Source organism: Pecten maximus, chromosome 10, assembly GCF_902652985.1.
Source record: "Pecten maximus chromosome 10, xPecMax1.1, whole genome shotgun sequence".
Classification (NCBI taxonomy): domain Eukaryota; kingdom Metazoa; phylum Mollusca; class Bivalvia; order Pectinida; family Pectinidae; genus Pecten; species Pecten maximus.
Window position 1 is genome coordinate 38,731,849 of NC_047024.1, and position 114,138 is coordinate 38,845,986.

The window sequence follows — 114,138 nt, forward strand, 5'->3', positions numbered from 1 at the left end:
TACATTATACCAGTATTCATCATATTGTTTTATAAAGGATTATTTTTCATTTTCATTAATTTTGAGAAACTTTTTTCTAACCAATGTATTAAAGCATTCGATCACATTCTATAACGAATTAAACGATTAATCTTATGTTTTTAATTGATATATAATTTCACTTCGAATTAATCATAGGAAATTATTTGCTTTCTGCAGTTCCATGTACATTTTTACGGGTACTTTTTATCTTATGAAAATGTATTGAAATCAGAGGAAAATTTTCTAAAATTGAACTATTGAAATAATGCATGTTTTTCTTTAAATTGTTTCAACTTCAATGGAACCAAGGAAAGCGGAGAAAACTTAAGTAAGTAAGATGAGGAAATAATATATGATTTAACGAGAAAAAGTCTGTCTGTCTGTCTATCTGTGTCTGTCTGTCGTACCGTGTGAGACGGGACGGTTAATCACGGAGTTATCATTAATATTTATCACATGAACAACACAATTTATTGAAAACATGTATGAATGAAGTACCACATCATTGTGGAGTTGTCCCCCTAACAAATTTACGGCCGCGCAATTGCCACTGTGTGGCGCCACCGTTCAGTTGCATAATAAACATATTTTCGTGAGAAAACAGCTACATTTATGTATTTATCAGTTGAAATATTCACTTAGTACAATTTTATGAAGATTTATGAAGAAAACTCTATAGAGGGCGGCATTGTTAATCATGGAGCAATGTTAAGTTTTCAACAAAAAGAGACAGGGGCTCACAGTCACGTTTAGGGCCTTATACATTGTGTCAAGGGACGATTGATTTGTAAATTTCGTGTGATTTTCATTTTGATTATGACATGTTTGTTGTTCAATCTCATTTCAATCTTACCAATAAACCATTTCCCACGCCAAATACAAAAAAAGCATTGAAAAAAAGCAAGGGAAGGTTCTTATATGTCTGAACAATGGTCGTGGGTAAGTTACATGCATATTGAAATGAAAAGAATTTTTACTAATTTGATTTTAAAAACACCAATAATCAAATTTATGAATAATCAAATCAATCAAGTAGCTGTCGTAATTAGCATATTTATGTACACGACATGCGCAGAACTTCAAATGTTGCGTTGTGAATTTTGCAAGAGGCCTTCCTTTAGGAACGTCTATCGGTCCGGCTATTTATGTTGTTTATTCACAGAAACCTAAAAGTGAACAAAACTATATGACAGCACCAACAATGTTATGTATAGTAGACTCGCTGCCATCTGGCAGTTATCAACATAACGAACCTGGTAATGGAAGAGTAATGTGGTCATTACAAAGCAGACATGGGCATCCCAATACAGATATAAAACACTTCTCGGTTATAAACAATAGTATGATTTTTATTTCCACAGAATTCTATACACAATGAAAAACCATATTTGATGTTAGTATTGATGGATTAAGTTCTGAATTTGAAATGTATTTCTACGTCTGAAGGAGGCTACAGTAAGTTGTGTGTACCGATCAGCCCTACTGTCCCGATAGTCAATGCTGTAATATTGCGTACTAGCCAATAACATATAACTGGTAGTCTCACAAATACATTTCATCTCCCTCGTCCCTTTACTTAAGAGAAGTGGGTTTCAAATTGAACAGAAATTGGTTCGACGTATTAGCATAAGAATTATTCTAAACAATATAAACGAAACCTTTTACCCTGATATATTTCTGGAACATTCACTAAAATAGAAATGATTTGAAAGAACAAAATTTATTCTAGAAATACATGTACATTTAGTATTTTTCCAATTAAGGTTAACAACTTTTCATCTTCAAAAGTCATAGACGATTTCCTGATTTCGATTTGAAGCCAATGGTTTGATTAACAAGTGCAAATGAGTTTTATGTTTAAACAGTAACAACTTCTGCAGTAATTGTCAAAAGTAATAATAAATATGTGGCTAGTATACAATCATCCAAAAGTAGCATGGTGAATGTGAGCATTAGAATCTTTATAAAAATAGTTATTACATTATAAACATTTTGAACTTGATGTTAGACTTTTATAGACGAAACGACACCGAACTATGGATACATCAATGACAATCAAAGTTCCTATGAACAGTGGTTAAACAATGAAAATACCGTTTGTTAGCTCCATATTAACACTCCTGTAGGTACCGAGACGTTTGGGTCTAACTGATTTTTATTCATCGCAGTTGGACGTTCGTAAAATAGCCATGGCACTCAAGGAACGGATGCCTTTGAAGAGAACACAACACATAAACAAGAGGTCCAAAGGCCTTAGCGATCATCCGTCTCTAGATTCACTTGTAATATATTGCACTATGCATATTCAGTAGCAAATACAGTGATACTGTTGGGCGTTGCTGCCATGGTGGCATTCTTGGACTTCAGATCGACTCGAAAAATAAGAACACTTAGTCAGGACTATCTTAGGATCCTGTAAGGTAAACTAGAAATGAATCCCACGGGTGGAACTCGAGTAGAAGTTTGAAATATGTGTCGTTCAGGAAAAACATGATTTCGCTATCATGTTGCAAAATAGCCACCGTGGCTGCCATGTAAAAGTTTTTACGAGGCCAAAAAATAACAGCACTTTGTTGGCTCCCCTTCCTTTACATTCCTACTAATTGCCAGGGCTATATGGCACCATTGGAACTTGAGAAGAAGTTTGAAATGTGAAAAGTTTACGCACGACGACGGACGAAAACCAGGGATAGGAAATTCAGAAAAGATAAAGATCTACGAATGGAGAGTATATGAACCCATATAGTGCCGTAGGGCCGATTTGGGCCGATCTTATTACTTCCAGAGTGCGGTAGGGCCAATATGGGCCGATGTCCTTAATTCCGGAGTGCCGTAAGGCCGATTTGGACAAATCTTCTGGCTTCTAGAGCGCCATAGGTCCGATTTGGGCCGATCTTCTGACATCCAGAGTAATAAAGTGAAAATATAAGATAATTATATGAAATATGTTTTAAAGATATTACGCCTGATACCATTTTCCAACTTTGATTTTTTCACTTATAGTCGACTCAATTGTTTTCCGAGGTTGAGAGTTCTGTGAATTTCCCCCTTATTTTCAAAGGACCGGTACATTGTTGAATGACAGAAATATGTCGTGATAGGTATACTTCCGGATCAGGTCCTCTGCTTTTTGCACAGGTATGCTATGTGTGCCCTTGTTATCAATTTACTGGGTTAAAAGCTGCGATGACGTCAGTATGTGGGAAACACATGAATTGACGTGGAAAGTCGTAGATCGGCCCGGATCGTCACTGTGACAACCAACCTAAAAAACCCTGTGGCAATCTAAAAGCCACGTGACTGATGTACAAGGCACTAAAATACTACCTCGCATACAACGGAAACACTGCTCAAACAATGCATAAAATTACACCTATTGTGTAGAAATATATCTGATTAACAACCACGAATGCAAAACTAGAAATTATCATGGACAATTTGACGGGCTTTTCACACCTTTGACAATCTTAAGGCAGAAATGACGTTTATGACCTTGGTTATTGAGAAGATGATGTTTTAAGGTTTTGACCTAATTGAACCCTTTGGCCTTGAATGTGGGTCAACGTCGTTCTTTTAAACAAATTTTGTAGCCATTCATCCAACATGCTACAGACCAGATATCAAGTCTATGTGCCTGTTAGTTATTGAGGAGTCATTTAAAGATTTCAACCTATGTGACCCCTGTGACCTTGTATGTAGGTTAAGATCATTCATTTGAACAAACTTTGCAGCCATTCAACCAAGCTTTCTATAGGCCCACTATCTCGTCCCTTCGTCTTTTCGTTATTGAGAAAAAAATTTTTTAAAGATATTAGCCTAATTGGCCCCTGTGACCTTGAATGAAGGTCAAGGTCATTCATTTGAACAAACTTGGTAGCCCTTTAGCAAGCATGCTATAGGCCTAATATAAAGTCCTTGGGAATCTTGTTTAAGAAATGATTGCGCAATCATGGAAATTTTAAAAATGGCTTACTACCTGAACCGGAAGTGCCAAAGGCATCAAAATCATCGGAATGACGTATTGCATCCATATTTTGAAACAAAATTTCAAAAATAAAAAATAAAAAAGTTGAAAATTTGTTGACCTTTGACCCCACAGCGAACTTTTTTGCTTGACCGTAAAAACATTAATATACTTTAGAGTTATGGCCATATTAAACTTTTAAGCTATCAAAGAAAATAACAAAACTTGGTCAGGACCATCTCTTAGTCATTTTATAAAAGGTTGATCTTAATCCCTCAGGTGAAACTTGAGAAGAAGTTTAAAAATGTGAATAGTCGGCATACCTACAAGATCGAAGGAAATATTCAAAATGGCGTTACGCGTTAACGGCAAATATTATCCAAAAACCAAAGGCATCAAAATCAATGGAATGCATTACTGCACCGATCTCTGGAAGACTTTGTCAAACATGTTGAAAAATAAGGATTTTCTAAAAATAGACAAACTTTGACCCTAAGGCATATTTTGTATTATCATGGCTGGAAAAAAATAGCATCAAATAAACCCAGTAAATAGAACGGTTTTCGAGTTATGGACATTTTAATCTTTTAAGGCATGACGTTATGACGGTCATATTAAACTTTGATTACTTTAAAATGTTACAGAATCATCTTCAGTCCTTGACAACAACATACTTGAGTCTGTTAGCCCATTCTTGACCAATCAAAAGATTTAGACGCCACAAAAAGCGACAGAAAAATAATAAGAAACATAACAAAGACAATAGCCCTAATTAATGATAATGATCACCTGTTAGACCGAATGACATTTTAAAATATCTAGTTATAGAGGCGGAACTCCGTAGACTATTCTTCGGGTTCTAATAAATTTTTTATCCACTTTAAATTTAAAAGATCAAAATTAGAAACACAAAATGTTTGAGGATGGTAATAGCGTAAACTGTTGGCATTTTACAATTTTTTCCCACTCTTTGACATTGCCATTGTTTGACAGTAGGTGGGCGTTACCAAATCATAACTTTCAACTGGCGTAGGAATATACATACGCGGCCTCGGCAAAATAAAATGATAGAAAATAATCATTCTGTGATAGCAAATTAAATGTAACAAGTGTAGTATGTATTATCCTCATATTTGTATGTATACATATTATTGCATTGATTACACGCACTATTTTTCAGCGGAAGAACACGGGTAGGCGTGGACGACTCGTGGACGATAAAACGAGACAATTTGAATTCCGTTAATAAATGGGATTTAAAATCACAAGTGATTCATATTGGACTACTTTCAGATGGCATTCATTGACTTATAATTGCCCACTGAACTAAGGCATATTTAACATGAAGCGCAGCGCTACATGAATGCCAACTGACATCAGTTCAATGCTTCAATATACAACAGCATATTCTTGTTTTCAATTGATCAATTCATACTTATTGGGGGGTTTTTCCAGAGAAGAAGCATCTTTGATAAACTTTGGATGTTTTATAGTACAGTATGCAGTTTTCCTGTTTGATGAAGCATGCCTATTACTTTCGTCAAAACAATTCTAACAATCGCCAAAGTAGAGACTTATAAGACCCGTTAATACCGTGACCGAGGCGGGAGTCTTACTATCATGTCCCCAAGTTGTATGCCATTTTCTTGTGACGCCACTCTAAAGGCGGGAGTCTCTGGGCGCCTATCATGTGTGATCAACACCGTCATATGGTCAACGTCAAACGCACGACGCCCCGTTGGTACATCATAAAGTTCTACGCTATGTCAAAAGGTAGAGGAGTGAAGCAAATGTCAGTTTCCACGTAATTCCCATGTGTTAATCGAGTTTTACGCAGCTGCAGCTGGTAACCACATGTCATATTTTTTAATTGCTCAGTTGTCGTTCTTGGGTGGCGCGGGCCTGAAATGACTCGCATCATTACAGTCCTGTGGCGTATTTTGTGCTCCACCTTTTTGGCTATATAATATCAAGATATTGTTTATGTTACCATGCCTGCCATGTTATTCGTCATTTAATAAAATGACATTTACTGGAAACAGTTCTTCTCTGTTGTTCTTGATATGTACTTGTGACTCATTATAGGTAGCAAAAAACATAGCTAAGTCGTGACTTTGTTATCGTGATGAAGATTTAGACATTAATATATTATCGGTGTTGTATAAGTGTTGAATATGAAGTTATATACTATCATACACAAGTAGTCGTGATATTTTCAATTGACTGAATGATGTTATCAACTTAAACAGAAGTTGAAAATCAACTTTTAGAAATTCAACATCTAAAAAAAAAAGTATGTAAAACATACATGTTATTATAACTCTATCTAAATCTATTTGAACAGATGATTAGACGATTCTGGTGAACAGACGATGAGAAGATCTTGGTGAAGATTTGGGTGAACAGGCTACTAGATCATTTGGGTGAACAGATGATTAGATGATTTGGGTGAACAGCTGATTATACATTTGGGTGAACAGTCAATTAGAAAATATGAGTGAACCGACAATTAGACGATTCGGTTGAACAGGCAATTAGACGATTCGGTTGAACAGACGATAAGAAGATTTGGGTGAACAGATAATTAGACGATTTGGGTGAACAGTTGTTTAGACGATTTGGGTGAATAGACAATTGGAAGATTTGTGTGAACAGACAATTAGAAGATTTGGGATGAACAGTTGTTTAGACGATTTGGGTGAATAGACAATTGGAAGATTTGTGTGAACAGACAATTAGAAGATTTGGGTAAACAGGTGTTTAGACGATTTGGGCAAATAGACAATTAGAAGATTTGGGTGAACAGGTGTTTAGACGATTTGGGCAAATAGACGATTAGAAGATTCAAGCACATATTTTTAATTTTGTAGCTGACCTTCTGAATACCTGTTATTCACAATTGTATGATGCATCATGACTGTTTAAAACCGATAACACGTGTCCGCTACCCTTACCGAGACTTACCCTGATTGGTTATCTTTATAAGTGGAGTTTACTGACTAAATATGTTATCTTTATAAGTGGAGTTTTCTGACTAAATATGTTATCTTTATAAGTGGAGCTTTCTGACTAAATATGTTATCTTTATAAGTGGAGTTTTCTGACTTAATATGTTATCTTTATAAGTGGAGTTTTCTGACTAAATATGTTATCTTTATAAGTGGAGTTTTCTGACTAAATATGTTATCTTTATAAGTGGAGTTTTCTGACTAAATATGTTATCTTTATAAGTGGAGTTTTCTGACTAAATATGTTATCTTTATAAGTGGAGTTTTCTGACTAAATATGTTATCTTTATAAGTGGAGTTTTCTGACTAAATATGTTATCTTTATAAGTGGAGTTTTCCGACTAAATATGTTATCTTTATAAGTGGAGTTTTCTGACTAAATATGTTATCTTTATAAGTGGAGTTTTCTGACTAAATATGTTATCTTTATAAGTGGAGTTTTCTGACTAAATATGTTATCTTTATAAGTGGAGTTTTCAGATTAAATATGTTATCTTTATAAGTGGAGTTTTCTGACTAAATATGTTATCTTTATAAGTGGAGTTTTCTGACTAAATATGTTATCTTTATAAGTGGAGTTTTCTGACTAAATATGTTATCTTTATAAGTGGAGTTTTCTGACTAAATATGTTATCTTTATAAGTGGAGTTTACTGACTAAATATGTTATCTTTATAAGTGGAGTTTTCTGACTAAATATGTTATCTTTATAAGTGGAGTTTTCTGACTAAATATGTTATCTTTATAAGTGGAGTTTTCTGACTAAATATGTTATCTTTATAAGTGGAGTTTTCAGATTAAATATGTTATCTTTATAAGTGGAGTTTTCAGATTAAATATGTAACCTTTATAAGTTTTCTGACTAGATATGTGGTTATATCGTATTTCGGAACATACACCATTAATTTAGTTATAACACTGTGTTTATAGTTTTATTTTTTTCTGTTGAAATAAACAAAATATAAAAATGAATGAAAATTGAGTTTTCTATGATGCACATTCGAATATGATACCTCTATAGTTGACTTACATAGCTACTTAAAGTACATAATGTTTTGATTTAAATAACACAAAATCGGTCCTGTACATTCCATCCTATGTACCACGTCCTTATGTACTCGATAACCTCTGTTACTTTTAGAAGTCCGTTTATTTGTTTACAATTTCTTTATATAATGTCAACGATAATCTTTCTGATACAGTCCGTAGGTTGAAACATAGGAGGGGATCATTTTCTGCTAAGTAAACAAGCAAAATGAATGTTTCATATACCAAATGTTAGATTAATGTATTTTTAAGACGCGATGCTTCTAAAGAACAACGACAAAGACTCTTTGTGACGAGGTGTGTTCTTGGTGAAACATGACTGCATCAAACAGCAACATTGTCTATGACAGCTATAACAAACAATGGTGTGTTGAGATGTGGGAAATTCGATACGCGGATATCAAGATTCCGATGATGGTTTCAGTTGAAACATTAATTTGTAATTATTTTCAGATTTATTTCTTTTATCTGATATATCTAGCTGATCCAATCATTCCTTATCTAATATCCTAGACCTACTACTAAGGCCGAGTTTCTTTGCCAAAGCATGACGACCTAGCCTGATGGGGTAAGATTAAGATTTTTACCTTTCGTTCCTGACAGCTATAGTGTTCCCCTCCGATAACTTACGTGTGCCTATCCATTTGTTGTGAGGTCGAGACACGCGACCCCTAATTAAAGACTTCCCTATAGGGCTGCTTGCCCCCTTCTCCATACACCTGGTATAAAGCTACCCAGATATATGATACCATTATTGACACGACATGTAAAAATCACAATTTATTCATACAATAGAATCCATATACGGAGAACAGAAAGATACATAGTTAATCCAAATATCAAATTCGCTCTATATATTACATGTAACATGCGAATATTAGCTTTTAAAAACTGGGTTTGTGGGCAGCATTCCATTTTTATTAATAATATTCATTAACTGCACCTCAGTGGTTATAGATCATGATACTTGAGTGCTTCCACCTTCAGATTTACTTCCAAAATACTTCCTGTTTTTCCTTCTCATCAAAAACTTTTTGATTTTCAAAGGAAAATAAAATTATCGTTAAAGACAAACACAGAGTGTCCTAAAGAGAAGGCATCGTTTATATAAAATGCTTACACTATTGTATAGATGCTCAGAAAAAGACCGAGCGAATACGATGAGAATTAACGACGATGTGGGTACGCTCCAATGCCTCAGGACACTAAGACAGCGCTTAAAGACAATATCTTCAGAAGCAGGTATTCCTAAGTCTTCTACTCAACTGATTATGAAAGCGAATCTTCCAATAACGTTCTAACGATGTTTTACAAGTTGATCCGTATTCTGTACTGGTGAATAGCGTTTGTCATTGTTCTTTGCTTTTTGAGTAAGTTTTCGCATTATCTGTCTTTTTAAAAATAATTACTTTTAGTATTTCGGAATTTCTTGATGCAAATCTATTTGATTATTTACATGAAATATTAGGATAATGAAAACTCCGAAATGGAAGTTATTTTCTCACAGAACCAACAGGCATGCCCCAATTTAGAAGTCCTCAAAGAATGTTCACAAGTAGACGGCACTGGCTGTGTGGTGTAATAATGTATAACTATAAACGGTTAGAATTCTCAGGCCATATAGTGTATTTGTAAAAGTGTTATAACAAACCTTGGTATGTAGTTAATTGTCATACATACATTGTACATTTGATGTTGTTAAAACTGACAATCAAGGTAGTTAGAATGACCAGACCAAACACACCTATCTTTATATTGAAAAACGCAAATCAAACGTTTCTCAGAGAAGCAGTCACAGCGCTCATAAAACACCCAAGATGTCTTTATTGGCCACACACTGTCGAAAAACTGTGTTGGCACTCAACGTCTTCAAGATATTGTGGTACGAGAAACAAATCTTTTTTGGTTCACATTTTGCACCCCATCTCAGCGATTTTGAACGAGATTTACACCTTCGTCAGTATTTAGATACTCTTTGTTATTTTAGAACACGTTAAACTACGGAGGGGAAACTAGCATTTGCTCCATACCTCAGATCATTCAAACTGATTTTGACAATTAAACGCAGAATTATCTGAAACTGCACTTGAAATAAACCCAGTAAAATCGTGATATTTCATTTTTTAATTACAATTTTTAAAACGGACGAATAGAAATCCAGACTCCTCCCACTTTTGACTCCTGTGCGTGTTCGTTCGTAATTTATCAAGGGCAGAATGACGGACCTTGTGATCGGCCCTATTATGTGATTTGCTTGAGTGACCATGAAATTAATCCCCATTTATGTTACAATGTAAGGACTAAAGCAAATCAGTATCTATATTAGAATTCATAAATGGCGTCCAGGGTGCGTTAACGTTAAACGAGGGTGTTGCCAACGTAATTAGGGCCTAATAGAGCGTCGAGGGCATGAATATCCTGTTGGAGAAATTTACGGCCAGGTGGGTTACCACAATGCCATGTAGACCAGTCCTACTGAATGTGAAGTATTCCTAATTGTTAAAGGAAGTTCTGATCTTATTAATGTGTCTGATCTCACCATGCAAAGTCGACAACACTATCAGAGACATACATCTGACAGTCGGGGTAGTATATTGTTTATTGTAGTATTCACCTCATTGTCAGGTGATTGAGAGCTTCTGTCATTCCGGAAACGGCTATCATCAATGTGACATTTCTCATGATAAAATAATCATTCAGATTTAATTAGGCCGGGGGCTAGATCGTATCCTATACTTGAAATCCATTGTAATTATTTAAAGTTTTCAAACAGGATTTATATTTATATAAACACTTTAAACACAAAATGTTGACGGACACATTGACCAATTTATAGTCTGCATTTTTTGTTCTGACGGAATATAAATTCAAAATGAACAGAGTGCTTGAGTGCGTTGCTTGCAGCTAGCATGAAGAAGTTAAACATACTAGTGCTGATGGCGGTGGCTATGTCCGCTATATCCTTGGTCAGTGTTACTATAGCGGACGTGACTGACCACTGGGGAACAGTTGACCAGTCAGGAGAGACTCTTCGAGTGCCTTGGAAAACGTCAACTGTTATTGGACTTTGGACAACTTGTACATCTCGCGAGTCTGGGTTTGTTCGGGAGGAGGTGTATACATATAGTTGTTACCCAACCAAGGAGGGAGACCATGTTTCCGCTGGTAAGTTTGTTATTGATTATCTACATGTTATTTCCAGAGTATATAAAACTGCACGTTATCAGGAATACAAAAGATATGTTAAATGCACTTTACATAATGCACACTGAAAAAATGTACAAATTTCAAGTAGGTGCATGTATATTTGCATGTTAACGTAGGAATATATTTGTTGTAAACGTTACGACGATTATTTTTCATTCTTACCGACCAATTTGTAACGAAAAGTCATTATGGACAATTTATGGCGAATAAGAATGGGTTTTAAACTAAACAAAATCAAACAAACGAAATATGTAAAAGTGTGTAACTATACTCACGAAAACTACTATACCCACGAATAGAGCTCATGATGCTAACGGCTATATGTTAGTCAAATCTTATGTTACAGACCAACATCCTTTAGATAGTTCAAAATTTTAGATATGTTACAGTTGCCACAAGAAGACTTAGAACTATCTCTTTAAGGTTGTGGATACATATGATTCAATATGATGTGCTTAACGATAAATCTGTCGTTGCACACGATGCACTGAGGCTGGTCCAGATAATATCGTTATCGAAGCTGGAGAAACAAATCTTTATATAACTTTTATATTTAAGAAATGCCAGATTAACAAAACAACATTAATGTCTCTACACAGAGAGGGATCTTTGTCCAGTTTGTACATGTATATGTTTTTAAGACAAATATTTCGAAACACATTTTTGAAAGCCACGAATCTATGTTGTGCTACTGGTGACTGGAATAATTGCTATGATCTGTTTGAGGTTTTCTCTGTAGAAGCTGTACGTTTTTAAAGAACTTTTTATTTCTGGTGATTAAGATGATAGTAATGAATGTACGTCCAGGTCCCAGTTTCATCAGTTTTCCTTAATTTAAGGAAATGCCCTACTGTACAAAATCTCATTCAGCAAGTTACACATGATGAAGTCGACACGTACTGGATATTACTGATTATTATTAGAGTTATTTTAGTTTTAATATTTACATCAGCATTAGCAAATTAGGAAATATTGGATATCTGTTATTGTTTTGCTGTCATGGGGTGATTGTCCAGTCATTTACAACAAAATATATATAAATAAATACATGGTAGAGCAAGACACACGTCATTTAGAATTTGTGTATTATTCCCTAAAACATAAACTTTCAAACTGTAATACTTTTCTTCTTACACGATTTCGACGCATTGTGTTTTTGCTTGTATTTATGTAGATTTAAATAAAAATGGCTTCTCTCTACAGGTATTCATTTATCACACTATGTTATGCCTATTATGTCTTTTATTCCAAACTTTAATGTTTTAACTATGACCTATGCATCAAATGTCACAGACAACTATATCAAACAATCATTAAGCACGTCATTAACAAAAAATCGTTGTTTTATATCAAAGCCTTAAATTACCAGCTTTGGCCCATTGTAACCTATAAAAGCTAATCATTGCAAACTGGTACAAATTAGCTACAGTACTACAATCATGCTATTGTTAACAGGTGACCTGGGTGTGAGCCAAGGGTTCGTGATTATGTCCACTGTCTTTACGGCCTTCACAGTTGTGACTGGGGGAGTATATCTGCTCGTGCTCCCTAACAAATCTCTCGTACTTGTGGTCGCTACCGTCCTCTCTATTCTGTCAGGTAAGTTGTGACCGCGACCGAAGTTTTAATGCTAATAAAAAAAAAATAATAACGATAATGTTTGTCGATAAAGCCTTCAAGCCCAGAACAGAAATGACTGATACATTTATCTTTAAACAAACAAAAGTGGGCACAAACAGCTGATCGTGTTATATAATTATATATAATTACAGGAAATGATCGTGTTTTTATATGTAGAACACCTTGTTTTAGCACGTATCTACTTTTAATAATCAATTCCTTAAATCTTCAATTCATTCATTCATTCAATATTTATTGATGAATAATATTTTTTGATAACTTGAGAAACATACTATTTCGTTATGTATTTATTTAACAAACAATCTTAACACTTTTTCCTCATCATGTGAGGTCTTTATATATTGTTTTTTTATGTACTTTTTTGAAGTAAGATTTGATAAACAATCTGACGACATATCTGCTGAGAAAGTGCTTATGTGTGTCAGTGACAATTTTATTATTACTTGTATTAAGTAAGTAATGATCAAAGATTGAATTGTGACAGTTTATCATTTCGAGGCATTCCGTCGCATTGTGTAAACACAAATATACAATTACATTATATAAAAATGAGGTAAAGGTGGCTGGAACATCGACTATGTAATGCACAAATGGCAAACAAAAATGATAAATTCTGACGCATGGCGTACAGGACATTAAATCATCTATCCGAAATATATATATTTAGCAACTCTCTTGAAAGGTAAATGCATGGAGTGTCACAAGTATATTCCGAAAATTTAAAATGCAAAATGAAATACATATAATAATCTCATAAACTGAAAAACAACAATATACATCGCCAGAATACAGGTTCTAGGCAGAGGAAAATCTTCATCGAATACTATATATAATACATGTCTTTTTAACAAAGAGAATGTAATAATATACATAATTATTATTTCATCAGCTCTGCTGATAATATATTAAAAGCAAAACAAATAATCAAACTATATTTTTATTCTTCTACGTATTTGATAGTAAAATCAAAATGTATAATTATTTCTGATTTATATATGTATATGATTCTCAAATGATTTTCTTAGACTTTTTTTAGTTAGAAGAACTTATATGAAATCACCTGAAAATATGTTTTTATTTGTCCGATTTAATTAATCAAGGAAATGCGGTACATAAGAAGCACTATTCTTTTTTATGGCAAGATATAGATAGATAAACGTGTCTATTCATAAGCAAATCATTAGAACTGAGGAGAGTGGGCTTGTATCCAGTATAAACTAATACTCTACTTATATTATTGAACCGTTATGTATGTTTGTATTTGTATTGGCGGGACATTCCTTATGTAATTATAATTGTGCAATAATCATTGAACTGAACTTAATGTAACCACAGACATGTACATGGTATCATTTTTATTTATTTAGTGATTTCGGCCAGTATTTCCCTCGCCGCATTCCAGTCGAGTTTGAGGATCGTATTTACGCCAAGTTGGTCTTTCTATGTGGGCGTGGCATCCTTGGGATGTAAGGTATTGGCAGCTGTGACGTATGTAGCCACAATACTAAAAACATGTTGTAAACAAAACTCGGTGATGAACGAAAATGATACAAGTGGACAACCTAACGGAGCAGAGGGGGAACAGAAGGCACCAATAGAGGATGGCAAATAATATAATGTGACAAAGCTTGTTCCCACTCGATGTTAGAGTGTTAGCTAAATAGAAAAAATCTGTTAACGATGTGATCGTTATAACTATAATGGTATTGTACCTTATCGAAATTGTAGTAGTCACAAATTCATCTCCATCTAATGTTTTATTGTGATTACAAAGCCTAAAAACACAAGAAAAACTATTCTATAACCAGGATTCCCGTTTGGAGTAAATTAATTTAATTAAAACAGAGCATTGAAAAGTTAAAAATGCACGACGGATTGTGTTTCAGTTGATGAACTAAACATTTTCATTATGGGAGTTCATTTTTTATAAATGCGTCCATATAGAAAATTATCGATTTTAGGAGTATATCTGTATTGCAGTCATCAAATAGGAATACAAATGTATATGAAACAAACTTTCTTGTAAACAAAATCCCAATTATCTTATTACTTTAAAATAATTCTTGCTTGTAGTCTTGAAGCGGTAGCGTAATTGCATTAGTTAGTAAAACATCATTAAAATACGAAAAAAAAGTATCATCATTAATATTGTACAAAACACAACAATGTATTTGTAGTGAGTTGAATAGATCGCCGAGATTCAACGTTATGAATAACCTTCAAATTATATTTCAGTGTAATTGTGTTTAATAATTCCACATCAATATCTTAAATGTATTTCATTGTTTATAATTTACGATTAGATTTCCTCTATCAGTACAGTGGATGGCGCATCGATTGTTGAAGCAATCAATGTCTAGTGGGATTAGGGACAAGTTCACAGCATATCATAAAGTTATAACAGGGACGATGTAAATCGATGATCAGTATACTCTACGGGAAGTGTAAAAAGTGTATGGTTGATTTGACGTAGCTCTGTTATGGACCAAACTGTAGCGAAATTGAACTAGAAGAAGAGACAATACCGACAGTAATAAATAGAATCGATAAACCGATAGGAGTACGAGTAGATACAGGGAGAATAGGAAAAGATGTTTCAAAATGGTAAGCATCTTTTGCTTCAAAGAAATAATACATTCTGTACAACTGGCAAACGTGATCAAATCTATCGTAACAAATATTACCAATGATTGACAATTGTTTGTGCAACATTGCTAAAAGACACCTTCCAAAGTCCGTTACATTTGGGTACCAACTAGGATATCATAGATCATTAGCCATTATTAGCCAACCCATTTATTGAAAACGTACATGTATGTCCGACATTGAAAACTCTTAAAACTATAAGCCAAAAGCAGTAATGACTATTATAAACAGTGTATTATTATTTTCTTATTGAGCATATCATTTTAAGATAGTATTGTTAAACATTATTCTAAGGCATTTTCTAGTAAAAAGGAGATGTTCTAGAAATAGGATTAGTGTTTGTTAAATGTTTTCACTTGTGTAATATATTTTAATATCTAATTTATTAACGCGTTGCCTTACTTTATTTTGTGTTACGCTTTATCATTGTTCTTGTTATATGCATATTAAATTAATATTATGCTTCAATTATCTTTTGTTTTCATTCAAATATGAGGTTTGTATGTCATTGTCATCATCTACGTTATGACCGATATTTGTACATTACGTAAAATTACCACTCTGGTCGTGATACCCGACCACCTAATAATGTGCTAGGTGGCTGCCTAATTAGATATTCACCAATGTTGATGACATTAACTGCCCTTTCCTTCTTTTTTCTTTTCTCCTTAATCATTTGATAACAAAGAAACCTTTTATGTGTTTCTGAGAAATAGTGATATCAACCTATAACTGTTAAAGTCCAAGAGGGTCTTTCTGGTTAGACTTAAATAGACATACATTTGTATGTAGGCACCATTGGGAACCTACATGTGAAGATTGAGAAATATCCTTCGAGTACTTCCTTACGGACGCACGACGGGCGTTCTTTCTGCAAAAAGGAATAATGATAAGAAATAATATACCTTATCTGCAGATACAACCACAAACCTGCAAGACTTTAAGTGGGTTTTTACACCGATAAAGAAATACAGCCTTGCGTTTAGCTTTCTTAATTGCTATTTAGCGCATGATTCCTTTAAAAATTCAGGTCCTAATATATTTAATCAACTCTGACAGTGAATCGAATGCGGCATTCTCTCGCTTTATCCTTTTCTTTGCATTTCTTTAAACCAAGAGAATGGAAGAAGTCGCTCAATAATTTGAAATATTTAGCGCAGATGTACTTAAGAAGGAGAAAATGAACATGCTACCGAAGGAGTTGTTCGAACGTCATCCAAATTCAGCTGTTACTGTTGTAATTGAAAGTCTGGACTTGTTTAAATTTTATGTTATTTTACGACTGATCGAACTAAATAAATAAATTGGTTAAAAGTCTTATCAGTACATCAAAACATTAAAAATATGCAACTTGTCAAAGAATTGTGTGTCACCAATTATATTTTTATACAACAACGCTTAAAGTCTGAACGCTCTATCATGATATGTGAAACTGTAAACGGTTTATTCTTTTAAAATAGGCGTGTGTTACATTGAAATGGTCAAAAGGAGAGGGTTTACAATAACACTAAAAAATAACCGGGGTACTTTTGTATCGAGGGCAAGGAGGAATTATAACATGTACGGACGGACATTATTGAAGTTGCTAAAGTATAAGGCATGTGCTTCAATTTCCTTGGCTAAAGGGGACAACCTTGTTTATGGAGTTACATGTAACTTAAAAATTGCGTTTAAGCTATATACATACATGTATGGCGTAATTTAACTTTTAACATTTTGAAAGTTGAGTTGAAACTAACTTGGCGTTTATATTAGTTTTTGAAATCATTAGGAAATAATAAAAAAGAGTAAGAATGTTTATTCAATGTATATTGCTTATACGGCTTTTACGAAATCTAAACACGGGGGAATTTGCATTAAAATATTTCATTTGTGAATTTATTTCAAATGCAAAGTTAATAATTGGCATTTCAATTGATATCAGCGATAAGGTTTATTGCACTTGAAATTAAGAGTAACTATCCAAACGTGCATAAACCGCAACTAATTATATGTTTTTGTTTGTTCATATTTATTTATTTATTTTTTGTAAAATTTGACCCACGTAAACATTTCTGAATATGACGAGATTGTGAAGAATTTATTATACCTCAGGTTAATATTTATTACAATTCGTATACAGTGGTTACCCTCATCACGAGTCCGTCTTCTTGTTATACACAGGTAAACGTTAAATGAGCTGTACAATGTCAAAATCTTGCCTTAATCTAAATAAAATAAAGTAACGTTGTAGTCAACAGGGTAATTTTTTATCACTAATAATAACATGAAGTGAATGTGACGCCATGATATGATTACGTATCAAGGAACGCCATTACCGATATTATGACTGGAGTATAATTCAATTTTAAAGCTGATCAGCAGGCTTATTAGACAAGTCTTTTCGTCCGTCATAACACTTATCATAGGAATCGAAGGATACACCTAGTGTCGACGGCGTGCCATGTCCATTCATACATATACATTCAGGAAGACGATATTGTTCAACACCCAGGATCTGTTTTTGTTAAATCGTGAAAACACCACTTCCGTTGATGCGAACGTTTGGACATGCGAACGTTGATTAGGTATGCATTGCCTTTCCTGTCATTGGTGAACTTCACTTTGGTTGTTATATGACGTCAGCTGTTGTTGGACACATCTTATAACCAAAGAACGGCTGAGAAACTCGTCTTATTTTCCACAGAAACAGAGTTGAAATACATCCCAAATATAATCATTACAATAGATATGGGTAAGTCATTTTGAAATACCAATGCATACCGTTATTTTTAATACATTAGATATGGACATTTATGACTATAATTAGAACTTGAACTCGCAGGTTCCAAACATCTCTTTTGTGACGTCATAATAACAGTAAAAACCTACAATTATAATCTATCTGTGTTTTTCAAGTGACTTTCTTCCGCCATGTAAAGGCTGTCTATAGATGATAACACAACTCAGAGATAATTTAAAAAATGCTAAAAACTGCATAATTATCTTCTTTTAATGGTGTGCAGTACACCGTGGAATATAAATCTGCATATTACAGCTGATTTATCCTTCTGTGACGGTAAGTGCCAAAAGTGTGGAAATCAAGAAGGAAGAAATCAAAGGCTTGCTAACTCATTCATGACATGGTAGGATGGCCGACCCTACTAGCTCACATTACTGATAGCTTAACTCATTCATGACATGGTAGGATAACCGACCCTACTTCCTCACATTACTGATAGCCTAAATCATCCATGACATGGTAGGGTGGCCGACCCTACTAGCTCACATTACTGATAGCCTAACTCATTCATGACATGGTAGGATAACCGACCCTACTTCCTCACATTACTGATAGTTTAACTCATTCATGACATGGTAGGATGGCCGACCATACTCTCTCACATTACTGATAGCCTAACTCATTCATGACATGGTAGGATGGCTGACCCTACTCGCTCATATTACTGATAGCTTAACTCATTCATGACATGGTAGGATGGCCGACCATACTCTCTCACATTACTGATAGCCTAACTCATTCATGACATGGTAGGATGGCTGACCCTACTCGCTCATATTACTGATAGCTTAACTCATTCATGACATGGTAGGATGGCCGACCATACTCTCTCACATTACTGATAGCCTAACTCATTCATGACATGGTAGGATTGCTGACCCTACTCGCTCATATTACTGATAGCTTAACTCATTCATGACATGGTAGGATGGCCGACCATACTCTCTCACATTACTGATAGCCTAACTCATTCATGACATGGTAGGATTGCTGACCCTACTCGCTCATATTACTGATAGCTTAACTCATTCATGGCATGGTAGGATGGCCGACCATACTCTCTCACATTACTGATAGCCTAACTCATCCATGACATGGTAGGATGGCCGACCCTACTCTTTCACATTGCTATATTATTTGATGTCGGGTTAAGCAAGTTAAAATAAAATGTACATATGTAGGTACTTTTGTATTCTATAAAGATGTTTTTAGACATATTATGCTAATAGTCATTTGTCTCAGTGATATAACCATAAGATTTTACAAGAAACATAACGGTACTAATTTGCCAATAAATATATAGTTCTATAAATCTGAACGACATTGTAAACAAATCACCTACCGTTGTTAGCATGCTACATCATTTGACCTTAATCCTGTCCGCCGATATATTGCAGTAGCTGTGGACAGCTTGACAGAGCAAAGTCATTATCATGGCCTACATGGATCCATTTCATTTCGTAATCCTTTAATAGTATTAGATCTGTGTATCATGATAGGAGGAGTGTCAATTCATCATGTCCAGTTTATGACTATTGTTAGTGTTAAGATTTGGTTTTATATTGTAACATGAGTCTGATGATTTAGTGTTTTAAGCCGTGGCATGCTTATGTTTGTTTTCTTTCAATAGCGCGGTTGTTGATTTATACATCTATTTCATTTAACATTTTAAACAGCACACCAGGTCACATCATACTGACAACGGTCGCCCCACTTTCGAACAAATGTGCGAGCAACAACTACTCTGGTGCGTCTTGGTCACGACGTGGGGTCGAAAGGGGAGAGGGTGATTGGTGGGGTTGCCGGTGGGACGGGGAGGGGGTGATGGATGGGGTTGCCGGTGAGACGGGGAGGGGGTGATGGATGGGGTTGCCGGTGGGAAGGGGAGGGGGTGATGGGTGGGGTTGCCGGTGGGACGGGGAGGGGGTGATGGATGGGGTTGCCGGTGGGAAGGGGAGGGGGTGATGGGTGGGGGTTGCAACAGATAAAGCCCTTACACCCTGCCCTGCCTCCTACTGGGCTAGAATTTGAATTTGAATTGAGCTTTCGCCCCGGCGTTGCATTATGTTGGGTTATGTCCTAATATAAGGCCCTTACATTACCAAGGCCGTTAAAAGGAAATGAAAATTGCTACTCCCAGGTTGACGCTCTGCACTAAAAGTGCAAATATTACGGGTCCTTTCTGATGTCAGTTAAACGGAAAGGAAGACACACTTGTATATCTGCGGTATGGAATTTCTGTGAAATCATACGTTGTAGCGGCCTTTAAAATGTCCCTATAGAAGCAGAGATCAGCCCTCAAAAGGCCTTATAGTGTTACATCCAACCGTATTTATCAGTAATTTACCCTTTCAAAATAATATCTGCCTTTTTACAGTCATTATCATTACCTTGGCACCGTTCCCCAATTTCATGTTACCAAACACACATACGACATTGCCATTACATCGCGCGTGAAACATCCAGGTATTGTCGTTTGCAAACACGCATCGATTTCCTTCGTGAAGACCTTTGACGTCACTAATTGACATCAGTGTATCTGGATTCGTGGTGGGAAATCACACGTGATACCAGTGCTTGAAGCATAAAAACAATCGTTGTGTTTAGTGAAAAAGTAATCCTCGGAAACTGCATATGATCGCATACAGGTCGTATTATAGACGTGATGATTTACATTTTCTGCCTCCAAGCATAATTAATTCGTGAGATTTTCTGATATGAAATCACACCAAGAGCAAGACGGACGATAGCATACAATTGAACAGGAGACCAATGACAGCTATAAGCGATCGATTGGGAACACACCAGGATGGAATAATCAAGGTATGATAAATGCATATCTGTGAGAGGACAGAGCCGAGGTTTACTTGCGATCAATGGTGTAAATAAATCCACATGTTGTTGATAACTTGATGGATTAATGATGGCCAGTGACATTTGATTCTGCCTATGGGAATTAACATTGGCAATTGTAACGTCGTGTGTCATGGTAAAATATCAGAATGAAAACACAGATCAGCAGGAAAAAATGTACTTGGATATTGTGAGAATTAGGTAAATGGAAGTTTGATCAAGACAAGATTTCTTTCCGTTATGTATCAATATTATCGATCCCAAGCGAGAGTTCACTATCACACATAAGGTGTCATTAATATGGAACCACAACTCGCCCATTCTTCCTACGACGTACAGCGAGATGAAGACAACTGTTCTGATATTCCAGCAGGTGTACTAAAGGTGAGAAAACTGAAACGCTTTGTGAAAACTGAGATATGATTATCCCTACATTTGTTTATTATAAAAACACAACTGTAAATTGTCATAAATTATTCAAATTTCCTTGTTTTATTTATGAATATTCACTAGACAATTGATTGATTTAAAAAACAAAATGACACAAATCAACTGATTGAGATGAGAACTTCTTTTGTATGGCGACAACATGGTTTACTTTCCTGTTGATTTATTATGTACGACACTGGCATGACCACAGCGTTATAAAGAACAATTGTCTGTTATCTAGATTTAAACTGTAAAAAGCAACAAGTCTTTCCACTTAGTGATATTCCTATTTGGTTTTGTATTTTTCCAATTCATTTATTTTTAAAGCTCGACAGTTTTTAATTAGTTTTAATTAAGTGTATTTATAGAGATATATTGTGTACATCGTTTATGAACCCTAATTTATAGTATATCCTAATGTATCAACATTCATCTTACTCTTACATCTCCAAATATGTCTTTCTTCCAGTCATTCTTCTGTACTGTTCTTTTTATAATCATTATAAGTATACTGTGTCGCTAGCATAATCTTCCAAAATTCATATTTGTGAGAGTTTTTTTGTTTTTTTTTGTTAGAAGTTGTTAAAAACTTGTGCCAAATCAAATTGTATCTAAACAATAAAATACTGGAATGTAACGTTTCGCCACTAAAATAGCACCCTCTCTTGTCTACTAAACATTTACTGAATTATGTTTTTTTTTATCCTACTTTTGAAATAAGCGCTTTTTTTTTTTTAAATTTGCGTGTTTACTCTAAAAAGTCTAGATGTCAAGAAACTTATGATGTAGTAGTAGTTTTTTTGTTTTTTTTTTGCATTAAAGCGATTGGTCGCGCAAATATCACTCATGTGAATTTCTATGACAACCCGTTCATTATGTCCTGACCAGAGTCGTGTCCCCTTAAGGCAAATCATGATGCAACAGACACCAAAGAATGCCTTAGCTCTGTAGGAGTTTCCCTCAATAGTTATTTGTTGGTATATTTTTTTCATAATCCTCGATCTGTATTGACGTCACAGAAGTGTCTTGTAGATTAAATCTGTTTGATAGAATACACATAAATCAATACTTCAACTGATTTGTGCATAGAAAGCATAATTAGTATCTTGCTGCTTCCGATGAATCCGGGATCGTGTTGAAAGCTGTCAAATCACTGATGATAACAGAAGGTTTGCGACACATTTGTTAGATAGCCACATCCCTGTGTGTACACACTTTTGCATGTAACTGACGTTCTTAAAAATATGTTACCATTTTCGGACACTTTTTACGCGTTCGGAAACAATGTTGTAGCTCTTGCGATATCTATTTATGACAATAACGATGCTAACTACATTACACAATATCAATTTGTGGTACCTATATTATAACACATTTTAACATATGACTGTGATTTTTTCCCTTTCCTGGTTTGCCAATTCTCACTTTGCTCAAATATTACATCAACACCGAGTCCGCGCTGCAGGGTGATATAACAACTCGAGTTCGTACCCAAATATAGAAACAAGGGACTTTCCAACAATCCGTGACGTCAAAAATGCATGGTCACATATACATGTATGTGCTCCCGTCGCTGATTTTGTCTTATTTATTGTTATTTATCCAGTCGATCGCTATCATCGACCCATCCCTATGACAGGTAATGATAATCATTCCGTAATGTGAAAATGTTGCAGTTTTGTCATAAAATAAAGCAGTTATCGACTGTGTTTAGGTGAATACGATGATTTATCAACCCTCGAAAATGATATTTCCTTCGGCCTTCGGTCTCGGGAAATATCAATTTCTCGAGTTGATAAGTCATCGTATTCACCTGAATAAGTTCGATAATTGTATAGTAACTACCAGCTGTGTGTCCCTGTTTCACTACCCTGTGCACTTAAAACAAAACTAAAGGGTTGTGTCACCACTCAATTTGTAATAAAGACCAAAGTTGTAGTATTTTTTTAAAAAGTTTTTCCCGGATAAAATCGCCTCAAAAATTGTTACCTCTTTAACCAAGCAGTAAAATACAACATGCATATTTTTTTCCGCGTTCTTGAAGGTCCTCGAGATATTGACTAGTACGAAGAAAAATAGAATCTTCCCATACGTAGAGAGTGTGGCAGAGCAATCACCAACCCGTTGGGTGATGTCCTTGGTACATGGGATTACATAGGGAGGTACACCTGCGACATTTTATGGCAACTTTAGCTGTTAAAATTATTGATTTTTTTTTTCGATCAGTATAGAAATTTACAATGTTAACTAGCAACAGGGAGGAATATACATAGGAAACTAATGATAACGAACTTCAAATATCAAACTATCTTAATTCTTCATAATGTTGACGTTACGTGACTGAATTGTCAACTTGATGTCGTTGTGTTATTGCAAATACCGTATGTCATTGTATTCTTCTCTTCACGTTCTACGATGTGAATGACGGGATAAATTATTATGTTACATTAAGAAATCCAGGACAGAATAGAAAACGAAATATGACCAATATCCTATAGATGTTACGTTTGTATATGAATGCACTGATGCTTCTATGACAATGTGCTGTTGGGTGTCTTCGGCAATATGCTTTTGTTCCGCGCTTTTTCATTGAGACAAACGCGAACAGCAGCCTCCAAAAACACACACACTCACACACGCGTGTATCTTGCACACAGGAAAGACATTTTATAATGTAGTGGATATCCCTGAAAGTTAATTTCGAAATTGTGTTGTTCAAGTATAAAGGAACCTTGTTACGCTATAGAATCTTGTTGGTTTTGGTACCGGGACAAAAAGAACCCACAACCTCTCCGGACCTAGCTCACACTTAACACTGAGGCAAAAAAAAGGTGATATTGTCAAGCGAGGCTCCTAGGACATAAATGGTAGATATGCGTTCTTGTTGGTTTTGGTACCGGGACAAAACGAACCCACAACCTTTCCCGACCTAGCTCACACTTAACACTGAGGCAAAAAAGGTGATATTGTCAAGCGAGGCTCCTAGGACATAAAAGGTAGATATGCGTTCTTTTTGGCTCAGCTTTTTATGACTCTATTCGTTTTGAAAGATGCTAATATAGTGTGTGTTTGTTGTACAGTTCATAGGGAGACACTCTAGACCTTAAGTACACAATGTTCTCGAAAGGGGTCGAGGAGGTAGTTTTTTTAGGAAGATTATTTTGATAATACAATTTCAGGTTTCAGATTTATTAATCTGATAATAGCATTACGACGAAGGAGAAATTGGTAATATGATCAAAGTGTTGACGAGTGATAATGTTGACAGTATAATTTTAAGAAGGTGTCGGCGAGTGATAAGTCTGAAAATATAATTCTAAGAAAGTGTTTAGGAATGATAATATTGATAATATAATTCTAAGAATGTGTCTAGGAGGGATAATTTCGATAATATAATATTAGGTGTTGACGAGTGAGAGTTCTGATAATAATATTCTGAGGTGTTGAGGAGTAATAATTTTAATAATATAATTTTAAGAAGGTGTTGACGAGTGATGATATTGATAATATAATTTTAAGGTGTTGACTAGTGATGATATTGATGATATAATTCTAAGGTGTTTACAAGTGTGACTAGTGATAATATTGAATGTAATTTTAAGGTGTTGACTAGTGATGATATTGATTATATAATTCTTAGGTGTTGACTAGTGATGATATTGATTATATGATTCTAAGTAAGTGTTTCGGATTGGCATATATGCTAACTTTAGAATTCTATGATAATGGCTGCTGTAAATTCCAAAGGAAAATACAATTTTTTCCACTTGCCTATATTTTTCGTTGTAATTAATTTTCATGCAATGCTGCCAGTCATAATGGATTCATGAAATTATTTTTCACGTCAAACACTATTTTAAGTATTATTTACCATCTCTTACCCTTAAATTGCTTTGACTCTAGAATGATAAATGTTTACACGATATCTTTGAACTATTTGGTGCCGGATTTCACTGTTCTCTCGCAATAATATAGTAGTATCTGGAAATAAATGGAACCTATTCAGAGATAGCTCCTTTGGGAGAGGATCATAACGGAATATTGATGATATAAATTGTTATCGATTCAGTGCTACCACCACCACTACCACACCTCGCCTGGTGACATATAAATGTGCTTCCTGCATTAGTAGAGTGTCAATTACGTTAAACAATAGCAAGACATTTCAATGGCAGAAAAAATAATTTAAAACTGAAGATGGTTGTTTCTATTGATGCAATCAGAGAAGTTGTAACTTTAGTTCCTTTTTACATAATACACTTCAGGGTGATTATCTTCTTAAAGGTTTATGAGGACGGCGATGTTGATGTTGATGAATCATTCGTGGATACCGTCCTCAGATAACCTGGTTGTTTCAAGTTCAAACTCAATTGTTTATTAAAGTGTCAAATACCTTACAACATATAAAATACATCATCAAATATTTCTCTCAAAGTAAGTTATGTCCAGCCATTTATGACTTATTTAGACACTATAAAACAAAATAAAGTATAAGATATTGCATGCTAAAAGTTAATAAAATAAGAATATCCCAAGCTATTATAAATGGTACAGTGAGTCGCCACGTTATGTTACATAAAAATAGCTACGAAAAGTTGCTTCTTCTCCTCCACATAGCATAAAGTAGCTACGAAAAGTTGCTTCTTCTCCTCCACATAGCATAAAGTTGATTGGCGGAAGATTTGGTGGACATTTATCTACTAGATATTTGAACAACAGATCAAACGAAACGTCTACATCAAATGTTAAATATATACACCTATAAATGGAAACAATAAAAACACCTCTACACAATACGTATTCATGTATTATTTGATAGTACACAATTGTATGCGTATATTTTAATTTACATCATGCATTGCCTATGTTTAATATTTTCCAAATTGTTTTCTGGCATTCTGATGTTTTAAAACTGATTGACCTCGCTACGGCAAAGGTTCATCATTATTATGATTTACTAAAATATAACCCAACGTGATAATGAATTTGTCATTTTTATAATTAATTCATATTCGACAAAGTTGGTCAATCCTTACAAAGTTATCGGCCGATATAAGTTAAAAACTTAAAGTGATATATATATACATATAGAAAAATACATTGTCCGTTGTCTACATATAAAATATTCCCATTACTGTATATCGTTAATTATTAGAAAAAATCATTCTTCTTGTGATAAGTTAACTGCACATTCAGAAACAAACATCTAATTTGGCAAATACCTCAAAAAGAGAATGTTACCTGTTCCTAAAAATAGTAACATTGATATAATATACTTAATTATTGTCAAGGATTGGAGCAACTTATGACAGTGCGTCGCTATAGTTTAATGTGTCATCAAAATTTAGCTAAGTGCAAAATAAATACTTTTATGTATAATTACATGTTTAAGCATAGGATTTGGTTCGATATTCGTTAACATCCTATCAAAACATTTGGCCTATTAAGGACGGCCTCCCCTGTGTATTATTCAACGTCGTGTCAACAGCTAGCATGATTTAAGGACAGTCTGTCCTATGTATTGTTTACTGTTCTATCAACAGTTATGGTAATTTAAGGACGGCTTCCTGTGTATTGTTAAACGTCCTATCAACAGTTAACGTTAATCTAAGGACGGCCTCCCCCGTGTATTGTTGAACATCCTATCAACAGCTATGGTCATTTAAGGACGGCCTCCCCTGTGTATTTTATAACGTCCTATCAACAGATATGGTCATTTAAGGACGGCCTCCCCCGTGTATTGTATAACGTCCTATCAACAGCTATGGTCATTTAAGGACGACCTCCCCTGTGTATTGTTTAACGTCCTATCAACAGCTGAGGCCATTTAAGGACGTTCTCCCCGGTGTATGAACGCGTTGGATACCTTAACCTGTTGCTATTCTCAAAGTCTGATACATCATTATCGTAGTAACGATATCAAACCTTAATCCTATCATTGATAATTTTGATCAGAAGTGTTTAATGACTGTAAATGTCATCGCCGTGTTAATCAATACGAATATTACCTAACTAATCGTTACCTGTAATCCCATTATCACATAAGATCTGTTATTTCATTCATCGAGTTTATGTAAAATTTGCTGTATCACTTCCATGGTATATTACTTGTAAGACATCATCTTTTCGAGAAGCAATTCAATATCATCTATCTATATGTTGTGTAATCATGTTTGTATTATGTATGATATCTATTATCACTTTTAGTTGCTATTTTTTTGACGTTTTCCCCATTAAAATATCCGAAATTAAAACATCACTGTTTATATCATCACTGTTTATATCATCACTGTGATGATAGTTTCGTTTTGACCTATCAGAACGGTGCTTTCTATTCACAACATTGAAAACCGTCGATATTTCGATTCATATCTAAAAGAAGCAAAAGTAGAACCAGTGGCTATTTTGCTGAATTTCTACAATACACATTGAAGTCATTGATAAAATGCTCCTTTTGATAGCAAAATTTATCAAGTAAGATGTGGAAACCCTGACATTCAAACTGGAGCAGTCATGCTCTGACAACCACACGACGTCACAGTTATGCTACTGATTTCACAGCTTTTTCATGTATATTTTTTCTTTATGTTTTCCTTTTTTCTTTTTTAAGATGAAAATTAATTGGAAATTCCGTTGAATGAGACATAGATTTCATTCGTTATGAGAGAATATATCGGTATCTTTCTCCGCACTTGTGAAAATATATCAATACCATGTCACACTTATGAAATATATGCTATATTCAATGGGACACAAATCAATACCCTCTATCTATATGTTGTACTTTTTTTAAATGACATCTTCATTTTAACATATTTACTATATCATTTATCCTACACAAAATGTATGATGACATCATCAATTTCTTTGTGATATTTGTTTCAACATGGCATATAGTTTTCTTCCAGCCATTTCCAACAGAGGCAATCCTTGATTGAGGTATTTTATTGAAATTGAATTTTATAATATTTGAGAATATGAACACAAAAGTATGAATACAATGTACATAAAAAAAATCAACAAAATCATTGATAAATGTCGAGACTACCAGCTACCAACTTCATCAAATTTGCAATACGGTCAATGAAACATTAGGATTATATTCTTTTCTGAAGGGAAACTATTGTAGCCTTTATTCATCAATAGTATTGGCATCTGCTTACGACAGATTCGTTATGGAGACCTTCCAACAAAATAACAAAACCTGGTAATGGCGGTGCCACTGCGGTATTCGGATGTACAGCAAAATGGACCTTCATTAGAAAGTATATCGACTCACGAACCGCCAATTAATCTCGGATGATCCTCATTACATGGTGACGTCTGACGAGTATGAACTGTGTGTAGTTGATTAAAGATTTGCTTGGTCAGCCTGCCGGTTACACACGATATGCAATTAGTAGGAGGACCAAAGTATCTCCGTCTAATCATACTGGGGCCTTTAGTTATCAATATAACATTCTTAATGACCCACCAACAAACAACAACGTCATTAGGGCATACGCATGGTCTGTTAAAAAAGGTGTTAAACGTGAAAAAACAATACCAACATCATTTTCAAAACTCTATCTCTGTTAATATTGTGTTATTTAAACTTCAGTTACTATTGGTTTAAGTTGGTAAAACCAGTGGGTGGTAGAGATTCTGGGTTGGTAAAACCAGTGGGTGGTAAAGATATTGAATTGGTAGAACCAGTGGGTGGTAGAGATATTGGGTTGGTAGAACCAGTGGGTGGTAGAGATATTGAATTGGTAGAACCAGTGGGTGGTAGAGATATTGGGTTGGTAGAACCAGTGGGTGGTAGAGATATTGGGTTGGTAGAACCAGTGGGTGGTAGAGATATTGGGTTGGTAGAACCAGTGGGTGGTAGAGATACTGGGTTGGTAGAACCAGTGGGTGGTAGAGATACTGGGTTGGTAAAACACTTACGTACATACGTTTGCCTCAGATCATACATTTCGGTCAGTTAACATATTTTTTAAAATGAAAAATGCACGTGTATTTACTTAAATGTGTTATTTGGTTTCCATTTACACGCGAGGGATTTACTTTTAAAACGATAATTGTTGTCACCGCATGTAAGGCCGAAATAAGTTTTTTCAGACAGGACATGGACTAGAAACATTTTTTACATAGAACAAACATTAACATGACCCAAAAGACTGAAAAGTCAGTCTACAACCAAGTATGTGATAAAGTCAGTCTACAACCAAGTATGTGATAAAGTCACTCTACAACCAAATATGTGATAAAGTCACTCTACAACCAAATATGTGATAAAGTCACTCTACAACCAAATATGTGATAAAGTCACTCTACAACCAAGTATGTGATGAAGTCATTCTACAACCAAATATGTGATAAAGTCATTCTACAACCAAGTATGTGGCGGCATATCTAAATTACACAAACATGTGATCACACTGTCGATCATACCGTCAGTTCCAATTAGGTGACCATACTGTCCGTCATCTAAATAAAAATATAAATTAATGAAGAAACTAAAAAGGATATTCTGGTAATGTACCATGTCACCATAATGTCATAGTTAGCAGCCCATATTAATGTACCATGTCACCATAGTGTCATAGTTAGCCCATATTAATGTACCATGTCACCGTAATGTCATAGTTAGCCCATATTAATGTACCATGTCACCATAATGTCATAGTTAACCCATAGTAATGTACCATGTCACCATAATGTCATAGTTAGCAGCCCATAGTAATGTACCATGTCACCATAATGTCATAGTTAGCCCATATTAATGTACCATGTCACCGTAATGTCATAGTTAGCCCATAGTAATGTACCATGTCACCATAACGTCATAGTTAGCTCATATTAATGTACCATGTCACCATAGTGTCATAATTAGCCCATATTATTGTACCATGTCACCATAATGTCATAGTTAGCCCATATTAATGTACCATGTCACCATAGTGTCATAATTAGCCCATATTAATGTACCATGTCACTATAATGTCATAGTTAGCCCATAGTAATGTACCATGTCACCGTAATGTCATAGTTAGCCCATAGTAATGTACCATGTCACCATAATGTTATAATTAGCCCATAGTAATGTACCATGTCACCATAATGTCAAAGTTAGCCCATAGTAATGTACCATGTCACCATAACGTCATAGTTAGCAGCCCATGGTAATGTACCATGTCACCATAATGTCATAGTTAGCCCATAGTAATGTACCATGTCACCGTAATGTCATAGTTAGCAGCCCATAGTAATGTACCATGTCACCATAATGTCATAGTTAGCCCATAGTAATGTACCATGTCACCATAATGTCATAGTTAGCCCATATTAATGTACCATGTCACTCTAATGTCATAGTTAGCCCATAGTAATGTACCATGTCACCCTAATGTCATAGTTAGCCCATATTAATGTACCATGTCACCATAGTGACATAATTAGCCCCATATTAATGTACCATGTCACCGTAATGTCATAGTTAGCCCATAGTAATGTACCATGTCACCATAATGTCATAGTTAACCCATAGTAATGTACCATGTCACCATAATGTCATAGTTAGCCCATATTAATGTACCATGTCACCATAATGTCATAGTTAACCCATATTAATGTACCATGTCACCATAGTGTCATAGTTAGCCCATAGTAATGTACCATGTCACCATAATGTCATAGTTAGCCCATATTAATGTACCATGTCACCATAATGGCATAGTTAGCCCATACTAATGTACCATGTCACTATACTGTCATAGTTAGCCCATATTAATGTACCATGTCACCATAATGTCATAGTTAGCCCATAGTAATGTACCATGTCACCATAATGTCATAATTAGCCCATAGTAATGTACCATGTCACCATAATGTCATAATTAGCCTATATTAATGTACCATCTCACCATAATGTCATAATTAGCCCATAGTAATGTACCATGTCACTATACTGTCATAGTTAGCCCATATTAATGTACCATGTCACCATAATGTCATAGTTAGCCCATAGTAATGTACCATGTCACCATAATGTCATAGTTAGCCCATAGTAATGTACCATGTCACCATAATGTTATAATTAGCCCATAGTAATGTACCATGTCACCATAATGTCATAGTTAGCAGCCCATAGTAATGTACCATGTATCCATAATGTCATAGTAAGCCCATAGTAATGTACCATGTCACCATAATGTCATAGTTAGCCCATATTAATGTACCATGTCACCATAATGTCATAGTTAACCCATAGTAATGTACCATGTCACTATAATGTCATAGTTAGCAGCTCATAGTAATGTACCATGTCACCATAATGTCATAGTAAGCCCATAGTAATGTACCATGTCACCATAATGTCATAATTAGCCCATATTAATGTACCATGTCACCCTAATGTCATAGTAAGCCCATAGTAATGTACCATGTCACCCTAATGTCATAGTTAGCCCATAGTAATGTACCATGTCACCATAATGTCATAGTTAATCCATATTAATGTACCATGTCACCATAATGTCATAGTTAACCCATAGTAATGTACCATGTCACTATAATGTCATAGTTAGCCCATAGTAATGTACCATGTCACCATAATGTCATAGTTAGCCCATAGTAATGTACCATGTCACCATAATGTCATAGTTAGCCCATATTAATGTACCATGTCACCATAGTGTCATAGTTAGCCCATAGTAATGTACCATGTCACCATAATGTCATAGTTAATCCATATTAATGTACCATGTCACCATAATGTCATAGTTAACCCATAGTAATGTACCATGTCACTATAATGTCATAGTTAGCCCATAGTAATGTACCATGTCACCATAATGTCATAATTAGCCCATAGTAATGTACCATGTCACCATAATGTCATAGTTAGCCCATAGTAATGTACCATGTCACCATAATGTCATAGTTAGCCCATATTAATGTACCATGTCACCATAATGTCATAGTTAACCCATAGTAATGTACCATGTCACCATAATGTCATAGTTAGCAGCCCATAGTAATGTACCATGTCACCATAATGTCATAGTTAGCCCATATTAATGTACCATGTCACCATAATGTCATAGTTAACCCATAGTAATGTACCATGTCACTATAATGTCATAGTTAGCAGCTCATAGTAATGTACCATGTCACCATAATGTCATAGTAAGCCCATAGTAATGTACCATGTCACCATAATGTCATAATTAGCCCATATTAATGTACCATGTCACCCTAATGTCATAGTTAGCCCATAGTAATGTACCATGTCACCCTAATGTCATAGTTAGCCCATAGTAATGTACCATGTCACTATACTGTCATAGTTAATCCATATTAATGTACCATGTCACCATAATGTCATAGTTAACCCATAGTAATGTACCATGTCACTATAATGTCATAGTTAGCCCATAGTAATGTACCATGTCACCATAATGTCATAGTTAGCCCATAGTAATGTACCATGTCACCATAATGTCATAGTTAGCCCATATTAATGTACCATGTCACCATAGTGTCATAGTTAGCCCATAGTAATGTACCATGTCACCATAATGTCATAGTTAATCCATATTAATGTACCATGTCACCATAATGTCATAGTTAACCCATAGTAATGTACCATGTCACTATAATGTCATAGTTAGCCCATAGTAATGTACCATGTCACCATAATGTCATAGTTAGCCCATATTAATGTACCATGTCACCATAATGTCATAGTTAACCCATAGTAATGTACCATGTCACCCTAATGTCATAGTTAGCAGCCCATAGTAATGTACCATGTCACCATAATGTTATAATTAGCCCATAGTAATGTACCATGTCACCATAATGTCATAATTAGCCCATATTAATGTACCATGTCACCATAATGTCATAGTTAGCCCATAGTAATGTAGCATGTCACCATAATGTCATAATTAGCCCATATTAATGTACCATGTCACCATAATGTCATAGTTAGCCCATAGTAATGTACCATGTCACCATAATGTCATAGTCAGCCCATATTAATGTACCATGTCACCATAATGTCATAGTTAACCCATAGTAATGTACCATGTCACCATAATGTCATAATTAGCCCATAGTAATGTACCATGTCACCATAATGTCATAATTAGCCCATAGTAATGTACCATGTCACTATACTGTCATAGTTAGCCCATATTAATGTACCATGTCACCATAATGTCATAGTTAGCCCATATTAATGTACCATGTCACCATAATGTCATAGTTAACCCATAGTAATGTACCATGTCACCATAATGTCATAGTTAGCAGCCCATAGTAATGTACCATGTCACCATAATGTCATAGTTAGCCCATAGTAATGTAGCATGTCACCATAATGTCATAATTAGCCCATATTAATGTACCATGTCACCATAATGTCATAGTTAGCCCATAGTAATGTACCATGTCACCATAATGTCATAGTTAGCCCATAGTAATGTACCATGTCACCATAATGGCATAGTTAGCCCATAGTAATGTACCATGTCACTATACTGTCATAGTTAGCCCATATTAATGTACCATGTCACCATAATGTCATAGTTAGCCCATAGTAATGTACCATGTCACCATAATGTCATAATTAGCCCATAGTAATGTACCATGTCACCATAATGTCATAGTTAACCCATAGTAATGTACCATGTCACCATAATGTCATAATTAGCCCATAGTAATGTACCATGTCACCATAATGTCATAATTAGCCCATAGTAATGTACCATGTCACTATACTGTCATAGTTAGCCCATATTAATGTACCATGTCACCATAATGTCATAGTTAACCCATAGTAATGTACCATGTCACCATAATGTCATAGTTAGCAGCCCATAGTAATGTACCATGTCACCATAATGTCATAGTTAGCCCATAGTAATGTACCATGTCACCGTAATGTCATAGTTAGCCCCATAATATTGTACCATGTCACCATAATGTCATAGTTAGCCCCATAATATTGTACCATGTCACTATAATGTCATAGTTAGCCCATAGTAATGTACCATGTCACCATAATGTCATAGTTAGCCCATAGTAATGTACCATGTCACCATAATGTCATAGTTAGCCCCATAATATTGTACCATGTCACCATAATGTCATAGTTAGCCCATATTAATGTACCATGTCACCATAATGTCATAGTTAGCCCATATTAATGTACCATGTCGCCGTAGAGTCATAGTTAGCAGCCCATATTAATGTACCATGTCACCATAATGTCATAGTTAGCCCATATTAATGTACCATGTCACCGTAATGTCATAGTTAGCCCATATTAATGTACCATGTCACCATAGTGTCATAGTTAGCCCATAGTAATGTACCATGTCACCATAATGCCATAGTTAGCCCATATTAATGTACTATGTCACCAACATGTCATAGTTAGCCCATATTAATGTACCATGTCACCATAATGTCATGATTAGCCAATAGTAATGTACCATGTCACCCTAATGTCATAGTTAGCCCATAGTAATGTACCATGTCACCATAATGTCATAGTTAATCCATATTAATGTACCATGTCACCATAGTGTCATAGTTAGCCCATATTAATGTACCATGTCACCGTAATGTCATAGTTAGCCCATATTAATGTACCATGTCACCATAGTGTCATAGTTAGCCCATAGTAATGTACCATGTCACCATAATGCCATAGTTAGCCCATATTAATGTACCATGTCACCATAATGTCATAGTTAGCCCATATTAATGTACCATGTCACCATAATGTCATAATTAGCCAATAGTAATGTACCATGTCACCCTAATGTCATAGTTAGCCCATAGTAATGTACCATGTCACCATAATGTCATAGTTAATCCATATTAATGTACCATGTCACCATAATGTCATAGTTAGCCCATAGTTATGTACCATGTCACCATAATGTTATAATTAGTTCCATAGTAATGTACCATGTCACCATAGTGTCATAATTAGCTCCATTGCACTAAACAATATACTTATTGTTTTCTTCTAATTTGAACCATTTGATAAGCTTTGTTTCCAAAATTTAAGAGACTGTTTGAAGACGGAAAATGATAAAAGCAGTGCATTGATGACTTGGATTATACACAAATGACAAATATATGTGACATAGTTTTAAGATGTTTAAAATTAAATCAAATATGTATCCCCTGCCGGCCCACGTTAAAGATAACAGTTACCTTGAACTTAATCTAGCGTAAATGAAAATCGACCTTGTTCGAGATATTATTGTCTTTTATAATTATTTGAATTTTATCGAAAATCCCCCAATAAATAAAACCGCTAGAACACTGACAAGCCTTGGCGTTATGTACAAACGTACCAGACGGACAGGGAGGAAACGTATATTCCCCCCGGTTCCATTGATAGGGGACTAGTAAAGGAAATCTCAGTTGTCCCTCTAATTGTTGGCCATATGCCACCAGCTTTCCTTGTACTGTATCGTATAATTATGATGTCATTGAACCATCTTCCAAAGCAGTGCGTCACTGAACTTACTCAAGTAGGTACATTTAGAAACAGATTCTAATCTAGATATATAATATGATCTGATAGATGCAATACGTTATGTCGGTTTAATCCGGCAGTGAACATTGTTGACGGTAGATTAAATGTTTAATTTTTCAATCCTCTTTTGACAGCTCCATTCGATGCTGATCAGAGCAGATGTTTCTTAACAGCCAATCACCGAGATTATGCTTGATCACAACCATTCGTATTTGAGGCCACGAGGCTTGGAAGAAGATCGGCCTATTGCCCAAATTGTACCGGAAGTGATGATATTAGGGATTTTATGGTGTGTTAGCGTCGTTGGAAACCTCCTTGTCTGCATTGTGATTTATCGGAGTAGACGTGTGCAATCTACAACCAACTATTTTGTGATGACCTGTGCTTGTGCCGATCAGATATTCATTTGGGTAGTAATACCGATGGAATGTGGGAGAATAATCATGAGTGAGTGGGTTTTCGGGGATTTCATGTGTAGATGCGTACGATTTATACAGTCGGTGTTCCCGAGCGTCACACTGTATATTCTCATCTGTATCGCTATTGACCGATACTATACAATACTGTATCCTCTCAGCTTTAAAGTGACACGGGAAATCGCCAAGAGAATGATAATCATATGTTGCCTGGTGTCGTGTCTGTTGTCTAGTTTTAGTTTCTATTTTTACCATGAGATTGTGATACTGAGTGTCGGAAATAGGTCGAAAAGCGTTTGTCCGACCTATGTTAATCCGGATAATAACGCGACTGTGGCCTTCAATGTAAGCTTTGTTCTGCTGCAATATGTTATTCCCGTAGCGATGATCGGATTTATCTATTCTCGGTTGGTCAAATTTATATGGAGATCAAGTGGAAGTTTCCTTCGTTTTAAAAGAACAACGAATAACGTGCCTCGAACGAAAGTGAAGATGGTGAAGATGTTGATTTCAATGACAATGATTACCATGGTGCTCTTTCTACCTTACTTTTCTATTGTTTTGTGGGTTGCCTTGCGTTTACCGGAAGTGATGAACCCAACTATTTTCATAGTGTGCCTAATATTACTTCTCTTCGCAACAGTTGCCAAACCTATAATGTACACGTGCTTCAATTCCAACTTCCGGCGTGGTTGTAAGGAAGTATTTTGTATGTCCAATTCACGTTGCTACCGAAGCAGTACTTACGCCATCACCACAACTTCTGCATTTGGCAAGAAAAATCATGTCGGCATTATGAACGGCAACTCTGAAAGAAACTCGCCCACAAAGGCCTTTGACAGATCTACCCATGTAGACAAAAGTGTGTGGCCTATTCAGGGTAGTCTGCCCACGACGTATCTCTGAAACAACTTTGTAAATGTCGGTGCAATACTATATAATTAATGTTGTTTTTTTACTGTTGATCAGATATTCGTCCATTCATTAATTCTTAATTAAATTCGGTATAGTTTGTTTTCATCCATCATAACAGGTTACCATACCTAATGTTCGACACTAAATGTTGCCTTCGTATCATGACAACAACTAAACATCCAGGAACATGAATAACTAAACAAAGCTTTTTTTTTATATAGCTGATGGAAAAACGCGTTTAATCAACCTTTCTAACATAAGCAAATCAAACATTTTCAATTAACAGGAAGAAATTTTGAGTATAAACCATACGATTTACATATACAACACTTGATTACATATAGAAATGAGATCGATGTGATAAAAAACAAGACTTGTGATGCCTAGCGCACATGTCCAATATAAATCAAATACGGAATAAAACTGATATTATCTATAAACATATAACTGGTTAAGGAAGGTATGTGGATAACAATCTAATTAAAATCTAGATGGTCATTCTCACTACGTTACATTACATGAACGTAGTGAGAATGACCATCTAGATTTTAATTAGATTGTGTGGATAATAGCAAGAAGTCCGCGGGCCTCGACGGTCATATTGCTATAAACATGTAATATAATTTCACTGCTGGAACTTTTGACAAGGTTAAACAACAACAGTCCCATAAAAACACAGATTTTATGTTCAGTGGCACTAGTCCAAAAGGTGGAGTTTCAAGTGTGTTTTTCAAGTTGACGGCCATCTTTGATTTCAGATCTGCCGGAAAAAAAACACTTGGTCAATACCATCTCATAATCATTCGTAGCAAGTGTCAGATCACTTTAGCTTGTGAAACTTAAGAAGAAATTTGAAATGTGAAAGTTTACGCACGGCTGACGGCGCCGACGGGTCAGAATGACTTAAAAATTAGCTTCTTTCCTCGAAATACGAACTTATTAATGGTAACAAGCTCGATGAACATAGAATGCAAGGTTGAAACAAACTGCCAACGTTTGTCGAGTTAGAATTATTGCTATGTAATAAATACAGCATTTGATGACTTTGATGACGTGACATAACTTGATTACACATGAACATACTGGGTGTTGTATGAAGAACGCTCTTCATATGAATTATTTCTTTGGTCACAATTGATATCTACATGTATCGTGATGTTTAGAGTTATGGGTACGCAGTCGTGTTTACACATTTACATTGTCCTGTGTCGAGTTCGCAGTCGTGTTTACACATTGACATTGTCTTGTATAGATACAAAGTCGTGTTTACACATTGACATTGTCTTGTTTTGATACGCCGTCGTGTTTACACATTGACATTGTCTTGCTTTGATACGCCGTCGTGTTTACACATTGACTTGTATAGATACAAAGTCCTGTGTTGAGTTCGCAGTCGAGTTTACACATTGACATTGCCTTGTGTCGATTTCGCAGTCGTGTTTACACATTGACATTGCCTTGTGTCGAGTTCGCAGTCGTGTTTACACATTGACATTGCCTTGTGTCGATTTCACAGTCGTGTTTACACATTGACATTGTCTTGTTTTGATACACCGTCGTGTTTACACATTGACATTGTCTTGCTTTGATACGCCGTCGTGTTTACACATTGACTTGTATAGATACAAAGTCGTGTGTTGAGTTCGTAGTCGTGTTTACACATTGACATTGTCTTGTGTCGAGTTCGCAGTCGTGTTTACACATTGACATTGTCTTGTATAGATACAAAGTCGTGTTTACACATTGACATTGCCTTGTGTTAAAAATATTTAAGATGTCTGTTATGTTTTTAGATATTTTAGATTTGCAAAGTTTAGATTTTCATTAGGTGCTGATCTACATACAGAAATAATATGGTCTTACTTTTTGATTTTGGTTTCTCCATATGCATATATATTTGTATACTTATTATTCGGATGTAAAACAACGTGAAGCGATACTATTTTTGCTAGATACTTACCTAGTCACCTACCATGCATGGACAACACTGTTGATAAACTTCTATATTAAGTTATGACTATTATGTCGTTTGTGATATACAGTCTCCAGTCCGAAATAATCCTCAGTCAGAGTAAGTATGTCATAGTAACGAAGATAACCCAGGTTTTCGGTATGGCAGTCAATTGATCATATAGGTCCATCTACATTGTACATATACTTGTCAGATATGAAAACTAATCATATCTATCCCGCTCAAATATATCGCATCTGTTAACTTTCATTTTAAGACAGACAAATCATCATGTATATAATATTGAAATATCATGATAGACATGGTAGCAACCGTGAAAAACAAATTCAACATATTCTATAGAAATAGATTATCTTATCATCGGAGACATTCTACTATTCTTCATATTAGTCTCAAATTGTTTTTTGTATATATAAGTATAAGGATTCGTTTACTTCTATTATGACGGGCTATTAGTATTGACGTATTCAAAAGAGATACTTTCAATTGTCCAAAAGATATATTATGTCGTTAAAGTAACCGTTACATGGCCTCAAGATGACATAAATTGGCCTAGTTATACAGATTATGTATATATATATGATTATATCCTATTTACAGTAAATCAATATTTGAACTGTTAAAATATATTTTGAGAACTGATTTATCATGTCATAATGATGCTTATTTTGTAATAACTTCCGCTTCATTTTGATAGTCATTACTACGTAACACGAATGTATCTCTTTTTTCAACATTGGATATGAAATGAATACCTGATGTGAATCATATTTAGACATCGGTAGAGAATCGATGGCGTCTTCATATGCTATAATTTAACCATCTAAAGGGACAATTTAGTCAAGTTGCCTTAATTTGTTATCATATCACAACTTCTTTCATGAAATTTTACTTCTATACTTATGAACTATCCTTGGCTATATATTGAAACAAGTTTATGTTTTCCATGCGTTTTTTAAACTAATTGTTAGGACAGGGGGGTCTTAATCATTTCACCATACGATTAATTTGCACATGAGCAAGCCGTCTCTGCACATTTTGACCTGTGAATATGCGCAAGCCCGTCTCGTGACTGCAAACAAAAACAAATTTGCAATCGAAGCGTCAGCGGAAAATTTAAAAGGCTTACGGGTCTAACAGATGTCACTTTTTCAAACGGTTGCGATTTCAAGGAAGACGTTTGGAGCGCGCTTGCCTAGACTTGACCTTCATGTAGACCTACACCCTACAGACTAATGTTCCAAGGGTGATATTTTTTGTTCTGTAAAACTGTTATTATCATGATTGAGTTCGTACTTGTTATCAATATTGTTCTTATTACATCTTGGATGAAAAATGATTTAAATGCATTTAGCGTTTGTTTGTATTCGTACACAACTTTAAATAGGGATGAACTACATAAGGACCAGTGCATCCTCGTGATCGATATGTTAAGACCCAGTAGATTTGAAGGCGCAAATAGTTACACATCATAAATCTAAAGATATACAAATGTATATCTAAAAAAGGCACAAAGTTGATAGAAAATGTGTATTCCGATTAAGTTCACCGAAAACTACAATATATAACTAATTTGCTCATTTGTATAGCAGTTTTGATTTTGACATCGAGAATCGGAAACGTGCGTAGATAAGGGTACCTTCATACGAATGGTGTATATATTTTCAAATATAATTAAACTAAATGCTCAGGCATTCACAATAATTGATATACTTATCTCTGATGTACTACAAGATAAGCACCTCAACATGTACAATGATATTTATCTGGCCATACTTTTTCATTGCCACGTGGACGTGATGCCAGGGCCTTTAAGATATAGGCCGGCCAACTTTCCACTTTTGTGAACCATCTTATTTTCAGAAACATAAAAAGTTAACAACTTATCTCATGTTTGGCTTGGTTTGGTTTAATTTGCTTCACGTCCTATTAACAGCTAAGGTCATTTAAGGACGGCCTCCCGTGCGTGCGACATGTATGCGTGTGGTGAGTGCGTATGTGTGTTTTAGGAGGCTGCGGTATGTTCGTGTTAAGTCTCCTTGTGGTAGGCCGGAACTTTTGCCGATTAATAGTGCTACCTCACTGAAGCATATTGCCGAAGACACCCAGCAGCACACCCCACCCGGTCACATTATACTGACAATGGGCGAACCAGTCGTCCCACTTCAAATATACTGAGCGCTAAGCAGGAGTAGTAACTACCATTTTTAAAGACTCTGGTATGTCTTGGCCAGGGGACAGAACCCAAAGCCTTCCTCACAGGGGTGAACGCTCAACTAAAGGCCAAAAGTGAGGCACTGTCAAGGGAGACATTAGGAAGAAGAAGGTTGCTAAGAAAGAAGAGAAAAGATAAGATCCCAGTCGCCTCCTACGATCATGCAATGGGGGCAGCAGGTACAATTGTTACGCCCTACCTGCAGGGCAGTATACATGAAGTCAAAGGGTTCCTGAGCTTATAGCTCTTCACAACTCATCAATATCTGACAATCAAATGGACTGAAATAAAAAAGGAACGGCCCATTGATTAATTAGATTACAGTATTAAGTTACATAAAGTCTATTCCAGAACACGGTTTGTACAATCCTCTTCACAGGACTCAAAGTCATACAAAGCAAGAGTACATAATACTAACAATATGGACAAAACATATCAGTGGAACTTCGTTAACTCGAAGTCGACGGGACCACGAAAAAACTTCGAGTTATCCGAGTGTTCGAATTAAGCGAGTTATCATTTTTGGTGAAAAGTTTGGTCAATATTTGTCAACATTATATAATCATTATAACTTCGCTCTGTCGCTCATCAGTTTAGTGTGAAGACTGGTCAATACATGTAAATATATATGTAATGTTTCGTTATGTCACTTGTAATTTGGTGTAGTTTTGCCGATATACAGTCACTTCAATAACGATCTGATGTGCAAGTCATGTTTGCAAAAGGTAAACGATAAAACGGAATTCGACAAAATAACAAGTTATTAATTTCAAAACAAATAACCGTTTAAGTTTAACACAGATTGCATACAAAACGTAACAGAACCATTACCTTTTATTGGACATATATAAAATACTGTTTGATCGGCCTACTTACTTTTTATTGATAACCACGCCATTTCCATGTGTATTAGCACCGGAAGTTGGGCTGCGCATGTGCGTATAAAATGTTACTGTAACTGAGTTGGCGTTTTATCCGATTTAATAGACAGCACTGACCGTTACAGTTGTACTCTGAACACCTCGGCAGTAATTACGCTATTGTTTCAGCAGTTTAAAGATTTAATAGGCGCCGGTGACTGTGTCATTTCTACACCTGTAAAAACATCAGCCGGGTAGATCTACCGGTGTGTCAGAGATTAGTTCCGCTTGAGCGACAATTTCTTTTATGAATTTATGAAACACTTATAATAGCATGTACATTTATAGGTTAGTAGTGCCGATATGTTCAGTATTACAAACAGAATTTAGCTCTTAAAAAATGTCGGCGTTTGCCACCGATCGACGAAAATTATACTTCGAGTTATTCGAACATTTCAAGTAGGATTTTTATTGTTGGGACCAAATTTTTACTTCGTATTATCCGAGTTTTTCGAGTTATCCGAATTCGAATTTTCCGAGTTTTTTTTACTAAGATAAAGAGATAATTCGGCCGGGACCGGCGAGGTACTTCGAGTTAAGCGGGGTATTCGAGTTATCCGAGTTCGAGTTAACGAAGTTCCACTGTAGGTTATATAGATAATTTGGTTTGTTTGGTTTAACGTCCTATTAACAACCAGGGTCATTTATGGACGTGCCAGGTTTTGCAGATGGAGGAAAGCCGGAGTGCCTGGAGAAAAACCACCAGCCTACGGTCAGTACCAGGCAACTGCCCCACGTGGGTTTCGAACTCGCAACCAAGAGGTGGAGGACTAGTGATAAAGTGTCGGGACACCTTTACCACTCGGCCACCGCGGCCCTATATTGACAATATGTGCATAAAGATCACACAACGAGTGGTCGTTGCATATGTTATTTCCTTTCCTCAAGTTTGTTATTTTTACATATATTACACAACCTCGAGCTTTTAGCGAGTTAATAACTTAGCGAGTGTTTTTGTAACTTTGAAAAACTAACTAACGAGAGTGAATGAAATACCATATACAGCAACCACACGTTTGTGTGACCCTGTTTCTACCACAATAGAAAAACTATTCTGAGAATGAATCGACATGTTTCGTGTCAACATGTGTTCTTTTAACAATATCAAGTGGGTTGTATGACCTAAAGCGAAATGCCGCTAATTGATATGCAAAACTGGCATTTTCGGAAATGTATGGAAATATTACAACCTTCAAATCTTAACAAATATTATGTACGTTTGTTCTTTTCAAAGCAGTAAAGTAATAGAAATCGATATAAATTTCTAAAAAATATCACAAAAACAACGGCGAAATATACATTTTGTGCGTAATAATTTCCGAGACTTCAAGATGCGGCATCCAAGTGTTAGCCAATCAAAACGCATTGAACCACGTGATTGAAAAATAATCCCGGCCAAAGTTCAACGTTTCAACCAATCAAAACGCATTTAGAATGATATTCAGCTGTTGTAATGATTTCCCATGCCTTTGGAGTTGAATAGCACATATCTATTGTGGTAGAAACGTTATATAAATAATATAGACTGTTAAATTCATTCATATTAGTAGTCAAATTAAGTGCGTTGCTGTTAAATTGAAAAGATCTTGGATTATGCAAATTTTATTTCAAGACCGTCTGCGCTAGTAGCAGATATAAAAAGTGCTGTGTAGAGTGTTAAATTTCTCCTTCAACTGAGGTGACCACATCTGTCCGTAATTTTACAGAAGTACACCATTCTTTGCCATAGGTCTTCCTCTATGTTTCTTTATATATACCTCATTTATGTTCCCACACAAACGAATGTATGGTAATGTACATTAACATAATATGTAGGTAGCTTCATTTTTAAGCCCTTCTTCATTTTGGGTGATAAATAAGATGACAAGAATAATCAAAATCCCGTGTTGAAAATACATATACGTATTTTGTGCGTTAGATGTAAGCAGAGACGTACCGGTAGGTGTGTACACACACTTTCATTAGCGTAAACCCAATTCGGTGATCCTTTGTGTATAAAATGTAAAATTGTTTTTGGTCGATTTCAATCTTCAAAACGATAATTCGAATCTATTATACGTATTGATTACCATGTATTTGGTATATTATAGCAAAATCTAATAAGAAATAATTATACATGAAATCAGATCTACCGCGTCATCACTCTGTTCCCGTCAGAGGGTGCAACATCACATTACATATTGGTGCAGACTTTCCCAATACGTAACATGACCATATTGGACATTACCTGCGTAGCAGATAACTAATATTTCGTCTTGGTATATATTTTTCTATTCTGCTTGAATTATAAAACGCATGTTTGACTTAATTGTTCTTTTAACACAATGTTCTTTCAAAACTTAACTAAAATTTCAGGTTTTTGTATATTAAGGTGCTATTTCATTCATCGTTATTGTTTTGATGTTTTTATCGGAAGGCAATTAATGACACTCAAAGCATACACTTTTGACTTAGATATACTTCAATCTAACAGAGTATTTCATTGTTTTACGTCCCACCGACAACTTGAGGATTATTTATGGCCAAACAACACCAGATATAACGGACATCCAAAGAAGAAAACACATTAAACTCTAAAATTGTTAAAGGTAAAAATTCAGATATCGACTGGTTTCAAAACATATGATTTGTTTTATTGTATAGTTCTATTGCATGTAAATGGTGTGATAGGCATATCAAAATTTAATTACATAATGTCAAATCTTAATGTGTAAACGTTGGAGTAGCCGGATACAAATGATTTTATGAAGTTTTCGATGTGCATTCCCCTTTCATTAGTACCAGACGAACGACAAATGTTATCAACGAGCCGTGTCCCTTCACTGCGAAGGCTCAAGAGCTTTCCTGGTGAATATTTTTAGTACACGATATGTATCTCATTTCATAAGGATGGGGATAGAACATAGTTCTCGGTTATATAAAGTATTTAATGAAAATATCCTTTTAAATCAGTGCGTGTTACAATGTGCAATGCTTTTGTAGTCGAAACAAATGCTAATTCCTCAGATCATATAAGAATTTGAATATTCATTTCCCAACTTACATTTGGGACTATTTAATGAAACAGTGAACATCATTAATTGATTTCTTACGTGAGGCGAGTTCCGTTATTGAAGGAAATCGATAAGCTCTATATGGATTACATACTTCAAAAGAAACGTTCGTATCACTCTTTTGTTTACTAGCCTTTTAGAACCGATCAACAGGTCAAATATATTGATTTTGTTTCCCTATCATTAAAAATTCTATTGAAGCCGGAGTATATTCCAAAGACATTCTTAATTTGACAAGCAAGCGTTCGATGGGACAAATTACTTATAGTTATGCGTGTGCTTAACGTCTCTGAAATATTAAGTACAGCACTAACAACCGTAAATACCAGGGGTTCCAGCACGTGTTGTTTTACAGAGTGGATTTAGATATAAAAGGAACACAATAGACCACTTCATATAGACATGAAACTCGTATTCGGAATAGCTTTGGAAAATGGAACGCTTAATTACAGACCTTTTTACGTAAGAAAAAAATGATACGATACTACATGTTCATGTCTCTATGGTAACATAAACAACCTTAATGTTTCATCGTAAGAGGCGGCCAACGTTCAGTGGTTTGAGAGTAGGACGACTACATATGTACGTCGCCCAATATCAGTATGATGTGACCGGGAATGGTGCCCTTGCTAGTTGTCTTCGGCAGTGTATTCCAGTGAGGTAGCACTATAAAGTCGACATCAGCTCTGCGCTTGAGACGAACATACCGCAGCCTCCCACAATACCCAAGCATGCACTAAACGGATACATCTCGCACACAGGAGGCCATGTTCCTTAAATTACCGTAGCTGCTTAACGCAAAATAATATTAAACCAAACCAAACTTACACGTATGCATCAATGACCAGAGCTGTAAATAATACAATACTAAAACCATAATCGGTAGAGGCAGCTAAATTTGAGATGTCATCTTTTCTCATCTTGCTGAACAACTTTGAAGCGCCGTAATACCTCCAACTTATTCCGTATACCCCATATAAAGCAATGCCTTCAAACTATAAATATGCCCATAGGACTTATCCTTTGCAGCAGATCGCTAAGTGCGACTGCATTTTACACCGCTCACTTTTCGATTTATCTTTATTATGGTATACGAATTTATTTACGGTATTGTATTTACGTATATATGATCCGATACATCACCCGGGGCTTAATCGTGGTTTGTGTGGTTCACTCACATCATCAGCTTCAAGCCTTTGAATTAAAGCCAACGAACCAATTCTTGGTGAAAATAGCATGTAATTAGCCTGGCTGTTTCACAGTACAAATACAAGTATAAAAATATGTGTCTCATTGAGATAGCGCAGAACACATGTCAACTGTATAGTGCTTCATCAATGAAACATACTGCCGAAGACAGCCATCAGGTCATCTCACCTGGGTACATTATACTGACAACGGGCGGACCTTACTCCAATTTTTAACATCCAACTTAAAATGTAAGACATCTTGACAAGAAATATAGTTTAAACATCGTATAGGGAACATCAATTCCACTTTAGTTTCGATGTTCATTAGAAGGGTTATTTGTTTGTGTTTTAAGGTGTTCAACGTCCTCGCAACAGCCAGGGTCATATAGGGACAGGTGTCAAGGAGACACCAACAGTAACGGTCATATAGGGACAAGTGTCAAGGAGACACCAACAGTAAGGTTCATAAAGGGACAGGTGTCAAGGAGACACCAACAGTCAGGGTCATATAGGGGCAGATTTCAGATACCACGTGTTGCTATGAGGGCAGAAGATCTATTTTGGTCTCTCCAACGGATACTTATGTACATGTATCACGGCTATTGTTTTTGGAGAATTCCATGGGGATAGGTCCAGACGCGACGTAAGACGTCAAAGACACCCACCAAACGACATTGAGACTGATTTAAATAACAACCTGCGAGGATCATACTGATGTAAGTTGACCTTTTTTGAAAAAGATGCAGCCTGAACATACCAATTCCTTTTTGATTGATTGATGGAAAACTTTTCAACGTGTATGGTCATATAGGACATAAAAAGTATAAAAGGACATAAAAATGTACACTTTATAAAGAGAGTACCGTGGAGCGAAACAGTTCATGCCCGTCGAATGAATGCCAAGTAATGCTTTATACAATGAGACAAAAGTCAAATATCGAAATAAACAGTGCAAAAATAGTCAAAATACCAAACACAACTATATATAACCTTAATAAAGACATTAAATGAAAATGTAGGGATCTCTGGACAAACAAAAGTTTACGCTGGACAGACGGACAGATGGGTGACGTCATACCATAATGCTCCCTTCAAAGGTGGGGGTTAACGCCTATGGATATTTAACATTAGCGACTGCCCCTACTTCAATTTCTTTTGTTTTTACCATACAATGTATGTAGATACATGAAACTAAACAATAATGACATAAATGGTGAGTCAACCGATAGTTGTAGTAGGCCTCCTTGCATAGCACCAAGTTGTAAGTTATGCAAGAACGTCAACTATGACTATCAGAAGTAATAATAACCTATCGTTTATGTGGGCATGGTTCTTGTTCATGCTTCTACAAATTGTGAAAAAATAAAATAAATTAAAGTTGGGGCCAAATGTTGACCCCTTCCTTTGACGGTGTATAAAACATCATCTTGTTGATGGAGTGTTAATGATGTAGACCTGATGTAGATGTGCTGTATTTCCTGCTTTGGACTTACAGCTGATCCAAATATAACAATAAACAAACTCCGACACAAAAGAGAGACGGTGTAGATTTATCTCCATTTTGTTTTGCATCGCCAGCATCGTCATGGATACCTGTATTTGTTGTCTAGCTTTGTATGGTTTTGCCATATGAGGATGTGTGTCAAGGAAATATCTAACAAGGAAAACGAACTACAGCATAACAACGACAAACTAATTACACGCTTGGGATATTATATACTGGTGGACTATTATATGATGATGGACTACATGGTTTATTATATAATGGTTGGCAGCATTGATACATGTATGATGGTTGACTGTATGGTTCACTATGTAATGGTGGACTGTGTGGTTTATTGTATGATGGTGGACTGTGTGGTTTATTATATGATGGTGGACTACATGGTTTATAATATGATGGTGGACTGTGTGGTTTATTATATGATGGTTGACTGTATGGTTCATTATATAATGGTGGACTGTGTGGTTTATTGTATGATGGTTGACTGTATGGTTCATTATATAATGGTGGACTGTGTGGTTTATTGTATGATGGTGGACTGTGTGGTTTATTATATAATGGTGGACTACATGGTTTATTGTATGATGGTGGACTGTATGGTTCATTATATAATGGTGGACTGTGTGGTTTATTGTATGATGGTGGACTGTGTGGTTTATTATATGATGGTGGACTACATGGTTTATAATATGATGGTGGACTGTGTGGTTTATTATATGATGGTTGACTGTATGGTTCATTATATAATGGTGGACTGTGTGGTTTATTGTATGATGGTTGACTGTATGGTTCATTATATAATGGTGGACTGTGTGGTTTATTGTATGATGGTGGACTGTGTGGTTTATTATATAATGGTGGACTGTATGGTTTATTATATAATGGTGGACTGTGTGGTTTATTATATAATGGTGGACTGTGTGGTTTATTATATAATGGTGGACTGTGTGGTTTATTATATAATGGTGGACTGTGTGGTTTATTGTATGATGGTGGACTGTATGGTTCATTATATAATGGTGGACTGTGTGGTTCATTATATAATGGTGGACTGTGTGGTTTATTATATAATGGTGGACTGTGTGGTTTATTGTATGATGGTGGACTGTGTGGTTTATTATATAATGGTGGACTGTGTGGTTTATTATATGATGGTTGACTGTGTGGTTCATTATATGATGGTGGACTGTATGGTTCATTATATAATGGTGGACTGTGTGGTTTATTGTATGATGGCGGACTGTATGGTTTATTGTATGATGGTGGACTGTGTGGTTTATTATATGATGGTGGACTGTGTGGTTCATTATATAATGGTGGACTGTGTGGTTCATTATATGATGGTGGACTACATGGTTTATTATATGATGGTGGACTGTGTGGTTTATTATATGATGGTGGACTGTGTGGTTTATTATATGATGGTGGACTACATGGTTTATTATATGATGGTGGACTGTGTGGTTTATTATATGATGGTGGACTGTGTGGTTTATTGTATGATGGTTGACTACATGGTTTATTGTATGATGGTGGACTACATGGTTTATTGTATGATGGTGGATTGTGTGGTTTATTATATGATGGTGGACTGTGTGGTTTATTGTATGATGGTTGACTACATGGTTTATTGTATGATGGTTGACTACATGGTTTATTGTATGATGGTGGACTGTGTGGTTTATCATATGATGTTGGACTACATGGTTTATCATATGATGGTGGACTACATGGTTTATCATAGGATGGTGGACTACATGGTTTATCATATGATGGTGGACTACATGGTTTATCATAGGATGGTGGACTACATGGTTTATCATAGGATGGTGGACTACATGGTTTATCATATGATGGTGGACTACATGGTTTATCATATGATGGTGGACTGTGTGGTTTATTATATGATGGTTGACTACATGGTTTATTGTATGATGGTGGACTGTGTGGTTTATTATATGATGGTGGACTACATGGTTTATCATATGATGGTGGACTACATGGTTTATTATATGATGGTGGACTGTGTGGTTTATCATATGATGTTGGACTACATGGTTTATCATATGATGGTGGACTACATGGTTTATTGTATGATGGTGGACTGTGTGGTTTATTGTATGATGGTGGACTGTGTGGTTTATTATATGATGGTGGACTGTGTGGTTTATTATATGATGGTGGACTACATGGTTTATCATATGATGGTGGACTGTATGGTTTATTGTATGATGGTGGACTACATGGTTTATCATATGATGGTGGACTACATGGTTTATCATATGATGGTGGACTGTATGGTTTATTGTATGATGGTGGACTACATGGTTTATCATATGATGGTGGACTACATGGTTTATTGTATGATGGTGGACTGTGTGGTTTATTGTATGATGGTGGACTGTGTGGTTTATCATATGATGTTGGACTACATGGTTTATCATATGATGGTGGACTACATGGTTTATTGTATGATGGTGGACTGTGTGGTTTATTGTATGATGGTGGACTGTGTGGTTTATTATATGATGGTGGACTGTGTGGTTTATTATATGATGGTGGACTACATGGTTTATCATATGATGGTGGACTGTATGGTTTATTGTATGATGGTGGACTACATGGTTTATCATATGATGGTGGACTACATGGTTTATCATATGATGGTGGACTGTATGGTTTATTGTATGATGGTGGACTACATGGTTTATCATATGATGGTGGACTACATGGTTTATTGTATGATGGTGGACTGTGTGGTTTATTGTATGATGGTGGACTGTGTGGTTTATCATATGATGTTGGACTACATGGTTTATCATATGATGGTGGACTACATGGTTTATTGTATGATGGTGGACTGTGTGGTTTATTGTATGATGGTGGACTGTGTGGTTTATTATATGATGGTGGACTGTGTGGTTTATTATATGATGGTGGACAACATGGTTTATCATATGATGGTGGACTGTATGGTTTATTGTATGATGGTGGACTACATGGTTTATCATATGATGGTGGACTACATGGTTTATCATATGATGGTGGACTGTATGGTTTATTGTATGATGGTGGACTACATGGTTTATCATATGATGGTGGACTACATGGTTTATTGTATGATGGTGGACTGTGTGGTTTATCATATGATGGTGGACTACATGGTTTATTGTATGATGGTTGACTGTATGGTTCACTATGTAATGGTGGACTGTGTGGTTTATTGTATGATGGTGGACTGTGTGGTTTATTATATGATGGTTGACTACATGGTTTATTATATGATGGTGGACTACATGGTTTATTGTATGATGGTGGACTGTATGGTTTATTGTATGATGGTGGACTACATGGTTTATTATATGATGGTGGACTGTGTGGTTTATTATATGATGGTGGACTACATGGTTTATCATATGATGGTGGACTACATGGTTTATTGTATGATGGTGGACTGTATGGTTTATTGTATGATGGTGGACTACATGGTTTATTATATGATGGTGGACTGTGTGGTTTATTATATGATGGTGGACTACATGGTTTATCATATGATGGTGGACTACATGGTTTATCATATGATGGCGGACTGTATGGTTTATTGTATGATGGTGGACTACATGGTTTATTATATGATGGTGGACTGTGTGGTTTATTATATGATGGTGGACTACATGGTTTATCATATGATGGTGGACTGAACTAAATGATTATTATCCCGACACTGCGAATATATCACCTTCAATGTGTTCCCATATCATAAAAGATTCATAAAAGGTGTTAAGTTCGTTTTATGTAATCGACTTTCTGTTGTATAAAAATGAGGCTATGGATAAAATTTAAAACAGCACAGCCGGTAAAAAAGCGATATAATTCAGGAGAAAACAATGCACATAAATATACATATGTTTAAAATGTCACGAACTTGTATTTTGATTTGTTAAAACGATTCCATTGTTATTTTGTGCATTTTAAAACTTAAAGTGTATATTTTATGCTAGTGTAGCCAAATTGACCTGCTGATTTCATTGCTATTTCGTAAACGTCAAACTTCAATGTGCAGACACTTAACTGGTCATTTGTCTTAGGTAATCAGTCACCGGAATGTTATAAAATTATTTGGCTTGTCATGTTTTATGAAAATCTATCTACATATATACCAAACAACCTGACAAAAAGTTACATAAAACGAAGACCTCCTGACGTATCGCATACATATTGTGATTTAAAAAAAATATATACTGTAACGTGCTCTGATAAAGAATCTCATGCCATATTTAATATGCTAAACCCCTTGCAGTACATGTATAATTATGATGTTACAAAGGCATATATAAATAAACATCAGCCATATTAATCTAGTCTCCACAATTAGCATGTAAGTTCTACATCCTCCTCTGTATAAAGGATGACATGGTTTAAAATGGACATCCTCTTTCTTACAGCAATTGATACACTATTAAATGAAATGTGTAACATCTATATTTTAATATGTTAATATCAGTATTATATTCTTAGGCTTATCAACACCGGAAAAGTTCATTAGGACAAATCATTAGCGAGTAAAATGGGCGTAAAACGGAGACATTAAAAATATGGGACGCGTTTGGAATGTGATAATAAATAGCTGATCAACGTTTACAGGCTCCAGATATTAACTAGAAACATGAAAAACAAATCGTCAAGATTTACTAACATTAACAAGATTAAGATTGGAATATCTACTGTTACTTGTTTATTTTTAGCATTTCCTTTTCAATGTCATTTCACAAAGTCATGACGTTGAGTCCTTTTAAGTCAATCTGTATATTATTGTGCTCACACAATATCTGTTTCCTTAAGAAATGTCGACAGAACTATTCATATCAATTAAGAATAGTTACACATTCAGGGAAATGTGAAATAATATGCAGTAATTTTACATGAGTGTATAGACAGAATGAGGTCAGTGCTTTTGTTTATGCTTTCATTATTTGTGAATTCAATTTTTCCAGATTTGTGATGATCAAAATATCAAATGGACTAAAGTTGCTAGAGTGATGACAAAGGTTTTCTAAAAATAGTATCTAATGATTTATTTGCATATTGTATCAAACTGAAATGGAACAATAATTTTCCAGTTTAAGGTTACAATACCAAGCCGAACACAATGGGTATTTGAATTTTTGATTTACAATATAATCTCCTTATATGAATATATAAAAACATATCAACTACCAACAGTATTTATTAACACAGTATAACCGTTCCAAGATAAAAACATTTTACATGCAATGTTCATAAGAAGTCTTACGCCTTATTCAGGCACACGATCCATCTCGATATCGTTCATTTAAAAATCAGATACAAGATAAATATACTATTATACATTCCTTTTGTATAATATTCACACAAAAAGTCCCCATTGCTCATATTTTCACCTTACACAAGATCAAAATGCATCTTGACAATATATTTGTATATTATTCGCACACCAGCCCATGCAATATATATCCATCTTCACAATAAATACCAAAACTTTTTCACAGCACGGATGTCCGTGCCATAAAAACTGTTTTTTTTTTCTAATTCAGTCATAAACTGTATACATATTGATATCAAAGTGTTATCGATGTGATATACATGCTCAAGTTACAGCTAATAATACATCAATAACAATAATCTATTTTAGATCATTGGAAACTATTTTACAAGAAATACAAGACCAAACCATAAACCTGTAATTTAGTCTTAAAAAAGGGCAAAATAAAATGTAATAGCCGTTTCAATATATAGTTCTTTAAACAGAATATTTTCCCTCATTCTGACACCTCCTATGAGCTTTTCAACAAATCATGCAGAAAGTAGATAGAGCTGTATAACATTATGTATGGGCTTGACGATTATAACTATAAGCTGAAGGCGTTTACCTATGTGTTCTTATCAGCACGGACACGTATACTTAATGAAGGTTATCAATCATAGTCAGATATAGGAAAGGGAGGATATACAGCCCATGCATTGGATCCGAAACATTTAGGGCACTTAACTAAGACTGTATTTGCAAACATTTGTATACATTCATTTTACTGGAGACTTCCGGATACCAGAGTTTCTCCATGTAATAGAATATTCATGTTGTCATCTACATTTGTAAGATTTACACTTGAGACAGATGAAATGGCAGTACACTACGTCATTTCTTTATATTACATTTTATTTTTCTCTTGATTATGTCAACCAGTATACGCACAATCAATTTATATTTATAACATAATGCGTTTGATTTTCCTTCACTATACGCAATAGGTATATTCTGAACTAATACAAGGTCACGTGCGAAATATTGAACACCTGTGACGCTTCGGAATTTGGTCACGTGCAAACCATTGAACAACTATGACGTTACATAATTTAGTCTTACTCATTCAAGCGTCTAAGTCACTCAGATGTCAACACTGTCAGCCGACAGTCTAATTGAACATGCCATGAACTAGCAACTTTTACCAATACTGATAAAATATGACATTGCAACATATGTATTAATCAACGCATCCGACAGTGTTGAATTAGTCTGCTAACGTAATTTGGAATGTATATTTACCTGAGCTGAAACTACCACCGGAACGCACGAAATACATATTAGACCACGTTTTTGTTATGTAGACACAAAATGAGAAATGCACTGTTTTATGTCTTCCACTGACACTTGTCATCGCCAAAGTATCATCTACCATATTTCGATGACACTTTGTCCCCAAAAATCTGTTGTATTCTGAAATGTCTGTCTTCTTCGCTAATACCTAAGGTGCACATTTTCAGTCTTTGCATTGTTGTTACGGCAGAATGAAATTTACTGAAACAAAAAGGCACATTTTCATCCTACAAAGCGTCGTCATACAGGTGTGTATCGCAAAAACCCACGCTTTTACTAGCGACAAAATAGGGAACTTTTATAAGCGACAAAATATGGCACTTTTCGTTTTTGCAGCAGCATTGCTTTGGTTTGGTTTTATTGGTTTAACGTCCTATTAACAGCCAAGGTCATACAACAGCAATAGAACAATCACTAAATCGGCAACTTAACATAAAATATGGTCAAAATTTGCATATTTCCTTGTTATTCAACCAGTAAGCTACATGTACACGTATAACTTTTATCTCATACAAAAGAATTGAAATAAATACACCAGATACCCCCATTACACCAGGTACTCTCATTATTATTCTTCAAACTAAGACACAATCACTCAATCACTGGAAGTAATGCCTCACCGGATATATATAATACGCATGCGTTCATTGGTAGATGTAAGTTTGGATTTGTTGCTACATTTTTGTAATTCGCCATCAATTTAAATATGCCATTACAAAATAACATAACTTGTCAGGTGATGGTTACGTTTTGATATCATGATAGTATACAAGTCAAAACAATCTCTCTGAAAATGAAAAAAAGGTATTTTATAGATATTTCGCATTTAAGACATGAAACGCATTGCAAATGAAACTGGATTTAAAAACACGAATCACTTGCGCAGGGCGATGTGATGCTGGGGCACGGTTCGTGATAAACAGCTGTTTAATAATGTCTGACAGAATGCTTCCTGAACTCGATTATCTGAAATGACATCAAATAGAGACAAATTATTCATCTAGATTATATGAACATACTTATAAATCAAAGTTATTTCTGTTATTGTTACCGTAGTTACTGATCGGGACTAGATACTGTGTAACCAAATCTTATAAACTTTTAATACAAGCTCTGATAGATACAGCATAATAAATATTTATATATTTAGGAACAAACAAAGCTTCTATAATTTCAACACACAAATTATTCTCTAATAAAGCAGCTACCGGTGAACGGTCTGATTGCTATAGACAATCGCCGAGACGAGGTTGTCATTGCTCGTTAGTTACTTAGTTTACTGCCTATATGTGACCCAACAACTATGCTAAGTTGTATGTCGTCGTGAGGGGTATAACTTTGTTATGGGACCGTCTGTCTTATAGCAAGTTTAAGCGTAATTTTAGAAGACGGTGTCTAGTACTAATAATGTCAGATCGTACTGGTAATGACATCACTTGCCGTATCCTGGTAATTTGAGGCGAATAAGTAGCATTTTAATTTTTTGTGTTTGTCACCTAATAAATAATTCACAAGAGTGGACGATCCCTAACGTTATCACGCATGATTTTGATCGAATAAACGGAGAGGGATCTTTTCGGTGCAAGGAGGACAGGTGTCACGAGGGAATCTGACATCCCTTATATGTTAGAGGTTTTTATCTTTAACGTGCCAATGCATTGCCTCTAAACTATTTTGAAGCTCTCACAATGATAAAACTAATCTCCCTTATGAAATGACCGCGTTCTCTTTTCCGTTTTGTGATCAAATGGATTGCGGTTCACTGACGTTTTATAGTAGTTAGCGCTTTCGTGATAATTTAGCTTATTAAATAGATAAGAGGATAGTAAAGCATAGATATGGGTTTATAGGCAGAGTAGGAACAGGAGGATAGTAGAGTATAGATATGGGTTTATAGGCAGAGTAGGAACAGGAGGATAGTAGAGTATAGATATGGGTTTATAGGCAGAGTAGGAACAGGAGGATAGTAGAGTATAGATATAGGTTTATAGGCAGAGTAGGAACAGGAGGATATTAGAGTACAGATATGGGTTTATAGGCAGAGTAGGAACAGGAGGATAGTAGAGTATAGATATGGGTTTATAGGCAGAGTAGGAACAGGAGGATAGTAGAGTATAGATATAGGTTTATAGGCAGAATAGGAACAGGAGTATAGTAGAGTATAGATATGGGTTTATAGGCAGAGTAGGAACAGGAGGATAGTAGAGTGTAGATATGGGTTTATAGGCAGAGTAGGAACAGGAGGATAGTAGAGTATAGATATGGGTTTATAGGCAGAGTAGGAACAGGAGGATAGTAGAGTATAGATATGGGTTTATAGGCAGAGTAGGAACAGGAGGATAGTAGAGTATAGATATGGGTTTATAGGCAGAGTAGGGACAGGAGGATAGTAGAGTATAGATATGGGTTTATAGGCAGAGTAGCAATAGGAGGATAGTAGAGTATAGATATGGGTTTATAGGCAGAGTAGGAACAGGAGGATAGTAGAGTATAGATATAGGTTGATAGGCAGAGTAGGGATAGGAGGATAGTAGAGTATAGATATGGGTTTATAGGCAGAGTAGGAACAGGAGGATAGTAGAGTATAGATATGGGTTTATAGGCAGAGTAGGAACAGGAGTATAGTAGAGTATAGATATAGGTTTATAGGCAGAGTAGGAACAGGAGGATAGTAGAGTATAGATATGGGTTTATAGGCAGAGTAGGAACAGGAGGATAGTAGAGTATAGATATGGGTTTATAGGCAGAGTAGGAACAGGAGGATAGTAGAGTATAGATATGGGTTTATAGGCAGAGTAGGAATAGGAGGATAGTAGAGTATAGATATGGGTTTATAGGCAGAGTAGGGATAGGAGGATAGTAGAGTATAGATATGGGTTTATAGGCAGAGTAGGGATAGGAGGATAGTAGAGTATAGATATAGGTTTATAGGCAGAGTAGGAACAGGAGGATAGTAGAGTATAGATATGGGTTTATAGGCAGAGTAGGAACAGGAGGATAGTAGAGTATAGATATGGATTTATAGGCAGAGTAGGGATAGGAGGATAGTAGAGTATAGATATGGGTTTATAGGCAGAGTAGGGACAGGAGGATAGTAGAGTATAGATATGGGTTTATAGGCAGAGTAGGGATAGGAGGATAGTAGAGTATAGATATGGGTTTATAGGCAGAGTAGGAACAGGAGGATAGTAGAGTATAGATATGGGTTTATAGGCAGAGTAGGAACAGGAGGATAGTAGAGTATAGATATGGGTTTATAGGCAGAGTAGGAACAGGAGTATAGTAGAGTATAGATATGGGTTTATAGGCAGAGTAGGAACAGGAGGATAGTAGAGTATAGATATGGGTTTATAGGCAGAGTAGGAACAGGAGGATAGTAGAGTATAGATATGGGTTTATAGGCAGAGTAGGAACAGGAGGATAGTAGAGTATAGATATGGGTTTATAGGCAGAGTAGGAACAGGAGTATAGTAGAGTATAGATATGGGTTGATAGGCAGAGTAGGGACAGGAGGATAGTAGAGTATAGATATGGGTTTATAGGCAGAGTAGGGACAGGAGGATAGTAGAGTATAGATATAGGTTTATAGGCAGAGTAGGAATAGGAGGATAGTAGAGTATAGATATGGGTTTATAGGCAGAGTAGGGATAGGAGGATAGTAGAGTATAGATATAGGTTTATAGGCAGAGTAGGAATAGGAGGATAGTAGAGTATAGATATGGGTTTATAGGCAGAGTAGGGATAGGAGGATAGTAGAGTATAGATATGGGTTTATAGGCAGAGTAGGAATAGGAGGATAGTAGAGTATAGATATAGGTTTATAGGCAGAGTAGGAATAGGAGGATAGTAGAGTATAGATATGGGTTTATAGGCAGAGTAGGAACAGGAGGATAGTAGAGTATAGATATGGGTTTATAGGCAGAGTAGGAATAGGAGGATAGTAGAGTATAGATATGGGTTTATAGGCAGAGTAGGGACAGGAGGATAGTAGAGTATAGATATAGGTTTATAGGCAGAGTAGGAATAGGAGGATAGTAGAGTATAGATATGGGTTTATAGGCAGAGTAGGGATAGGAGGATAGTAGAGTATAGATATGGGTTTATAGGCAGAGTAGGGATAGGAGTATAGTGGAGTATAGATATGGGTTTATAGGCAGAGTAGGAACAGGAGGATATTAGAGTATAGATATGGGTTTATAGGCAGAGTAGGGATAGGAGGATAGTAGAGTATAGAGATGGGTTTATAGGCAGAGTAGGAACAGGAGGATAGTAGAGTATAGATATGGGTTTATAGGCAGAGTAGGAACAGGAGGATAGTAGAGTATAGATATGGGTTTATAGGCAGAGTAGGAATAGGAGGATAGTAGAGTATAGATATGGGTTTATAGGCAGAGTAGGAACAGGAGTATAGTAGAGTATAGATATAGGTTGATAGGCAGAGTAGGAACAGGAGTATAGTAGAGTATAGATATGGGTTTATAGGCAGAGTAGGGATAGGAGGATAGTAGAGTATAGATATAGGTTTATAGGCAGAGTAGGAACAGGAGGATAGTAGAGTATAGATATGGGTTTATAGGCAGAGTAGGGATAGGAGGATAGTAGAGTATAGATATGGGTTTATAGGCAGAGTAGGAACAGGAGGATAGTAGAGTATAGATATAGGTTTATAGGCAGAGTAGGGATAGGAGGATAGTAGAGTATAGATATAGGTTTATAGGCAGAGTAGGGACAGGAGGATAGTAGAGTATAGATATGGGTTTATAGGCAGAGTAGGGATAGGAGTATAGTAGAGTATAGATATAGGTTTATAGGCAGAGTAGGAACAGGAGGATAGTAGAGTATAGATATGGGTTTATAGGCAGAGTAGGAATAGGAGGATAGTAGAGTATAGATATGGGTTTATAGGCAGAGTAGGAACAGGAGTATAGTAGAGTATAGATATGGGTTTATAGGCAGAGTAGGAACAGGAGGATAGTAGAGTATAGATATGGGTTTATAGGCAGAGTAGGAACAGGAGGATAGTAGAGTATAGATATGGGTTTATAGGCAGAGTAGGAACAGGAGGATAGTAGAGTATAGATATGGGTTTATAGGCAGAGTAGGAACAGGAGGATAGTAGAGTATAGATATGGGTTTATAGGCAGAGTAGGGACAGGAGGATAGTAGAGTATAGATATGGTTTTATAGGCAGAGTAGGAACAGGAGGATAGTAGAGTATAGATATGGGTTTATAGGCAGAGTAGGAACAGGAGTATAGTAGAGTATAGATATGGGTTTATAGGCAGAGTAGGAACAGGAGTATAGTAGAGTATAGATATGGGTTTATAGGCAGAGTAGGAACAGGAGTATAGTAGAGTATAGATATGGGTTGATAGGCAGAGTAGGAACAGGAGGATAGTAGAGTATAGATATGGGTTTATAGGCAGAGTAGGAATAGGAGGATAGTAGAGTATAGATATGGGTTTATAGGCAGAGTAGGGACAGGAGGATAGTAGAGTATAGATATGGGTTTATAGGCAGAGTAGGAACAGGAGGATAGTAGAGTATAGATATGGGTTTATAGGCAGAGTAGGAACAGGAGGATAGTAGAGTATAGATATGGGTTTATAGGCAGAGTAGGGACAGGAGGATAGTAGAGTATAGATATGGTTTTATAGGCAGAGTAGGAACAGGAGGATAGTAGAGTATAGATATGGGTTTATAGGCAGAGTAGGAACAGGAGTATAGTAGAGTATAGATATGGGTTTATAGGCAGAGTAGGAACAGGAGTATAGTAGAGTATAGATATGGGTTTATAGGCAGAGTAGGAACAGGAGTATAGTAGAGTATAGATATGGGTTGATAGGCAGAGTAGGAACAGGAGGATAGTAGAGTATAGATATGGGTTTATAGGCAGAGTAGGAATAGGAGGATAGTAGAGTATAGATATGGGTTTATAGGCAGAGTAGGAACAGGAGTATAGTAGAGTATAGATATGGGTTGATAGGCAGAGTAGGAACAGGAGGATAGTAGAGTATAGATATGGGTTTATAGGCAGAGTAGGAATAGGAGGATAGTAGAGTATAGATATGGGTTTATAGGCAGAGTAGGGACAGGAGGATAGTAGAGTATAGATATGGGTTTATAGGCAGAGTAGGAATAGGAGGATAGTAGAGTATAGATATGGGTTTATAGGCAGAGTAGGAATAGGAGTATAGTAGAGTATAGATATGGGTTTATAGGCAGAGTAGGGATAGGAGGATAGTAGAGTATAGATATAGGTTTATAGGCAGAGTAGGAACAGGAGGATAGTAGAGTATAGATATGGGTTTATAGGCAGAGTAGGAACAGGAGTATAGTAGAGTATAGATATGGGTTTATAGGCAGAGTAGGAACAGGAGGATAGTAGAGTATAGATATGGGTTTATAGGCAGAGTAGGAACAGGAGGATAGTAGAGTATAGATATGGGTTTATAGGCAGAGTAGGAACAGGAGGATAGTAGAGTATAGATATGGATTTATAGGCAGAGTAGGAACAGGAGGATAGTAGAGTATAGATATGGATTTATAGGCAGAGTAGGGATAGGAGGATAGTAGAGTATAGATATGGGTTTATAGGCAGAGTAGGAACAGGAGGATAGTAGAGTATAGATATAGGTTTATAGGCAGAGTAGGAACAGGAGGATACTAGAGTATAGATATGGGTTTATAGGCAGAGTAGGAACAGGAGGATACTAGAGTATAGATATGGGTTTATAGGCAGAGTAGGAATAGGAGGATAGTAGAGTATAGATATGGGTTTATAGGCAGAGTAGGAACAGGAGGATACTAGAGTATAGATATGGGTTTATAGGCAGAGTAGGAACAGGAGTATAGTAGAGTATAGATATGGGTTTATAGGCAGAGTAGGAACAGGAGGATAGTAGAGTATAGATATGGGTTTATAGGCAGAGTAGGAACAGGAGTATAGTAGAGTATAGATATGGGTTTATAGGCAGAGTAGGAACAGGAGGATAGTAGAGTATAGATATGGGTTTATAGGCAGAGTAGGAACAGGAGGATAGTAGAGTATAGATATGGATTTATAGGCAGAGTAGGAACAGGAGGATAGTAGAGTATAGATATGGGTTTATAGGCAGAGTAGGAACAGGAGGATAGTAGAGTATAGATATGGGTTTATAGGCAGAGTAGGGATAGGAGTATAGTAGAGTATAGATGTGGGTGTATAGGCAGAGTAGGAACAGGAGGATAGTAGAGTATAGATATGGGTTTATAGGCAGAGTAGGGATAGGAGGATAGTAGAGTATAGATATGGGTTTATAGGCAGAGTAGGAACAGGAGGATATTAGAGTATAGATATGGGTTTATAGGCAGAGTAGGAACAGGAGGATAGTAGAGTATAGATATAGGTTTATAGGCAGAGTAGGGACAGGAGGATAGTAGAGTATAGATATGGGTTTATAGGCAGAGTAGGGATAGGAGGATAGTAGAGTATAGATATGGGTTTATAGGCAGAGTAGGAACAGGAGGATAGTAGAGTATAGATATGGGTTTATAGGCAGAGTAGGAACAGGAGGATACTAGAGTATAGATATGGGTTTATAGGCAGAGTAGGGATAGGAGTATAGTAGAGTATAGATATGGGTTTATAGGCAGAGTAGGGATAGGAGGATAGTAGAGTATATATATGGGTTTATAGGCAGAGTTGGGATAGGAGTATAGTGGAGTATAGATATTAATTCATAGATTATTTATAAACTGATTTATAAAGTATAGCTATTGATTTATAGGCAGAGTAGGTTGGTTGGTTGGTTTATTTTGTTTAACGTCCTATTAACAGGTAAGGTCACTTAAGGACGGCCTCCCGTGCGTGCGACATACATGGGTGTGGTGAGTTCGTATGTGTGTTTTGGGAGGCTGTGGTATGTTCGTGTTAAGTCTCCTTGTGATAGGCCGGAACTTTTGCCGATAGATAGGATAGTAGAGTATAGCTATTGATTTATAGGCAGAGTAGGAACGGGAGTATAGTAGAGTACATAGCTTGGTTTATCGACAAAATAAGGAGGAAAGTAATGTAAATTGATGGATTTATAGGAAGGAATCAAATGTGTTACATATTAACATGCGTAATATATTTACATGTATTTTATAAGGCATGGTTTAGGAAAGTTACTCACGTGGAAGGTTAGGAAATTTGAGGGAAATGTGTGTTGTAAATAAATAGAAAAAATGAGTGCAATGAGGGCGAATGCAAATTGTTGAATTCAGTTTGGGAGTTCGAAATGGACGGTCAAGATAGTATAAAGAATTAAACGACAAATAAACGAAAAAAAATGTATTGGTTTACTCACGTATATAGTTTAAAATGAAAAATGTGGCTGTGGTTGCTCATATCCTGAGGTACTGACCAGCAGCTTTGAGATAGTTCAAAATGTTGTATATATTAACAGTTTCCCAAACGAAGATGTTATTTGTTAAGTGATATTATTATCATTACAATTTGTTATTTATTCACATATATAGGAAAGTCTGCCCTGCAGGTAGGGCGTAAGAATTGTACCTGCTGCCCCCATTGCATGATCGTAAGAGGCGACTAAATTTGGGATCTTATCTTTTCTCTTATTTCTGAACAACTTTCTTCTTCCTAATGTCTCCCTTGACAATGCCTCACTTTTGGCCTTTAGTTGAGCGTTCGCCCCTGTGAGGAAGGCTTTGGGTTCTGTCCCCTGGCCGTGACATACCAGAGTCTTTAAAAATGGTAGTTGCTGTTCCTGCTTAGCGCTCAGCATATTTGGAGTGGAACGACTGGTTCGCCCGTTGTCAGTATAATGTGACCGGGATGGGGTGTGCTGCTGGGTGTCTTTGACAGTATGCTTCAGTGAGGTAGCACTATAAATCGGCAAAAGTTCCGGCCTATCACAAGGAGACTTAAAACGAACATACCGCAGCCTCCCAAAACACACATACGCACTCACCACACGCATGTATGTCGCACGCACGGGAGGCCGTCCTTAAATGACCTTAGCTGTTAATAGGACGTTAAACAAAATAAACCAAACCAAACCAAACCTTTCATTTTGTTTATTGTTGCAGTACTACAGAGAGCATTTCTATGTTATGTTATAAATAGAACGACCTGTTACTTATCCATCGCGAGGATCAGCCTCAGTGCATCGATACTATATATACCATGAACCATTCACTGTTAGACCCATCTTACTGGATTGTATTCTTCTACAACAGGTAAGCGTAAGATGTCTACTTCTATTCGATATTGTTACATGTATACCATTCTGAACTTCTAAAAGCTATTAATGTACTAAATTAAACAATTTTACCTATTACATTTTTTAACATTGTTTCGTTTAATGTCTATTTCATTCACAATTAATTGACCCTTGTGTCCTTTTCAGTGTTGATGGACCGTTAAGAATGTAGCAATAATTATTGCATATTTTACAAATTCTGATTGTTAAAAGATTGAAAAGGTCGCATGATTCCCCGCAAAAATATATTCTTTCGTGCTAGCAAACGTTTATCAAAAAGGCTAATTGACTTGGTGTTTTCAATTGTCAACGTCCTATCAACAGCTATGATTAATTAAGGACAGGCCTCACCTGAGTGCAAGGGGCTTTTCTTGTGTATTTTGGGAGGCTGTGATGTGTTCGTGTTTGTCTCCTTGTGACAGCGCGGAACTAATAGTCGACTTAATGGTGTTACCTCACTAAAGCATACTGGCGAAGACACCCCTTCCGGTAATACTATACTGACAACCGCCTACCCAGTCTACTACTCCTATAATGCTAAGCGTTAAGTAGCAGTAGTATTACATTGTGTTGTTTTACGGCCCGTCGACAATTTGAGTCATTGAGGATCAAGAAGCATTACAGTAAAATGACGTTTACAGAAAGAAACATACCAAACTCAAAATAAGATATAAACGGGTAAAATTCTAGTAATTACGACTTTTATAGACCGGTTTGCTTGGAACAGAACCTCTTTCCTACTGGGGTGAGCTGTCCTCCAAATGTTTCAATAAGACATTAGAGCTAGAAGAGGGTCAAATCAATTTGATCTTGCATTGTTTTATGGCCCATCAACAATTACAGTCATTTAGAGCCAAAGCGTACTTGAGTGCACCAGCCGTAACCATCATATATACATATGCTTATTACCTACCCCGCAGTCATCCTTCCTTTTTTATTAGTGTTGTAAAGGTATCCTACACACAGATTTACATAGCAACCTCGACACAACCGGCCCCGGAATCGGTATATGTCTGGAATTCGGCATCGGGAGGGGATCCTTCGGTTCAACTTGTCACATGTTAGAACTGGACATCCCCTGTTGAGGTAAGACTTTGTCAGTGCGAGTGACCGATTACGGAGTCTCAAGTGGGACCCTGTTGTAAACACAATATTTATTGTTTAACAATGTATATTATAAGATGAATTCGAACTTCTACAAAAGAGACAAGAGACAACTCATCATGGACTTAGAATGACTGAAGTAACATAATACTAATTAATTGATGTACAAGATTATACAATAACATAGATTGGACGGGAAACAAAGTACCTGTCATGTATGTACGTATTTCATTACCTACACTATTGCATAAATTAGCAGTTTTAATTTTAAAATTTACTTATGTACCAGAAAAAAAGTAAATGGATATTATAAGTGATTCAAATGAGATGTACATATTTGTTTTGTTTTCATTTTCATGGGAAACACATTTAAATATTGCGTCAGAATGTCAGCCACTTTGCACCGGTAGCTATGCAAAGGTAGTGAGAACGGGACATTTTGTTGTCTTGTATGACCTCGGGAGAATTGCAAAATAGACAAACTTTTGATACAAGCTTAAACTACTTATGTCGTGTATATTTGAAGAGGTACACGCATATATTACTGGTGACGATTATGATGTTCATGTGAGTTCACACTGAAAACACCGACGTGCCGACAAAATTTTGATATTGTACTATTAATCAATAAATAAGATATTGATGCCCCGGTAACCTAGAGCCTGGACAAAATTAGAACATACCGCGCCGCACTGGAAGCATTGTCAGGTTGAACCAAGCCAAAAGATATGTCTAAAATTTTAATTTGAAACAAAAATCTTAATTTTTTATGACTACGTTTACATTTTGACATGGCAGTGTTACTTGCCGCTATAGATAAAAGCTTGATAACCAGATTTATGTCTGAAAATAAGATGACGTATACTGTGTACTGTTTTCGTATTTTCTATGTTTGCGTTGCAAAGAAAAGACCTGTTTCTAAATATCTTAAATTATAAACTTCGTCTATACTGGCTTCCTTTATTTCACATGACTGTTTCTTAACGATTTACTGTTGGTGCAACGATGATCAAGAGAAATTCGGGAAGGTCTGTCATTGGCTGTTACCTCAGAAAGTGGGCGGGGCGTAGGCCTTTCAGTAATCGTTTACAATCTGCAGGATAATGATAATATACACGTGTACGGCATATTCCTGGTCGAAATCTGGAGTATTAACAGAATAATGAGGAATTTCAGTTGTGCAAGATAAGCGTCAATTAACGTACACGTGTGTATACATTATTGTTTTAAATGACAAAGATTAGATTTCTTCATACTTTATCATCTGAATAAAATGGCTGGTGTCAGTAACAATTTTCTTTATAGGTATTAATTCATAAATTGTTGTAAATATTGTATATTCTATACTTATCTTGACCATGTGTAAGACGAGCTTTTAAGCTCAATATGTTATCAAGTATAAATAAAGTCTATTATTATTAGTATCGTTACAATATATGAAGTTTGACATATTGAAAAATATTCTAGTCTTGCGGAGTTTTTCCGCTGTACATTTGTGTTGTCGGAAATGAAAGAGCGCTTTTCTGATATCAAATTCACCTAAAATATAGAATGAAATCAGCGCCATCTAAAATGTTTTGTTCATAATTTAATAAAACGTGGCGTCGGTTCGGTATTTGAAAAAGAAACTATTTCAATCCTTTGCACGGTACAGAATATGACCAAAGCTGTTGATAGGACGTTAAAATGCACATTTACACACTCGATCAATTAGTATCGGTACGCGAATATGGCGACCTATTTTTACATGGAAATATAAGTTATTGCTGCCAATATCTCATTGAACATGCACATTTTAGGTAAATGGAAGTTTTTGTGCGATGTTTTAATAGACGGCGATGTAATCAATAAAACGTAGCTAAGTTCTACCACGGAGTCGGAATCCGTGGTTCAAAAGCCGGAAAAAGGAAGATATTCGTCCTCGATTAACAATGAAAGAACTGCTGTGCAAGCCATAAGAAAATATAATTCTACGAATTGAAGGAACAGCTACTATGATTTTCAGTAACCTAAATTTGCTATGAAAATGCGAACAACATAATATTACACTTAATCCCGAAGATTTACATGACGAAGTTAGTATACGTACTTGTGTTGCGGATACATATATCCTTATGGCCTGTATCATATTATATAGTCGCAGTTGAAAGTTCAAAATCAATGATTTCAGTTATCAAGGATTGATAACAGTTTTCGAAACGTGTGTAAGAAATAAACGGTATCAAATGGCATGTGTTTTGACAGCATTGACAGTGTACTTCGTTCACACACGTCAGCAATCGAAGTCAATTGGGGCGTATACAATTACATATGAACCAATCAGGAAAGAACACGAAACACGGTGCCTCGGCCATCGACTTGAATACACACATATAACTGACAACTGGTACAAAGGTACACCAGGCACATCCGTGTGAACTTGTCAACCTCAACCCTTTCCGCTCAGTAAACGTTATCTCTGATGGTTGTTCAATTAAGTTTTCATCAGTGATATATAAGCTGCCCTCCAAACGTCCTGTTACAATTATTACGTAAAGTACTGCGAAGTTAATCTCTGTCTTTTTACAATTTGTTAGAATCATAACTTCTTACGATGTTTTTGTTCATGATTTCAAATGTTCATGTTCATTTTTCAGTGCATATGTTTTGTAACATTGGAAATATTTTTATTCATTTTTTAACAATATGGAAAATAGGACCCCCCATTCCCTCTCCGTGCAGCTTCAAAGAAGTGAGGTATTTTTCAAATAATTTGCAATCGTCACTTACAATGGACTATCTTAGGATATTACAACACTTTTTTCTCAAATTTTGTTGGTTAGCCATTCGATTTAAACGTTGAAGATTTAATTCCGATGTTTACAATATCCTTGTGGCAAAATTTTCTCGTAGAATACTGGTATCATAATTAGGAACAAATATGTCACTTACTGATGTAACAATTTCCCATGATGTGATGTCACTCATCCAAAAATAAACATTGGAAGCAGGGCAGTAACGTACTATCAAGAAACGGAAAGTTCACAAAAGGACAATTGAAATTGCCACACCTATCATACAAATATCTATAATCCTTCCATGTTGGTAACATTATAAGTAAAATGATGCGATTCGTTTGAATTTTCGAGGCTTTGCTCTCATGTCGAATGGTATGCACGATCCACTTTGCCAACGAGGTTCGTATTCTAAAACATCATGAAAATTATTTTAAATTCAAAGCAGTAAACAATGGTTTTAATATTTCTTGAGTAAACGTTTCGAGAAAATAATCCTCATTTGAAAACAAGTCGAGGAGAGAAGGGAAAACAATGTCATTGGTTTCATCGCTTATATACATGAATCAATTCTGTTTAAACGCAAAGACATAGATCCTGATAACATTTTCGACAAGTCTCTTGATAAAACCAGACTTGGTGTTGTATAAATCTATATCAGTATTAATCCTGATCACGTTGATGTTTGCTTAAGACATGTTTAACGGTAAAAGTAACCATGTATGCAGTCAAGCTATACGGAATGTGTTTACAATCACGAAGGATTATGCAAATGTCGTGTTATGATAATTCAAACGAGGTTTTGAATGAATTGCACCAAGCTCACAGCTTAAACAGACAGAATAATTGTTTGTAGGATAGGTTAATGCGACAGATTATGGTGTACTAGACATCACATTCGTCAAGTCCTCTTTATTAAATAAATGTACAGTAAAGTTAGTGCACACATAAAACTGTATGATATATTCATTGCGTGTAGACATGGTTTTATGAAATGAAATGTTAACCGTCGTTGACGAAATCTACACATTTTTCACTGCTAGTGGGCTACCGCCATCGTTATTACCGATAGCGTAATGTAAACATTTACACTCTCGCCTCTCATAAACACCATTAATATGACCATAGACTACATACAATGTGCATCAGTTTACAAATTGCTCAAGCAATAATTCACTTTTTTACTGATCCAAGCCGACGAAACGTGTTTCAAGCATGACTTTCATCTATATTTTGTTGCATGCTCTAGCAAAATGAACACAAATGGCACTTAAACACATCTTATGGGTACATTTACACTTAAAATCTCAAGGAAAAGGGATTTCTTTAAAACAGCTCGCTACCTAGTTCCTATCAAAATGATTATATATATATATATATATATATCAAATGAAACGCTGGAAATATATTTTCCTTCTCCTTTGCATTTATAACTATACGAATCTCATAAAAGTCATGCATACAGTTATGAATATCGCACAAATGTGTTTCCCTTTAACTACTAAAAAAACAATCCAAAGATCAATACTTAAAATATACTTCTTGCTCCGCATTATCTTAAAATAAGTACCATCCCTTCCTTAAATGTATCGATACATATAAACAAAACCTTTTTTTGCAAATATTCCTTGAACAATGTTTGAATTTGATAATTCAATATTTTAAACACTTGTTTATGTGTAAGTAAACTCACCACCGATATTGGAAATGATACATGCCAGGGCTACCACGGCTGCTAGGTATACCTTCATCCTGACAGACGACACACAAGCCGGTGACCGGCTGCGCAGCCTACAGTCATTATATAATATCGCTGGACAGATGTGTCGTATAAATGACATGCATGGCCAGAAAATAAATCTTTCGTCTATTTATGTATTTGAATTATTTATAAGTAGCGTCATGCGAGGGTTTTCAGCTTTTTTTTAAGATATACAATACCTGAACAGTTAATTAATTTATGTAATAAATACGACTAGCCCTTTCACTAGGCAAATAAGTCATTTATAACACACGGATTAATCGGACAAGAATTGTAATGGAAGCAGAAACCAAATGTCAGGAAAAAAATATGGCCAATTCTATGTTTAAGTGTTGGTGTAGGTACACACACAAGCTAATTCCATAAAATGTTCAGTATTTGAAATGGAAGGATTTCGCAGAAAAGCCAGGTGTAATTAACTATCATGGAGGTAGTATATTTACGTTTACATTAATGATGGACAGATTTAACACGGTGGTGAACCGTTTGGTGTTTTCCCATGGGACAAATACTATTTACCGTTTTGTTAGTAGCTGTGCTTGTAATTAATGTGAAAACAAGTGGATCCTTAAAGCTGTGTTACATTGCGAGGATGTCGTTAACGTCATACACAGGTAAACAGTATTTTAAGATATGTATTAAGTAATAAATACAGTTGCTCACCAAGTTCAATGACATGTGCATGAGTTATTTTTTTCCCGTAATATCCATCCATACAGAAGAGGTAAAATTCTGCGTTCTGTTGTGCATGGGATACTTAGTTCCGGCCCAAAGTCGTGACTTTCCATAATCGTTAGACGACAGTTTTACACGTTCAGTAATGACAGGGGCGGACAAGGGAACATAAATGGTCCGTTTTGTTGTCCTATATTTGGAAGGTGAAGTCGTTCTATAAAATGGTCCTCACTCTTGTCATCAAATCATCATATTTTGTATACATAATATTAAGAATACAAACCAAATACACAAGTTTTTTGTCTATGTCATATCAGTCAGCCTTAATTACTTACAAGTATATAGCCAGTACATGTACGTGAGCTTGTCAGTGTCATTGATGTTTAGTTTGGCCTGGTTTGATTTGTTTAATGACCTATCATCAGCTAAGGTAATTTAGACAAGGCCTCCTGTGCGTGCGACATGCATCCGTGTGGCGAGTGCGTATGTGTGCTTTGGGAGGCTGTGGTCTGTTCGTGTAAAGTCTCCTTGTTATAGTCCGGAATTTTTCCCGAATTATAGTGCTACCTCACTGAAGCATATTGCCAGATACACCCAGCAGGACCCCCACCAGTTCACATTATACTGACAACGGGCAAACCAGTCGTCCCGCTCCCAAAATGCTGAGAGCTAAGCAGGAGTAGCAACTACCAGTTTAAAGACCCTGGCATGTCTTGCAAAGGGGACATAACCCAGAGCCTTCAACGCAGGGACGAAAGAAGAGAAAAGATAAGATCCAAAAAATAGTTGCCTCTTACGGTCATTACGCCCTACATACAAGGCAGGTCATTGCGGTTTCATTAAAAATGGCCATCCCTCACGAAATACACTTGGAAAAATACAAAATTGCATATATATGAATACATTTTGACGCAAGATGCCCTTCTTTCATTGACTTCAATGACATTCCAGTGTCCAGCTTGACCAGGTATATACGTTGCTATAAATAACTGTGAATGCTATACATTCTAAATAAAGCTATTATATCAAAAGTGAGACGACATTGGCATAATTGGGTTAAGTAGCTCGGAGGGCCGGTGAACTTATGCCATGGCGCAGCGTCCGTCGTCCATCAACATTTTCTTTAAATTGCTACTCGTCCTAAAGTATTGAATGGATTTTCACAAAATCTGGTCAGGTACATCCTTGGGGTTTGGTTTGGTTTGGTTTATTTTGTTTAATGTCCTATTAACATCTAAGGTCATTTCAGGACGGCCTCCCGTGCGTGCGACATGCATGCGTGTGGTGAATGCGTATGTGTGTTGTGGGAGGCTGCGGTATGTTCGTGTTAAGTCTCCTTGTGATAGGCCGGATCTTTTGCCGATTTATAGTGCTACCTCACTGAAGCATACTGCCGAAGACATCCAGCAGCACACCCCACCCGGTCACATTATACTGACAACGGGCGAACCAGTCGTCCCACTCCAAATATGCTGAGCGCTAAGCAGGAGTAGAAACTACCATTTTTGAAGACTCTGGTATGTCTCGGCCAGAGGACAGAACCCAAAGCCTTCCTCACAGGGGCGAACGCTCAACTAAAGGCCAAAAGTGAGGCATTGTCAAGGGAGACATTAGGAAGAAGAAAGCTGTTAAGAAAGAAGAGAAAATATAAGATCCCAAATTTAGTCGCCTCTTACGATCATGCAATGGGGGCAGCAGGTACAATTCTTACGCCCTACCTGCAGGGCACATCCTTGGGGAAAGGGGAACAGAGTTTGTATGAATTGTTACTCTGAACCCCCAGGGGTCTGAGGGGCGGGGCCAAATAGGGGAAATATATAGGAGTTAATCCCTTAAATCGCTACTCGTCATAAAGTTATGAATGAATTTGAACCAAATTTGGTCAGGAACATCCCTGGGAGAAGGGGAACAGAGTTTGTATACATTTTTACTCTGAACCCCCAGGGGCCTGAGGGGCGGGGCCAAATAGGGGAAATAGAGATTAGTCTTTAAATTGTTACTTGTCATAAAGTTTTAAATGGATTTCACTAGATTTGGTCAGGAACATCCTTGGGAAAAGGGGAACAAAGTTTTATAAATTTTAACTCTGAACCACCAGGGGCCTGAGGGACGGGGCCAAATAGGGGAAATAGGGGTTAATCCTTTATATCGCTACTTGTCATAAAGGTATGAATGAATTTGAACCAAATGGTCAAGAACATTCTTGGGAAAAGAGGAACAGAGTTTGTATAAATTTTTACTCTGAACCCCCAGGGGCCTGAGGGGCGGGGCCAAATAGGGGAAATAGAGCTCAGTCTTTAAATTGCTACTTGTCATAAAGTTTTAAATGGTTTTTAACCAGATTTGGTCAGGAACATCCTTGGGGGAGGAGGAACAGAGTTTGTATAAAGTTTTACTCTGAACCCCCCAGGGGCCCGCCTTAGGGGCGGGGCCAAATAGGGGAAATAGAGATTAGTCTTTAAATTGCTACTAGTCATAAAGTTTTGAATGGATTTTAACAAGATTTGGCCAGGAAAATATTTGGTGAAACGGAAACAGAGTTTGTATAAATTTTTACTCTGAACCCTCAGGGGCTTGAGGGGCGGGGCCAAGTAGGGGAAATAGGGGCTAATCCTTTAAATTGCTACTTGTCACCAAGTTATGAATGAATTTTAACCAAATTTGGTCAGGAACATCCTTGGGAGAAGGGGAACAGAGTTTGTACAAAATTTTAATCTGAAACCCCAGGGGCCTGAGGGGCGGGGCCAAATAGGGGAAATAGAGATTAGTCTTTAAAATGCTACTTGTCATAAAGTTTAAAATGGATTTTAATTATATTTGGTCAGGAACATCATTGGAAGAAGAGGAACAGACTTTGTATCAATTTTTACTCTGAACCCCCAGGGGCCTGAGGGGCAGGGCCAAATAGGGGGAATATGGGTTAATCCTTTAAATCGCTACTTGTCATCAAGTTTAAAATGGATTTCAACCAGATTCGGTCAGGAACATCCTTGGGGGAAGGGGAACAGAGTTTGTATAAATGTTTACTCTAAACCCCCAGGGGCCTGAGGGGCAAGGCCAAATAGGGGAAATAGGGGTTAATCCTTTAAATCGCTACTTGTTATAAAGTTTTAAATGGATTTCAACCAGATTTGGTCAGGAACATCCTTGGGAGAAGGGGAACAGAGTTTGTATAAATTTTTACTCTGAACCCTCAGGGGCCTGAGGGGCGGGGCCAAATAGGGGAAATAGAGATTAGTCTTTAAATTGTTACTTGTCATAAAGTTTTTAATGGATTTTAACTAGATTTGGTCAGGAACATCCTTGGGAAAAGGGGAACAAAGTTTTAAAATTTTTAACTCTGAACCACCAGGGGCCTGAGGGACGGGGCCAAATAGGGGAAATAGGGGTTAATCCTTTAAATCGCTTCTTGTCATCAAGTTATAAATGAATTTGAACCAAATTTGGTCAAGAACATTTTTGGGAAAAGAGCAACAGAGTTTGTATAAATTTTTACTCTGAACCCCCAGGGGCCTGAGGGGCGTGGCCAAATAGGGGAAATAGGGGTTAATCCTTTAAATCGTTACTTGTCATAAAGTTTTAAATGGATTTCAACAAGATTTGGTCAGGAGCATCCTTGGGGGAAGGGGAACAGAGTTTGTATGAAAGTTTACTCTAAACCCCAGGGGCCTGAGGGGTAAGGCCAATTAGGGGAAATATGAGTTAATCCTTTAAATTGCTACAAGTCATGAAGTTATGAATGAATTTGAACCAAATTTGGTCAAGAATATCCTTGGGAGAAGGGGAACAGATCTTGTATAAATTTTCACTTTGAACCCCCATGGGCCTGAGGGGTGGGGCCAAATATTGGAAATAGAGATAAGTCTTAAAATTGCTTCTAGTCATAACGTTTTAAATGGATTTTAACCAGATTTGGTCAGGAACATCCTTTGGAGAAGGGAAACGGAGTTTAATAAATTTGTACTCTAAACCCTCAGATTTGAACCCAATTTGGTCAGAAATATCCTTGGTGAAAGGGAAACAGATTTTGTATAAATGGTTACTGTGACCCTCCATCACATAACTTTGTATAGCATCGCTTGACGTTAAGGGATAAACACAATTATTATGTAAAAACAGGCCCAAGGGTCTTTCCCCACCTCAAGGGACTTGGTTTCTTTAAACACAATTTTGTCGTAAAAATAATCCGTAGGGTCGTTCAGTCCCTTAGAGAGTATATGTATTAACAAACTGAACATGAACATTATTTTGACATTTGGTCAAATCCAACCAGGTGAGCGATACAGGCCCCATGTGCCTCTTGTTGAAAGTGTGAGTTCTTAATCATGAGGCCGTTAACTCGCCTGTGGCAAGTAGTTCGGTATTTAGTGTGATGTTTCCCAAATTATTTACTTTGTATCTCCTAAGGTATCCGAAAGCTGAATGTTAGATAAGGAAGTGAAATACACGTTACCTAGAGGCAGATGGGGAAAAGTATCTGTAATATATGCTTTGCCATCATCAATGAAATATCCAATCGAGCGATGCATGTCACATGGGCCTTTCTTGTCCATCTTGTGTTTCTGATAAGATATATACAGCGTTTCCTGATGACCACTTCGACAAGCAGCAAAGGATTACATTGTGTGAACCTACTCCACGAATGGTCTCCAACTTATAACTCTAAAAGTGTTCATCTGATGGAATGCAACTTTATTTAATGACAAATTATGTGACATGATTCGGTCTTAACCTCGTATCTAATATTTTGGACTAAATCAGCTGTTAGCCGAGCACCCTAAATTTTCAATAGCTCTCCAGTAATGAAGGGTGCTGCTGTGTTGACATCCTTTGGGTCCACCGGCATGGATTCTGGCGTAACTCTCACAGTTGTGCGCACATCCTGAATAACCAATGAATCGTGACATGTAGTTCTGGACGCAGCGGGATGAGCAGTGCAGGTCAAGGGCGCAGGCTGTCATTGCTACAATTGAGAAATATTTCGTGTGAAATTATAAAGAATAAGAAATATTTAAATAAACGAAGAGTCCAAAAGGACCGGTATCGTTCACCTGTATATTGCAGTAAGTATGGCTCTATACATTTACACAAATGAAGGATTATAAATATTTGGCTGTTATATCTCTCCTATTTGGGCCGAACTTACAGGCCATTTATGCAATTTTTTCTCATCTCCAAGGATGTTTCTCTTCAATTTTTGCCAAAATCAATCCACTCGTTCATGGCAAGTAGCGAATTAAAGGCATTGCACATATTTCCCCTATTTGGTCCCGTCCATGGCAGCAAGTTACAATTTATGAAAGATTTGTTTTCCTTCACACAAGCATGCTTCTGACCAAATTTGGTGAAAATCCAGTCAAATCTTGATGACAGGTATCGATTTTTAGGAAAAGTTGACGAACGATGACCGGACAGATGTCGCGCCATATAATAACTTCACTGGTCTTTTGAATTAGTTATTTCTTTCATTTTGATAAGTCTTGTTAAGGGGACAGAAAGTAAAGTCACTAAATATATGTCATCGCCTTTGTACAATACTCGGATATGTCTTGGCAAGGGGAAAGAACCCGATCACTTTCTCACAGGGGCGATTGATCAACTAACGGTTAAAAGTGAGGATGTGTCAAGGGAGACAAAGAGAACAAAGTTGCTTAAAAGTGAAAAGATAAAATCCGAAATTTAGTCGCATCTTACGATCATGCGCCAGTAAGGTACAATTCTACGCCCTACCTGCGGGCCAAGGATCAATCCCACTTCCAATGGTACGGCCAAGCATGACTTAGGAACTGCGTGTTTCGTATAAACAATTTATATATTGGCAACATAGGGCAAACACGATATTTTTATAATCTGGTAGAGAAAATAAAATAATAATATAAAAATAAGCACATCTGCTGATTAAATAACCTGTATTAATTGTGTGGAGTAAAAGTGGTGTAGACTTACATTTAAACTAATGTCAGTAAATAAGCTAAAATCATTTTGACGTTGTAACTTACAACCCCCTGGTCTCCCGCAGTCCTTCCAGTACTGTTCCATTAGCTGGAAATATCCACATGCGTTAGCGATAACCTCCCACTTACAACCTAAAGGTCTACAACCAGATCCGTGCTGAAATATATACACATGTATATAGTACTTTATTTTCAGAAGGGTCTATATTTTTTGCTGTGTTCGTAGGTAAAATTGCAAAAAATGACTTGTTGCATGTGATAGAAAAAAACCAGTAATTATCCGTTTCGCAAATATCGCAAAATTACATAATTTTTACAACAAATCCACCTCAAAGAACACGAACATTTAGATAATTAAAAACACCATCTAGAATTTATATTGAATGTGTTCTTATATCATAAGAAATACGTGTAAATGTATTCTATAACACAAAACTAGAATAAATATAGTGACATATTTAATATCTCAGGAAATTATGGACTGATGAATCATATTGCTTTAGAAAATATATTCGAAATGTGAATTATGAATTTAAAGTAAGTAATGACTTACACGACAAATACAATCGAGACACTTTTGTGACACGACGCCTGAAATATTAAAAACGTTAATCATAATCTGTAAGAGACGTGCATCATGTAAATTAATATTATCGACCTACCTAAAGGAAAATGTCCATTAGTAAAATTACAATATATAAAATATAGTTATATAGTAATCTTTATGTTCACACCGTCTATTTTATAGGATTAAAAGTAACTGAAATGTAAAATAATTATCGCTTTTTGAAAATATCATCAGACTCGTTTCCTGTGTTCGAAATCTAAAAAGTTATAGTCACTTTAATATGACATATGCTATATAAAAGTCATTTCGATGACCACAATGTAACTGGACGACGACCGCATTACTCAATTTTCAAATTTAAGAGACATGCTTCCGCAATGTGACGGAATTAACATGCGGAATCAGGTGTCATAATGACAATTATTGCTGTTGTGTTTTACAGGTTTATGGTTAGACCAATAAACAAGACGCCTATAGGCCATACGGTCAGCCGAGGTCTGATATGCCGATATTGTTGCGGTGGTGACCCGACATGTAAAATTACCATATAAACAAACGGGATCAGAACCATCAAACTGTCATCTCATGCATGTAATTCCATGTTATCTTTAACTACATAATCTCAAGATAACGCCCCGGCATATGATCTAATAGACGACTTCCACAATGATCATTAAGAATATCGGGATTTTTTTGAAAAAAATAGTTTGTTGGCAGTTTTGTCAGAAAAAAAGTTTGATTTGATGCATTAAAATGCAATGGACATAGCATGAATTGTCAACATTGAAAACAGATTACTCTGGTGACAGGGTTTAGGACAAGTTTAAAATTTAATGAGGTTTGTTTATAAGGAAAGTACTTGTAAGGTAGGTGGGAATTACCACGAGTACTGAATACTTGTTTGTGTGTCGCTGGTTTTGACAGACCAAGCCTTTTACTTTTCTTTTGATAAGATATCCAGTATCACGTTTGTTTACACTTTTCATCACAAATGTTCCTGTGAACTAAAATTGTCGAGGTGCTGATGGTACTCGGACATAGTGGTAGATGTTTTCGCTTTTAGAATTGATCACCTGGCGTGTAGGAATGAAATTTCATTTTGGCTTTACTTATCTTACTCTCAGTTTGTTTTCCAATAGCTTTTGTCTTGATACACCAAACTTTTGTAACATCCTTTAAGATTACAGGTGGTAGATACTAATGGTGGATTGTTTAATTCTCGAGATTAGCGTTACCTGCTATCATGTTTCAATTCATTCGAATAGTGACATGGTTCAGAATATACACTTGCACTTAATCTTTTGAAAGGAAATATGAAATAAAATTATGGCATTTTCCTTTTCTATTTAGAGATTTTGGTCGCCTCCAATCATCAACACTTTATGCGTTAACATTATGACGAAAACAGAAGAAATAGCTGTAGTGTAGTCTAATGCATCTCCACTGCTGTATCTAACTCTCAGAAAATGTGGTAGTGTGATGTGTCTTTTGTACAATCAATTGAGTTCTTCACAGAACCTGTAGTGTAGGCATGACTCCCACCATAACTGGAGTTGAAATGTGCCCCACCACTACCTCCACAATGTGAGGAAGAAGACGCTGTTAAGAAGTCCCCGGCCACCCATACTCTCTACGATAGAACAATATAGCAAAATGTTTAAGCAGTGAACGGCTACCAGATGCTAGTATAAGTCGATATCATAAGATGCGAATGTGAAACGGCAATCAAATGTTGAAAAGTCTTAAAAAGGTAAACGTGGGAATGCAAGGGCTTTCCCTATGTAATCATGTACGTCATTTGTGCAAGTACAAACTGCTGACTTGGTATTGAAGACTGGCCATATGGATACCATCCTAAGCGTTTGGTGTTAAATTTAGTTCGTCAAATAATAACTCACGTGATATCCGTGCACGTCCTGAAGCTCGTGCCAGTGGTAGCCGTCATGCGTCACGATATCGCCAGTGGGATGGTAGCACTCTCCTTGGTTCAGTGTAGCCACTATCGAGTGACTGAGACCAGCTGTTGCATAAAAACATGAAAAATTTTAAAATCGGGGGGGGGGGGGGGGGGGGAAACTTATAGGATTGTTCAGAAGATAAGCAGGATATAGGTACCTTTCAAAACAATTTTAGAGGTAATAGACAGTGAAGTCAAAATGAATAAATCTATGATCAACTATTGAAACCTGCAATAGTTTTACTTTTAGTGTTTGGATATTTAAGCATTGAACAGTTAGGCAACATGAATATTTACCCAAATTGTATTCATATTGACTATATACTGCAATCTGGTATGCATATATTTGCATTCATTTAGATTCTTTGTGACTGAAGCGAAAATGCGTTTGAATTTCTCGCTTTTAAAAACAACGTTTACAAGCTAAAATCAAAGAACAGCCGAATGTTTGTGTTATCGTTCACGACAGGCTCTTGAAATGGTTTTAACACAAATCTAGCATACGTGTGTGGATATAAAAAAAATGTTCACAATTCCTTTCTTTTTGAATGTTTGAAATTAAAGTCTTTTTGCGCACTGATATACCGTTATCATTAAACAGTGAAGGGGAGGTTATAAGTATTACATCGGAAGGACTCGATTGATCCCGATTAAACGGTTAGGTTTCTACCAACTGGATTAAGGTTATTTTAAGAAGAATATCAAATCTAAGATCGTCCTGACAGTTGCTCTATGGGTTATATCAATTTCAAGGGTATTTCGTTTGAAACAGATTCGGTGTCTAATCGGTTAGATCAGTGTCACTAGCAGGAGTCGACCACAGGAATTGGAGAAAGGAAGCCATTCAACATCAGTGAATAAAGCCATATCGATACCCACGATTTTCACAAGGATTTTATAAGTGCTGGACTTTTAATCTACTCGTGTCTTGCACGACCTTTACAAATTTGGTTATTTGTTTGCTAGAATGGCGTTGATAATGATTACCTTCAGTCCTAGCGTGTACGCCGCTGTAGTTGAGACACTCACAGGAGCCCGAATGACTTGCAGAGCTGGCTTCAGAAAGAAACATAAAACACACCACTAGCAATGTTGCCGTCGATCTTAGATCCATTGTGATCGGGAAGGAGTTCCACTGCGGAATACAGACTTATCTGTATGTCATATAACCTTATCTCGTACTAAACGTACCAACACATATATTGTGATAACAGTCCTTTTGTTTGTTGTGTTACGCTTACGCATGCGACGTATTTTTTTTTGTCCTGTCTGTCGATCATAACTCTGACATATTTCTTGAGTTTGAACATTGAAGACTAGAAAATATCTATCGCACACGACTGTCCACGCTCCTATCTTTCGATGAACATTTGATTTGGTTTGTTTTATTATTGTCGAATGTCCTATCAACAGCTAAGGTTATTGAAGGACGACTTTCCGTGTGTGCGAGGTGCATAGATGTGGTGAATGTTAGTTTTTTGGGAGGCTGCGGTATATTCGTGTTTGTCTCCTTGTGATAGCGCGGAACTCATGTCGATTGTATAGTGCTATTTCACTGAAGTATACTGCCAATGACGCCCAGCAGTACATCCCATTTGGTAACATTATACTGATTATGGACGTCATACCACTTCCAAAATTTGTTATCGCTATTACACAGAAAGCACTTAAGGGATCTTTCTCAAATTTCATATGTAAATTTCCCTTGGTCCTATTCCTGGCAAATTACATTTTGGACCGATCGGAAAACAACATGGCGGCCATCATGCATTTTGACAAGTGGATCTTGTTACCGCCAGAAGGGATGGTTCTCAAATTTCATATGCAGATTCCCGTGTTCCCTTGCTGTGCATATTGCATTTTGTATGGCCATCTTGTATTTTAACAATTGCATGTTGCTCCTGCTATATAGTGTTATATAAATGTAGCGGGGAATGTTATCGTATATGTACTGACAGGTTAAGCTGACAGGGTTAAGCTTAACGCTAACTATATGTCATGTCTATATGTTGTGTCTTTACTATGTGTACCTGCGTCACCTTGACCATTATTGGTCCCCTGTTCACGTGTTCTGTCTCTGGTCGATGTTTTTGTTGTGCATTGTTCGTAGTCGCTTGCTTTTTCGTCAGTGTCTGTCGTGCCTGTGTGCCCCTGTTAATCCTCCGTTGTGATTGGTGATTGATAAATTCAGGGTGGTGTATCGTATACTTGGCAGTCTGATGGATTAGTTTCCGTCTTCCTCGCACGTACTAATGTAGCGTTAGGGTATGTAGGGTCTTGGGTGGGAAGTATTAGTCGGGATGTTGGGTTTAGTTAGGTCGTAGGTATTGGGGGTTAGTTTTAAGTTAGGATGTTTACTATATAGCTAGGCCTATGCTGTTGTCCGTTTCTATATAATTTTATGTCATCATCATCATTAATAAATGGTTAATTGTATTTCAAGGAGTTTTTTTCTCTATATATACCACAGATAGAAGTTACCCATCGAACCTGGGTTGTTGGTCCACAAGGGCGAGTCGGGTGCAGTTGGACGTACGCATGCAGTTTGACGTATGCAAACTGGGCCCGACACGCTCCTGTTACATAAAGTTGTTAAATGTTTTGAAGGAAGAGTGAAAAAGGGGAAAAGAAGCGAAAAGATTAATATTTCATTTGACCTATATGGATCATTCAATAGTGGATGCAAAGATCCCTCTGGGATATCTTGTTAAAGACTCTGGTATGTCTTGGCCGGGGGGGGGGGGGGGGGGGGGGGGCAGGCATATCTAAAAGCCTTCCATGGACGAACGTACAACTGAATACGTACGAAAAAAAAGCAGTGTTAAAGGATTCATTAGAAAAATTTAGTTAAGAATGAGGGAAAAGATAGCATAGTTAGTCGGCTCTTACGATCATGCAATGGAAAAGCAGGTACAATTCTTACGCACCGTGCAAAAGGGGTCGCACTTTAACCTTGACCAATGAGTATGGTCAGCTGTAGAACTAGATGTTTTAGTGTAAATATGTAGCAAAGGTCAAAGATACCTCATAATTTCAGAACGGAACGGGACGAACAAAGATAGGTAATATAAGATTCAATCCTGTTTTGTTGATATTTATGGGGTATAAATCTCAATTGGTCTTGAGACAAATTTTATGAACTGCGAACGTCGAATTAGACAGGAACCAAGACATTGTCTTGAACAATAATGCAGACTTTATGTACAAAGGATAACCAGGACGGCTCATGTTAGTGTTATTATTCTGTAACTATGCGACAGTTCGTGCCGCACTGGTGTACAAGAGTTAGGAGGCGAGCGTCATTAGATCGGTGGACTGCTGATTGACTGTACAGTAGAAGAAACAGATACTGGTCAAGGTTTTAAACCGAACTTCTGTTGGCTGCACCGGTAAGTGATGACAGTGTTTAACTTCTTTTTTGTATGTTTGTTTATTGTCTACTTTAACTGAGGATGCCTGCTTCATTCCAATGTTCGGACATCATCTAATCTGTCTGCATTGGAACCATTCGTCACTCATTTCTGAATGGTTGACACTTAGCCATCGAGCAATGTATCGTTTGCTTCAATTGGCATACTTGGAAATATCTTATCTCATGAAGTTGTTGAAATTTGTATTGCCAAACAATTTATTTTTGCATAGGCAATATTCTATTTCTGCATTGCTAAAATTTCGATTTTTGCCTATGCATGCTTTTTTGGGCATATGCAAAATTCATAATACTTTAACCAATGAAAAATACAAATAGGGCCTACTTTATTCAGCGAATCCAAGGAAATATATATTTCCAAGTGTTACTTACTGTATCTTTGACTGAACTTACTCGCAGGGGAAAGTAATCTTGGTAACGCTGGGTCGAACGACGTTGACGTTATTTAGACATCGATTTCGAAGGAATATTTACAAAGTTGTCAGGTTGTTTTGGTTGGCTAATTGTTTGTACAGAATTCGAATTTAGCCTTTGTAAAAATAGAATATTGAATTTTACGTAGGCAAAAATACTTGTGCATATCTAAATTTATTTCAGCATAGGAAAAATTTAGTTTCACCTATGCAAATTCGATTTTTGCATATGCAAACATATCTCAACATGACACACTTTCCGCGCCATTAGGCCTTGACATTGTATGGGATTGTATGTCGCATGTTTTAACCCACCATTGAACAGAGAGTTTTATTTGGATAGGTTTTTTCAATAAGCATTTTCAACATGCTGACCGTAACAGGTTTTTTTCCATTATAGCATACATTCGTTTATTGCCTATAGATAAAGTTCAGTTAACTCTCGTGATTATGAGTCACGTACTTCACTCCATTCTCATCAAATCTATACTCGAATTAGTTGCGCTTTAGTTTGGGAAAACTCTAGACCGCGTGTGACAAAATGGACTGCAATTTTGTACCAGACTTACTGTCGTAGAATGAATAACGATGTTTCAGCGCTATCAAAATCAACTGAAATGTTCTCTATGTCTCTTTAACAATTTCTCTGGACAGTGTTGGTTTCGACAGCCCAAAAGACAATATCAATTATATTGTATATTTCTTTTCACGAAAAAAACTATATCAAAGACATTCACATTGTGATGATACAAGATATCAGGATATGTATCCACTTTCGTCTCGACGAACAACGAACATTAGCACTTATTGTTATTGTTGCGACAAACAAAGCAAACAAATTAACATGAATCAAACAGAATGCAGGTAAACTGGTGATATAAATTAACAACCAAAATATCACAGCATAATCTTATAGATTAAAAATGTATGCATACAAAGTCAAGCAGCATATATATAAAGAACCCAAGTATCACATATGCCAGTAAATGAAGTTAAAATTGAAAATGATAAATTCTGAAAAATAATATTACTATTGTTTGATTAAAACACTATGAAATGAAATATGCAAACATGCATGAAATATGCAAACATACGTACGTATGCTAATATAGTAAAGTGTTAAATTTTACAGGTTTATACACTTAGGCCAAATAAAATGATAGTTGTGTTTTCCCATTTCGGCGACGAAAAAAATAGGGTAGGTAGGTAGGAAAACATTTTATTCTATGGTTTTTATTTTATTTTCCCCCTACCAAAACATTTATTTTTTATTTGAAGGTAATCCATATCTTGATCTATGATATAATAATGATTACGAAGATAGCACAAACATTCACAACTCTGTTTTATTTGGCCTTATATAGTTTTTGATTAAAAGATATGTCAGCTGAATGAATATTTAAGACTATAAATTTAGATAAAAATATGCTTGCGTGATACGAAGAAACTGTTGAATAATGTTGGTCTGGTTTGGTTTATTATTGCTTAACATCCTATCAAAAGCTACATGTATGGTCAATTAAGGGGCATCTAAACAGCAAATCCAGCCAAAACAGTTGATATTTTACAAGGCTATACATCCCTACTAGGATGCAATTTAATAGAAGTAACTTGATAAAATTTTGATATATATCATGTCAAACTTTGGGCCTTGCTGTTGACATTCAATTTGTTCAGTAGTTCGTAAATTTCAACAAAACATGGGGAAAATGCATGTTTCAGGGGGACATAATTAGCTCATTCCATTCGTATCTCATTTATTGTGCAAAACAGTCATGTCGTTTTGCTCACAAGGGTCTAAAGCACAAACTAGGAGCATTGGTTTGACTAGATTGGACTTTATGATATGTATTAACACTGATTTTATTTAGACCTTGAAATGCAAATGGCGGTTGTGAATAAGATCAGACAATTATGGCATATAAGAAGGTATTTCAAACGCCAAAAATGCTCATATTAGATACTATAGAGAACTCTAGACATGGCAGGAAGACTGTTTTTAGGAAAAAATGTTCATTCGTTGAGTTTGGGGTAAAAGACATATATTTCTGAAAAAGGCCCAAAACTCACCAGTTTGACAATTTGTCTTAAAATGGTCATTCTTACTATAATCAGATGTCTTAAATGTATGATAAAGGAGCATTTTTAATGGCTGAAATGCCTCCCTTTATGCCATATTTGTGTAATATCATCCACAGCCGCCATTTGCATTTCAAGGTCAAAACTAAATATGTGTTTATACCTATATAAAGTCAAATCCGGTCAAACAAATGCTCCTACCCTGTGCTATAGACACCTGTGAGCATAACAGCTGGACTATTTTTCAGATTTGGTTATTTTTGTGGCTTAGAATTATTCCATGCTACAACTTACCACAAAGTAACTCTATAGAAGAAATTGTTAGCATCTACGTCAAATTAGTTGTGATTTTAAGACACTACATGTCCAAACAAACATTTTGGTATATTACATGACTATTTTTGTGCAAATTTTAAGCTATTTATTCGTGTTTGAAATTCAACATTATTCTGCTATTAAGGACGGTCTCCCGTGCGTGCGGCATACATGCGTGTGGTAATGCGTATGCGCGTTTTGCCTGTCCCGGCCCGGGGACGGAACCCAAAGCCTTCCTCACAGAGGTGAACGCTCAACTAAGGGCAAAATGTAAGGCGTTGCAAGGGGAAAATATTGAAAGCATAAATTAAGCACCAACAAGCATATAAATAAGAAAAGACATACACTAGTGGCAAAAATGCGTTGGAAGGGAGAGAACTCCAACATAAGCAATAAAAATAGAAAGGTAGCAATTCGGCACAGAACCTACAATTATATAGATCGCCATCCCAGGTGCGGAGTAACCTGCTGAACATCCCGTAGTTTTCCGCACTTCTAAGGTCATTTGTCAGGCTGTTCCACACCTGAGCTGCCTCGAATCTGAAAGATCTCTTCCCAAAGGTCTCTGTCCTTGCTTTTGGTATGCTGGCAGTCTGCTATTGCCTGAAAGTATAGTCTGTGGATCCTAGTTGTATAAGATCGGATCAAAAAAGTAATGACCTAAGCTGTTAATAGGACTTTAAACAAAATAAACCAAACCAAACCATAAGATCGGATCAAAATCAGGGCCCAAATTCCTGTACATGTTGAAAACTGTTCTTGCCATTGTTTTGCCTATTTACATGTGAATTATTAAAAGTGGTGTTTTCTTCTTCAATGAATAAGTACCTATTCTTCAGTACACATTATTGTTTTGTGGCCTTTCTACAGGCCGCAGTGGTTAAGGCATCCTAACACTTTATCACTAGTCCTCCACCTCTCGGTTGCGAGGTCGAAATCCACGTAGGGCAGTTGCCTTGTACTTCCCGTAGGCCCGTGTTTTTTCTCCGGTTACTCCGGCTTTACTCTACATCCAAAACCCGGTCAAGTCCTTGAATGACCCTGGCTGTTGATAGAACGTTAAACAAAGAAAACCAAACCTTTCTCAAGATATTTGAAATATGTGAATTAAGGTTAAAGTCACTGTTTATATCTATACCTTACAGTTTAACATTGCATTTAGAAGGTTCACTTAGATTTTCAACATTGAAAACGTAAGATGTTGCCTACACTTTTTTCCTATAGTACAAATATAAACATAAAGGTCACGATCAAATCATACCCTCCTAAGATCTAAAATCAAGCGTCGAACTTATATAAGCAACACATAAAATATTGACTTTAGAAATGGGACTTGAACGACACACTCGTTATTAACCAAATCAGCGATAGTTTGCGTGACAAACTATGTCGCTCCTACTGTGGACATGACATTTTATAAATACTTTAGGAGGGGCCGAAAGGAAAGGTATTACATAACTGCCAACGATCGTATCTAGTACAATGAATTCTGAAGCACCAATATCTTTCCAGAACTGGACATGACTTCTTTATCTACCTTTAACAGAATTTCCAGGACACTTATCTTGATATTCAAAAAAATTGTTTAAGCGAGCACAGTTCGTCGCAATCAAACAATGCAGGAGCAATACATGTATACGTATCATGAATGTCTTCACTTGGGTCCGTTTTTCTGCTGTTTGGGCTGTCGAGATCCTTCCTGCCTTAATACGGCGGCGTTACGGGGGGCGTTGATGTCATAGGGACGAAAGAAAGCAGACTCCGCGACTGCGGAGGTAGAAGTGTTACGTGGAGCAGGGTTACTGTATGATCGACTTGTTTCTCTTGTACAGTTTAAGATTAAGGTTTTTTGCCAAATCAACACAACTGCCAAGGTCACGCTTCTCGAATTTTATAATTGGCCTCAAAACGTTCACCTCTTATTCCTCGTTGAACTGGAATTGTATCCAGTTCCCTTGGCTCTTGAATTTCAGACTTAGGTTGTTTTTTTTCGTACAGCCTCTTCTTCTACAAGTTCCGCCCTAATAGGAATATAATCTATTGTCCCAGTTTTGCCTGAATAAAGAAAAAGGCATTAAATGACTCCGCACCTCTAGGATTCTGATTCATAACGGGCAAATGGTTCCCAGGTTGCAGTATACGTCACTATGCACGTCTGACTTGTACCTGCTGCCCCCATTGCATGATCGTAAGAGGCGACTAAATTTAGGGATGTTATCTTTTTTCTTCTTTCTTAACAACTTTCTTCTTCCTAATGTCTCCCTTGAAAATGCCTCACTTTTGGCCTTTAGTTGAGCGTTCGCCCCTGTGAGGAAGGCTTTTGGTTCTGTCCCCTGGCCGAGACATAACAGTCTTTAAAAATGGTAGTCGCTACTCCTGCTGAGCGCTCGGCATATTAGGAGTGGGACGACTGGTTTGCCCGTTGTCAGTATAATGTGACCGGGTGCGGTGTTCTGCTGGGTGTCTTCGGCAGTATGCTTCAGTGAGGTAGCACTAGAATTTGGTTTGATGTGGTTTATTTTGTTTTACGTCCTATTGTAACAAAGTTGGTTAATTGTCACTATTGTGAGTGATAACTATTACATTACATCTAGTTAGGTTTATTCTAGAATAGTTAGAAACAGTGTTATCGTTGAATGTAATGTAAAGCTGTGTTAACAGCTGATCGGTAGTTTTATAGTGTGTTGTGATAATTCACAACGATGTGATTATATTGTATATCACAGATCATCGTAGAGTTTAAAAAAATTGTCAGTTTATTTACAAATAAGGAGCGATAGTATATTGTGCCTTATAGATTGTTTCTGTATGATAAATAGTCCACGATTTCGTGATAGATTGGTTGTTAGGGGCGACGCCATCTTTGAAGCCGGCGTTCTTCCCCATCTAGAACAGCAAAGATAGCGATGTAAGTTTATGTGTTATCGCAGTAGTCAAACGAGCCCCACTGCCAACTATCGGTGAATGCCGCTTACCGGTTGACTGCGTACAGTGTGGATATTGTAAGATATAGAACCAAACCCGGATTGTAATTATTGTAAATGGGTTCCGGATAAGATTTAGTATATTTTTTATCAGTATAGTTCTTTTTATTATAGAGTTTCCAATTATTTGGGACTACTTCGCGATTGGCATAACGTTGCCAATTCGCGGCATCATATGTGACGTCATTGACGTAAAACGTCTCAATTGGCAGCATCCGGCTGCCAATTTGGCATTTTTGGCAGCTTCTGGCATTCGCCAAAGGTTATAAATAGGAGTGCTGCGCGGTAGCTGGCAGTAGCCTCCTGACTGGCATCGGGTCCGTACATTCCGCAGGTTCCAGTCCTAATAACTATAGATCAATATCATTTGACCATTTATACACATCCGTGTACAGTTTGATTGAAAGGTATTAGTTATTTTCTACTGTAATATTGTTAATTGGAACTGTCAGGTGTTATCACCGGCATTTTATAGTATGATGTAACTATTGGAGCACGATTAGTAATAATCATAGATCGCTCTTGTAGTGGTTTAGCTATATAAATACATGTATCTTGTTTCAACATAGACACAGAGATCTGTTAGTTTACAGGTGGATGATCATAATGGAATAACTTATTGAGGAGTTGTCAGAGTTGTACAGTTACTTTATATTTAATATATTAGTTTGTTCTGTTATCAAGAGGTTAATTTATTACGTAATATCTAGTTATAACTTGTTACTGTGTATTTAAGTATTCCACGAGTGATATCGAATGGTTAATGATTGAATGACTGAGAGTATGGAGTAGTTGAATTATAATTATGTAAATTGTTGATAATTTGAATCTTAATATAACATTTATACTTTGAAAGGCTGTCTTTGTTGTTTCTTTCCGGTCTTTTATAATACTATGGTAATTAGTCTGTCGGTCTAAAGTATGGATTATCGGATGTGGCTATATTCAGTGTCTGAAAGTAACTCTGAATTCTCCATAGACAATAGGTCTACAGAAAACTGAAATTCCATAGCCCAAGTAATTTTTCCATAGACCCATTTTTTACAACATGCTTTTTAGTAGCAGAGTGATAGTCGTTAAACTTATTGTGAAATAAGTGCAATGTCGTTAATGAAATAAAAAAATGAGAATCAATTGTAATTGTTAATAAGATTTTTATTTGCGATTGTTAATCAGTTCTTTTTTAAATTTTATTTCTTTGACCGTTTCGTGCTCAAGCTCAACCGCAGCCGCTTCCTTTAACACTTTGGTGAATGTGTCACCCATATTATCAAAGCCTGGCTCAAAATCCCCCTCAACATCTGAATCAACATCCTCTGAATCGGACTCCATCTGATGATCTATTTCAGCTTCTGCTTGTCCATCTCCTTCTATCACAGCTTCACCCTCTATTTCCTTTGAAGTTGATGCTGCCTTTAGTGCAGACCTCTCAAATTCTGGTCTCCTCATCCCTCCAGATGGTGTTTTCATCTGTTTAATGCAAACTTGCAGTGTTGGTTAAAATAATATTAATTAGTTAATAATAAGCCTTCTGAAGTTATCTTGAGAGGCTGATATGAACTAGTATGCTATAATGCACTATGCATAATTAATGTTATTGTTTTAAAGGACTTTGAAACACTTTCAATTGAAGTGACTTTAAACTAAAAGGTATTAAACTAACCAAAAACCTGTTAATGGCATCTTCTGGGTCAAATTGTTCAACAGAAGAAGTGAGCGACTTTACGATCATTACGTCAGTCATTGCCTCAATGGTAAGTCTGCACCTTTTGTCTAACAGATAAATGATAGGATAAATAATACATGAATCACAGAGTATGTAGACATTTCTCAAATTCTGACAAGAAACTCCAAATCATGGTTTAATATTCATTCATCAGATAATAATCAAATTAAAGCATAAAATATCTACAAGAAATAATCAAGTTCAAAATCAAATCACAACAGTACCTACATTTCATCACGTTGTCCTCGACCTCGTAACATAACCAGTCTCTTCCAACAGAACAAGCCAGTGGCATTGAAAAGTCCTTTCTCTGGTGTTGTCGTCATATGCCTTTCGTTTATCATGTAACTGTGTCGCCGAGGAATAAGCAGAGGAATGTTTTCGCTTCGTATTTGGTTTAGCACCTTCATAATACTTTAACATGTGCGCCATGTTGTTTTGAATAACTGCGTCATGCAAACGCTTGCATCGTTCGGTGTCAAATCACTCAGACGCTTGAAGCAAATACACCCTGCTGACGCGCTTTTCTCGGAAGATTTACTTTTATTTTGAGCTCATTTATTACTGGATCATTAGTCAAAAGACAAGGAAAGATTTTGTTATCATGTGTCATGAGGAAAATTTAATATCAAGACTGAAAAATTGCATAGCCAATCGGTCCAACACAATGAATTTTTACATAGACCGATCAGATTTTCTGTGGCCTCGGGCCATCGGACCACCTTTACTTTCGAACACTGTATATTTATGTAACACAGTTACATGCCGAGCAAGTCTGAGACTACAACTTCGCCATATTAGCGAAGTGAACCCAGCAGAGCGTTACATTGGTGACAGGGGTGGGATACTTTGATAGTCATATCCGTGGCTTGTTACGTAATTCTTGCTGTTATCAGTAAGACGGAATAATTGCCGGAAAATTCTATAATTAGAATTTGACACCAGAAAGAAGACGGATATACACTATAGTGTTGTTACCAGCACATTTTGAAGAATAGATAAAGCCATAATTTACATTAAGAAGATACCACCATGGACCCTAGGACAGGAGAGAATCCTCCGGAGAGAGACAGCGAGGTTACTCTTGCTTAACATATCGATGGACCTGATGCTGGGAGGACGTCATTCCCACAGACAGCAACCTTTGTGGATGGGACACCAAGTGGAGAGGTACAGTTCCGCCTGCCTTCACAGGACAGCGGACTAGGAACTGTCACTGATGACGGAACACAATCTAAGAGCGGACTTGAGAAAGAAAACGAAAGTCTTCGTCGTCAGCTGCAGATGTTACATACAGCAATGGATGACCTCAGAAATGACATGGTAAAACAGCGACTGGAATTTAATAGTAGTAACCAGTCTCTGGAGACACAACGACCTCGGACTAGTGGACAGGCGTTGAGAGAGGAAGATCAATGTGGAGCCCGAGGTGGTTCTGATATTAGTCGATCCCGGACGCGGGATGTAAGGACGACAGAACAGCGGGACAGATATGACTCTATGAAGGACTATAGAGTCGACTCCATGACGGACTATGGAGTTGGGTATTCAGACAGAGATATCCTGTTTAATACTGTATTGGCACAGAATACTGGGACATTAGCACGCCATGAGATTGATGGTAGACATGGTCAGAATTTTTCTTCAGCCGGCGTTAATAGAGAAGACGTTTCTGCAGTGGTGCAGAATAATGTCGCCAGTGTGCCAGGATTACGATCTTCAAATTGTCTTGAGCACCATGCATCTAGAGGAGTGAGTGGGGGAGGAAAACACAAAAAAACCAGCAAATTACGATGGGAGTACAAGCTGGCAAGATTATTTGGTACATTTTGGCATGATAGCAGAGCTTAATAGATGGGATATGAGAGAGAAAGCATTGGAGTTAGCAACAGCTTTAAGGGGCACAGCACAGAGTGTCCCGAGTCAACCTGAAAACCAGTCAGAAATGTATCGGGCTCAGCTGAAATCAAGATTACGCAAAAGAAATGAATCCCTTCCTGAGTTAGCTCAGGATATTAAGAAGTTACTTCGTATGGCATACCCTACAGCACCCATTTCTCTTCGCCAACAACTTGGACTGGATTGTTTCATTGACTCTCTAAATGAATCAGAGATGGAATGGGCGGTGAATCGGGGGAAGGCTATTGAGGAACGCAGTGAAGATTGCGATTGAGTACGAGGCCTTCTAAACAGGGCGAAGGAGGAAAGGATGTTCGCAGAAAGAAGAAATAATTGAGGAAGACGATAATAAGAGATCAAACATGGAAGATGGTACACAACAGCACAGGAGAACAATACCATGCTTCTACTGTCAGAAAGAGGGACATATAATAAGAAATTTTCAACAGAAAAAGAAAGATGAAAATAATGGTTATATAAACAGAAATCATCAAAGACATTTCAGCCGTCGGAAAACTAGACTTGGCTGGCATAGCAGACCATATATCAGCCACAGATACCGAGGGGTCTAACGATGTCAAAGATACAAAATATAAAGCTAGAACAGATGGATTATATATTACAGCAGTAATAGGAGGGATTCAAGTTAACTGTCTTATCGACACTGGATCCACTATATCTGTTCTTCACCCTGATAAATATGAAATGATTCCTGAGGAGAGAAGGCCGGACTTAGTGAAGAAATCTACTACACTGCGTATGGAAGATGGAGGAGCTCTTTCAACTCTAGGTTATATAAATACCACAGTGAAGATAAACAACACTATGGTACGGAATCGAGTTATCATTGCAAATATAGATGCTCCAGCTGTTCTTGGATATGACTTTCTGCATGCACATGGATGTCAAGTCGATATGGGCAAGGAACTTATAACTTTCCATGGGAAGAAATTAAAATGTCAGCGAGAAAGTCGAATGGATTCACTATATCGAACAACTTGGTGATACCACCAAAGAGTGAAGTTTTAATCAATACTGGCGTACCCAGGAATTTGAACACTATCAAGAATGCACTGGTTGAACCTTAAATTCCACCTTGAAGGATATGGGTATCGTAGTAGCCAGGGCCTTGGTATCTCCGAGATAAGATGGTATTCCTTTACGAATGATCAACTTGTCAAATGAAACTAGAACTTTGTATCGGGGCACGTTAGCAGCTACATGCGAAGAAGTTACACTTTTAGAAGCTGAACCGGACGATTCCAAATTTGAAAGAATTGGCTCTATTACGGCAAAAGTAGAGCTTCATGAAACCTTACAAGAACTTCTTGGTAGATGCAAAGAACAGGTCACACCCGACCAATTACAGAAAGTACATGATATGCTTGTTTCATATCAAGATTTATTCGCCAAATCAAAGTCAGATTTGGGAAAGACAATTGTCATTAGACACAAGATTGATACAGGGGACGCAGTGTCTGTAAAACAACCACCACGAAGACTACCTTTGCAAAAAGGGAAGAGGCAACGCGGGAAGTGCAGAAGATGCTTGATAACAAGATAATTCAACCTTCAAAGAGTCCATGGGCTTCAGCAGTAGTTCTCGTTACCAAGAAAGGCGGTTCCATTCGGTTTTGCATAGATTACAGGCGTTTGAACAGTCTTACATTAAAGGACTCTTATCCACTTCCAAGGATCGATGACTCATTGGATGCTCTTCGTGGCGCCAAATTATTCTCCACCTTGGACCTGGCCAGCGGCTATTGGCAGGTGGAAATGGATCCTTCCTCAAAACAGCACACTGCTTTTGTAACGACAAATGGCCTATATGAATTAAATGTCATGCCCTTTGGGTTATGTAATGCCCCAGCGACGTTCGAACGACTTATGGAGTGTGTCCTTTCGGTTTTACATTGGGAAACTTGTCTTATTATACCCCCGCAACGAAGTTAGGGGGGTATACTGGAATCAGGTCGCCCGTCCGTCCGTCCGTCCGTCTGTCTGTAGACGCATTTTGTCCGGACAGCTCCTCCTAAACCGATGGGCCAATTCAGATGAAACTATACACAAATATTAATGATCATGTGTAGATGTGCATGCCACTTTATTTTTCTCAAAATTATGGTTGCTATGGCAACTGGTCACTATAAACAGGTTTTCCGATAAGAACCATAACTTTAAGTTTGTCCGGACAACTCCTCCTAAACTAAATGGCCGATTTCAATGAAACTTCACACAAATATAGAGGACCATGTGTAGATGTGCATGCCACTTTCTTTTTTTTTTTCAAAATTATGGTTGCTATGGCAAATGGTCACTATAAACAGCTTTTCTGATAAGAACCATAACTTTAAGTTTGTCCGGACAACTCCTCCTAAACCGAAGGTCCGATTTCAATGAAACTTCACACAAATATAGAGGACCATGTGTAGATGTGCATGCCACTTTTTTTTTTCAAAATTATGGTTGCTATGGCAAATGGTCACTATAAACAGGTTTTCTGATAAGAACCATAACTTTAAGTTTGTCCGGACAACTCCTCCTAAACCGAAGGTCCGATTTCAATGAAACTTAACACAAATATAGAGAACCATGTGTATATGTGCATGCCACTTTCTTTTTCACAAAATTATGGTTGCTATGGCAACTGGTCACTATAAACAGGTTTTCTGATAAGAACCATAACTTTAAGTTTGTCCGGACAACTCCTCCTAAACTAAATGGCCAATTTCAATGAAACTTCACACAAATATAGAGGACCATACATAGATGTGCATGCCACTTTTTTTTTTTTTTTTTTTTAAATTATGGTTGCTAATTGGCAACTGGTCACTATAAACAGGTTTTCCGATAAGAGCCATAACTTTATGCTTGTCCGGACAACTCCTCCTAAACCGAAGGGCCGATTTCAATGAAACTTCACATTAATATAGAGGACCATGTGTAGATGTGCATGCCACTTTATTTTTCATAAAATTATGGTTGTTATGGCAACTGGTCACTATATTACTGGGTTATCTTAGTTAGCCTCTAATTAACAGTTCCAATTCACCATTGACTCGTGCAGATTGCGGGGGTATTAGTCAGCCATCCTGGCGGCAGTTCTAGTCTATCTTGACGACATCATCGTATTTTCTTCTGACTTTGACTCACATATCCAAAGGTTATCCTCTGTACTAGACAGGATTCGAACCGCCGGATTGAAGATATCGCCAAAGAAGTGTGATCTATTCAAGAAGAAGGTGTCTTTCCTGGGACATATTGTGTCAGATGAAGGCATTTCCACTGATTCAGCCAAGATCGAGGCTATTGAGAACTGGCCTGTGCCAAAGAATCTTCATGAAGTTCGCAGCTTCCTGGGAACCTGCTCGTATTACAGAAGATTCATCAAAGGATTCGCAGGAATAGCCCGACCTTTACACAAACTGACGGAGAAGCAAGAATCTTTCTCTTGGACAAAGGAGTGTCGGGAATCTTTTGAAGAGTTGCAACAACTTATAATGACGTCACCAATCCTTAGTTATCCTAATTTGCAGAATGACTTCATCCTAGATACTGACGCAAGTGGTTTTGGTATTGGAGCGGTACTATCACAGATAGAAGAAGGACAAGAAAGAGTAAATAGCCTATTACAGCAAGCTGCTTTCAAAAACTGAAAGGAATTACTGTGTTACCAGACGTGAGCTGCTAGCAATTGTAATGTCGATCAAGCATTTTCATCATTATTTATACGGGAAAAAGTTTACGGTCAGAACTGATCATGGAGCTCTGAATTGGCTCTTGTGATTCAAAAATCCAGAAGGACAAATGGCGCGATGGCTGGAAGTTCTCGGTACTTACCAGATGATCATCCAACACCGACCGAGTAAACTTCATGGAAATGCCGATGGTTTATCAAGACGACCTTGCCATCCATGTGACTACTGTTCCCGACAGGAAGGTAAGAAGAAACAGACAATCTAAAAGTAAGACAAATAACAATAGAAGAGAACATAACCCAAGCTGATATGTTAGGGACAGAATGGCTTAAACGAAAGTCCTCTGATGAACTAAGGAATGTACAAATGGAAGATAAAAGCATTCAGTCAGTAATAGACTGGAAGGAAACATACGAAGAGCGACCTGAGTGGAAAGAGATTTCTCACCAGAATATAAAAAGCAAATCTTACTGGGCACAATGGGATGCGCTGCGATTAATAGATGGTGTATTGTATAGAACCTGGTTTGAAGATAAAGATCAACGTCTTCAGTTAGTTTTGCCAGAATCTATGCACCGGGAGGTTTTAGAGATGTTACATAATGCTCCAGAGTCAGGACATCTTGGCATAGCCAGAACAATGGCACGCGTCCGACAGCGGTTTTACTGGACCGGTTATTCTTCAACGGTAGAGGAATGGTGCAAGACTTGTCCTACATGTCAACAGCGGAAGGGACCACCAAAAGGTCATAGAGGATGCATGGCCCAGTACATTGTTGGTGCTCCCATGGAAAGGGTAGCTTTAGATAAACTTGGTCCTTTACCAGAGACGACCGCTGGAAACAAATATGTTCTGATTGTCACAGATTACTTAACGCGCTGGACAGAATGTTATGCCATGCCGGATCAAGAAGCCAGTACTGTTGCTACATTGTTTGTATATCAATTTACCAGTCGATATGGAGTCCAAAGACAAGTTCACTCTGATCAAGGTTCTCAGTTCGAGTCAAGATTATTTCAGAATATGTGTCAATTAATGCACATTGACAAGACAAGAACCACACCATATCATCCCCAAAGTGATGGACTCGTGGAGCGATTCAACCGCACAATCGAGGATATATTGAGTAAATATGTGTCACAGAATCAGCGTGACTGGGATACTTGTCTCCCTTTGACAACAATGGCTTACGTATCTTCTGTTCATGAAAGCACAGGGTACAGCCCCAGCATGATGATGTTAGGACGAAATATAGAATTACCTGTTGATCTGCTATATGGGAGACCTATAGAAGAAGATTTGGAGCCTGAACCTTCACAATATGTCGATGACTTGAAAGAGAGATTGTGGAATGTTCACAACACTGCGCGTGAACAGATGATAGCGGCGAGTGGCAAGCAAAAGAAGAAGTATGATCACCGAGCCAATGTATTTCATTACAAAGTGGGAGATGCTGTCCTAATAAGGATGACGGCACGGAAAAAGGGAAAATCCCCTAAATTAGACATTCGTTGGGATGGACCATATCTTGTAGTCGGTCGAGTATCCGACTTGGTTTATAAGGTACAGAAAACCTGTAACACAAAAGTGAAAGTTCTTCATCATGACCAGTTAAAGATGTACCATGGTGATTATCAAAATTGGCTTAGGAAGCCAGATGACGATGTTGTGGAGACAGAATCACCACCTCTAGATGTTGTAGAGGTAGAAACTCCAGCTGTATATGTAAACGACGATGAGAAACCACGGAGAAGTGGACGGTTAAGAAAACAGCCACAGTGGATGACGTCGTACACCACTTGAAATTTAATTTGTTGGCACTTTATCACTGTATAACAACAATTTCGTTATTTGTAAATATATATGTTGTGTATGAACCTTACGGTTCAGCTACCGGAGACCGAGTTTGCTCATCCATACTTGGAGAGTATAGGTTGGGGTTGGAATTCCCTTTGTAATCACCCAGTGTCCCTGCTCCTAAATGTTCCAAGATGGTACCTGAGAAACAGAAGTCGCGTAACGTAGCTGAAACGGAAATTATTATAATTAATGTAAAATGCACATACATTTGTTTTGTAAGCTGATATAGAATGGATCTGATGCTTGACTTTACGTCGACTCCGAAAAGACCTTTCGACAGTTCATACTTGGAGGGCAAACGAAGGTCGGGGTTGGAATCCCTTGTAATCACCCAGTGTCCCAGCCCTGAGATGATCTAAGATGATACTTCGAAGATTAAGACGAAAGGAGCTGTGCTCAATTCTTGTAAGACGAGACGACTGGGAGTAGGCTTTGGAACCTTTGGACAGTCATACTTGGAGGGCAAATAAAGGTCGGGGTTGGAATCCCTTGTAATCACCCAGTGTCCCTGCCTTGAGATGATCTAAGATGATACCCGAAAAAATCATCCATGAAGTACCGGATCGGAGTGGAGTTTAGTACCTCAGTTGACTGTGATTGCGAAGTATTGTTCTGACGTCCTCATCTTGGCCAGGTGATGGTAGTTACGGACAAAGGACCTCCATGATGAAGATTGACCTGGAGGTTCTTACAAGCCTGTCATCAAGATGTACGGATTAGAAAAGAAATTAGATAAATAATGATGTCTGAGAGGTTGCGAGAAAGTTTAATGTGGAATTCAAATTAAGTTGAATTGTCAAATGCAATGTCCTTAAAGTCCATCCTTTGTTGTCCATTTGCAGAATGTTGGAGAAATGTGAAACCTGTGGAGCGGCTTACACCATACACAACCGCCTAGTGCAGCATATCGGGGACGTACATGGGCCAAGGAAGACCTGTCCATACTCCGGATGCTCCTATACGTATGCAAAGAGCAGGTCGAACCATCTGACATCACATATTAAACGCGTTCACAAGGTCTTGCAGACACCCACCCACTAGAGCTGATAGCACGCCAGTATATATAACAACCCTGCAGACAGCTCCAGAGGGGAAGAGGGAGGAGAAGGAGAACATGGTCCTGTCGGATGTCGATCCATTATATGGATTCGACCTACCATCACCGGAATCCGTGGTACTCGAAGAGGCCCTTTTCCTTCCCCCTGTCTCAGCGATTTCAGTGGCGAATGTACCCGTCACAGTGGAGGCAGATTAGTCAGAGTCAGCTAGCTCAGTTGAGGCAGGTATTGCCGATCCAGAAGAGGCAGTGGTTCCAGTTGAGGCTGATACAGTGGAAGGCAGGGACATCTGTGACAGAGCCAGAGCCTTGCTTTCGAAGGGGATTATGCCCCTTTGCCCACCCGCTATGCGCGACTGGAACCTTATCCATGATGGGGACGTGACTTTCGGAGCTGTGCGCTGGCCGCCAGCTGGTTGGAAGGAGTTCTCGGCAGATGCCAAGTTGCTGGCATGGGAAGTCGCCGCTTATACAATTATGCAGGATCCACATGCTGGACATGTGGAACTTCATCGCTCTGCCGGGAACCAGCACTGCCAGGATGGAGGAGCCAACTCTTCAGACGATGAGGGTCAGTGTTCACCATCAGCTTCGAGACATTGCCAAAACAGGAAAGGACTCTGCATGATTACTTCATCACTTTGACGCCATGAAGAGGAATACAAGTGTACCTCCGTGGACGGATGGATAAGTACGTGTGAACGGGCAGGAGTACCTCTATGGATATAGGAAGAAACATCAGTAATTAGGTAAATATAATTAGACATGTAACTTTAGTAAGTAGAATGTAACTTTAAAGGAATATTTTTGTAGGGAGTTAAATTATTATAAATTTTGTATTTGTTAATCTTCTTGGGATGGGGGATGGCATTCAATTATTTAGAGTTTATGTTAATGATTATGTATAATAATGTAATTTATTATAAACAATTTAGTGTATTGTAAATTGTATTATCACTGTTTTATATAAATAATGAATATAAGTGCCAATTATTTTAAATGAATGTCCATCCAATATAGTAGTACCAGTGGAAAACATGTCCTTGATGATAATAGTGACACTCTTTGTTTAAATTGTCATGGAAAACATTTTCCATTGTACTGTGTAAGTACAGGTGAAAGAGTTGCGGGATGTCTGTGGTATGTTGTAAATAGATTATTATCATTACTAAAGTAATGTAGTTGTATAGCTTAATGGCTAAGCTTAAGTTGATTAGCATATAAAATATGCATCTAATTAGATCTATAATTAGATTAGATGAAATTGTAAATGGTACATGTTATCTTATGTAACTTATTTTTGTTACATTGTTGATATTTTTTTAATTTATTTTTTATAGTTTATTCCAGTATAGGAACTGAGTAGATTCTAGGCCTAGTCTAGGAATAATTGACGAGGACGTCAATGTTTTCAAAGTGGGGGGTAATGTAACAAAGTTGGTTAATTGTCACTATTGTGAGTGATAACTGTTACATTACAATGTAGTTAGGTTTATTCTAGAATAGTTAGAAACAGTGTTATCATTGAATGTAATGTAAAGCTGTGTTAACAGCTGATCGGTAGTTTTATAGTGTGTTGTGATAATTCACAACGATGTGATTATATTGTATATCACAGATCATCGTAGAGTTTTAAAGAATTGTCAGTTTATTTACAAATAAGGAGCGATAGTATATTGTGCCTTATAGATTGTTTCTGTATGATAAATAGTCCACGATTTCGTGATAGATTGGTTGTTAGGGGCGACGCCATCTTTGAAGCCGGCGTTCTTCCCCATCTAGAACAACAAAGATAACGATGTAAGTTTATGTGTTTATATTTAAGGTTAGGTAAGAAAATAAGTAACGTTGATGTTCATTACATTATAACAAGACTATCTGTAATAATAGTTTGTGTACTTACAGTTTTATTTAGCAGTATATGGCAGTGATTATCGCAGTAGTCAAACGAGCCCCACTGCCAACTATCGGTGAAGGCCGCTTACCGGTTGACTGCGTACAGTGTGGATATTGTAAGATATAGAACCAAAGCCGGATTGTAATTATTGTAAATGGGTTCCGGATAAGATTTAGTATATTTTTATAAGTATAGTTCTTAGAATTACGTTGTTATTATAGAGTTTCCAATTATTTGGGACTACTTCGCGATTGGCATAACGTTGCCAATTCGCGGCATCATATGTGACGTCATTGACGTAAAACGTCTCAATTGGCAGCATCCGGCTGCCAATTTGGCATTTTTGGCAGCTTCTGGCATTCGCCAAAGGTTATAAATAGGAGTGCTGCGCGGTAGCTGGCAGTAGCCTCCTGACTGGCATCGGGTCCGTACATTCCGCAGGTTCCAGTCCTAATCACTATAGATCAATATCATTTGACCATTTATACACATCCGTGTACAGTTTGATTGAAAGGTATTAGTTATTTTATACTGTAATATTGTTAATTGGAACTGTCAGGTGTTATCAGCGGCATTTTATAGTATGATGTAACTATTGGAGCACGATTAGTAATAATCATAGATCGCTCTTGTAGTGGTTTAGCTATATAAGTACATGTATCTTGTTTCAACATAGACACATAGAGATCTGTTAGTTTACAGGTGGATGATCATAATGGAATAACTTATTGAGGAGTTGTCAGAGTTGTACAGTTACTTTATATTTAATATATTAGTTTGTTCTGTTATCAAGAGGTTAATTTATTACGTAATATCTAGTTATAACTTGTTACTGTGTATTTAAGTATTCCACGAGTGATATCGAATGGTTAATGATTGAATGACTGAGAGTATGGAGTAGTTGAATTATAATTATGTAAATTGTTGATAATTTGAATCTTAATATAACATTTATACTTTGAAAGGCTGTCTTTGTTGTTTCTTTCCGGTCTTTTATAATATCATGGTAATTAGTCTGTCGGTCTAAAGTATGGATTATCGGATGTGACTATATGTAACACAGTTACATGCCGAGCAAGTCTGAGACTACAACTTCGCCATATTAGCGAAGTGAACCCAGCAGAGCGTTACACTATTAACAGGTAAGGTCATTTAAGGACGCCCCTGTGCGTGCGACATGCATGCGTGTGGTGAGTGCGTATGTGTGTTTTGGGAAGCTGCGGTATGTTTGTGTGAAGTCTCCTTGTGGTAGGCCGGAACTTTTGCCGATTTATAGTGCTACCTCACTGAAGCATACTGCTGAAGACACCCAGCAGGACACCCCACCCGGTCACATTATACTGACAACGGGCGAACCAGTCGTTCTGAGCGCTAAGCAGGAGTAGCAACTACCGTTTTTAAAGACTCTGGTATGTCTCGGCCAGGGGACAGAATCCAAAGCCTTCCTCACAGCGGCGAACGCACATGCACGGGAGGCCGTCGTTAAATGACCTTAGCTGTTAATAGGACGTTAAACATAATAAACCAAACCAAAGCATACTCAAGCACCTAAGTAACCCTAGTGAACCCGTACCATTGATAAATATAACTATCCTCCATGAAAAGAGGCTGTAGGAAGTGAGCTCACATACGACATTCAACATTCATAAATTTCATCTTGTGTTTTCATTAGCCAACGAGGGAACTTTCGAATATTCAGCGGCTCGACATATGACATGCTACAAACCGATTTTGATTGTTATGCAGTCCGACAAACGACATTCAAATTTTGATGATAATATTGCACTGATTTTCATTAAACAATGTCACTGTGATGACCAATCAATTGATATTCGATGTTATATCATTCCATAACATATATTACATAAATCAAGAACGATTTTATCGGAATTTTTTCAAGATGTCATATCAGATACATATTTAATATAGATGTTTCCTTTTAGATAATATGAATCATACTTAGAGTATACTTTCGGTATACATGGTGTACTTAATTGGGTGATTCTTGGCCCAATATTACCATCTTGTATTTGAAGCTGACATGACTACAGTGATACTTTTGAATATTGACTCCAGTAAGTAATTATGTTCACGTGTCAGGACTATATTAGTTTGATTCAAACTGGTAATATGTTCAATTTTCATGCGTTTGTTGTATAATTGATTTATTTTGATACTTTGGGCCTTGGCTTTTTTCATAATGCTATATAACGGTGAGACCTACCTTGTATACATTATTATTTTATTTAATTAAAAACATTCAAAATAAATGTAATTAATTATAACCATTTTACATCATTATCATTAGTATCTTTAATAACCAAGACGTAGCAGACACAGTTTGTTAAACATTTTCGAAAATGGCATCATCCACAACATTCGTTGATCTTGACAAAGAAGTGCTTGAGAGGATTTATTTCTGAAAAAGACAGCACTCACATACAACAATTGATAAAAACGGCAGTTCGAGAGAAAAATAAAATGGTTTAAATGCTGGTATATTAAAACAGTTATTGTATGGGTATTTCTGGAAATAACACTTTTATTGCCCCCCCCCCTCCCCCCCCCCCCCCCCCCCCCCCCCCCCCCCCTCTTGGACACATCAACCATTTTAAAATGGTTCTTGTCTCGGGGAGGGGGGAGAATTAAAGTGCATTTTCCCTCACACCCAGTGTTACAGTTTACACCATGTGATCTAAGTCCAAAGTCTATGTCCTTTTCTTGTGTTTTATTGGTCACTTTTTTTATTTCCTTTGTTGGTCAGTTTTGGCGGGAATGTTATTGTTAGGACAGTTACTCATATCGGTCAAGCTGACAAAATGTGTATTTTCCTGATTCAAGGGTTTCAGTTTGATTTGGTTTGGTTTATTTTGTTTTACTTCCTATTAACAGCTAAGGTCATTTAAGTATTAGTAAACAATTACTGTATACCTGGTAATTTTCGCCCCGTTTAATTTTCGCCATTTCAAGATAGGGCGAATTTAAGATGAAGGCGAACATTTCTAGCTGAATTGAAGGATTAATAAACCATAGTACATTGGCCAAGTGTAGTCGCATCACAAACATACCCTCTTACTTTTCAACTGCAAAATCACGTACTAGGCTTAGCAATTTCAATTAAAAAACGATACTAAGTCATTTTCAAAATTCAGTCACTTTTGTTTTTTTAATTATATAGTCCGGTCAAAATAAAATGGAGTGGCATCAAATTCCTGCCATGGAAAAGACTAATTTTATGAGTTCATCGTCGCTTAATTGTGGCTTCCATTCATGTACATGTATGTATACGTGAGCAAGAGAAATGAAAGGCATGAAAGGCCTGTTGGTCGGATAGACTTAAATGACCTCAGCTGTTACAACACTCAGAAATGGTAACAGAAATTCACAATTCAAATTCGAAATGACAGACTTGTAAGGAATGAATGTGTGCAGTTGTAGCCTTGATTCAATTCAGTTTCATCGTACACGAGTTTTGATTTAACGTATCTTGACACCACTAGGCCGGAATGTTATTCGGGGACAATGGTGATAAGGCAGATTCACGCACCCTAACAAACCCAGTGTTACACGCGCTAGCCTAGTACGTACATGTATACGTATACTGTGACACGTGTATACAATGAGGATCTCGCTTCAGACCCATGACATGATTACTAACTCTTAATACCAATATACCTTATTAAACTGAATTATCTAATTTTAACTTTACCACAGATCATTTATGACCAATATTATCAACGTCCTACCAAAAGCACTAGTACATGCATAATATACTAAGAGAATAGGACAATTTGTAGCAGACGACACACATGTAGTGGTACACAGCTTCACCAACCGGAAGTCTTGAACGGTGTATTAATGTTTTTTTGGTTTTTTTGTTTTTATTCACATTTTTTCATTGTAAAAACAAACAATTGCTTATTTACTTAAACTTCAAGGATTCGTGTGAGAAGCAAGTATCACAATTTTGAATATCATTTGACATGGACTATTCCTTAGATCGGAAGTTTTTGACAAAGAGTAGTGACCCCTCCAACGGAAACACTGAAACCATGTGACCATGTCTGCACGACAGTTATGGTCTATCCGACCAAAAACTGGTCAGTCATTAGTCACGGCGCGATGAACTTAAAATTGATCGTGTTTGCTTAAAATCACCCGTGCATACCAAAGACTACTTGAATCAATAGGGATTAAAAGAAAATCTGAGCACAGGTAACCGTTCTTTATTTCACACCTGATTACATTTCACATCTCATGCTGGTAAGACAATTGGGAAACTCGATAAGTGTGTTCCGAGTGCAACTGTATAGGGAATTCCGAACGGAATTTTTCGATTTTACAAACGAAGAAAAGGATATTTCTTGAAAATCAATTAGGTCGAATTTAAAACGGGGCGAATATGTTTTGTGTTGCTCAAGGGCGAAAATAACATGGGGCGAAAATTACCAGGTATACAGTATTTGTATTATTTTAAGAATAAAGGTAAGGTATGAAAAAAAACTATATACACATGGCATTTTATCCAGCTAAAATTTCTCAACAACTTTCTGTATGAAATCATTGAATATATGGCTTTTTTCACAGGGACCTTGCAAATCCACCGAATACAAGGTGCAATATTGCTACCAGAAATACCAATAGAAGGACAAGTTGGACTGCTGGGTTTTATCCTATAAGGATCATCGACGACTCTGACCACTCCATGGTTAAGATACACTACATAGGTAGTCAATTTTTTTTTAATTTTTAATCTAAAGTAAATTTTCAGAAGAAAACACTGAATCTGTTACAAAAAAGAATTATATACTCGAACAAAACTATGTATTTTTATAATGTTTGTGGGATATCTATGTTTTAGGGTGGTCAAACACAAATAAAAAATCAATTAAAATAATTTTATCTGATTTTCTGCAAATAAATATGAAAAGAAAATAGGAATGCTTTGGATCTATCTACTTTCTAGTTTCATAGTTAAAAACAGTGTCAGAGATAGTCTTGTGGTAAATAATAAAAGTCATTCGGACAAATACCTGTATGAATATTTTATCAAATATAATAATGGGATTAACGGCCCTCTATGAGAGATGCCAATCCCAGATGCTGATGGTGCCCTAAATATACACATGCACTACTAGTAATCATGATGTACCTCCATTGGATGACCTGTCAATCATTTGATTTGGCATTTTCCTTTCAGGATATACATGTGTTTGATATTTCACATGGCCACATGCATACGGTACTGTGATGCTGATGTGCAATAAGGGTGACCAATTCAACACATTACACATAACACATTCCTCAGGTTGTTAATTGTATACACATACCCACTCCCTGCAACAAAGTAAAGGGTTAATTGGTAGGTGGGGTGTTGTCTGTCGGTCTTTCCATCCTTCTTGCTATCTGTGGACAAACTTTGGCTATTCCATAGTTATATACGGTACAATATCAATATGGTGATGTATACCCTGCAGTCTTTTACTTTGTCATCCCATTTAGAGAGTTTTGCCCCTTTTATGAAGGTTGCATAATGTTATTATGGCATGCATGGTATCTTCAATGGTTAGCGTCTGAATGTAACAGTTTCAGTTGTAAATTGTCTACAATATGAGATGGGATATGTGGAGGGTAAGTTGGTATTTGTCAGTCATCCTGACAGTTCTTAGTTAAAGTAAAATATACATGTCAAGGTCATTGATTTCAAAAATAGGGGAGGGAATTAATATAAATATAATCAATTAATTATCATATTTAAATGGTTAGCTGCATTTTGACAGTGGTTCCCTTCTTGCCCAGAAGCTATGTTTTTCATTAAATGTATTTTGTTTGATTTTACAGGCTGGGATGATAAATATGATGAATACATAAAAAGATCTGCAGTTAAGTCAACAGTTCTACCTCCCTCCCTACAGAGTTTGATGATTAACACTAGAGGCACTATCACCTGGCAGGGCGGACTGTAAGATTGTATTACATCAATATGTACAGAACAGTTTTCTTCACTGGAATGTTGTGGAACTGTCCACAAGACCACACGAAGTCGGACAATTTATAAGCTATCCAAACGGCAAGATCTGGAGCGCTTACTTGGTGTTGTATTCGACTACAGAATTTGCAACAAAGAGGGTGACTCCTTTTTCATTGACACTTCCACCATACGATACTGTCTAGGGTCACGGAAACCTTTAAATGATTTCCTATTATTCCCCGACCATGTTGAAGAAGACTATTTAAACCGTGGCAATCAGCTGACTTTCACATTTGTGAAAAAACCTGGAAACAAGATGTTTCAGAAATTGTTAAATAACGATTCAATTTATTACAACAATCATAAATGAAAACCCTTTACGGTCAGCTTTTACTCTGGGACTTAGACAATATTCATTGTTATATCCATTCATTCATTTAGTATGTTCAATGTTCACTCTATTTTGTTATAAGTACATTCAAGATTGTATTTGAAATGGTGGTGTTTTCAAAAAAAATTCTTTTTGAAATAATAGATAGTGACCAATTTCGTGACAAACCTATGACTGATTACCATGTTCGCCAAGTTATTAGAAAAATTGAAGACAAAGTTGACGTGAAAGTGATTCCGTCTGAAAGTGATTTGAAAAATTTAAAGTCTTTAATTTTTAAACTAAAAGACAAAGCAAAAAAAAGACGTAGATTAGGTGGATTACAGTTCAGAAAATTTCTTGCTGAACTTTCCACATCTGTTTTTGAATGGCAAGCTCCAGTAGATAGGCATGAATGTGAAACTGTTCTTAAAGAACACCCAAAAAAATGTAAGGAAGAAAATCAGTTATTGACAGAAACAATCATGATGAATATACAAAACAATAACACACCAGAATGTTCCAAGCCATAAAGTCGAAAATTTGTTGAGCTTTCGAAGTCTGGTCAGTCAAAAAGAAGGAAGGTAGAAAAAGAAGCAGTAAAAAAGTCATTGAAATTCTTGAAAAATGAAAATATAAAAGCTTTGTCTGTATTAGTTGAGAGGGAAAATGGCAAGAAAGAGGTGTTGTTGCTGACTGAAAGTAAAGAAAACCAAAACTCGGAGGAAAAGTCTGATGACTTGAATGCTTTGCTTTATATTTTAGACACTTTTAACATAAGCAGAGAGGCATATGCAAAGCTTAGTATGTTTTGTAAAGAATTGCCAAGGCGTCATGTATTACAAGAATATGTGAATAACCTAAATGCTGGGTTTAAGATTGTCGATACTCCCAACGGCCTTGGAGTCCAACAGTCCTTGAATATTGAACTTCTGCAAATTTTGAATTCATTAACTACAGCTGATAGTGCATTTGCCCCAGATGGAAAAATCAACGTATCCTTTAGTCATTAATGAAAAAAGATGTATGTCTGCCAGAGGAAATTACCCTCTGTGTGTGATCAATTCAAAGGAAGCTTATAGTGAGCTTGCTGAGGGGCTTAGTGATTTGAGGCAAGAAGTTCATGAATTACAGGATACAAGTGCCCATGTGAATGGCAGGGAATTTACTATTGAGATACTTTTGGAGGAGATAACAAGTTTCTTTTAATTGCTGTAGGAATACCTTGTATAGCTTCTGAATATTTTTGTGTGTATTGCTAATGCAGCAAGTCTGAAAAGTGTCAGTTGGAATTAGAATGGTCAATGACTGACACATCCAAAGGTGCTCGGTCTCATTATGAATGCCTTGAAGGTTGTCTGTGAGCTCGTAAAAAGGGTATTAAAAGTCTTTCTCAGTTGTTAATCCACCACTTTTCACAGATATTGGACCTTGGAGAGTTATAGTTGACCCTTTGCATATGTTTTTAAGAATTTCAGACAAACTCTTCAATCTGCTTGTAGCAGAACTCGGAACACTGGACAATGTAAATGTGAACACTACGTTCAACTCCGACGTTGTTGACAGAAGCAAAGTTCGACATGTTGCAATATTGGAAACCGTGCTGGAACAACTTGGAATACATTTCTCTCTCTCTCTCTGTTAACCGAGATACAAAACGCCTGGAGTACGGAGACATTGTTGGTCCAGAAAAACTGAAGTTAATGAATTCTTTTAATGCAAATGATCTCATTCCAGATGAAGGAAGGGCAGAAATAGTGCAAAAAGTTTGGGATGGTTTTTCTGTTATTGATCAGATTATCAAATCTGAATCCCCTGATGCTGATGAATTAGAAGAACGGGCAAAGGAATGGTGCTTGTTATATGTTGAGGCCTTTCAGTCCCGAGATGTTACACCTTATATTCATATCCTCAGATATCATGCACATGAACTAATCAGATGCCACGGAAATATTTCTGCGTTCACTCAACAGGGGTTGGAAAAATTAAATGACACTATCACAAAATAATACTTTCGAGGTAGTTGTCATAAACCTCAACTTGCATTGCGCCAGATCATGGAAAAACAAAACAGAATCTCCATCTTGGAAAATTCACAAAGGCCAAAATCAAAAACGTTGAAATGTTCATGTTGTGGTGGTGCAGATCACAACAAAACCAGTGTTGTACTTGCAAGTAGTGCTGAAACTGAGAATGAGATGTGTGAAGTTTTCAGTACCCCAGTTCTCCCTTTTGAGAGCGTGCTATTTCATGAATGGCATATAGTTACATGATGGACGTTGTTAATGAAGCAGGGGTTGAAACAAAGAACCTTTATCAAATATTCAATGGCTGTATGTATCTTTTCTTTAATATTTTATATTTCTGTTCTAAGTTAGAATTACAATTTTGCTAAAACGTTCAATATCTATCGTCTGTTAAGAGCAAACCTTGTTTAATAATAGTTTTTGCAGTTGACAGGCTGTACTATATCCAACTTTTAATTTGTTTTGAAATTAAAGATGCTTATATTTTGTGTGTTGTGAACATGCCTTCCATCAATATTCCCGAGATTAAGGGAAACTGTTTGGATTAGGTAGCTATTCAGCCGTATAAGATATATACATGTACCATGACGTGTTAAAACTCGCCTTTCAAATTGTTTAGACGCAAACAATCCAATCGAAGATGAGCAAAACGGATTCCGAAAAAAAACGAGAGGATTTCCAGTTCATGTTTTTGTATTAATTCTATTACTTATAATCGGAAACTAACGAAACAATCTTATTATGCCTGCTTTATGGACATGGTAAAGTGTACATTGTAGATCATGTTCTTCTATGGATAAAACTGAAAAGTCTCCGAATGAGTGGTTATATAATAAGTGAAATGAGTGTTAAAATGTTATAACATTATTTATTTTTGTTTTTGTTTAATATTTTGTTACCTTGTTTAAAGTGTCTCTTTTGTGATGATTTTTCTTTTAACATTTTTTCTTAGTTTCTACAACACATTATTTTATATTATTTACAAATGTCAATCATTATACATTAATTATCAATTTCAAGTTTGTTTTTTATGTTGCCGTAAAGTAACGGTTGTTATGTGTAAAATATGTTATGATAATAAAATTGTTTGATCGGAACTTTTCTTTGTCTGTGATTTTCACCCAACACCGGTTGCCGTTCAACAAAGCAAACCGGGGAAATTACGGACTTATTTTTAGATATAACTATCTGAAATTTGATTGGTAGAGTATATTTGAGTTTCCATGATGTCATGACAAGAGTAATAACCGGTTGGTTCGTTCAAAGTTTCTAATATAGTACTAGTAATTGAATGGGCTACCCCCATGTCCAAATGCCTGCTTTGCATTGTTGAATCTGTTCAATGCGCTGACTATAAATGATGTTTTACGAGGTGTCGCTAATCCTGATGTAAGTGTCAATAGAGTCGTTAAACTCAAAATAAACAACTAATTATAATGATGAGTAATAAAATATACAAAGTCAGCTTATCGTAGAAATCGACAAGCTGACGTGAAAAGTCGGTCAAAATGCATCAGCGAACGCGATTCATCAGTTCAAAGGGCAGATAACTCAATTACAGTCAAATTTGATCTGATATGCACTATAATAACGACTGTTATATTTGTGTGTTAAATTCCTTATACAAACTATAATAAAGAACAAGCAACGTACAGTTTTAGAACAGCTACTCCGGCTCGGTTTTAATTTTTTACTGTCCGCCCTAGCGTGATTGCCACAGTAGCATTTCGAATTTCCCGCGATCCGGGTTAAACTTGCAGTATAATCAGGATGTCTACAATATTGGATGATCTGCGATCTTGCAATGCCGAACACTTTCTTGAGAAATCTTTAAGCTAACAAAATGGATAATCGTTGCTCCTTTTTCGTTTTATGTTCTCAACATTCAAGCTGATAGAAATCTAATATAACTATTCAATTACGGACTGGGGCTAACTGCAACAGCAATTTGGTGCTAACAAAATCGCGGTTGCCCTAAACCCCAGTCAACAACTGTATACTGTTACATTGTCATATATTAAAACAATGTATTAGTATTCAAACACAGCAATCAATTTTAACTTACCTTGACCTGAGATTATGCCATGGCGCGGCGTCCGTCCGTCAACGCTGAATGTTGAATGTCGTATGTTGAGCTGCACAACATTCGAAACATCCCTCATTTGCCAGTAATTAAATTTTAAATGCTGAATGTCGTATGTTGAGCTGCACAATATTCAAAATCTGAATGTCGTATGTCGAGCCGCTGAACATTGTATACCGTATGTCGCGCTACACAACATTCAAAATCTGAAAGTTGTATGTCGAGACGCTGAACATCCGAAAGATCCCTCGTTGGCCAGTTATTACATTTGAATATTAAATGTCGTATGTCGAGCTGCACTACATTCAAAATCTGAATGTCGTATGCCGTATGCCGCACTACACAACATTCAAAATCTGAATGTTGATTGGTTTGGTTTATTTTGTTTAACGTCCTATTAACAGCTATTTACACGTCCAGTCTCTTGTGCACTCGTCGTAGAGTTGATCTATAATTCCAGGAGGGGGAGTTGATTTGGACAGAACTCCAGTTTCCAGAGCAAAAATACCTTCTATGTACAGTGTATAGACCTCCACAATGTGCTCTTACTTTTTGGAATTATTTCCGACACTCTATTGAAATTGCTCTTAATGAAACTTCACGGGTAGTAATTGTTGGTGACATAAACGTAGATCTTTTAACTGTTAGTAGAAATCATGCAATTGTTGATATTCTCGACTCCTTTCACCTTTCGAATATTATATATAGACCGACACGTGTAGGTCGCACTAGCTCGACCTTACTTGACCCCATTATACTGTCCGACACGTGTAACTTTACTTATGCAGATATTATTGACGTTGAAAGTGACATTTCGGACCATAAGGCGACAACTGCTGAATTGACTGTTAGAACGAATTTCAGAAGGACGTTTGACAGGGAGATTAGATGCTATAATAATGCAAATTATGATTTATTCAATAGTATATTAGACGAGACGGACTGGGTTGACTTTTTTGCGAATGCTAATTCACCAGATGATATGTGTAATCTTTTTACGACTAGATACCTCGACATGGCCAGAGAATGTATACCGACCCGGACTGTGACGATCAGATCAAATGACAAACCTTGGTTTGACTCAACTTTACGTAAGGAAATTAGGAAAAGAAATAGACTGTTGAAATTATATAAATCAGACCGTTCAGACAGAAACTTATCTAACTTCCGGAAGCAACGTAATCATGTAAATAACCTGAAGAAACGAACAAAAGAACTTTTTTATGCTGATATAAATGGTATCTTAGATAGATATTCAAGTTCAAATCCTTGAAATTTTTGGAAAATTATTCGTAAATCAATAAAAACACCTCATGATTCGAACATTATCCCACCTATTAGAGATATGCACGGTAACATTGAAATGTCTGATGATAATAAAGCTAATATTTTAAATGATTACTTTGTTTCAATTTCTACTATTGACGACAATAATTTTGATGTACCGACAGTTGAATAACGGACTGGCTCCACTATTTCTGACATACAATTTGAAACGAGCGACATAACTGACATACTGAAATCATTAAATATAAATAAAGCTGTTGGGAATGATACAATCAGTCACAATATGTTAAAAAATACAGCAAATTCAGTAGCTTTACCATTGAGTATTATTTTTAGAGCTTCTCTGGAAACTGGAGTTTTTCCTAAATTGTGGAAACATGCATTAGTTACACCTTTATTTAAATCTGGGGACAAACATATTTTTTCAAATTACAGGCCAATTTCACTACTCAGTACGGTTGGGAAAGTTTTTGAAAGGTTAATTGTTAAATATTTAAATAATTACTTGCTAGATCATTCATTAATATATAAGTTTCAGTCTGGTTTTCAACCTGGCCATTCGACAGTTCATCAACTTATTGAAATTTATCACACTTTGTGTGAAAATCTAGAAAAAAGACATCCTACATGTTTAGTTTTCTGTGATATATCGAAAGCTTTTGATCGTGTGTGGCACAAGGGACTGGGGGTGAAACTAGCAAACTATGGTATTAGCGGCAAACTTTTAAATTGGCTTTTAAATTATATAAGTGAAAGGAAACAACAAGTTTGTGTGGGTGACTCTAAATCACTTGTTAAAACTACTAACGCTGGCGTTCCACAAGGTTCTGTACTTGGTCCCTTGTTATTTATTTTATACATTAATGACATTTCCGATAATCTACAAAGTCTTTCAAAGTTGTTTGCAGACGATACGTCATTATTATATTCAAATCCATCCCCTCAAAATGTTGAATCTGTAATCAACAACGATTTAGAGCACATTCAAAATTGGGCAAATAAATGGTTAGTAAAGTTTAATCCTTCCAAAACAGAGGCACTGCTTATCCATAATTCTGAGCTAGATTATGTAATTAAATTTGATAATGTTAGTGTGAACTTCGTAGAAAATCATAGGCACTTGGGAGTTATATTGGACGGAAATTGTAAATGGACCAGTCATATTGATGGTATTTGTAAAAAGGTATCGAAACAGATAAGTGTTTTGCGTAAACTTAAATATATATTAAATCGCCACACTTTATATAGAATTTATACTTCGTATATTATACCATTATTAGAATATTGTTGTGAGGTATGGGATGGGTGTAGTCTCGGTGACTCAGATAAACTAGAAAAACTTCAACTAGAAGCTGCACGTGTGATTACGGGATTACCATCTTGCACTAGTATACAGTCATTATATTCTGAAAGTGGTTTAGAACCTCTTGCTATTAGACGCTCTAGGCGAAAATTGCAGCTTTTTTATAAAATTAAACATAAATTATCTCCAAATTACCTAACATCACTTCTTCCACCATTAGTATCAGAAAATTCTCAATATAACCTTAGAAATGCCAATAATTACTCGTTACCAAATTACCATTTACATCTTACTAATTCATCTTTCTTTCCCTCTACTATCCAACTATGGAATCATTTAGATAACGAAATCCGACAAAGTGTTACGTACTCGGCCTTTAAACATTCTCTTCAAAATTTTACAGACACAAAAGTTCCCTTCTACTATCAAATTGGTGACAGAAAACATAACATTATGCATGCAAGATTAAGAAACAGATCTAGTACTCTTAACAACGATTTATTTCATGCAAATTTGATTAATTTTAAACACTGCCAATGTGGACACCCTGTTGAAGATGCATATCATTTCTTTTTTGAATGTAATAATTACTCTGTTCAGCGTTTGCAACTGTTTCGTGATCTAAATTATTTCATCCCACTAGACCTGCAACTTCTGCTATTCGGAAAAAATGAACTTTCTCATCAAGAAAATGTAACTATATGCCAATCAACCCAACTATTTATTAAAAATACAA

At 36.6% G+C, this 114,138-nt stretch overlaps 3 protein-coding genes and 1 long non-coding RNA gene across 5 annotated transcripts; 1 reads left to right on the plus strand and 3 right to left on the minus strand.

The window, feature by feature from the left end:
- The first annotated feature begins 20,873 nt into the window (after positions 1-20,873).
- LOC117335925 (probable G-protein coupled receptor 19) lies at positions 20,874-40,797 on the plus strand. The gene is made up of 2 exons (XM_033896208.1): positions 20,874-21,552; positions 36,280-40,797. The coding sequence occupies exon 2, from the start codon at positions 36,334-36,336 to the stop codon at positions 37,465-37,467; it is 1,134 nt and encodes a 377-aa protein (XP_033752099.1). The 5' UTR covers positions 20,874-21,552; positions 36,280-36,333; the 3' UTR covers positions 37,468-40,797.
- A 12,593-nt stretch (positions 40,798-53,390) lies between these two features.
- LOC117335926 lies at positions 53,391-69,898 on the minus strand. The gene is made up of 3 exons (XR_004534515.1): positions 69,781-69,898; positions 65,123-65,345; positions 53,391-55,930 (listed from the first exon to the last, which is right to left on the minus strand). It is a non-coding gene; the product is annotated as an uncharacterized LOC117335926 (long non-coding RNA).
- Positions 69,899-75,281: 5,383 nt separating this feature from the next.
- On the minus strand, positions 75,282-78,888 carry LOC117336691 (lysozyme-like). The gene is made up of 5 exons (XM_033897301.1): positions 78,868-78,888; positions 78,565-78,676; positions 77,032-77,069; positions 76,524-76,635; positions 75,282-75,487 (listed from the first exon to the last, which is right to left on the minus strand). The coding sequence occupies exons 1-5, from the start codon at positions 78,886-78,888 to the stop codon at positions 75,282-75,284; spliced, it is 489 nt and encodes a 162-aa protein (XP_033753192.1).
- Positions 78,889-89,358: 10,470 nt separating this feature from the next.
- Positions 89,359-90,684, minus strand: LOC117336928. Of its 2 annotated transcripts, none has more exons than XM_033897745.1 (3): positions 90,179-90,684; positions 89,888-89,997; positions 89,359-89,694 (listed from the first exon to the last, which is right to left on the minus strand). In XM_033897745.1, exons 1-3 carry the CDS (start codon positions 90,243-90,245, stop codon positions 89,380-89,382), a joined length of 492 nt encoding a protein of 163 aa, XP_033753636.1. In that variant the 5' UTR covers positions 90,246-90,684; the 3' UTR covers positions 89,359-89,379. The 2 variants fall into 2 exon arrangements, with proteins under 2 accessions (XP_033753636.1, XP_033753637.1); XM_033897746.1 differs by having other exon boundaries at positions 90,175-90,684.
- Between the last annotated feature and the right edge of the window lie 23,454 nt (positions 90,685-114,138).

What these genes read in the sequence shown, in the direction of transcription:
- LOC117335925 (XM_033896208.1), top strand. Translation starts at nt 36,334, where the DNA reads ATGCTTGATCACAACCATTCGTATTTGAGGCCACGAGGCTTGGAAGAA.
- LOC117336691 (XM_033897301.1), bottom strand. Translation starts at nt 78,888, where the DNA reads ATGGCCAGTCTTCAATACCAA. An exon ending in GAGTCATGCCTACACTACAG is followed by an intron (nt 77,070 to 78,564) that starts GTTCTGTGAAGA and finishes TTAATATTTCAG; the next exon opens with GCGTCGTGTCACAAAAGTGT. An exon ending in CTGCGGGAGACCAGGGGGTT is followed by an intron (nt 75,488 to 76,523) that starts GTAAGTTACAAC and finishes TCTCAATTGTAG; the next exon opens with CAATGACAGCCTGCGCCCTT.
- LOC117336928 (XM_033897745.1), bottom strand. Translation starts at nt 90,245, where the DNA reads ATGCCACTGGCTTGTTCTGTTGGAAGAGACTGGTTATGTTACGAGGTC. An exon ending in CGAGGACAACGTGATGAAAT is followed by an intron (nt 89,998 to 90,178) that starts GTAGGTACTGTT and finishes TTTATCTGTTAG; the next exon opens with ACAAAAGGTGCAGACTTACC. An exon ending in ATGCCATTAACAGGTTTTTG is followed by an intron (nt 89,695 to 89,887) that starts GTTAGTTTAATA and finishes TGCATTAAACAG; the next exon opens with ATGAAAACACCATCTGGAGG.